The following is a 141992-nucleotide window of genomic DNA, read 5'->3' as shown; positions in this document are numbered from 1 at the left end:
CCAAGGCCATGACGCGACACCTATTTTCAATGAATTCCAGAATTTTCACTTTTTTGCGTAATCGCGCACGTCGATTCGGCCACCGATCTCTCCCACGAACACCACACGACTCTCAAAAATGATGAAAACTGTGTATTCAAGCAAAAGTTTCTCTAAAACTTGATTGTTATCCGAGCATTCATTGTTATCCGAGCATTCGTTGGTGAAGTTGTCTGAATCAACATGACTCGTCGCGTCCCGGCGCAAAACGCCGGCAATATTGCCCTACCTGCGGCTCAAGCAGGCAAAAAAGTGGGAATTTCCAAAAGGAAGGTTGAGGCCTCAACTGATGGCCAAAAACCGGGGATTTCCAAAGGAAGGTGCTTTTGGAAGTGACATCGAACAGCAAAAAGACGAAAAAGAGCGACGGTACTGTACCGATGGATGAGGAGGAGGAGAACTCTTCGTCGCACGAGGAGCAGCTATTGAAGAACAACAAGTTCGCTGGACTGCCTGACGAGGACCAGGTAGCGGAAGCAAAGGAGAATGAAGTGAAACAGCGAAAGGAGAAACTGCCTCCTTTTTATGTGAGGCAATCAGCAGCAACGATCGACTTTCGAGCGGGGCTGGTTGAACTCATCAAGTCTGGGAAAGTCCAAGGCAACATTCGTCTGTGTCAGGACGGATTTAAGGTGCTGGTGCAATCCAGGCAGCACTATCAACTGGTCAAGGATTACTTGACCGAAAACGAGGCGGAGTACTTTACCCATGATGTCGTCATGGATAAGCCGTACAAAATCGTCGTCAGAGGTCTGTACGACATGCCAGTGGAGGAATTAGCTGCCGAGCTAAAAGTTTTGAAACTGGATGTGTTGGCCGTGCACAAAATGAGCCGACGCAACAAAGACATCAAGTACCGTGACCAGCTCTACCTGCTGCATTTGGCTAAGGGATCGACGACGCTTCCTGAGCTGAAGGCAATCCGAGCGGTTTTCAACATTATCGTGTCGTGGGAGCGATACCGACCAGTGCATCGTGACGTCACACAATGCTTCAACTGCCTGGGTTTCGGGCACGGAGGTAAGAACTGCCACCTGAAGCGTCGTTGCGCCAAATGTGGTACCGATGCGCACATCACATCCCAGTGCATCCAAGATTCGCTGGTGAAGTGCCTCAACTGCAACGGTGAGCACTCGTCAACCGACCGAAAGTGCCCCAAGAGAGCTGAGTTCGTGAAAATTCGGCAGCAAGCATCGACGAAGAATCAGCCTCAGCGTCGTAGAACTCCTCCAGCCCTGGTGGAGCAAAATTTCCACCTCTTCAACCGCGACGCCAGGTCCCGAACTTGGCACCGTTGCCGTTGGATCCCAGGAAGAGAGCTGAGATGAATCATCCACGGCCGGGTTCCAGCCAGGAGCCGAGACCGCCACCACCGGGCTTCAGCCAGGAGCCAAGACCAACCCAAGAACCAGCAGTTGAGGAAAATGGTAATGATCTTTACACCTCAACCGAACTCCTCAATATTTTCAAACAGATGTCCGCTGCACTGCGTGGATGCAAAACCAAGACCCAGCAGATTGAAGTGCTGACCTCGTTCGTCATCCAGTATGGATCGTAGGTCCCTCAAGCTGCTGAATTGGAACGCTTGCTCCATTAGGAGGAAGAACTTAGAGCTGGTGGATTTTCTTCGCGAGAAGGAGATCGACGTAGCTGCCATCACGGAAACTCATCTGAAGCCCGGTGAAAAAGTTTATCTGCAAAACTACAAGATCGCGACGCAGCTCGACAGGACCACCTCTGGAGGAGGAGGTGTGCTTGTCGCTGTTCATCGTGATCTCAAGCCACGCCGGCTGCCACACTTTAAGCTGGACATCATCGAGGCCGTTGGAGTGGAAATTCCCACTTCGGTTGGCCCAGTACTCTTCATTGCTGCATACTGCCCACGTCAGGTGAATGCCAGAGATGGTTCAGCAGCAAAACTGAAGAGCGATATCCAGAAGCTGACACGGCGGAGCGCAAAGTACATCATCGCTGGTGACCTCAACGCGAAGCATGAAGTTTGGGGCAACAGCAGGAGGAATCGGAACGGAGTGATTCTGCACAACGATCTGCAAAACGGATACTACAACGTTGTGAGTCCGGATCGTCCAACGAGGGTGGCTCGGTCTGGGAATCACTCAATCATCGACTTCTTCATTACCAATATGGCTGAGAACGTGGCTCATCCTGAGGTGTTTGAAGAGTTGAGTTCTGATCACTATCCGGTGGTTGTGGAGGTTGGAGCTTCCGTTACTCCGCAGCGGCAACCAACCCGGAAAGATTACCACAACGTTGACTGGCAGCAGTTTCAGCAAGTGGTAGACAGCAACATCGACTATGATCAACACCCGGAAACTTCTGCTGATATTGATCGTTCGCTGGAGGTGATCCAGCAGGCTATCAACCAAGCAGAGGCTGCCAACGTTCGGGAGGTTCCTGTTAATTTTAAGGTAACTGATATTGACGTAGATACTAAACACTTGATTAGACTTAGGAATGTTTATAGGAGACAATATCAACGGACTGGGGACTATGACAAAAGATTTCAGTGAACAATTTGAACAAAATCATACAAGACCGACTTGACAATATCAGAAATCAAGAATTTTCAAAACATGTAAGCCAGCTTGGGAATTATTCAAAACCATTTTGGAAACTTTCAAAAGTTCTTAAAAACAAACCAAAGCCTATTCCTCCTCTTATTGTTGAGGATTCTCCTTTGATTACATCCGAGGAAAAGGCAAATGCACTTGGGCTTCATTTTGTTAGTTCTCATAATCTTGGCGCTTCCATGACCAGCCGTAAAGAAACATCAGTTGCCAATAGTATTTCAACAATCAATGACTCTACCTTTGAATTTCCTGCAGATTCCCATGTTTCTGGTGAGGAAGTCAAAGTTGCAAAACAAATGAAAAATATGAAAGCTCCTGGCTTTGATAACATTTTAATCTGGTGTTGAAAAAACAGAGTGATCAGTTCTTTCAACATCTAGCCAATATTTTCAATAAATGTTTGCAACTTGGTTACTTCCCCACCAATTGGAAGCTGGGCAAAGTCATACCAATTTTGAAGCCTCAAAAGATCCAACATCGCCAACAAGTTATCGTCCCATTAGTCTTTTGAGTAGTCTGTCCAAACTCTTTGAGAAGGTCATCTATTCAAGGCTTTTGGATTTTACCAACGATAATAATATAATTTTGAATGAGCAGTTTGGCTTCCGAAAGGGACATAATACTGCTCATCAGCTTACGAGAGTAACTAAAATCATCAAGCAGAACAAGCTTGAGTCTAAATCAACTGCTATGGCTTTGTTGGATGTTGAGAAGGCTTTTGACAATGTTTGGCATGATGGTTTGATACATAAACTGTATTTATACGGTTTTCCAATGTATCTTATCAAAATTATCCAGCACTATCTTTCGGAGAGATCGTTCAGGTTTTTCTGAATGGGATTGCTTCTGGATTATTCAACATTGATGCTGGGGTTCCCCAAGGAAGTATTCTTGGCCCACTTCTGTACAATATTTTTACATCTGATTTGCCTACTCTTCCTGGTAATGGTGTGTTGTCACTTTTTGCTGATGACACTGCCGTTATTTATAAGGGTAAAATAACCAGATATTTAGTTGGCCGTCTTCAGAAGGGTCTTGACGTTCTTTCCGAATACTTTGGCGACTGGAAAATTCGCATAAATGCAGCCAAAACTCAAACCATCATTTTTCCACTTTCCAAATCGGCCAGATTTGTCCCAAAGGATGATGTTTTGATTAAAATGAATGATGTTTCGATACCCTGGTCAAAGGAAGTTGTCTATTTAGGTCTCATACTTGACTCGAAACTTTTGTTTCGGCAGCATGTAGACAAAATATTGAACAAGTGCAGCATTCTCATCAGGTGTTTGTATCCTTTAATTAACAGAAAATCAAAGCTTTCTTTGAAAAATAAGTTAGCAGTTTACAAACAAATAATTTACCCCGTTATTGAGTATGCAGTACCTGTTTGGGAGTGTTGCGCTAGAACTCATAAATTGAAGCTCCAGCGTGTCCAAAACAAGGTACTCAAAATGGTTTTGAATGTTCCTGGCTGGACAAGATCAAGTGAGGTTCATGAATTAGCAGAAGTAAAAATGTTGGATCAGAAGATTCAAGAAAAATGTTTGAAATTCAGGGAAAAATGTGCTATTTCTGAATACCCCTTGATTCAAGGATTGGTTTAGTTTATGGTAAGTTTAAGTTAGTTTTAGGTTAGGTTATGTTTTCTTGACATTTTTTTTCCTCATTGTACCTAGTGTTACAAAAATGATAAATCATATACTTTTAAAGTTATGAAAATAAACAGTGTTTAAATCACGAAAAGCAAACTAAAGCTGAAGAGCCACAGCTGACCACTTATTATGTAAACCAAATGTAATTATTATAAGAAAGATTCAATAAAGTATATTTAATTCAAAAAAAAAAATTCTCTAAAACATACAAAAAATGCTTGTTGTTATCAACCTAAACGCATATTTATTCAATTATGAATATAAATATAGCGGTTTTCATATTAAAAGTACCAAAAATGCTGAAGCCGTAAGAATTTATAATTAATCAAAACCATAGTTAATTGTACTTAACTGAAGCACCATCATTGCAGTTTGAAATGATATTTTATAATAATAAATCAATAACAAAACATTTTTTTACAATAAACATGCGTGGTTTTATCAGCAACTGTAAACAATTCTATTGTTTAGTTTCGGTCAACCATTTATGTAATAAATATGGAAAAATTTGCATCAAGATTACTTTTTTAAAATTATTTTTATGTTTACAGTGGTTTTTGAGACGTTTTCTCTGATCTTTTTCGGAAATAAATGTGTTTAAATGTCTGTTTGGTTTTTTGTTGTTTAAAGCCAAATTTGTTAACAAAAATTATTTGTTCATGATGAAAAGTGAGCAAAATCCATCTTTTATTCATTATATCTATCATTAGACCTACACAATGCATCAAAACATCAAATATCGGTTAAATTTGGTATAAAAATAACAGTTTGCCTATAGTGGACCCGGGTCCACAATCGGATTATGGACCCAGGTCCACTATAGGAAAAGGGGGTCCACAACAGGCAAAAAAACTTTTTTTTTCAATTGGCTATTTTTCTGCTCAAAAACAAATAACTGATGAAACAAATAGTCAAAATTGTTCAAAAGACTTCTGTTTTCATTGTTTTGTACAAAGGTTTATGAAAAAGTGCTTAAAATATTGAAAATTTGTGAAAAATGTGCTTCGGCTCTACTAGGGGGTCCACTAATGGTTAAAATACCCTATTCAATGAAAACCAAAAAAGCACCGCAAATGTTTGTCACTTTTCATATGAAAGTAGTTTCAATCTTGTCGTTCTATTTTGTCACTCCCTGAAAATTGATGTAAGTGCGACAAAGGGCAAAGGGATTTCAGGTCAGAACGCGTTTGAAGCACGTACAAGTTAGACTACTGCAGCAACCAACTTTAACTAAACTTTGGGACAATGCACATAATGGTCAGCCAAACAAAACGTGTTTGTTATTGTTTGCATTGCGTGCTTTCGTTTTTGTTTATTCAAGGTCAAACATTAAAACGCGTTTTTCTCGGAACGTCGAAATGGCGCGTGCGACAAGATAGCACGACGACCTCATAACTACACAACTTCCTTGACAATTTAGTTGTATTTTTTATGCTACTAAAAATACAAAAAAAAATACAGTAACCCGAAAGCATTCACCACTTTTACAAATTCATTCGAACACCCAAAAAATCTTTCGACCTTCCGTTCCCAAAAGGGACGTGAAAAGGGACATCACGCCTTCCTTGCCGGCGTGAGTAAATCGGTGTTTAAAGAAGCGTGAAATAAACTGCTTTGCAAATTTATCTCTAGCTAATCGAGATCTACTTTTCCGCATATTATACGAGAGACAAGCTTCTTATCCCTTCCATTACGTTCCCAAAGAAGCCAGCCATTTAGCTCATCTGCTCGACGACTTTGGACGCAGAACAGTTAGGAAAGTATGTCGTTTCGTAAAGTCCGTTTTTTCTTTACTTTTATTTTGAGGGTTACAACTAGGGTATGCGTCAATAAACTGTAATCGATTTCAAGGCTGAGTTGTTTTTTTTTTTTTTGCCCCTTACATTTTTTGTCCCTCACTCAAGACAGATGAAAGCAGGACTAAATATTCTTAGTTTTTCTGTATTTAAATTCACATTATTTTGAACTGCATCACTCTAGATCAGGGGTGACCAAAGTATGACCCGCGGGCCAAACGTGACCCACGAGGTCATTTTGTTGTGGCCCGCGGACCCATTTTTAAAGATCATGTAAATGGGTTATATAACGTTCAAATTTGACTAAAGTATACTAAGCCGTTCGACCAATTCTCATCACTTTTGCCGTTTTCCGCTATTAAATCAACATTTTCAGTTGTATCAAAAATGATCAGTTGCTTGCTCACTTTTATTTGAGCTATTTATTACATTGGAGCAGTCAAAAACACTTTATTTAAGCTGTTTTTCATGATCAAAGTGCTGATAGGCCGATAATAGAAAAAGGCTGAGAAAGGGTATAGTTCCCCCACAACCAGTCAAGCTCATATTTGGGATATGGACTTAGTAGCCCAATGGAACAAACCCTTGATCGCCCAAAAAAAAAAATTACATCCTAAAAAATATAAAATAAAAGAAATCAATTTGATTTAATTTATCTCAATTTACCACTCTAGCTATTCTCTACGAAATCGGTCTTTTTCTTCAATTTTATTTTTTGTATTTTTTTAATCCGGCTGAAACTTTTTTGGTGCCTTCGGTATGCCCAAAGAAGCCATTTTGCATCATTTGTTCGTCCATATAATTTTCCATACAAATTTGGCAGCTGTCCATACAAAAATTATATGTGAAAATTCAAAAACCTGTATCTTTTGAAGGATTTTTTTGATCCATTTGGTGCCTTCGGCAAAGTTGTAGGTATGAATACGGACTACACTGGTAACGTTAAAAAAAAATGGTGATTTTTAATTTAACTTTTTATCACTAAAACTTGATTTGCAAAAAACACTATTTATGATTTTTTTTTTCATTTTTTGATATGTTTTAGAGGACATAAAATGCCAACTTTTCAGAAATTTCCAGGTTGTGCAAAAAATCTTTGAACGTGATATGAATTTTTGAATCAGTACTGATTTTTTCAAAAAAACGAAATATCGGTCTCAAAAATTTTTCAACTTCATTTTTCGATGCAAAATCAAATTTGCAATCAAAAAGTACTTCAGTGAAATTTTGATTAACTGCACCGTTTTCAAGTTAAATCCATATTTAGGTGACTTTTTTGAAAATAGTCGCAGTTTTTCATTTTTTTAAAGTAGTGCACATGTTTGCTCACTCTTGAAAAAAATATTTTTGAAAAGCTGAGAAAATTTTCTATATTTTGCTTTTTTGAACTTTGTTGATACGACCCTTAGTTGCTGAGATATTGCAATGCAAAGGTTTAAAAACAGGAAAATTGATGTTTTCTAAGTCTTACCCAAACAACCCACAATTTTTTAATGTCGATATCTCAGCAACTAATGGTCCGATTTTCAATGTTAAAATATGAAACATTCGTGAAATTTTCCAATCTTTTCGAAAAAAATATTTTAAGAATTTTTTAACTAAGACTAAGGGCGTAATATTGAATGTTTGGCCCTTTTTAAATGTTAGTCTAGACTTGAAAATTCTGAATGACCGAAATCTGAGAGAACTGCTCTCATATTTAACTGATCAGCCTGTCTGAAAATGTAATGTCGAGGGTTATTTCAGATAATATTTTTGAAGCAAATAAACTGGGAATAAATCTTGCTTAGGTTAGAGTGGTTACCAACGAAACACGAGGAAAAATGATAAAATGGCTCTCACAAGTCGTATAGTTTCTCCCAATCAGGCTCATATTTGTGTGTCTACTGGATACACGTCTGCCATAATAGTGACTGTGGTTATGGATCTAGTTATAGATGCTCTTTAACGACCCCCTGGTCTTTTGTGGTCTCTGTTGCAAGTTTCTGCTCATTTCTAGGCGTCCGAAGGTTATGTGTGGTGAGTCACCCAAAACCGCAAGTGGACCGACGTTTTACTTCCCCATCCGAGAGAAGGCCGGGAGGATAAGGAGGGAATTGAACCCGCGCCCAATGGCAACATTGGAATCGGCAGCCGAAGCCGCTAACCATCGCGCCACGAGGCCCTCCTTGGATGCTCCCTTGAAAAGTTATTCATAACTGTTTTATTCTGGAATGTAAAAGTAGATTATGGACAAAAATTACTTTTTCTATCGTAGGCCTCCATTAACACCAAAACTAACATTTCTTCACATTAGGTTTGACCAAAATTTAGAATTTACCCAGAATCCAGGCCAGTCTCGTTGTTCAACACTCCTTTCAGCCCATGGGTAACAATAAGACACTTTGATTTTTCTTCATTAATTCAATTCAATTCGGTTTTATTTGTGAATAATCAAATTACAAACCTTACAGAGTTTTTGAGTTCATCTCAGCTGTGTGTAACGTCTTAATTCGGTTTAGAGCAATAGAGTTATCTAAGGCCGATTTCACGCACACTAGCTTACCATTTGTTTTTGCTGATAATTGGGTTATAAAATTAGACATAAATTTGTGATATTACGATAAAGCTTATTTTTCTGAGTATAATGACCCTTTGAACGACCGAAAAAGTCCGCTGGAGGAGGGTGGGACGCTGCTGCTTTCTTCTTCCTTTTTTCCTGCTCCTCGAGGTAGTTTTTCCGTGCGCTGCATCCACGGTAGTTGCTGGTATGGTTACCTCCACAGTTGGTGCACTTGATGCGCGCCTTGGTTTGCTCTGCCTTGTCCCCCAAGTCCGCCTTGCACGGCAGTGCACAAGCCTCAGAGAGGTGCGATTCACCGCACTTCACGCAGTGGGGCTTAAGGTTGCAGTTCCGTGAGCCGTGGCCAAATTTCTGGCAACGGTTGCATTGCGCTGCGTCCGCCTGGTTCTTGGAGTAAAACCGTCTTAGTCCTCCGCAGATCTTGGATCTTGACGGTGCCGCGGGCGAAGTACAACAGGTACAGGGTGTGCATACCCGTGACCGTTGTCTTGCGCAAGAGCACTTTTATCTCCCGTGGCATTATTCCGGCGTCCGAAAGGTGTTTCTTATGGTCGGTGACCGGACTTGATAACCCTGCAAGACGACCTTAACAGGGAGCTTCTCGGGGTTGAATGTGTAGTTGAAGTTGCTACGCTTCAATTCTTTAAACACCAGGTCGAATCACGATCTGATCTGAACTACATTTCATGTCAAGAGTGACAACATTGCTCATGGTTCTTTGGTTTTTTTTCTGGTTAAATATAAGAGTAACGAACTGCTTAAATTCGATGGAAATCTAATCTAATCTAATCAGACCCTAGCGCAGCCAATCTTTCGAAGGGATCCTGGAGAGTGCCTTAGGTTAGATGACGCCTAGCACTCTTCTTGTCATTTATTAACATTTGTAGTGCGCCATTGCATTGAAATGCATTGAAACATCACAAGCGTTAAAGCGGCCAGGCCTACTGCGTAAAGCCGTATCGCAGAGATGACTCGTAATTGGGTTGAGTTTGAGCACAGCGTGTTCGAACAACAACACAATTCTGAATCGACAGGGGAGGAAGAAGCGTGGGGACACACCACCATACGCTCCGAGATTTGGTTGTATTCGTTGGGAGCACCATGCTAAGAAGGTTTGGTACTCGGGGACCCTCTGGGATGGGACATTGTATTTCCACGAATGCCCTGGACTCTATTTGCCGTGGTTATAGCGCCACAACTCGCTCGAACTGCTTAAATTCGATGGAAATAGGACTAAACATACGAACATACGAAAATTGCCATTTGCCATTTCACATCGAACAGTAGAAAACGCTTTAAAAAGTGATCTCGATTTGTCCCCTCAAATGAGCTGAATTTCGGAAAGTTTCAGTAAAAATAAACACAAGTTTTCTTTTTGCTACGATTTGGATATTGCTTTTGCTGACGCGTCATACCATACTGTAGATTCCAATAAAGATATATTTTTTATAGTTTGCTTTGAAAATAATTCTCTCTTTTATAAACATATTACGTAAGATATTTTTCTAGTATCGTAAACCAAAGAGCAAAGGCAAAGGCTTCTCAAGATATTGATAGCAGGTGAATTCATGGCTTTTACTTTTTAAGCAAACAAACAGAACTTTTTAATCAGTCGAATGAGTGTTCAATTATATTTTATCTTGCGGAAAAAACGAATAAAACTTAACTGTTTCAAACAGTAAGCAACAAAGACAATGAACAAACTATTCTTAGAGAAAAAATGAGTTTACAGAAATAACGTTGACAGATTATCTTACATTGAACGCGAACAAGAAGCCTTGATAATATCCTACAACAAACGATTTTCGTTTTCTCAACTGCTGGAGGACAGGGTTTACGATGTCTCCTAAGCTCTCTTTCTCTCTGGCATGCTACTCTGCGCCTATTTTCTAACGAAGCTGGTTTTCTGTTACCACTAACTGTGTAAAATGAGATTAATACAATCACTTCTAACAAATGAGTTATTGTTGTTTTGCTCTTTGTAATGCTATTCTCTTGTATTGTATAATGTGTGTGTGTGTGTTTTAATATAATTGACCTTGGTAACTATTCTGTCCCTGCGCTAGCTTAGACAGGTGCGAGCAATTTTATAAATTTAGTAGAAAACTCTCGCAACATCTCTAGGTTTGCTTCGGGCTAAAACCACTGCTTTTTAAAGGTTTTTGTTATCATGAATAGTTGAGATGAATGCTAAAAATAGATCGTCGAAGCACGATTTTCAAATGGATTACACACTAACAGGAATGGTCCAAATGGTCACTTTCAAAGGATACACTTTTTATGCTCACAATACGAGTAGTAAATATGGTAGTAAATATCTTTGGTGAAACACAAATAAGCCAGTGCCGATTAAGTAAGCTTAATACTGCATACAACGAACGGAAGCAAACTGTTGAAGGACTCAGTGTTGGTGTTTAACGCAGTTCTGCACACCACTCAAGCCTCTTATACACTTATTCTAAACGACTAATCGCGTTGCGCCAGAAATTATGTCGACAAATCTACTAACTATAAACGGAAGCAAACTTCGCAAAAATTGTTTGTAACAGCCTATTTCAATATTCGATTTTCGCTAATTATCGAGTAGCCATCCACAGAAAGCTTTTTTTTTTTTTGTTTATTCTTTTACTCGTTTGCTGGGGTTGTAACGTACGCGCATAGCATATAATACCTGTGTGTGTGTATTTGTGTTTTTAACAATTAAAAGCCGGATCTTAGGCTCGCTTACAACGCGATAAGCTTGCTGCGACATTTGGCGTTGTCCCACTTCTCCTCTAGCCGCTTAATTTCCGCCGTTGGTGTTTCCATACTACGCGCCGGAAGTACTGGAGTCTGTAAATGGTTGGAGTCTTTAGAAATTTGATTTATTTTGTTAAAATAACTTAATTTTACCTTTACTGCCATTTTACGGGGGTCGAGATTAGCACCCAAGCTTTGCAACCCTTTGCCAATGTTTGAAAGAGGACTTGTGAGTCTCTTTAGCTGTTTCAGAGCGTTATCGCCTTGATTTCCAGTCAAGTTCAATGACAGATCCCTAGAAGAAAAGCCACGTAAGCTACCGTTCTTATCTTCTCGAATTGCATCCCAACTCACCTTCCAGCTTTCCCATCCGATATCGGTTTGTCCATAACCTCTGCGGTGCTCTGATCAACCCGTATCTCCGGAGTTGGGCTGCGGCCACGGATTGGCGAAGCGCACTCGAGCATTCCGGCTGGCATATTAATGTGATCCGTGACCGACGAAATGGACATTGTCGAAACGTCTGAAGACATTTTCGCAAAACTGTCCCTTTCAACAAGCATAGATGTCGAGCTGCCGTCGGTTCCACTGTTCCCGGAACCACCCATGACGATGCCCACTGACGGTAGGAAAACATTTTCGTTGTACAGTGGATTCTCCTGCACCAAATCTGCCGGATCGTACATTCCCGGTTCGGCTTCCTCAGATTCTGAGCTTGAACCTTCGGCCTTTTGCAGGCTAGAACTGCGCGATCCAACGGTGAATTTACCGTGACCGATTCCATCGGAGACCGCAGCCGTGCTTACACTTGGGACGGCCGTTGCATCCTTCTCCTTCTTCCCGGCAGTTCCACGACCAATCTTTGCCGGATTCAAACTCTGTCCAATCTTGGAGAACTGTCCTGCCACGTTACTTAGTGCCTTAGACCCGATCTGAACCAACTGCGACTCGGAGAGATTCCTCGGGATACCCTGCGGAACCGAGAGCAAAGTGCGACTCTTCCGACGCTGCAGGCTTCCTCCACAAAGCAACGGAACGTTGCTCCGTCCCCGACTTTCCAACGCAATCCGAAACAGATCCACGATCGCCGCCAACGATTCGGTAATTTCCTCCGTCTTCCTGATCACCACAGCAACGTTGTTGAAAAACCGGATATTGGGTGATCGAAACATGTGAAAGTATCCATCCACTCCGTCCACGGTGTAGTTGAGCCGTATGCAGAGATAAGCCGGTGCCGGTCCCTGGAACATTTTGCTGTGCTGAAACAGTCCCAGCTCGATCAGCGTAATGTTGTCCAACGACACGTTCTCGAAGCGGACAATCTTATCTAGATGCGAGTCGTACTCCGCCACGATATACGAATCGTCCGATAGGATCAGAATGGTATCCACCTCCGTTTCGTTCGGGTCGCCGGTGCTAGGTTGGAGAGTAAAGGTTACAGCTCAAGACTGCTGAATCTCTGCAAATACCTTATCCTAATCTTATCCTAGCAAATGGAATGCATAACAGTGCAACATAGACATTCATTACAATAATTTAAGCATGTGCAGTGCAACAGGAACATTTATTACTTTTTTACTTTGTCCAAGAATCAGCAAATCCGAAACTACAAAAACAAATAAACCTAGATAAAATTTAATTTAGGCAAATAGCAAAGAATAAAAACCTATCATTTTCTAAATTCTCTTTAGCTGCAGCACTGTAATATGTGATCCCCAAAAATATAAGATAGTTAACTGGAAAAAAATCGTATATTTGGCAGGATTAGGTCCTATTTACATCTAATTTCCACACCATTGATAGGAATTTGCTTTAAAATCCTTGTCGAATTTTGTTTTTTTGGAATCGGAATTCGGAATCGATTTATGTAGCACTCGTCGTGTTTGCTTAATGTACGATCGTGCTGAAAAAAATTTTATTTTGCACAATTCTGTCGCTCGAAACAAGTCCGTCCCATATGTAGGGGAACTATGCCCTTTCTCAGATTATTTCTATTATCGGCCTATCAGCACTTTGATTATTAATTACAGCTTTGATTAAGTGTTTTTGACTGTTCCAAAGTAATAAATAGCTCAAATAAAAGAGAGCAAGCAACTCCCCATTGTAGACACATATGAAAATGTTGATTTAATAGTGGAAAACGGCAAAAGTGATGAGAATTGGTCGAACGCCTTAGAGTGATTGAAATGGGTATATTTCCCCTAATTTCGTAAATTTGGAGTTAATGATATAGTTATGATTCTGGGTTCGATTCCCATCTGCTGCAACCTTTCATCGGATGAGGAAGTAAAATGTCGGTCCCGGCCTTGGTTGTTAGGCCGTTAAGTCATTCCAGGTGTAGGAGTTGTCTCCATGCCATAAGTACAAACCAAGGGTCCTGATTTTCGGTTCAATGAGCAGAAATCACTCACTCATCGCCTATCCATTCGTCGCCTATTCCAACCCGCTAGCATTCATGAGCGAATGAGCGAACGAATTAGGAGAAAAGCAACTCGCGACAAAATTTTGAGGCTAGGAATTTTGACAGGTATGATTATCATAAAGTATTCGCCTCCTTTTCTCTCCTACAGAAAACCTGGGAACGAGGTAGCTGTCAAACTAGGCCAAAATGTTAAAGTCACTCACAAAATGAACTTTGAGTGATTTGAGTTCATTTCTGACGTCACGATTTTCTCCTCTATTCCAACCCGCTAGCATTCATGAGCGAATGAGTCACGCAAGCAGCCAGCGAGTGGCCCGAACTGTTCACTCAGCGAACAAATACATCGTGAAAATATTTGCCTACTCCGTCGCTCGACGACACTCACACACTACCATGCTCAGCGAAGAGCCACTCTCACAAAATGCCAGCGCGGCAGTCTTTTTTGTCTTCACGCCCTCAGATTGCCATCAATTTGATTTTTTCTTGGTGGAAGTTTCTTTGAATGGTGTCTATAATGTTATGAAATCAAAATAAATGCACAATTTAATTGATAACATTGATTTTAGGCAACCCAAATCAATGAGTATAACGCAGCGCATCAGAAAATGCTTTTAGTTCAGAGTGATCGGAGACGATCGGCCTGTCTGAACCGTTCGGAGACTGAGCCGATCAGAGAGAGAGAAGAGTAGAAAAGAGAGTGTTCGGGAGCGAATGGTGATAGAGTGACAAACGGTAGGAATTCATCAGGGCAGTATCGCGTCGCCTGCTATTTGTGCTCGCGAATGGAGTGGTTGATTTTGAGCAATTTGAGCAAAAGGACCCTTGATTACAAACAACACACCAAACCAAGCCTACTCCGGTGGAATCGTTGGCGGCGGTTGGACTCGCAATCCAAAGGTCGTCAGTTCAAACACTGGGGTGGAAGGTTCCTTGGACCCCTACACAATCCCCCTTCCCTTCCCACGCCTTGTCTTTAACATCAATCCCTTCCCTACTAACCCCGAGTAGGCCGCGGGTAATCGGCTCCCCTCCCACTAACATTTACACACAAGATCCTCTGTAATTATTAAGTCAAATGTAATTACAAAAGCCGACTCGGTCCTAACCAGGTCCCAGTACCGAAAAGGACCTAATAAAAATAATTTTATGAAAAAAAAGGTTCCTTGGAGTAAAAAGAGGTTTGGGTGCTCTCCCCATTCAAGCCTGTTCGAGCAGAAACATGCAATAGAGACCACAAAAGACCCGGGGGTCGTTAATGTGGATGGTTTGATTTTTTTTTTTTTTTTTTTTTTGATATAGTTTTGTTCAAAATCATGTGCACTATCAGAAAACCGTACAAACCGTTTTAACACAAGGGACGGACTAATTTAGATAAGCGGAGGCTTGTTACTAGTGGCACGTACTTTATTGATTTTTAAGATCACTCAATTCATTCACATTTGTTTTTAGAAAGATAAGATTCAATATAAGTGAACTACCGCTTGAAGGAAGTCCGACCCACATGTAAATATTGAGTCGCAATAATCCATGCTGCATAGCAACAATCCTGTTTAGTCCTATTTGTACCAAAGTTATGTATAGTTTTATTTGAAAAAGGTTTTTTGAACAAACAGACTTTTACAGCTTATAAGACCTTTATAAATAAAACTAGATATGTTTTTTTATATTTAATTTACAATAAAACAACAAAAGAGTACAAGCTATGTTATATTTATTATTCCGCCACATAAATCTAAAAGCAATACTGTTGAGTTTCATACAGTAAACTCTAATACAAAACAATCTCTAAGATATATGAGTCTACCTAAATGCATAAAAAATATAAACTATTTTAGTACCGAACAGACAAAAATACACTAAGTAGCACACAAAACTTCAAATCATATTTTTTGGTATAAACTGAAAGCAATCAAAGGTGTGTAGCAAACCAAGACTTTAAAAATCATTACTTTTCTTCTACACTACTGGAACAGGGAAACATTAAAGAGGAGGGAGCAATAAAGAAAATACATTTTAATGGAATTGTTACAACAACGACAGCCAAAAATCCAATTCAAATCAAGAGCAAACACTCACCTCGGATCAGCATCGATGAGGCCCCAGGCACCGACCGGCAATTCGGCCGTGCCTAACAACAAACGCCGGCAGTCCTCGACCAGCAGTCGGGCATGTTCAGCTCCTATGGAAAGCAGGGTTGAGTAATTTGTTTCAAGACCATATCTTCAAGCAACGAACCCTCCAAAGCATCCGTTTCGTCAACCGCTCCGGCCTGTCCTCCTAGCGCATTTACCGATTCCGCCGATACGGAATTCCCCAACATCATGTCGATCGTGGCCTGCCGGTAGGTGTCTTTGAACCGGGCCAGATAGTAACTGCAAAACGACAATCAATTAGTGGAACTCCTCGTCCATGAAATGCTTGACAGTCTTCGGTGTAATGTAAGAGGATTAACCTGGTACTACAGAGGAGTTCTTCCAGCAGAACGTGTTCCGCGCCCATGAGACCATGGTTATAGTACCCCAAGGGGGACCCGGGCCGGAACCAACGCGGTCGCTGCTACACCCACCAGCGCTTCGCACACGTCGTCCTCCATTATTGGCTCGAATGGGGACAAATTGCCGAGCATCAGGTCTATACAGCTCTGGCGGAACGAGTCGGCAAAGTGTTGGATAAAGTAGCTAGCGAGCGAGCGAGAGGGCAAGCAAGTGTGGAACCGACAAGTCGAAAAGAGCAAAAGAAAGGGGAGAGAGAGAGACGAGAATGCGAAAGTTACTGTCTCAAATATGTTAAGGTACGTCAATTACATTGTTACATTCAATTAGTCACAGTTTTACGTCAATTTTGAGTAGATTGTTTGTCCTGTCCCAAAAATCTTTGTGAGAAAAATAGAGCCAATTCGACAAAACTCCCAGCCACGTAGGCTCGAGTTCGAGTGAAGTTGATTCCTTTTTTTTCCTGGGTTAAAAAGGAAGATTTTGAGTGGTTTTCGAACCGCAGTTCTTGAACATTGCACCTAGCTCACTTTTGGATTTTTTTTTGTGGATGTGAATCCTAGTCTGACACACATTTTATTTTTCATAGTTTCGTAGCCGGCCTACGGGTAATGGCAGGCAGGACAGCTTTTATGAAGTTTCGTTTCGCGTTCAAATACAACGTAATACCACATGTAATACACAAAAGTTAGTCCTCTTTGCATTATTAACTCTTTACCACAGACAACTTACCGGTTCGCAGAGTTCATGCCGTCCTTCATGATTCCACTGATTTTCCTCTCACCGGTTCGTGTGTAATCGCCCTAAATGATTTATTAAAAGTTAGTGCAGCAAATAGTACCGATTAATCCATCCAAACCTTCAGTGCATTAGTCCCCGCGTACTGCCTGCTAATAACGTCCCCGTTGTTGGCCCAAACGATCATAAACGGAACCTTCAACTGCTCCGGCAGCTGCGAGTACGGCGGCGCCAACCCAAGCTTAACCAGCTGCGATTCCAGGACGGCCTTCCCTATTGCAGTTTGGACCACATTTGTACGGTCCAGACAGTCCATACAGTTTACGCGAAACACCGCCTTTTGGTTGCAAATGGGACCGTTGTTATCCCGCCAATGGAAACCCATCGAACCGGCCTCAGGGGCTAATGCTTCGATAAGCGACGACACGTTTTCAAAACGCATGCCACGGCTAGAAATGAACAAATTTAGTCAAGTGTCGATATTACGACATCAAACAAAACGTACCAATATTCGTGGAAATCGAACGTTACGTAGGTTAGCTTGTCCGAGTTGTATCGCACAACGTGGCTGGCATAAGTATCGCCGATAATTTTCTCCTTGCCACCTTGCTCCACCAAATTTATAATACAAACCGAGTGATAAGTTTCAATTTCACGATTAAAGTGCTTCTCAAAAGCCAAATGAGTTTCGTTCTCATCTAAAAACATAAGAGCAAAGCTATTGATTTTCTTCCGGATACAACATCGAACCACAACGTACCCCGGTCCAACCTCGGCGGAGGTCTGTACTTGTATCCAGGCTGGCTCCAGTAGATCGGAACCGAGCCACGCACCTGCGTGAACGAGATCTGATGCTGTCGAAGCGAGAGAACCTGCTCCGTTTCGACATAGTTGGCACAGTAGCCGTCCTCGTCGACGCCACGGCGCTTGTACCGGGTTCCGGCACGGAAGCGCGACCTGCGCGAAACCAGTGCCAACGTGAAGCATTCGCCCTATTACGCACTGTTCGACCTGGACGAAGCCTTGAATAACCGGCAGCACCCACTTTTCGTCGTTGAGCTTGGCAATATCCTTCACCATGTTCCGGTTCCAGTAGAACCGATCGTCCGGGGCCTCCCCGAGACGCTGGAGATTGTTGGTAATATCACAGTCTAAGCTATAGTAAAAGCTATCACTTTCGTCAAAAATTCGATGTAACTCTTCCATGACGCGTTTCTCCACCCGGACCGGATCCTTCACGACCATTCCGACGGTGGTTTTGACCTGGTTGGAAGCGATCGCGGCCGCCTTTTCCGTGGTGTTCTTGATTGTGCTGCCCGCACTCTTGACCGCTCCCCAGGTCTTGTTGACCAGTGCCGAACTCTCAAACAGCCGGCTTCGGGGAGACGATGTGCTTTGGCCAGAAGATGTCCCTGGCGAACCCGCCTGAGCGGAAGCGGATCCAATGCTGGGAATTGTTTTTACGGTAGTCGTAGTATTGTGCTTTGAACAGGGAAGTATTACGGTATCAGGCTCATCCGGGCCGAGAATGCAAATGCTCTTGATCTTGTATACCAAATGGGGCGCGTACAAAACGCCCACCTGAAAACAATCCATGAAAACAATCCTGCTGGACTGCTTGCGGTATACTCACCGGAATAGCCTCTTTGATGATAATAAGATGGGGCTCGAGAACGCCCTGCAGTGCAATCGTACCGACGATTCCGTGCGTTATCCCGATGCACTCGATGTCGTCCACCGATGAGAGATCCCAGCCTGGGAGAAGATGCAGAGAGAATTAGAATTATAGTTAACTTACTCGAAAGCTTTGCAATGATCGATACATCCAAACAACTGAAATTCAAAAGTTCAGGAAATCAATGAATATATTACGACACAAAAATATTTAAAAAAAAAAACAACAACTTAATCCACCATAAACGGTGTTGGTGGCTTTTTAACTTCAATATAATTTTGTTTTGTAATTTAAAAATGTCTGACATTAAAACGTTCTCTAAAATTATATTAAAATACACATAAAAAAAAAAAACGAAGTTGACTTTATAGCTGTCGGCCACCATTGCTAGTACCAACCACTAGTGTCTTCCTTTTATCTACAAGGACTTCGCCGCCCTGGGCTCCTAAGTGTATGAAGGTATGGCACGGAGCGACGGCGCCGAATACCCATATTTACACAAAGAATTTTAGAGCGACCGCCGCGGGATTCAAACAGGCGACCTCTGGATTGTGAGTCCAGTGCGCGGTCCGATTGATCCACACGGGCGGGACACATAACTTTTTTCAAATCTTCAATCTTTTGGACTCGCAAGAATGTTTTTTTTTTTAATAATTTATATATCAAGGTTTCAGATCTTCAATCTCTTGGACGTGTTGGAAAGCTCTTTTGATTACGCATGGGTCGCGTGGTTGATCCGGATACCATTTTTATCAAAACATAAAAGATTCGGTTACAAAATTGTAGTTTATGCAACAAGTTGCAAAAAGAGGATTTTTTCAGCACGAGTCGTACATTTATCCAACGAGGTTCACCGAGTTGGATAAATACGAAGAGTGCTGAAAAAATCAAGTTTTGCAACGAGTTCCATATAACATTTTTTGCAATTCCAAAAAACACACTGAGTGAAATTTTATGTCAAATTTTCATGTATTTTGTCAATAAATCGTTTAAATAAAAAAAAAAGTTGAAAAGTGTTAATTTTCGAAACAAGTGCTGAAAAGTAGAACTTTTCAGCATTTATTTTGAAAAGTGTTGCTATTCGATTCTGTTATTTTTGGTACAGAAAAGTAGGCTATTTTGACGTTAAAAAATGACAGGAAAAGAAAGTAGTTTCAAGACGGAATTGCAAAAAAGGTATTATTGAAACTTATGTACTTAAAACATTTGTTCGGTCTGTCAGATTTTTAATATTTTGCACTCATTGGAAAGGCTTTTCTATTACCTATCCAAGGATGAAATTCTTTAGTGATTTCATAACCTTATAAGGTAAGGATAGCAAAAACACAAATTTTTGGTTTTTATCTCAGCCACGACGTACTCAGTGATGTCTACGAAATGTCTCGTTGACAAAACTATGGGTGTCTAGAAAACGTCTCGGAGCTTTCTCCATCAAACATTGTCCATTGAAGTTTGAAGCCAACATTTTAGCTAGGATATTTCTCTCAAAAAGGGTGCAAGTGCGTGTATCATCGGTAGATGTTATCCCCGATCTGGAAGACTCTCTGATTCATGCATAAGGTGGCAAATTTAATGTACTGCATTGCTAGTCGTCTCCAAGGTCCACCGTCGTGTTGTTGTATCTAATGCGTTGTTGATGACCCCTGAAAATCCGATCTCAAGCAAATTGTATGCGAATATAATTTCCAAGAAAGTGCCCACAAGTAGTCTAATAATTAAGTTTACACTTAAGATTAGGCATGAACCTTCCTGTAGGAATTTTGAAAATTACCTAGGATGTATTATAGGATGAGGTCAATATATTATATACTATTTTTGCAAAGCTTGCTCTACTGCGAAGGACTCACCGCATTTGATCTGGAATTCCGACGTCGTTCGGTTCCACCACAAGCTTTTCTCCTTGCGCACAAAGATGTAGTAAGTCTCGGTTTGGAAAACCTCCATTGTTTCGTGTGTATGATGGCAATTTGTGCTTCGTTTAGTTGTGTAATTTTGATGCAATAATAATTTCTGCGCTAAAATCGATTCGCTCGACTAGCGAGCTAAATGACGACAAACGGCGATGATGATGCCACCGCCTTCGATTTATCCTGCCAGCTGCTGGAATCGATCGCCGAGATTTTCCTTTCTTTCACTCACTTGTTTTTGCGATCCCCTCCCAGTTTTCAGGACAAACTTGTTACGGCCTTTTCACGAGCTAATTCCAGCTTCATTCTAACAAAAACACTTACTCTCGACACTTCCGACCACGGGACATCTATTTTAGACACGATTATAAACTGATTTTCTCCTAAAACATCCAAAAAGTAAAAATTTTCTCCACTGCAATCAATTTTTGCACCTTCTGTTTTGCTGTTGGAGAAAACAACTTTTCAATAGAGTTATCTACGTGCGCATGTATTGCATGTATGTACACGAAGGATTTTTAGGTTAAAATTTGTACCCGCCAGCAAAAACAAATGGTAAGCTAGTGTGCGTGAGATCGTGCTTAGATAACTCTATCGAGAAATTAAAAGTGAGAGTGTGTGCGTGCAACATGGAGTTAAACTTTTTGAAAAGCCTTGGTAAGCTTCACAGCAACTGCACAGAAAGTTTAACTCCATGTTGCGATTTGACAGCTCGATAGGACGTAACTTAAAATGTTAACATGTTTACATGAGGGCTTTTGTTAATTTGATTTGGTTAACCGCGGTGGATTTTCTTGAAATAATTCGAACTGTCAAAAATCCAACAAAGCATCTACCGGTGGATACTTTTCTACCACAGATTTTTGTGCGATCAATCGAGAAATTAAAAAAAGAGATGTGAGCCGGTAACATGGAGTGAAACTTTTGCAGCTCTCATAGAAAACTTCACAGCAGCTTGACAGAAAGTTTAACTCCATGTTGCACTTTTAATTTCTCGATAGACAAATCCAGCGAAAGCTCAACGCGGCTTTTTGATGGTGAGAGATTTGACAGCTCCCATACTGAATGTCTCGATTTTCATACTTTTTGGTAATTATCTTTTAAAATAAAATACTTAACATATGAAAACTATATATTTTTGGTGCCCAAAATTCCTGCTGAATCGAATGGTGTACTTATCTCGATTGCAAATTTTTTGAGCAGTTTTCATTTTAATAATATTCTAGACACATTTTGTGCACCTAATCAGTCAATACTTTTATCATAAATAATCATTTTATTGCTTAAAATTGAGGTTTTCCTGAGCTCCCATATTCAAATACATGGAAGCTGTCATTTCTAACACCATTGGCCACCTAGCGGCCATTTCAAACTGGATTCATCTATAGACAAATCCAGCGAAAGCTCAACGCTGCTTTTTGATGGTGAGAGATTTGACAGCTCCCATACTAAATGTCTCGATTTTCATACTTTTTGTTAATTTTCTTTTAAAATAAAATACTTGAAATATGAAAACCTGGGTGCTGAAAAGACAGAATGCGTAACGCGATTTCCGAATGATCCCCACTGCTCCTCACTAATACAACTGCACTACAGTTGTAAACATAAACAAAGTAGAAGGCTTTGTTCAAGCTCAAGCGTGACATATTTTTTGCTGCTGAAGTGACTCGTTTTGAAACATTTTGGATCTAATGATATTAAAGTTTTTGCTGAAAAATTAAGTTTTTCGTGCTTTTTTTGTTCGTAGACTAGACGATGGGCGGTTAAAAGAGTCCTCCTTTGTTTTCAACGTGATGAAATATTACGTCAGAAGTGGGGGAATTTTGTGAATCAGAAAAGCAACCGGATGGAAGTTACGGGATTATGTATCTTTGGAGCGCAGTGATAATACAGGGGTATAAGATTATTAATTGTTATTTGGCAGGTGCCATTCACTTTCACAGTTACTGATAATTCGTCGTAAACAATTCGTAAACATAGGTTTTGAGTGAGACATAGCGCTTATAAGGCTTTCTAGGCCCAGTGAAAAAAATATAATTTAATTCAAAAATGACGAACTCCTCGTCACAGTGTCCTGATGCAAACAATGATCGAGCTGTAGCTGTCACAGCCCTGCGAAGTATGTTGGCTGACATATCGGGCAGCCAGTCAAAAAAACCAGCTAGAAGTCGCCTGACAAAAAATTTTTGCTAGAAAGAGATAGGAAACCTGATGCAAACAAACGTCCAGCTGTCATGTAAACATACTTTGAATGTGTTGGTAAATTTGTGACTAGAAAGCCTTATGGAAATGTTAGCGACGAATTATGGCAATCTCGATTTCATCTCTTTTCTCAAGACTGACTCAAAAACTCGATGCCCTCGATTTTTTTATTCCTGACAAAATACACTCAAACCCCGTTGGTTTGACACCAACTGTTGTCAAACGAACGGGGTCACTTTTTAGTTTGACACCCCTTTTACACGGAGTTCACACATACTACCAAACGTTTGTTTTGATAGTGTGCGTGAGCGCAGTGTAAAAAGTGACAGTTCGTCACTTTTTAGTTTGACTTTGACCAACCAACGGGGTACAAACTAAAAAAGTGTCAAACGAAAAAGTGACCAACCACCGGGGGTTGAGTGTAAATTATCGATCGATTACAATACTTGCCACTTCTTGGCATCATTTTTCAAACAGTAAATTGGTTCCGCTTTGACAGTTCTAAATTGAGGCCGCTTTGCGGACAACTATTCTGCACCCAGATGAAAACTATATATTTTTGGTGCCCAAAATTCTTGCTGAATCGAATGGTGTACTTATCTTGATTGCAAATCTTTCGAACAGTTTTTATTTTAATAATATTCTAGACACATTTTGTGCACCTAATCAATCAATACTTTTATCATAAATAATCATTTTATTGCTTAAAAATTGAGTTTTACATGGAAGCTGTCATTTCTAACACCATTGGCCACCTAGCGGCCATTTTAAACTGGATTCGTCTATGTGGTAGATGCTTTGGTGGATTTTTGACAGTTCGAATTATTTCAAGAAAATCCACCGCGGTTAACCAAATCAAATTAACAAAAGCCCTATGTGAACTCTACACTCAAAGTCAGAAGTATCCTTGGGGACCATCCATAAACCACGTGGACACTTTAGGGGGGGGGGGGGGTATGGCGATTGTCCACGATCCATACAAAAAAGATTTTTGTATGGACAATTGTCCACGAGGGGGGGGGGAAGCAATTTTCAAAGAAAATCCAGTTTGACGTTTCCAGTAGAGACCCTAAATAGGGAGACTGGTCTAAGCTGGCTTAATCGATCTGGCAACGTATGTTTTGAGCTTGGCAACACTGATAAGTTTTGCTAAGTGTAAAGACAAATGCTCGTTTGGATACGTCAAACTCGTGTCTGTTTGGGTACGTCAAATTCACTTCGACCAGTCTCCCTATTTAGGATCTCTAGTTTCCAGTTCCAAAGGAACCGGAGGGGTAGGCCGATTTGGTGCCCACTTTTTGGAGTCGAGTGGCTTGTCGTGTCGTCGGTTTGAGTGTAGTTTATTGGACCTTTAAAAAAACTCTGGATATGTTTTGCGCTTGCATCACTGCCAGTTTTGCTGGGCGTAAAGGGCGGCTGGTGTCCAGCGCTTTTGGATCTGTCAAACATTGGCCAATCTGTTTCCCTTGACAATCTGTAATTGCTAAGAGAAATGGATTGGTCGATGTTTGACAGATTCAAACGGACTGCATGCATATAGAGTTATTTACGTGCGCATGTATTGCGTGAACGTACACGAAAAAGATTGAGGTTAAATTTTGTACCCACCAGCAAAACAAATGGGGTGCTAGCGTGCGTGAGCTCGGGCTTAGATAACTCTATATATAGAGTTATCTAAGCCCGAGCTCACGCACACGATAACTCTATGGACACCAAGGCTGTACACTGAGCAAAACTTCCACAGCGCATCGAAGTGTTTCGCACATGATCTGACCAATCTGACCCTGCTGTACAAAGCACTCAAATATCAATCTCAAAACCTAGGTTCCCCCAGTAAGCGTGTAAAACTTTTATTTTTATACCGGGCCAGCCTTTTCCCACCTTTTCAAACCACCTTGGCGTCAGAATTCAAACGGCGCCGTTTTTTGCGTCAGCTGTCATTCCCCAGTCTACTTTGTTCAATCCGAAGCTCCCGCGCGTGAGGCTGCAATTCAAACTCGCTGAAAATCGTAAATTTTCGCGTGAAATCGCGTGTGCTAGCGAATTTTGTTACTTCCGTCGCTTACCCAGCAAGATAGTGCGTGCTTCTCCAGTGTTGGCTGGTTAAAATTCGCCAAATTTCGGTGGTTAAAATCGAGTTAAAAGTTTTCCCGCCACTCGAGCCAACAGGGCGCGTAAACATTTTTCATCTGGTGGTCGTGTCTGTATATGTGTCGGTGTGTTTCTGTGTGCGTGCGTGCGCCAAGCTTGGGTGTAAAGTAGTGCCTGACCAAGCAAGCCCATCAAAGTAGGCTGCTGCAGACGCAAACGGTAGTGGAAGACGGAACGGCAGCAGCAAAATGCCTCTGCTTCGCCGGAAGTTGTTCGAAAAGGTCACCGAGCCGGAACGGCTCCGGGATGGGGACGAGGTTTTTTACTGCGAGACGACCAACGAAATTTTCAGCAACTATGAGTGAGTATTGTGGGAGTGGGCAAGGTGGTGAAATTCGCTGTTTGAAGATTTTTCTTCTGTTCTTTTGGTGGAGGGCGGAGGCACGGGGCGGAATCCCACCCCACAGCAGTAGCGCAGAAATTTTTCATGGCTTGCTTGGGGGAGGGTTCACATAAACAAACTGTTCTGGTTTTTCGATTGAAGTTGTTGGGTTCTGTTTTGGAAGCGGTTTTTTTTTTTCTAATTTCACTGTCCTTTTCTCTAGGGACTATTTCCACCGTGTTATGCTCATCTCGTCGATTGTGTGGAGCTGTTCAATAACGGGAAAGCCCAACCTAACGTACGCGGAGGCGCTCGAATCGGAGAAGCAAGCCCGGCGCCTCCTGCGAACATTCCCGGTGGCCGTCAAGGGGCCGTTCCTGATGGTGGCTTCCAAGACGAAGCGCAGCTCGTTCAACGAAATGTTGGAAGACGTGTTTGGCTTTATCAAAGATCACTTCTTTGAGCAGGAAATTGTGGACGCGATGGAGCCAAGTGGCCGGAAGTACCGCGAGGCCACCATTGTGGAAGTAATCGCGCCAAAGTACGTTCTATTATTTTTCTCTATTTAAAACTTTTTTATTTAACAAGCTGTTTTTTTCAGCACCAAGTCCAGCCCCGTGAAGGCGGAAAAAATCCGTTACCGAGTGCAGTCCGACGACGGCAACAAGCCCAAGGAGTGGACAGTTCTTGCGGAAAACCTTAAGCGCGATCGTAGCGCCACGACACGAGACAAATGCAAGCTTTTCCTGAAGCAGCACGTCGAGCAGGTAGCGGGCGTACTGAAGATCAAGGAAGCGTCGTTCAAAAAGTTCGTCACTGATGAGAAACTCAAAGAGCAGCAGGTATTCTTCGGTAAACCGCCCGACTTTGAACAGTCCAAGCGGCTCAAGCAGGCTGAGGAGAAGAAAAATCGCCTGGAGCAGGAGAAGAAGAATCCCTCGCCGCCAAAGCCAGGAAGTGGCAAGAAGCGCGGACCGAAACCGGGACAGAAGAAGGACGACAAACAGCAGAGCATCTCAAAATATCTCAACAAGTCCACCGAAGATGGCGCAAAACCGGACAAAAAGGCAGCAAACAACAAAGACTCCAAGGACTTGAAGGAGGAGATGGAGCGGTTACGCAAGGAAAAGGAAGAGAAGGAAGCGCAGGAGAAGAAGCGGTTGGAGGAACAGAAGGCTGTTATAAACGAGCAGGTGCTGGTTGCCCTGAAGAAGTACAATCGTGTTGGTGAAGATCAAGAGCTGATTGACCATAAAGTTATTCCCAAGGCAAAGCCAGTTAAGACCCTGATTGGAACGCGCCATTTTAGCGATTTTATGTACGTCCTGGAGTTTGTGACATCCTTCTCCGAGCTGCTCTCAATCAAGGACAAATTTGCCAACGGCCTCACGATGGACCTGCTGGAGCGAGCGCTACTGTTGAAAGAGGTCAACGGCCCGCTGAGTGACATCTTCCAAGTCCTTCTCAGCACCATCTTTTCGCACCAAATTGAGGAAGAAAACGAAGTGGCCGTTCGGTACGACCCGTCCGGCGACGTCGGAACACGCAAAGCTTACACTTCAGTACTTAAGCAGGCCACCAAAGCGGCCGTCTGGTGCGAGACACACTACTGCACCAAGCTAAGCGAACTGCCGATGGATTCCACCACCGTTTCCGAGCTGCTTCGACTGCACTTCCTTTCGTCCGGAGCGCTAATCGAAGAAAAGGGTTCCAAATGGCGGTACGCAATGCGTGGCGGATACCACAGTTGTGACGACCCGGGAATGCAGCTGGTGCTCGACTATCCGCACATCTTTCGTGCGCTCAAATCACACACCGTTTTCGCGATGCCAGTTGGCGACATTTTAAAGATCTTAAAGTGTCTCATCGACCAACTGTTGACGTACAGCAGCGTCCGCGAACTCGTTGAAGAACGGCTGGAGAAGGCTCGCGTAGCGCGGCAGCAGTACAACACGGTGAACGTGGCCAAGCGCAAGCGAGAGGCACGCGTCGTCTCGGAAAAGTGGGACATGAAGAACGACATCAAGAAGAAGGTCACGGCTCACGAAGGTACGGTCGAGCAAAAGCTTGCGCTGCGAAAAGAGTTGGAGGAGAAAATGGCCCAGGACGTGGTTAAAATGGACGCCGAAGCCGAGAGGGACGTCAAGGTTCTCCAGAAAGACATTGACAAGTTCAAGGAGAGCTTCTTTGACTATCAAATCTACCTGGGGACAGACCGCGCGCATCGCAGCTATTGGCTGTTCGAGTCGCTGCCGGGATTGTTTGTCGAGCACGATCGTACCTTTTCCGGGAAGTGTGCCGACGAGCCAATGCTCAATATTCCGGAACTGGCCGTTTGTCCAGAGGATCGACGTAAAAAGTTTATCTCGCAGGTCATCAGCAACAGCGACAAGTTGACTGGTGAAAAGGAGCTCAAGGTTATCCACGATGACATCGCGATCAGTAAACTGATGTTGAATGGTTGTGCCAAGCTCAAGGCGAACAAACCCGCCATCAACGGCACGGCCGCCGACGGGGATCCTTTGGCGATGACGGATTTGGTAACGCCGACGAACGAAGAGTTGATGATGTGCACGGCGAACCCAAAGGCTTGTCCGATCCACACGGACAACTTCCCGGGAACAGTTCGTTGGGGCTATTACAACACTGAAGAGGAGATTAACGCGCTTATCGAAAGTTTGAACCCTCGTGGAACGCGTGAGAAGGCGCTCCGCGAAAATCTGGAAAGCGAAAAGGAGCTTATCCTGACGCACATTTCGGGCTGTCCCGTTGAAAAACTTTCGGCCGAAGCAAACGAACAAGAAACGATTCTCGCAGCGATCGTCAACAAGTCTAGCAGAAAGTACGACGCGCCCAACTTTAACCACGAGCCCGGAACTGATCCAAATCTGATCCTGGAGACGTCCCTGCGGGAGAACGTGCTCGAGTTGGAGTCAAAAATCACGGTCGGCTATTTGGGCGCGATGAAGGTTTCCGACCGGGACGAGTGGCGTAACGCGCTGGAACAGTTTGAGTACAAACAGCTGTCGGAACCACTCCGATGGGGACCAAATCGGGTGATGGCGCTGAAAGACCCGAAGGATGAACAGCAAGACCAGGATCAGGACGACGAGGGAATGGAGGACGACGCGTCAGACATCGATTGTGATAAGCTGTTGTCGCATGAAAAAGACCCGGGTTACAATCTACCAGACACGATGATCATCGAGTCGGAAGATTCCAGCGACGAGGCGATCCTGTTGCACGATTCGGTCACGCTGCACGATAAAGTCCACAGTTTAGCAAAGGCCCTACTTCAGATCGAACAGTGCGTCGATTCCAAGTTTTTGATCTATCCGTTTGGACCTAAGAAGAACATCAAGGACAAGGCCAACATTACGAAGCAAACGTACAAGGGCCAGAAGAATCTCGCCAGCTGGGAAGAATCGCTGATGCGGGCGACCAACTTTTCGCAAATTTTCCTGCACTACAACGTGCTGTACGACGCAATCCAGTGGTCGCGTTCGGCGGAAAAGATCGCCTGTATGATTTGCCGTCGCAAGGGAGATCCGTCCCAGACGCTGCTGTGCGACGACTGTAACCGAGCCTGCCACATGTACTGCCTCAAGCCAAAGCTGAAACAGGTTCCCGAAGGAGACTGGTTCTGCCAACGTTGCCGTCCCGAGGATTACACCAAAAAGAAGCAAACCAAGAAGCGAAAGGTGTTTGAGGAAGAAGAACCGGAGGAGGAGGAAGAAGTGCTGGACGAAACGATCGCCGACGATGACAACAGCGACGGCGATGACGATTCAGACGGTGAGGAAGAGATCGTCTGCAAAAAGTGCAAATCCGGAGGCGCCACCGCAATTTGCCACACCTGCGGAACCGGCTACCACCCGGAGTGCACCAAATCGCTGGATCGCACACCAAAGAAACGATGGAACTGCGACAAATGCAGCAAGAGTTCATCCAAGGCGGAAAAGAAAAAGAAAGCCAAGGAAAGTAGCAAAAAGTCAAAGAAGCGCACGGTTCCGGTTCGGTTAGCTGTGGCGCGCATCGCATTTGACAGCGACGATGAGGACGTGGCAGACGAGCAGGATGAGGAAGACATGGAAGTGGCGGAGGAAGAGATCGATACTTCGAGGACCAACGGAAACTCTTCGCGAAGACGAAGCTCCAAACGGCAAGCCTCGGAGGAAGCCAGTGACGATGATGAGTCGCTCGCGTCGAAAGCCAAGCGCAGTCGTCGATCAACCTCGAAACGGTCCACGCTAACGAACGGTCATCATGCCGAGGAAGAGCTGGAAACGTCCCGCAACAAGTCGTCCCGGCGTTCGACGGTCAACAATGTGAGCGTAAGCGCAGATGAGGTCGAACCGGCTCGCCGTGGAAGACGTACCGGCGAGGACATGCCACTGAACAACATTGCCCTGTACACGCTGCTCGAGGACGTGCTCAAGCACGAGGATTCGTGGCCCTTCCGGAGACCTGTTTCGACAAAGGAGGTGCCAGATTATTACGACATTATCAAGAACCCGATGGATTTTGCAAAGATCAAGTCTAAACTGAACATGGGCGAGTACACGATCAACGAGCAGATGATGAACGACGTACAGCTGGTGTTCCGCAACTGCGACCTGTACAACACGGACGAAACGGAGATTTACACGTAAGTTGTACCGCACGTAGTTCAAACGCCAACCCAACCCCTAACCAATCTATTCTCTCAAACCAAACAGGGCCGGTAAAAGCCTGGAACAGTTTGTGCTGCAACGGACGGCCGAACTCGGACTGCCCTTTAAGCCCAGTGACATGCTGAAGAACAGCGGCAAGAGCGGAAAATCGTCGGCGACGACACCCGCCGTGATGAACGGAAACTCACCCAAGGCAGCGACATCCCAAGAGGGCAGTGCCAGCAAGCGGAGGTCGATTCGCAAGTAAATAGTAAGTAAGTAGCGATGTCTAGATGTTGAGCAAGTGGTTAAGTTATTCATCTCAAAAAAAAAAAAATAAAATTGCACAGACACATTTTAAACAAATACAATTACGAACCAATTTGCTGGCTGGAAATTACTCACGAGTATTCTTGTATTATGTTTGCGCTGGCAGAACAAGCGATTGCAGTGCGCACGGCTCCTAGGAACATAAGTTAAGCTGTTACAGAGCAGCATTACTCAGTAAGGGAAGGTAGTGAATGTAACAAGACAAACCCTTTTTTTAAATAGCGATAAATAGGACTGGCATAACAAAGAGGGGCGGTGCCCTCTTCGGTCAAGCTCGAATCACATCATACGCGTGGGATTGAACGGCGCTGAGCAGTAGGACACATTTTTCCGTTACATTTATCTATCTCATTTTTAATCAAATACAGTTTAGACGCTACAAGCTGGAAATGGGTTTCTGTTGAGGAGAAAATATGAGAAATCCATCCTAACACAAAAGCACTCATTAATATGGCAATATTATCTCTGGTTGACGATTATCGTTACCTTAATATTTATTAATATATCGAGGAAAGAAGAGCACCGAAGTATGGCGGTCTGGACACCGTGGCTGAAATAACGAAAATTATTCTCGTTACACTAATAAAAAAAATAATTGCTGCGTGGTGGCAGCGGTACCAAAGTCGAATCACATCACAAAGCCTATGACACGGTGTGGCAAGAAGCTATTGTCCACAAGCTGGTAGCAGCCAACTTCCCACTGTATACATATTGTCAAAATCTAAGCCCAACGCTGTTCAACATCTTCAAGCCGCTATTACACTATCACAAACAAACTAGACAAGACACAAACCAAAAACACTTCGCAATCAAACAACAGTTTGTTTGCCCATTACACTACAGCAAACATGTTTGGCAAACTTATTTGGGAAAAGTTTGGACAAACTTACACGCTTATGAACTTTTAGAAATTTTTGTTAACCATGTTCTATTTTTTTTTTTCTCTCTTGCTGACGTTAGAGAGTGGGGGAGTGAGCAGCGGCTCTCCACTTCTGTGTGTTTTTTTCTGAGCTCAAATCTTTGGCTTGAAGATGACCTATGAGCAAGTCCCTGGGCATGAGTAAGGATCTTGTCGCCGTTAGCGGGTTGGCTCAATTATAAAATTAAATATTGATAATATTACCCAATTATCCGGCCAACACTTGCGATCGGATCTCTACATTGTGTCTAGGTGTAAATTCCTAGCTAGGAGTGATCAGTGTTAGAGATGGTCCCAGGGCTTAAGTAGGAGTTCATTGAAGCAAATAGTCTCCCCTCCCTTCTAAATTGAAAAAATGAACTCTGAAAACAAGCGCTTACTCACAATAAAAAACAGATGCCTCTTCTAGGCCTGGTAGGGCTGCAGAAAACATAGATATATAAGTATATTATAAGCTGTGTATTATTTTGATTTGTCAAAATTTCCATAGAGTCTCGGTCAATCAATAATGTAATGATATCGGACAAAATTCGTTAATCTGTTGAACTAACGTTTGTCGGATTATGGTTGTATCGACCATTGTTCCGAATCGAGTGTCTACTGGAGCCTTGACGATCAAATGGAGCCTAACATTTCAAAAGGGCGCATGAGTTTTGTGAACAAGAGTGTGTTTCCTTCACTTAAATGACAGTTTACATAAGGTATAGAGATACACTCTTGTTTGCAAAGCTTGTGTGCCCTAATGAACTGGAATGCACGAAATAGTCGTCTTAATGACGAGTGTTCAACTTATGAACTGTTCATTTATGTTTATGAACTGTTCATTTATGTTTATGAACTGTTCATTTATGTTTATTGGTTTTTGGAAGCGGCAAGACTGGTTTAAAAAGGTCCTTTACCTTATTTTATTTAATTAACTAATAATTTAATTTATTCCGGGCCTTTTTACTTTGAATCACAATTTAAGATTTTCTTTATTCAGTGTTAAACTTAGATTACCGTAATTGTTCAAGTCATCCAAGTTCTTACTACTCACACCAACACTAATTTTCTTTCACCTTCCCCCTCCCGATCCCCTTTATTTTCCGGTGTTGTTCATTTTGTATGCAATGCTAGTTCGGCCACTACCCTTTTTCCACAAGAAACCGAACTTGGACTGACTTGAGGCCGCGCCCCCACCTTGCTCCGTAAAACGAAACGAAAACGAAGATACTGCTGTCCTTTTTTTCTGTTCTTTTCGAACCAGTTCCAGATCAAGGGTCGAGAAATAAAACCAGAACAACCAAAGAAAGCAGCATACACCAGAAGGAAGGAAGACGAACACTAAAAGGACGATGAGAAACTACAGCGTCTGCGTGATGTTCCGGATGCGGTTGTAAGCGATTGAAACATCAACCTGGGGATCGCCAAGGCATGTAGGCCATCAAGCAATTGCAGCTCCCTCAAAAAGTGCCTTTTCCAGCGAACGGTAAGATGGGTATTACCCAAGGTATTACCCATCATCAGGTATGTGACTTTAGTTGTCTTTATTATTTATAGTCGGCTCACTGGTTGTCAATACCTCTGTCTTCCTCCTTCTGTAGAAGATTTATTTAGTTCTTACATTTCATATTTCAATGCTTACTAGGTATTTCCATCTCTCTTTATCCCAACTTTTCTCTATTTTGACGGTCTATCTGATTTTATTTCAACTTTCTTTTTGTTAATATGATCTCAAAATGACGATCATGTATTGCTTAGATATTCTAATTGAATCGGCTTTAGGATTCTTATTTTATCTGTCTCGATGGTCTCATAGTTATTGACAACCAGAGAGCCGACTCTTTATATTTTTCCTAACTTTACAGGTTATATATACAGTAATTTCCATTAAAAAAAAAGTTTTCTGGCATTTTCCCTTAAAATTAATTTTGCGTTTATTGCTTTGTTGGAACAGTCAAGTCGTCAATCAGTAAAAGTCCGTTAGCGTATGGAAAATGTACTCCGTTTGCACGTGCTACTTGATCCTGGGTTTGGGAGTTTTAACAGTTTTACTTTTAACAGTTAGAACCTTCAAAAATAGTTTTGGGGGGCTCTTGCAGACGGTGTTTTTATGACACTGTGGGGAGCGGCTATAGAGAACGAAATATCAAATTAGAATATTTACAACAACAAACACTCTCACATACACAATCTCATTATAACCTACCCAATCATGTCCTCTTTCCCCGCTCCCCATGGGGTGTAAGTGGCACTTCACAGGCTAACACATTCATTACCTTTCCTTGACACAACCGGACTTGGACTGACTTGATCCTAGCTGTCCCACCTCGCTCCGCAAAAAAAAAAAATCTTTAATTTTCCAGTAAATTAATTTGATTTCCATTAAATTAGTAATATATCCTAGGTTCCTTTTGTCCTTGGGCATGAGTAAGGACCTCGACGCCGTTAGCAATGTTGGCTTTAAAATAAAATTTCGTGATAATATCACTTCCCCCCAGCCAACATTTTTGCCATGCGAAGCGGGCCTCGACGCTGTGTCTAGGTTTAATTCCTAGCTAGGAGCCATCAGTGTCTTAAGAGGTGGTCCCAAGGCCGAGTAGGAGTTCATGAAGCAAATTAGTCGTCTCCCACCCCTTTTAAATTGAAAAATGAACTCTGAAACCAGCGCTTACTCACAACAGAAACAGAGGCCTCTTCTAGGCATTGTAGGATAGAATAGATTTTGAAATTTATTTAAAAAAATATTATTACGTAGCATTTTGATATGTCAAAATTTCCATAGAGTCTCGGTCAATCAATAGTGCGATGATATCGGACAAAATTCGTTAATCTGTTGAACTAACGGTTTTCGGATTATGGTTGTATCGACCATTGTTGCGAATCGAGGGTCTACTGGAGCCTTGACGATCAAATGGAGCCTAACATTTCAAAAGGGCGCATGGGTTTTGTGAACAGGAGTGTGTCTCCTTCACTCAAATGACAGTTTACATAAGGTATAATAGAGATGCACTCTTGTTTGCAAAGCTCTATGCCCTAATGAAATGAAAGGCATGAAATAGTCGTCTTAATTACTAGTGTTCAACTTATGAACTATTTAATTATGTTTATTGGTTTTTGGAAGCGGCAAGACTGGCTTAAAAACAAGATCCTTTACCTTATTTGGCGTTATAATAAAACATTCGGGGATTTGAGATTAAATTTACTTTCAGACAGTTTAGTTTAGGTTGTTGATTAAAGTTAGATAGTTTTCTGTCGATGAATAATTGGACTGAAATGATTAGTTGATTTGAACGAAGTGTAACATTTCATTGGCAGATCTGTTTCTAGTTGTAATGTACGACAAGACTATTGACGGACGTGACAGGTCGGCAGTTAGTTTTCATCTTTTTTTCTCTAGTATTTTTTATTTCCTTTTAATTTGGAATACATCATAGGTTTCTTTTGTATAGATCTCCGATTAGTTACATTTTCTTATTTAATTAAATAATAATTTAATTTATTCCGGGCCTTCTTACTTTGAATCACAATTTCAGATTTTCTTTATTCAGTGTTAAACTTAGATTACCGTAACTGCTCAAATCATCCAAGTTCTTACTACTCACATCAACACTAATTTTCTTTCACCTCCCCCCTCCCGATCCCCTATATCTTCCGGTGGTGTTCATTTGGTATGCAATACTAGTTCGGCCACTACCCTTTTTTCCACAAGAAACCGGACTTGGACTGACTTGAGGCCGCGTCCCCCACCTTGCTCCGTAAAACGAAAACGAAAACGAAAAATATTTTCAAAGAAATGATTTTAAAATGGAGTAATTTCATTTTTAAATAAATTGCTGCTTAAATTATAAATGGTTGCAAATAGCTTTTTCAACAATTATTCCTCCAATTTTAATAATATTTCAATAAATTTTGGCATCCTTAATCGGATCGACGTCGTCGTGCTATCTTGTCGCACCCGCCATTTCGACGTTCCGAGAAAAACGCGTTTTAATGTTTGACCTTGAATAAACAAAAACGAAAGCAAGCAATGTAAACAATGAAAAACACGTTTTGTTTGGTTGACCATTGTGTGCATTGTCCCGAAGTTTTGTTGTATTTGGTTGCCGGAGTCCCGAGTTATAATTACAAATGTTTACGGTAGTCTCACTTGTACGTGCGTCAAACGCATCCTGACCTGAAATCGCTTTGGCCAATTGTCGCACTTACCAAAATTTTCAGGGAGTGACAAGATTGAAACTTCTTTCATATGAAAAGTGACAAAAATCCGCGGAGCTTTTTTGGTTTTTATTGTATATCTCAGGATTAAAATCGAATTTTGGGGATCTGTGAAGGTCAAAAGGTGAGGCATTGTGAGCTCCACAAAATGTTGTTCTTAACTCAATTTGGCCCAAAATGCACGTACGACAAGTAAGTAAGTTGGATTATTCTGGATTTAGGAAGTTGGTATACATATTCATGATCAAAGTAAGAATAAATCATTGATTTCATGATAACTAAAATTAACACTGTGCTCTAAACCTTAATTTTTAGAATTATGAAATCACTCACAAGGGCCATTTTCCATGATCATTCAAAATGGGTCTACGGGCCACAAAAAATCAGCTCGCGGGCCACATTTGGCCCGCGGGCCACATTTGGTCACTCCTGTTCTAAAGGGTTCAGCATGGTATCTGTATTTGGTACAAACACAAAAAACCAGACCAAGTATGCATTGGTGGATACTCTAGTCGCAATTCCAAAGGTCGTCAGTTCGAGTCCTGAGGAGGAAGGGATTCTAGATTCATACAACAGGATTGGTTGCTCCCTCCATTCGCATTCAAGTCTGCGGATGCCTAGGTCCGAGTAGAAATCTTGCAATGGAGACCGCAAAGACCTGTGAGTCGTTGACATTCTCCAGAATGTCAACTGTATCAGTGGTTGTTTAGTGAAACCACAGAGTAATCCAGAGAGAACAGTCCGAACAGTTGTTAGCAAATTTTGTGGCTCCGTTACGAGTATACCCTTTGGGAAGGTAGCGGGTCTCGACGTTATGTTTTGAGCGTTGCGGGTTGGATGAAGAAAATTATTCATCATAGTAAACTTAGGATATTTAAGATTTGTTTGTTTTGACAAGTGCCAGCCATCATGGTTTCGATTTTGTATTTCTCTCAGTTCAAGTTCTGTAATTTAAAATACCTTGGGGGAAAAAGACCTTGAGGAGCAGCAAAATCCAGTCTAAGCCTGCAATGTCCACCAGGACCACCCAAATACTTAGATTTGGCGGTGGGACAAAAGCATCCGTTGGGGTTTGCTTCCTTCCGGGTTTTTGTTTCGCTCTCAAATGGATAATAAATATGCTGCAGAGTCAAAATTGCTGCCCGTGGATTAGGCAAGATCTTTTGCCTAACCAAGGCAGTTTGCTTAACGTCCAGGTGATCCATAAGCGCTATCTTACAAAGTAAGTCCAACTATGGTTTTATGACTAGTTTGCGATTGTCCACGGTCCATACAAATAAATGTGTGGTGAGCTATTGTCAAGGAAACAGAGGGTCTTAAAAAATCGAAAAGTCTGTTTATCAAATCAGACTAGGATAAAGATTATAAATGAATATTAAACATATAATCAATAAGATTCCATATGCTAAACATATTTTCCTAGTGGTATGTTTCGTCGTTCCCTCAAAAACTGGCCAGAGAAATTGTTCTGACTAATCATTCGGTCACAAATGTTAAGACCACGGAAACTGTCCCTGTTTGCACAAATTTTCACTTTCAAGAAAGTTCAGTTTTCTGAAAATATCACTGGAATTCTGTTGGAATTGCAACTCGCAACTAATTACGCGAAGCCACATCTCCAGTGAAAACCTGGTCAGTTCGAGCCAGAGCTGGTACAATTCTTTGGCGGGCATTGGCTCACCCGTTGAAAGGCGGTGGTTCCAAGTCATTTTTCCAACTTTTCCAGCAAACTTCGGACGTACCGGATGTGGGGACAATATCCACGATAGCCATCAGTAAATTTCTTTTGTTGATTTAGAGCTTTTGGAAAATTTTGACAACTAAAGATTGCACCTGGTTGCTTCGATAAAAAAGTAACACTTAAACTTACTTAAGTTCACTCTGAGGCTCACGACAATCAAAAGTGTTGCTAAAGGGGGGATGTACCACGATGTACCGCGTAACGCAACCATAAATTAAATGCCAGTGCTCCCTCTGGGTTACTCTGTGTAACAACCCTATCAAAAGTTATAAGCACTTAAGTGTTATTTACGCAATTTTGCATTTTGGATAGCACCCGATAAATGTGAGGAAGGCGCCAACCACCTAAGGGTGGATTAAGAAACGTTTTTTTATATAAAATGCTGAACACAATAAGGAACCATAGATTAGAATTAACTTCATCTTCAGTAAATATCTACAGTAAACTGAAACTTCATTTAAACTCAATTTTGATCTGTTTACACCGTATTTTTAATAGATTTTCATCGACGTCTAATTTATTAACGACTCAACATGACCAATTGACGGATCGATCTGGCACGGTGAACATGGAGTTCCCCCGATTTCCTTTGTCAGATCGCAGTCTCGAGAAATTAGATTTAACGACAGGGTCGTTCCGAACCCGACAGACCGGAGTCCTACCGTAACTTTGGCAGACCTGAGTCTCACCAATAAGGTCGAACGACAGGATCGTTCCGACACGGTAGACCGGAGTCCTACCGGTTTCCTTTGCCAGACCGGAGTCTCGACAAAATAGACCAAACGAACGGATTTGTTTCGATCCCGACAGACCGGAGTCTTGCCGATTCCTTGCCAGGCCGGAGCCTCGACAAAATAGACTGAACGACTGGATCGTTCCAGTCCCGACAGACCGTAGAGTCTCATCGATTTTCTTGTCAGACCGGAGTCTCGACAATTAAGGTCAAACTGATCGTTTCAACCCCGGTAGACCGGAGTCTCGCCGTTTGATGAAATCAACACCTCTTGTTTTTTAAAAATTATAAATTGAAGCACCTCTTTTCATTTCAGTTTTAGCAGTTTGGCTTTAAAAGTTGGCCTGGACTATTTTTCACCATGTACTTTCTAACACCATGTCTTCCAACACCATCAAATGTTTGAGGTAAAATTTCTTTTTATGATCTTGTAAAACACTTCAAATTTTCACTATTTTCCTAGAAATTTTCTGTTTTTTAACATTCTCCAGAATGTCAACTGTATCAGTGGTTGCTTAGTGAAACAATGATCGAAAATTAGTGTCAGAGGTCACAGTGGCTCTTACGGCTTTTTGAAAACTCACCCGAGATATGTAACAATGGTTTACTATGATTCATGCTAAATTCCACAAGTCGTAGCAAAAGTTTCATGTAATTGTATATATCTATATATATATATATATATATATATATATATATATATATATATATATATATATATATATATATATATATATATATATATATATATATATATATATATATATATATATATATATATATATATATATATATATATATATATATATAAATTTCGTCGGTTTCGGAGGTCGGATCGAGGTGCTCTTTGTTGCGTTGTTGCGTTGCGTCCAAGGAAGGTTCTTACGCCAAAAAGTGACAACATTGACCACTTTGGAACCGATTCCGGAAAATCTGCCGATTGTATGGGAAAAGTTACGTATAATGAAATTTTAATCACCTGCAGGAGGCTGAATAAGCAATAGAGCTAAAAACGTCAACAAACGAAAAAAAGGCAGAACGAAGTTTGTCGAGTAAAGCTTGTTTACTACTAACGAATTTCAAAATCACTGTACTTTTCAACAAACTCGTCCTATTGAACTGTTACTACGGAAATAACATAGCATTGTTTGTGTAAAATAAGAAAAAAAAATCCCATCTGTATTGGATTGGACTTTCAACCGTTCATTTCAAGCAAAAGAGCCAATGTGGCTGTGACATTTGGAATAAGCAAGATAGATTGCTTGAATCTAGTCTTAGGTGCTCATGAGATTACAACAACAAAAACAAAGACTCAAAAATGGCCATAACTCAACAAGCACCGATTTTATGGATTAAATCACAATTAAACTTCTAAGCCGGCAACAATCAAATTAATATTTGAGATTCGAGCTTATTACACCTAGGAAATCATGCCCTGAAATACTTGTAAAATTTACAACTTTTTTAACATAATTTGAAACCATTTTATCCTATATGTATTTTTTGGGACCAATAAAAGAACTTTATTGGAGATTTTACGGCGACCAATTTATTGTAGCAAAAAACGTTACTTCTTCAGACAAAGGAGACCAGATCTTTCGGTTCCGGATGTTTGTTTATTTTGCCAGTGAAGATAACATCTCGCACATCAAATTAAGAACAGTTTCCAAGTTGACCTCATCTCTCATAAGCCTAAAACTAATGGTTTCCCCAGCATCTCCGCCATCGTTTAGTGGTGCTCCTCGTGTTCCTTGCGCTTGGATTCGGCCCACTTGGCTACGTTTCCGGGCGAGTTGGCTAAAAGGTTAAACAAAATTCAAACTTAGTTCCGATGGACTCGATTGCCATTTCTTGCTGTCGGTACTCACCCAGCTTGCTGATCTTGTAGAACAGCGGGATGGACAGACCGAATGCGACAAAGTAGTAGCGCCAGATCCACTGGTTCTTGAAGTAGTGCTGGATCGGGAACTGGGCCAGCTGGGCGGAGAAGGTGTACGGGAACTTCATCGGGCGCGGCGTCGGCTCAGTCATCTTGATCTGCTTGATTTCCGTGGAACGGTTACGCTGCAACTGTTGCAAGATAAGACCGATTATTTACCGAAGAACGCGAATACGAATTCCGTCGGATTATGTAATTTTTTTGCAGCAACGGCGGCGGCAACTCGACTTACTTCTCAAGGGACACGGGCGAGAATCGATGCGTTCACGGGGCAAAGAAAATGAAGGAAACGTTGCCCGATGACAGATAGATATGACAGACAAATTTCGAAGTTCGAATAGTAGAACAGTTTGCTGCATGGGCGGACTTGTCCGGTTGATTAAAAAAATAACGATTTATTTAATTATATGAGAGAGGACATTGACTATAGAACTAAAAAATGTAGCTTAAGAGCGAGTTTTTCACCAATGTGTAACAGATCGTATCGAGGTGCTCCGATTTGGATGAAACTTTCAGCGTTTGTTTGTCTATACATGAGATCTGGAGTTTTTTTTTGAAAAGGTCCTATAAACCAAATTTTTATTTTATGCTTTTTGGGTGTTTTTGAATACCCCTGACTCAAGGGGGTTCTAAAAACACTCAAAAAAGCAAAAACTGAAAATTTGGTTTATAGGACCTTTTCAAAAAAAACTCAATCGACCGATTTCGTCGGGTTTAGATATATATACTGATAAGACTAAAACAACTGTTCCATAGACCGATTTCGTCAGATTTCGTCGGCCGATTTCGACGGCATATTTTGTACCCGACGCTTATGTAAAGTTTACACAGAAGTCTGTTGCCCGGTCGGCCGATTCGTTGGCCAACGAATCGGCCGAAACCACTCGACTAGACCCAATTTAGTTATGCGAAAAGTCGGATTTTTTTTACGGGGGAGTTATCTACGTGCGCATGTATTGCGTGTACGTACACGAAAAAGATTGAGGTTAAATTTTGTACCCGCAAGCAAAACAAATGGGGTGCTGGTGTGCGTGAGCTCGGGCTTAGATAACTCTATAGAACTAAAAAATGTAGCTTAAGAGCGAGTTTTTCACCAATGTGTAACAGGTCGTATCGAGGTGCTCCGATTTGGATGAAACTTTCAGCGTTTGTTTGTCTATACATGAGATCTGGAGTTTTTTTTTGAAAAGGTCCTATAAACCAAATTTTTATTTTATGCTTTTTGGGTGTTTTTGAATACCCCTGACTCAAGGTGGTTCTAAAAACACTCAAAAAAGCAAAAACTGAAAATTTGGTTTATAGGACCTTTTCAAAAAAACTCCAGATCAGATGAACTCATGCCAAATATGAGCCCTCTACGACAAAGGGAAGTGGGATAAAACGGGCTTCGAAGTTTGAGGTCCAAAAAATCTTAAAATTGCTCGCATTTCTGTAAAACTCTCTTACTCTCGTAGATGCATTTAAAAGGTCTTTCGAAGCACTTCAAAATGTGCCATAGACATCCAGGATCGGTTTGACTTTTTCTCATAGCTTTTGCAAATTACTGTTAAAAATTGATTTTTTTAAAACCTTAATATCTTTTTGCAACAACCTTTAACACCCATACTTTTCATCCAAATCGGAGCACCTCGATACGACCTCTAAAACAAACCGAGCAGAATTTACAAATACTGCCTCTTAAATTCTTTAATCGACGTTGTCATATGTTTTAACAAGTTTTTGTATTGTTAATTGAAAAATGTATTGTTTGAATGAAATTGTAATTGTAAATTTTATTATATATTTCTAGAGTTTTTTTTTCTAATCGAGCTGTCAAATCTAGCGCCCCCAGTCACTAGAACGTCGTGACTGGGGGCGCTAGATTTGACAGCTCGATTAGAAAAAAAAGAGAGTTCTTACAGATCTGGATATTCTTAGAGCATTCTAGCAGCAATGTTCCATCGTTCTAGCAGGATTCTGACAGAACCAGCTCTACTAGAATTTTTCGAGGCTAGAGCCAAAATTCTCAGTGGGTGCTAGGGGAGCGTTTTTTATTACGTAACGCAGTTGGGAGCGGTAAAAGGGGGGGGGGGAGGGTAGTCGGAGGCCGTGTTTCGCTCCATACATTTTTTTAAAATTTGTATGAAGAAAAAATATATATTTGGACAGCCTACTCCTCCGTAACAAAATTTCCATGCAAATTTCCAATATTTTGTATAGAGCGTAACATGCCCTTCAACATGGTCACCCAAACTAATCGGAGTTGCCTCACTCCTCGTCCCTCGTCCCACCCGGGACGAGTCTGCAACAAAAAAGCGTCGCCTACTGCCTTCTCGCCGAACAGTTGCCTCTCGTAGGCTAAGCCGTGGTTGTCAAACAAAAGGAAGGGCGTGAGGACTCCAAACTTTTCGGAGTTGCCCCCAATCTCCGTCTCTCGTCCTACCCGAGATGAGTCGGTAAAATGCCTTTCAGGAACAAATGTTGGTCTTCGGGGGTGATCTTATTTCGTTAACATATTTCAAGTATCTAGCGTATTTCAAGTATTCTAGCTAGCTAATGGCTTCAAAATTAAGCTATGAAAAACTCTATGTCCATATATCAAAACTTTACGTAGTCTACGCCATTCCGGTTATGTCTGTGACATAACTATATTTGGCATATATATAAATATATAAATGGCATTTTTTCCAATAAATTAACAACAATCAAACAATTTAAAAAAATCAAACAATTTAAAAAAATTAAAAAGAAATTAAAATAAAAAAAGGCTTTTTTAACACATTTTTGTATTTTTGAATTTTTGAATCATACACAAGAGCAGACATACAAAAATTTCTGAAACACGCATTCAAAACTTTGCCCCCGGCTTGCCGATACTTGTCGGGTATCAGAAAATGAGTACCCGACAGGTACCGACACATATTTTTCTTCTACAGTGATAAACTTGAGATCAAATTTAATACCTGCTTTGGTACGTGCTGTGGGAGTCTCGGGGACAAACTCGAGAGCAAATTTGGTGTGAATCAAAACGGGTAGCAAATTGTTTAACTTTCGACATTTTCGAAAAATGAAATTCTTTGAAATTTTCAATAAATAAGATTAAAAAGTTTAATAAACTTTTAGCATTTCTAGGCATGAATCAACACATAATTGTTGATGTTGAAGGTAAACGAGAGCACAAAATGATAAAAAACCCATATTTGCCACCCCGCGATGGGCTTGATTCGATGGCAAATTTGCTACCGTAGCGGTGGGGATGACGGAGTTTTTTCAAGGTGGCAAATTTGATCTCGGTATTCATAAGCCGGGTGCAAATTTGATTTGCATTCTGCGCTGCAGATGCCCTGAGGAAGGCAAAACATGAATGCTCGTCAAAAAGTCAAAGTAGTTATGTCACAGACATAACCGGAATGGCGTAGACTACGTAAAGTTTTGATATATGGACATAGAGTTTTCCATAGCTTAATTTTGAAGCCATTATAGCTAGAATACTTGAAATACGCTAGATACTTGAAATACGTTAACGAAATAAGATCGTGAATCGTGAGATGGGTCCCCGACACCCAGTAAACCAGTAAACTCAATCGGACCGTGTACAACCGGTTGTTGAAACGTAATTCGTATACGATTCGAATTGAATTCGGATTGAGTTTTACTAGAAAGAGATGGCAAATCTAATGCGAACAAAACCGCAGCCGCCATGGAAACAAACTTCGAATGTGTTGGTAAATCTTTAACTAGACAACAACATCGAGTGGAGGAATGAAAGAGATGAACGAAAAACGATTTTTTCCGCGAACCGAATGAATGTTTGGTAGCAGAATGAGGGGGAGGAAGAGGGGTTAAGGTCGAGAGCAGCCTCAGAAAGTTGTGCAATCCGTCACCTCCGAAGACCAACATTTGTTCCTGAAAGGCATTTCACCGACTCATCTCGGGTAGGACGAGAGACGGGGAGTGAGGGCAACTCCGAAAAGTTTCGAGTCCTCACACCCTTCCTTTTGTTTGACAACCACGGCTTAGCCTAAGAGAGGCAACTGTTCGGCGAGAAGGCAGTAGGCGACGCTTTGTTGTTGCAGACTCGTCCCGGGTGGGACGAGGGACGAGGAGTGAGGCAACTCTGAAGAGTTGGGAAGTCCTCACCCCTTACCACGAAAGATCCAAACGGTCCGGCCATCGAGAGGCAACTGGCTGACGGTGACGACGAGAAGGCGATGCGCGCTTCTTTTGCAGTTCTGGTCCCTCTCTTTCCTGCCGCTGCTGCTCTGGGCTGAGCTTTCCTGCTGCTGCTGCCGGTCCGACGTCTAAGACGTGAATGATAGAATGGGCTCTGGCCCGCGTTCTTATATATGGTGTTGGCTCTCTACTTCCCCACCTTTCTTTGCGATCGACACCGGTCGCGGTGCTTGAGTGATTTTCCCCTCAAAATAGGTGCTTCACATTCCCGTCCGTGAGTGGGAAGCGCTCATTTCGCTTGCAAAATCTCTGCATTTTGAAAACTTTTAAAACATTGAGTTGTTTCAATAGTTAAACTATTTTTCCAACATTGAAAATTTAATAGCAAACTGCTGAATAATTTTCGAATCGAATGCAGCAGAAATCGTGCCGATTCGATTTGAGGGAAAATGAGCGTTTGGCGGATGACGCAGTAATCCAGGGCCTTCGGCCCGGGTTTTTTGGAATGACACCCCAGTACCTTCGAGTAAGATGTAGTCTACGTCAAAAGTTATTTTTGATACTATTCTCTTACGAAAGTAACAGTCCTGGTCCCCGTCCTGGTTTCTATGATCCTGACGTTTAATTGAAGGACAGAAGTTTTCGTTTTGAAATTCAATATAAACCAGGGGTGCTCAAAGTTTTTGGAGGCCGGGCCAAAATTGAAGCTCAAATGAGCTTGCGGGCCAAATTGGGTACTAAAGCCCTATGTCAATTTATATGTACAACGTTAAAAAACACGATTAAAAACCATTTCTGATCACTTTTTTTCATTTTAATGCAAAATTTTTTTTTGACAAGACAACATTTTTTCGATGGATTAACTATGGTTCCCTTGGAACGAGCTGTCAAGTAAGAGCTTTTCTGTCAAGAAGGACCGCGAGATTAATTTTTCAAAATTGATTTAAAAATCCATTTTAAACTCTTTGTGGTCGTACAAAGGGTCGTTGTACTCAGAAAAATAAGTTTTATCGCTGTAAACAATAATATCAACAATCTAAGCTTCATTTTAGGACCCAATTTCCAAAAAAAAAGATTATTTGAAAAAAATAACGTTATTTTAATTTTAAAGATTTAATTTCTGTTATTTAAAAAAAGTCAATTTAAAATAATAGAAACAACAAAATAACGGTTTTCTATCGGTATTATTGATTTTATTGTTTCAGGTATTTGAAAAAAAGTTTTTAGCTGAATGTACTTGTGTTTTCAAATAAAAAAATTAGTTTTGTTGTTGTCGTATACGCGCGCTGGACGTTGGATTACCCGCGACGGGCAAATAGACTAGCGAACGTACGCAAATAAAATAGACTTAGTACAAGTTAAAACGTTTATTCTTGTCCGCAGACGGAAGTAGAATGGCACGATGGCACAACACAAAACGGGACAGCTTATAAAACATCGAACGCGCTGTGCTGCGTCACACAGTGGCAGACTGGCAGCCACTTGTGAGCCAGCGGCGCGCGGAAGGTGGGGGCACTCCGCGCACTTTCTCTGTCCTCAACATCTCCCCTCTTAATACAGCTGGTAGTAGTCGAATCTTACAGGCGGTCTACGATTCCTATCGGAACGCCGAAGTTCAGGTACCAGCTGCGGCACGATGGTTGGCTCCGACGTACTTGATGAAGACGAGGAAGACAACGACGACGCAGCCGAAGAAGATGGTGTTGCACCGCTCTCTTGTGGAGGCAGCGATCCAAGACGCGGCGTAGAGGACGCACACGGCGGCGTCTCAACTTGGTCCGGAGATTCTGGGGTTGACGGGCGTGGTGTACTGGACGCGCTCGTTTGCGTCTCAGGAGGGTCCGGAAGCTCGGGAGAAGACGGACGCGGCGTCAACTGCATCGGGCTCAACGGTGGCAGCTCAGGGACCAACGACGGTTGCGGAAGCTTCCACTCACCGAGTAGGACGTCTAACGGCAGCGCTTTCGGTTTGGCACGCAGTGAAGCAGCTGGTCCGCTCTCGGAGCGACTTCGCAGTTGGTTGATGTGCGAGCGGATGACGCGTTGGTTGCCGACGTGCACGTTGTACATCACACTTCCAATCCGCTCGAGGATGACTCCAGGTGTCCATTTCCATGCGTTGCCGGAGTGAACTTGAGCGTACACGAGGTCTTGCTTGGCGAAGCTTCGACGTTGGTCTTCCTTCTGGGGCGGTTCGGGATCGGCAGGTGGGCGAAGTAGTTCGAGACAGGTTCGGATTTTGCGACCGAACATTATCTCGGCTGGAGACTTGCCCTCAGGTGCGCAGCGGTTTCGGGTACTGCGGTACGCCAACAGGAAGATGTCTAAAGCTTCTTCGATGGTGCCTCTCCCCTCCGAAATCTTCTTGACGGCACGCTTGAAAGTGTCCACGAATCGTTCCGCTTGCCCGTTGGACTGCGGGTGGTACGGGGCGGTCGTGGTGTGGTGGATGCCGTTCGAAGCGCAAAACTCTGCAAATTCGGCACTCGTGAACTGCGTTCCGTTGTCGCTCACGATGAGGGTAGGCATGCCGAGTTGGGAAAACATCCGGCGGAGGATAGCGATGGTTGCGAGGGCAGAGATGCGCTGCGTGCGAACTACTTCAGGCCACTTCGAAAAGGAGTCCACTGCTATCAGGAAGTAGTCGCCGTTGATCGGTCCCGCAAAATCGATATGGATCCGTTGCCACGGGCCAGCTGCTTTCGGCCATGGCACAGGAGCAGAGTGCGGCGGGGACCGTGCTACCGAGGCGCATGGCTGGCATGCTTTCACGTAGCCCACGATTTCGTTATCCAGGCTGGGCCAGTACACGTAGCTCCTGGCAATCTGCTTCATGCGCACCATCCCAGGATGGCCTCGGTGCAGCTGCTCCAGACACCGCTTGCGATGCTGAGCAGGGATGACTAGTCGTTCGGCGAACAGGATGCACCCGTCCACAACGGTGAGCGAGTCGGCACGGGTTTGGTAGCGCCGGATCTCCGGATCAGCGACTTTCGCTCTTGGCCAACCCTCAAGAACGTACCGATAGATCTTGCGGAGTTGTGGATCGGACTGGGTGCTTTTGGCAACGGCTCTAAAACTGAGAGGCAACGCATTAATCGACTCCGTGGCTACTGACCTGATGTCCTCCTCTAGGCGGACGCTGGCGATAACGTAGTCCTCCTCTGGTCGTACGTGCTGATTGATCAGACGAGATAGCACGTCGGCGTCGCCAAACTTGTCGGTGGAGACGTACTGGATGGAGAAATCGTAGAGGAGCAGGTTCAGTGCGAAGCGTTGCAACCGGTTTGCTGTGTAGACCGGAATTCCCTTTTTTGACCCGAAGATGCGAAGTAGTGGCGCGTGGTCGGTCTGCAGCAAAAATCTCCGACCAAAAATCATTTTGTGGAACTTTGTAACCGCAAACACGATGGCCAAACCCTCGCGATCCGGCTGACTGTAGTTCTGCTCCGCCTTCGTTAGCGCTCGCGATGCGTGTTGGACCACATTCACAGAACCATCGGGGAATTTGTGCGAAATCGTCGCCCCCAGTCCAACAGATGAGGCGTCAGCAGAGACAATAATCTCCTGCCTTGGGTCGTAATGTGTAAGAAGCAGACCGGAGGTGAGGATTTGCTTGAACTTCTCAAAAGCTTTTTGGCACTCCGAATCCCACACAAACTTCGCATCCTCCTTCAGCAGCTTGTCAATTGGGTAGCGCAGCATCCGCATGTTAGGCACGAACTTCCCGTAGTAATTTATTGCGCCCAGGAAGGATCGAACACCAGACACGTCAGTAGGAGGCGGCATGTTGACAATGGCCTCGATCTTCGCAGAGTCTGGTCGCAGCCCGCGGCTGTCGATGATGTGCCCCAAGTAGCGGATCTCAGTCTTCCCAAACGAGCACTTCTCGAGACGAATTGTGAAGCCGTAGTCTTGAATACGTTGCAGAACGGCTTTGAGGTTGCGATCGTGCTCTTCTTGGGTTGCGCCGCCGACGATGACGTCATCGAGATAGCAGGACGCTGCTGGGATTCCGGCCAGCATGGTGGACGTGATCTGCTGGAATGCGCCGGGGGCATTCTTGACGCCGGGCGCAAGGCGGTTGTAGAGGTAGAGGCCACGATGGGTGTTGATCGTGAGCAGGTGGCGGTCCTGTTCGTCTACCTCAACCTGCAAGAAAGCATCAGAAAGGTCGATCTGGCTAAATACCTTGCAGTTGGCCAGCTTGGCGAAGATGTCCTCCGGAAGCGGCAGCGGGTACTGGTGTGGCTGAAGAACAGCGTTGAGGCCGGTGGAGTAGTCTCCGCAAATCCGGATGGAGCCGTTGGCCTTGCGCACGACGACAATCGGGGCGGCCCACTCAGAGTAGTCGATCGGAGTGATGATGTTGAGCTGCTGCAACCTGTCCAGTTCGCGGTCGACGGCCTCAACCATCGCGTAGGCCACCGGACGTTTGGGACAGAAAACCGGTCGGCAGTTTTCTTTCAGCTCCAACTTCACCTTTGTTTTGGTGCACAAGCCGAGGTTTTTGCTGAACACCTTGGGGAAGGCCGACTTGAGTGCCGGCGCCGGGTCGGGAACGCTGGATACGTTGCAGCAGTAGCTGTCCATCGGGATGGATGCTAGCCCAAAGCTGTCCACAAGATCCGAGCCAAGCAGCTGGAGTGGTTTCTCGGTTACGCGGATCAGCTCGTTGCGGGTGCTTCCGGCGATGGTGATGTCGCAGCGGAACTCGCCGTTCAGCGACAATTCCGTCCCAGAAGCTGTTTTAGCGCGAACGGAGGGCGGTGATAACCTTGGGCAGCCAACTTCGTTCCACAGTTCCTTGCTGATCACGGTGATGTCGGATGCTGTGTCCAGTTGAAGCCGGATCGGTGTCCCGCCGAAATCAACCGAAACGAATCTCCGTCGCTTCTGTACCGTGCACTCGTTGATAACCACCACGTTACTGCTAACCGAGTCCCTCGGGCCTCCTCGTTTGAAGGGTTTCAGCGGCTTGGCAGAACTGCAATAGCCCTCGCGATGTCCGGTGACTCCGCAATCGGCGCACTTGTGGTTTCGGAAGGTGCAGTCGCGGACGTAGTGGTCCGCTCCACAAAACCAGCACGGACGCGGCGGCTTGCTTTTGGACTTGCCGGCAGCGTAAGGTTGTTGATCTCGGTCGCGCCTGTTGCTTTTGTTGCGTTCGAATCGTTGCTCGACTTTGTTTACGTCGGAGGTTGACGGCGTCTCGATCATGGCGTTGTCATGCTGTAGGTTTAGTAGACGCTGACACTCGTCTGACAGCTGCTGCAGTGTGACGTTAGTGTTCTCCTCGATCTTGGAAAGAAGTCGCGTACGGATTTCGGCGTCGCTCCCCGACTTCAATCCGCAAACGTAAACAAGGCATTTGAACTCATCTTGGGTGAGTTTGCCTAGGTCGAATTCGACGCAAAGCTTGTTCACTCTGCAGGCGTACGAGACGTGATCCTCGGTTGGCTGCTTCGAGATTTGGAGGCACCGATAGCGCCTGCTCACGACCGATTCCTTCGCACCGAAGAGGCTCTTGAGCGTGTCAACGGTGTCGGCGAAGCTGAAGTCCTTGGGGACGGCGGGGAGTATGAAACTCACGTATCGTTCGTGCTCGGGAAGGCCGAGCTTTCGCAGCAATAGCCGGACCTTGGCGTCATCCTGCAGACGGGCAGCGTCTTGGGCGAACAGATCGTCGTACCGGGAGTACCACGCCGCGAAGGTTACGCTGTTGTCGGCGTCGTACCGGAAGTCCTTGATGTTCCCAGCAAGCGAGTCGATGATCTGTTCCGGGTTTGGAGGTGGCTGGGTTGCGCTTCTTGAAAACCGCTCCATGAACTGTTGCTGCTGCTGGACAGTCTGCTGCACCGAAGCTACCAGCTGCTCGAACATCCCCGTCATCCGGATCATCGGATCAGGATTCTGCAGCTGCTGCTGGCGGAGTTGTTCTTGACGGAGTTGTTCCTGCTGGAGTTGTTCCTGCCGGCGCTGTTCCTGCAGCTGTTCCTGCCGGCGCTGTTCCTGCAGCTGTTCTTGGCGCAGCTGTTCCTGCCGGAGGTGTTCTTGCTGGATCTGTTCTTGGCGTAGTTGTTCCTGCTGGAGCTGCTCCTGCCGCAGTCGTTCCTGGCGAAGCTGCTCCTGGTAGAGGAGCTGGGCATCCGAGTCGCTCATTTCGGATCCGCTGGAGCTCCTCCTTCGTTTGCACGCGGGTGCCGAAATTTTTTTTGTTGTTTTAGGTTAGGACGATTCCCACCTTCGAAAAACGAATAAAATCCCGGCGATTCGACGAATTTTCGTCGCCACTGTCGTATACGCGCGCTGGACGTTGGATTACCCGCGACGGGCAAATAGACTAGCGAACGTACGCAAATAAAATAGACTTAGTACAAGTTAAAACGTTTATTCTTGTCCGCAGACGGAAGTAGAATGGCACGATGGCACAACACAAAACGGGACAGCTTATAAAACATCGAACGCGCTGTGCTGCGTCACACAGTGGCAGACTGGCAGCCACTTGTGAGCCAGCGGCGCGCGGAAGGTGGGGGCACTCCGCGCACTTTCTCTGTCCTCAACAGAGTTATCTACGTGCGCATGTATTGCGTGTACGTACACGAAAAAGATTGAGGTTAAATTTTGTACCCGCCAGCAAAACAAATGGGGTGCTAGTGTGCGTGAGATCGGCCTTAGATAACTCTACAGTTGTTATATTTCGAAAATGTGTTATGTCACCAAACAATCAAACAATTCATCTAAAGGCGTAATTTTATCTATAAGTTAAGTAGGCTAAGAAAAATCGTTGAGAGCCAGAATTCCAACATTTATTTCATCGAAAATTCACTAAAATCCAAATTATTTTTAATAAACCCAAACATGCTCAAATGATTCTAAATGCAAAAGAATGTATATTTAATTAATTTCAGCTGATTGCACTTGAATTAATTTTTTTTAGTTTTGAAGTTTTTTGAAAATATATTTTTGCTCCTGGTTTTTCGAGCCAATTTTTTAATAAAGGGGGAGGGGTGGGTTCATTGACGAAATATTTGCAACAAACTTGATCCTCCGATTTCCACATTTTGTCAGCCTGAATCAGTTGGTAGTCAATCAGATTCGTTATCCAACTGTAACGAGTTCGAATCCCGGAGGAAGTGCAATGTAAGTTTGAGGGTCAGTTCATTAAAGGGCCATTATGACTTGCAAATTAATAAAGAAAATTTATATTTTTGCAACAATTACAGAATTCTACCTAAGTTAACGTTTTTTAAATATTTCCAAAAATGTTTGATGAAAGTTTTGACGATATTTACTAGTTTCACTCACATTGCAATGTGTGAAATTGTTTTAATTATAAAATTTTTGAACAAACTATTTGTATCCTAATGTGGGGATCAGAATATTGATAAATCATAAATTTTGTTTATCAATAAAAATTATAAAGATTAGCATTTAAAAGTTTAAAATAAACCTTCATTTTGAAAAAGTATAAAATCACTTTACAAGTGGTCAACGAACCATTTTACATGATCATTCAAAATGGGTCCGCGGGCCACAAAATATCACCTCGCGGGCCACGTTTGGCCCGCGGGCCATACTTTGGTCACCCCTGATATAAACTGTAACGGGAATAGTAATGGTAATAGAAATTTTATTTGGCAACGATATCCTGTTATTTAGACTTTTCGTCAGGGCAAGGATGGAAACTGTTTAGAGTATTAAGTTGGGAGAAGTAAATTGCAGAGGCACGAATCATATTTTTTTTCGGCCAGAGTTAATTTCGGATGTACATAATTCACATACTACTCGAAGAAGAAAAATGTATTTCGATACCGTTTGATCTAACTATCTCTCATGATATTCTTTACGGTAAACTCGTACATTTCCTTGTTGACCATCTTTAAATGTTGAATCTCTTTCTTCAACTTGGCGATCTCCTCCTGATTACCGGAGGATTGACCCACTGCGGTAGTGCGCACAGCATTGTGTCCGTTTTCAGCAGGCTGTGTTTCGCGCACCTCTTCAAGTACTTCAACATCAATACAGAGCTCGTCAATTTTGTCGCTCGGATAGGCCATCTTTTGGAACGGCTGGAACAATGGGTTTATTTTAACCTCCTGGTTGAACATCGCCTTTGGGGTCATCAGAAAAGTCGCATTTGTGACTGCCCCTTTGTGGGGTATTGTACGGATTTGCTGTCGGCTTTTGATGTGCCAAACGAACACATTTTCGTCTGCGCCACCCGACAGAAGCGTTTCTCCGTCGACGGACACCGAAAGGCACGTGACCGATTTTTTGTGGCCCAGGAAGGCGTTCTTTTGCTGCTGTGCTCGATCAAAGTGATACTCCTTGGTGCGAGGTGGGGAAAGCAAGCTGAATTTGTAGATTGGCCCATCGTTTGTTCCGACGAATACGTTCGATTCCAATTTGTCCATCGTCACGGACGAAAGCGCCTCTGGGAACACCATGTTCAGGAGCATCGTTCCGGATGCCAAGTCGTAGATCTTGCAAGTACGATCTACGGATACTGAGCAGAATACTGCCTTCATACCGCCGGCTCCAACGTATAAATCCGTGACCGGAAGTGCGTGGTCAGAAAACGAGTAAAGAGCACTTAGTGTTTGCTTCTGGAAGACTTGGACCACCTGGGCCAGGCTCCACACAAGCACCATTCCATCCTGTCCGGCGCTGATAAAGTGCGATCCATCGTCCGTGAATCTTAGAATGTTGACTGTCTGGTAGTGACGAGAGACTGTGGTCAAGATTGCCCCCGTAACAAGCTGATAGACGTAGATCGTTTCCTGTACCGCCACCAGGCAGTAGTTTCCATCTGGAGAAACGGCAACCGCGGTCGGCCGTCCTGGCAGGATGAATCTCGTTGACACCGGTTCGTGACGGTTAATCGGCCAAACGTGCAGCATCGGCTTCACTAGATTCCCCGTCAACACAAACTGATTCTTCACAACGGACAGCGTGTGAGCTCCGGGAGCGCCACCACCCTTGTAGGACATCAGCTGCGTTCCGGTGCGGACATCCCACACGCAGCAGCTCCACAGCTGGTCGCTGGAATCGCTCGTAATTGCAACCTCCACACAGTCGGACATGATCACAGAAGCGGGGGCAGTTATATCGGATCGTTCCTTCTTGGCCGAGGAACCACGTTTCTGCACTGCTTAAAAGTTCACAACAATAACATAGACTAAATATATATAGATACGCCACTCCCCTGTTGGGGCTGGCGACACTACCGCCACGCCAAAATTACACCTGGTGGCAATTCACAGGTACTAATTCTTTATGCTGCCCTTAGGGAATGTTGAAGAAAAGTTGTTTTCCCCAGTTTCAGTTCAATTGGTTCGGTTGCATCGTAGCAACATTTGTTTTGCAATCGTTGTTTATTTTCTGTCAACAACAGCACTGCTCCAAACATTTGGATATTTTGAGTCATCTTAGAAAAACCCGGTCCGTGCGGCTATGACCACCCCAAATCCATGTACGGAACCGATTCTTTTGGTGGTTCACATCGTGAGACATGAAGACATGTCAGCAAGTGAGTAAAATGAATTCCAACAAATTAATGGTCATGCAAAAGTTCATTTGACATCCATCCCGCCACAGCAAACGGAACCTGCGGTTCAACCGTAGCCAGCCGAAAAAAATCTCCTGCAGCCACTGATGCCAGCCCAAGTCTCGGATACGTTAGTTCTGCGAAGCGCAGGTACAGTCCACCATAAGTTAGCGGCTATAACCTTGCCGGCGCAGCCTTTCTCCGTGTGAACATTATTGCATCAAAGGCTTCACCAGTGCCTGGTTCCTCAAGGACCAAGTCGTGTTCTACTGCGCGCCAACTGCCGTTCAAGAATAGCCAACAAATGCCAAGAGGAACACACGGCCAATCTAGAATTCATGATGTATACCGCAAAGAACCAAAGTACCAGCTCAATCAAGTCAAACAATGCCAGGATATTCGATGCAGCGTTTTTATTATGTTAATCGTTTGATAGTAAACTGTCGCCTTATCAAATTTTTTTAATAAATTCCGATTCAACGATGTACAGAAAAAGTTTCTGCATTTCCCTCAGTCAATCAAAACACATACGGTGGAATCATCGTTGATACTTTTGATCCAGGTTCAGGCCCCGTATTTTGACGAAAGTTTTATCTGGAAAAACAAAATATTAGTCTCCTTACAAGATTAGCATTCCTTTATGAATCACCCTCAACCTGTAAACATCTCGTAGAGCAGATTGTAGCTCAGTTCGGTCACCGACGGTGCAACTACACGGAACACTCCAGTGGAAACAGCGGCAACAAGCAGCGATTTCGCCTGAGTGGTCAATCTCCGCGATCGGCTTCAGGTTGGCCAGCTCCTCTCATTCTGTTCTGATCGAACACATTGCTGCTTCCGTAGCCACTTGCGCTGCTGGCGGACGCCTAGATGCCAAGCATATTCGTCTAATCTCGGGAATGAACAATAATTGAACGGCCAAATTGTCCACGCGCGCGGTGAAATCTTACTTTTGACAGTATGACAACAACATCAAACTTTAAGCGGGCAGTTGCACAGAGTACTTTGATTTGTTTATCAATTTAGTACCTGTAAATTGACGATGGCGGCGCGCAGAGCGCTAAAGGGATGTCGCCAACTGGGTATATGGATCAACTTTCAAGTGGGACATCTACTTGATTAATAATCTATGCATATACCCAGTTGGCGACATCCCTTTAGCGCTCTGCGCGCCGCCATCGTCAATTTACAGGTACTAAATTGATAAACAAATCAAAGTACTCTGTGCAACTGCCCGCTTAAAGTTTGATGTTGTTGTCATACTGTCAAAAGTAAGATTTCACCGCGCGCGTGGACAATTTGGCCGTTCAATTATTGTTCATTCCCGAGATTAGACGAATATGCTTGGCATCTAGGCGTCCGCCAGCAGCGCAAGTGGCTACGGAAGCAGCAATGACGTGTTCGATCAGAACAGAATGAGGAGGAGCTGGCCAACCTGAAGCCGATCGCGGAAACTGACCACTCAGGCGAAATCGCTGCTTGTTTACGCCGCTCTCATAGTGGTTTCCACTGGAGTGGTGGAAACGTTCCGTGTAGTTGCACCGTCGGTGACCGAACTGAGCTACAATCTGCTCTACGAGGAGATGTTTACAGGTTGAGGGTGATTCAAAGGACACCGTAATGCTAATCTTGTAAGGAGACTAATATTTTGTTTTTCCAGATAAAAACTTTCGTCAAAATACGGGGCCTGAACCTGGATAGCATCAAAAGTATCCAACGATGATTCCACCGTATGTGTTTTGATTGACTGAGGGAAATGCAGAAACTTTTTTCTGTACATCGTTGAATCGGAATTTATTAAAAAAATTTGATAAGGCGACAGTTTACTATCAAACGATTAACATAATAAAAACGCTGCATCGAATATCCTGGCATTGTTTGACTTGATTGAGCTGGTACTTTGGTTCTTTGCGGTATACATCATGAATTCTAGATTGGCCGTGTGTTCCTCTTGGCATTTGTTGGCTATTCTTGAACGGCAGTTGGTTCGCGCAGTAGAACACGACTTGGTCCTTGAGGAACCAGGCACTGGTGAAGCCTTTGATGCAATAATGTTCACACGGAGAAAGGCTGCGCCGGCAAGGTTATAGCCGCTAACTTATGGTGGACTGTACCTGCGCTTCGCAGAACTAACGTATCCGAGACTTGGGCTGGCATCAGTGGCTGCAGGAGATTTTTTTCGGCTGGCTACGGTTGAACCGCAGGTTCCGTTTGCTGTGGCGGGATGGATGTCAAATGAACTTTTGCATGACCATTAATTTGTTGGAATTCATTTTACTCACTTGCTGACATGTCTTCATGTCTCACGATGTGAACCACCAAAAGAATCGGTTCCGTACATGGGATTTGGGGTGGTCATAGCCGCACGGACCGGGTTTTTCTAAGATGACTCAAAATATCCAAATGTTTGGAGCAGTGCTGTTGTTGACAGAAAATAAACAACGATTGCAAAACAAATGTTGCTACGATGCAACCGAACCAATTGAACTGAAACTGGGGAAAACAACTTTTCTTCAACATTCCCTAAGGGCAGCATAAAGAATTAGTACCTGTGAATTGCCACCAGGTGTAATTTTGGCGTGGCGGTAGTGTCGCCAGCCCCAACAGGGGAGTGGCGTATCTATATATATTTAGTCTATGGTATATGGATCAACTTTCAAGTGGGACATCTACTTGATTAATAATCTATGACAATAACAAATGTTTGTGTTGACAGCGGAATCACCCGGTGCAAAAAGTTATGTACCGTCCGACCGACATTTGTATAACAGATAGGGTAGTTGATTTATTGATGACTTTTAAATATATTTATCTTGAGTTTTTTTAATAAGTCCTATAGAGTTATTTACGTGCGCATGTATTGCGTGTACGTACACGAAAAAAAGTGAGGTTAAATTTTGTCCGGCCAGCAAAATCAAATGGTGCGCTAGTGTGTGTACGCGAAACGTCCTAAAGCTCTATTGATTGATTGATTAATTGATTTTTATTCGGTAGGAAAAGCCACCAAACAGCCCGGGAGCATGTTGACAGCTCCCATACAAACTGAGCGTACCTCTTTTTGTGGACCCAGTGGGCCTAAGATGGCGGCCCTTGATATTATCTAGCCAAAATTTGGAAAATGGCGTATAGTTTAAATAAATATAGTTTTTGCCTTGTTTCGGTTTAACACGACAAAATAAGCAGTTTGGAATCATTTTTGTAAAAACTTGCTTAGAGATACGCCTCGTCCAAATATTAGTCTAGAAAAGTTGAAAGGAGAGTGCCACGAAAGCCGTCACGAAAAAAAAGTTTCCCATGCAAATTTTGAGTTGCGTAATTAATGGGCGGATCCGACGAGGCCCACTGGCCATCTGTCGGTGAATACGCGCAACTCACGAAAACTGTCATCTTAGGGTCCGGCTGTTTTATATTCATTTTGGGAGCGTTCTTGTATCATATGGTTTGACTTCTGCTAGGGGAGCCGAACAAGTTAGGTTATTTCACAGTTTGCATACGCCAATGAAGCATAATTTGACAGACATGTCACACTAAATTTTGTTCCCCGTCCCCCGCACTGAAGAAAAATCTGAATGAAAACCTCAAACCGGAAAAAAGGAAAATTTCAATTTGTGAATTATAAAGGTGAAAATACGGAAAACCATATTAAAATCGGGACCACAAACGTAAGTAGCAATGATTCTTTGTCAGCGTTCTGTAATATATTGATTTGTTTAATGGGAAAAGCCATGTGATGATTAGCTAGTCGTTTTATTATTGTTTTGTTTAAACCTGTCTGTTGTCTAATATTCACACTAAGCAAGATTTGTAATCCTAATTATGGTTATTTTAGCAGCTAAGAAAAAGTCAAGTCACTTTTAATACAAAAAAAACATACCTTTACAGTAATTGCCGGAAGGACCTGCCGCGTTGACCGCCGCCCTTGCTTTCGTGTGAATGTTCAATCTATACAAATCCGGCGGAAGCATCTGCAACGTAAACCGGACCACATCGATTATCTCCACCACCAGCAGCAGCACCGCGGTATCCCCCTTCGTGCGCAAGATGGCCGGAGCGGCGCTGAACGTCGTGGTCGAGAAGCTGAACGAGTTTGCCCCGGAGAATCTGGCGGAAAAGTGGGACAACGTGGGCCTGCTGATTGAACCGTTCACGAAAAGGTAAGTGAAGTGTTTTGAATTGTTTTTTTTTTTTTTCATATTTTAAGGTTTTTATTTTATTTATCTTAGGAATATTAACAAAATTTTGCTCACAAACGATCTGACGGAGAATGTGATGAGTGAGGCAATGGCTCGAAGTTCCGACATGATAATCTCGTACCATCCGCCAATTTTTGCTCCGTTGAAGAGAATTACGCAGAAATCGTGGAAGGAGCGCATCGTTTCGATTTGTTTGGAGAACAAGATTGCGCTCTACTCGCCGCATACCTGTTGGGACGCGGTGACCAATGGAGTCAATGATTGGCTAGCCGCGTCGTTGCCACTGGCCAGTGCCCAGCCCGTTATGGAGAACCTGTCGAATCCGTCGATTGGCGCCGGACGTCTGTGCGTCATTCAGGGAGAAATAACGCTGGGAGCGGCCGTCGACCGTATCAAGGCTTACACCAAGCTGAAGGATTTGAAGCTGGCCGTGGCCGTGAACCGGAACCTAGAGTCACCGATACGGACCTTTGCGGTTTGCGCAGGTTCCGGCACGAGCGTTTTGAAGGGTGTAAAGGCAGATCTTTACATCACAGGTTGGGCGTTGAACGTTGCATTTTTTCTTGTGGTTCAGTTAACTGTTTTCTCTTGCTCTCAGGTGAAATGTTCCATCACGACGTCCTGGATGCAAACCATCAGAACATCCACGTAATCCTGCTCAACCACAGCAACTCGGAGCGGGGCTATCTGCCAATCTTTCGCGAGATCCTGCGCAGCATGCTCAAAGACTACCAGGGCATCCAGATTGATATTTCTGAGCAGGACGCCGACCCGCTACAGACCTATTGATTTCCGGTTTACCACTGGTAACACGCGCAGCAAGACCCTGGACAATTTCAACAGCAGCAGCAGCAGCTCCAGCACCAGCAGCAGCTGCCGTCGAAATTGTCCAGCGGTAGTTGCGGGCCAACAACCAGTGGAATCGTCGCCCTTCCTCCTCCCACCAACCATCCCCAGCAGCGTCCGGCACCGCCCCCCGTCAAGCAGAAGCGAGTCGTTTGCAGTAACAAGAAGCGAAAAACTAAATAAGTTGATTCTGTTTCGCCGTCCGCGAAACGATAAATGAAACCAACAACTCTAAAAGAGTCCCAATTAAAAAGTAAAAGTCAACGTAAAAGCATTTCTTATGCTCGAGCTGCCATGCAGAGATCGTAAGCCAATTGCCAATATAACTAACGAAATATCGCAGAGATAAAGTCTATACAGAGTATTGTAAGCTCTTAAAATATGTCAGCCGTTTTTAACCAGAAGAGAAACGTAAAATCTAAATGTCGTATTTTTTTGGAGTCGAAGTTGAAGCGGATCGAAATTTAGTTGTAGTAGCGTAAAACACACACACACTTCGTATGATTGTAGCCGTACTTTAACTACAGATAACCAGTCACATCACATTGTCGCCGTTTTTTCTAACGTGTATAAATGATATAGATTCCAACACAGCACTTATAGAGACAGTCATAATCAACCAACCAGCAGCAGAAAAATAATTCATACATAAACCATCTTGAGTGCTCTTTTCGATCAAATTTGATCGAAAATTGAACTTGAGTAGAAGCAACCTTTCCTCATAAAATAACCGAGCGCCGCCATCATTCATTATTGCGCATACTCCAATTTAGACATTTTCAAAATGTGTACGCATTTGAAACATTTTTGTTAAGTAAAAAACCATTTAATAAAGGATGAGTTGCACAATTAGTAGCAAAGGTAAAACTGTCAGGCGTCACGCATCCCAAATGGTCGCAATTTTTAATTGGCAAAAGAGCAAATACTTTGCTAAGATCCAGCTAAGACAAAATTACCTTCAAAATGCTTGAAAGTCTAAAATCATTTAAACAAAACAAAACGCTGGCCTTAAAGTTTACGTTAAAAAGTTCGGCGCGAAAACGGTTCTAGGAACGATTCAGTTAAAGCGATCATCCACCATGCGTTATATACAATAACATGAAATAGAAGTAAAATGTGTTCAATTTCCGTAGTTTTTGGCGTTGTAATTTACAGAAAAAAAACTGTCCGAATAACCACCTTAACGTCCATTTTTGTTATTGTCTTTGTTTTGTTATTAACTGTTCACATTTATTTTATTGCAGGCCAAGGGTGAATGATACTGATGATACTCGTCGGTTGACGCCCAGCCAAGGGTCAGAGTCGGAACGGCTAAAAGAATGGGGGCGCGTCAATGTAGGAAACAGAAGTAATATGTGATTGAATACGGTATTGTTTTGATTCACACGGCGTTTCTCTTCTTTCCATTTCCAGCTACCTCTCCTGTTTTTATTTTGTTCTACTGTTTCGTACTTCTTCACTGATTCTTCTGTTTACCATTTGATTTTGATCTTATTAACTCTTGATTCTCGTGTTTGTCAATGCTTGTCACCCTTTTTCCGGATTCGGGGTAGACGTGGCTGAACGGTTACGCTGTTCGCTTTGTAAGCGGAAGGTTCTGGGTTCGATTCCCATCTGCGCTTCTATCGAGAAATTATGGAAAGAAGGAATTCTGAATACTTGAATATGAACGAAAAATTCATTAGCTCGCGGCGGGGTTCGATCCCCCGTCCTTGAAGTCAGCAGACAAAAATGCTTACCACCAAACCATAGACTAATAAAAGACTACACAGTGGGCTCTGAACCATGACTCAACCTTTTTATGACCCCTCGGCACGACCGGTTCACTGTCAAAAATGATAGATCGAAATGTCATCAACTGGCAGCTCTGACTTTGACATGACATTTCGCGCAATGTAATTGTTTATGTTTTTGTTTTGATTCAAACGGAACAAGTTCCGGATGAGGACGGTGATTACTAGAGTGAACCATCGTCCGGGGGGAATCTCGAGGGTGGTCGAATTTCTAGCGATTCACATTCCGCGTGTCTGCTGAGAGATGGACGCGCCTACGCTAGAAGGTCATTCCGCGATTCGAATGGCAACTGGGCCTCACCATCGAGGGCAACAAGCAGCTCTCGATCGATTTCGGACTTTTAATCGTCATCCTCCCAGAAAACGATCATGTGAACACCGTCGGGTTTGCCAAGCAAAGCCGGCGTATTTAGACGCGGGCCGCCTCCGGTTAGTACCGCTAGGGCAAAACCGACCTCCTTCAACCCGTAATCTTCACCCTGAGAGGCTAGAAAGTCATTAGTGACGCTATCTAGACCTCGACGTACTGCACCTACTTTAAAAACCTCAACACGGCTAAGATCTTTGCCATTAACTGCCAACTTGGCATTCCCAACCCCAGAGTTAACGTCGTCAAACAAAAATTCGTCCCCGAACCAGCTTCACCGACAAAGAGTACAACCTTCCCGGGCACCGATATGGGCGAGCTGTACGCGGGGGCAACAACTGGAACTGGCAACCAGGAAGCGAAACAACCCTCCGCTCAGATTGTCAGCAAGCAGGGGCAGGGCATTCCATCCTTGAAGTTACCAGCGGAGTTCAGCACAGTTTATTCCAAAGGAAGTCCGGAACCGAAACCCGAAAAAACGCGGTTACTTTATATCATATAGGTACTTGAGGGTTTATTTATGAAAGCTGTTTAAAAAAATCACATAGATCTTCTTGACAACTCCTCGTCCCTCTGGATGGTTTTCTTCAGCTCCAGAATGGCCTTCTTCAGCAGCTCCTTCTGGTAGGCGTTCACCTTGAGCTGACCAATTTTCTTCTCGAGATTGTGTTACCCAGGATCAGCGGCGTGGAGAAGTAGGTGGCCTTGAAAATATCCGAGCGGACGTACGCACACTCGATCACGTTCTTTTCGCCGTTCATGGCACGGTACAGGGCGAGGGCAAAACGGGTCCGGCGTAGGCCATCGAGAGCATGGCGGAACCGGCATCGGCCTCCTGAATATGTTCCGTGAAGGCGGCAATCTTATCCCGGGGAAGCTCTGGGATGCACTGAGATGATATTCTCCCCAGAATGACCTCTAGTAAATCCCGCTCTTTCACCAAACAAATATTACATATTGCACAGCTGATTGACTTTTTCGCAGCCTGCTGCCTTGATTGCAAAGCAAAACAAAAACAAACAAGATGCGCGGGTAAATCAGCACAAAACGGAATCGAAAAGTCAGCGCTGCCAGGTCGATCTGTCATACTAGGGGCTAGCCGATGCGGTTCACCGTGGTACCCGCGGTTCACAGCTTATGAGTCATACTTTTTGGAAAATTTTGTTCGGAGTGTTTAGTCTTTAATTAGTCTATGGAAGCACCAACTTGTGCGAGCTGTACCCACTAATAACATGATACAGTAATCCCACATATTCGGAACACTTTTGTGATAATTTGTCAATAGCATGTCAAATGCAGCTTTTCTCTCGACCCTACTATTTTTAGGACCTTGATTTAGAAATTTTCTTGCTATTTCACCAGTAAAAGTAGTACTTTTTGAACAAAAAACTTCACTTAAAGACTATTTTATCCAGAGCAGCAAAACACTGCCTCCAAATTGCCTGTTCCATGATTGTGGGATGTTATTGTGCCTCCCACAATTGTGGAACACACGAATTAAACTGATATTTTCACAAAAAAAAAGTTATCAGACCATGGATAAAACATCACTAAGCTTGAGTTTCACTGGTTGCAGTGTGTGAAGTCATTATTATGTTACAAATATGTACTCCTGGAGAGATCCAAAGTTTGTTTACATCCGTAAGAAAAAGTGTTCCGAATAAGTGGATTTCAAGGGTCAAAGTTTTCCTTCAAAAACTTGATATAAAAGTAAAAATTTTCAGTTGTTCGATACAGCATTCGAAAGATCGCATGAAAAGCTTTCAAATGTAGGTAAAAGCGAATCATTAAGTTCAATTACCGATTTACTAATTTATTCATTTTCACATTCTAGCCGTTTTGTTGATCGAAATCAATAAAAATACATTCTATCATGATAGAACATGCTTCTTATTGCATTATATGTCCAAATTGTTTGCTTCCTGGTTGCCCCCGCGTACAGCTCGCCCATATCGGTGCCCGGGAAGGTTGTACCATAGACTAATTAAAGACTAAACACTCCGAACAAAATTTTCCAAAAAGTATGACTCATAAGCTGTGAACCGCGGGTACCACGGTGAACCGCATCGGCTAGCCCCTAGTATGACAGATCGACCTGGCAGCGCCTAGGGGTCGGACAACTCCGTCAATAGGCTAACAATAGTTGGTTAACATATTTATATTTCGTCAATATATTAACGCGACCTTACCTTGTATTATGGAACCTTGATCCAAGAACGTTGTCAGGTTCAAATGTCAAAATAAACGTAAACACAACACAAGCACCAGACACAGGAAGTGATTTATTTACTTCCATCCTTAAGAATTCTTCCACCTGAATCTACGGAAATTTTTACCATCCGCGGTGTTCGAAAACAACCTGGAATGTTCCAGCGGTGCTGATTTGCCGTAAAATGCAAACTTTTGCGTAGGATTTTGATGCCCTGGAGCCGGGAGATCATGGAGGTTCATCACTAGAAGAACCACAAGTCTACGTCACGAATCTGCACCTCTGTAACGAACATTATCCAACTGGACGGTGCCATCAAGTTCTACCGCGGTGGCAACATCAACCACTCAATCTTCCGGAAAGACTTCTCGCTCGCGACCAGTCGGATTCGTTGGCCAAGCTGAAGAATGGCCTCGAGCGGAACTTGCATGGGCTGGAGATTATCAAGAAGTAAACGAAGGCCGCCGCCGTGGCCGTCGAGGGTTTGAGTTGGGCTACAAGAAGACGAAATCTCTTTGGTTATTGCCTGCCCAAACTAGAACCCGCTGGAGGCCACCACTATTCGGAACCGACATGGTGGCCCAACTTCGCCGATGCCATCTGGCAGCTGCTTGAGCAACTTGAAAGATTTCTCCGAGCGGTTCATGTTTTGGAGCGTGGAAACGCAATCATTTGGTTTAAATTGTTATTGTACTATAAGAGTCGGCATGAAATCCAGAAATAGTGTTCTTTTTGGAAGTAAAAATTAAATAAAATGATTGCGGTGATTTTGAGGATAATTCAGATTTTTACTTTGCACGGAACTGGGCATGAACGGAAACATGAACCGGTCAAGTCATGTCGCTTCTTTCCACCTTCAATGCGAAACCTTGCCAATCCTGTGCACTGGCCGGGAGACATAACATCCTGCTCCTGCTATGGACCTTCCTCCTGCTGTGGACGTTCTCTTACGTGACCCTGTGCGGACCGTTCTGCAGTCCGTGCGAAAAGGCAAAGCCGCGATCCGCTAAGCAAGTCAGCTGCGCGTGTTCCGGCACGCCAAATTCGCACAGACGCGGAAGAGGAGAAAGTTGAGCTTGAGTGGTTATGGTTAAGGACACCGGACCGGAGATCCAACCGAGGAACCCGTTAAAATCCTGCCTCCTCCTTTGCAAGCTGTATCGGAGGTGCTCCTTTTGCTTGCTGCTCTGACACTTTCTCCCGTTTTAACTCCGTTTAACTCGGTCTTAAAAGCAGATGCGGTACGAGCACTCTCTTCCGCTGGCCGGATTTGACTCAATTTTGGAATAAGGAAGTCTTATTTCCAATAAATTTAGAATGTTGCCACAGATTTCTCGAAAACGCAAGGGGAAAACCACTCTGCTCATTGCCCTCGAGTAGGCTGTGCCCTAAAGTTGCCCAAACGTGCCCGAAGGTGCCCGAGTGAGCCCTGAAGCCAAGAAAAAACTGGTCGGTGCTTAGCAACCGTGTTACTTTGTTTGTTTATATAGTTTGAACAAATCTGTCAGTGTTGATTTTTTGGTTTTGCTTAGATGAAATTAATTTTCATCTTTGATTCGCTGGAATAATTCTAATGTTGCAAATTTTGCTCACTTCTTTTTGGTAAGAAGCATTTTGTAAGCTATAGAATGTCATTTGATCAGATACTTTGCTATTCCAGGAAAAAAAATAAACAAACCACTAAGAAGTGGTCCCGCCCAGCAAATTCTGTTAATGAATATTTCAGCGATGACCCGAAGCTGGTTCCAGAACTAAACAATTCGTAGACGAACGTGGCTGAATAGTGTGTGTTTCGACAAAATCACCATCAGTTCAATAAAATTTAACGAAAAATAAAAAAATGTTTTTATTACGAGAGAAGCGGTATACGCATTTCGGAAGGAACCGGTCAACAAAAATTTCAAATGGGCAGCAGCGGCAGCGAAAGCAAGCCAAAGAGCACAGAAAAAAAATCATGGTAATATTACATCTGGGAAGGGGTACATCTTTTATGTCAGAAAAAAGGTGTAATTTTACCTCTGGAAATGTGTAATTTTACCACTTTTCTGGTGTAATGTCACTTTTTCAGTCTAAATTGAGGTAAAATTACATCATAAAAGAGGTAATATTCAACCTTCCAAAATTACAGCTTCCAAATTTACATTATTTTTTTCTGTGAGGGTGAAGAAAAGCCCAAAGAAATCGCTCCCTCTTTTTTGTTCTGCTGTTCCTAGAGCATTATAACAAGAACATGGAATAAGTTTTACTTGAAACAACGGGTTGATTTTTCACCATTTTGTAATTGCCAAATGATAAAATATTGCAATCAGCGGGGTTACCTTGGCGGTTACATCTATTTCAACAATAATCACATTGAAAGCATTCAAATGGACATACATTTTTTTAAAATTTGTTGTCGATATGTGATCATTTTCTTGATTATGAAACGATTGATCCATACAAACTAATTTCTACACCTTAAACCTCTTTAGAACATAGTTTTTATTTTATTTTGTTCAATTGAAATACATTATAAATAACACATCGATAAATTGAAGCCTTTTCCAAAGCCAGATTTGATTACATATTTTGAAATTTTGCTTCAATTGAATTCATCCTTAGGAAAGAGTTTATCTTTCGACATCTAGAAAACAAAAGTGGGTTTAATATTTATAAAGTTATAGTTAAGAAACTACTTTCCAACTTACTTGAAAAAAAATTGTGCTATGGCTGGCCTATAAACCGAATGAATATTATAATAACACATGATTTCACGATAAAACTTCTTATTGGTTACAAATCAGTTTATTTGATTGCATTTTTGCAATCAGAATCAATTCTTCGTAGCACTTAAAATGACAGAGAAAGATACTTGATTACTATGATATTTTGAAAAAAAAAAAAATCAATTGTCAAAGTCAGAGTGAAAGGTGCCCGAGCTTGTGCCTGAAGGTGCCTGAGGGTGCCTGAAGGTGCCCGAGAACGTGCCCGATGGTGCCCAGGGCTCTTTGATTAGAGTGGTTTTCCCCTTGCGAAAACGGCAAAAAATTTCTGTTGTCAAAATGCGGTTGTTATTTTTATCTGTCATCTGTCAAACCAAGGTGTCCAAATGCAGGTCGAAACGTTTTTCGTCAATATATTGACCAATAGATCAATAACAACGTTAATATATTGACGAATAGTTAAAATTTTTACTTTGTCCAACCCCTAGGGCAGCGCTGACTTTTTCGATTCCGTTTTGTGCTGATTTACCCGCGCATCTTGTTTGTTTTTGTTTTGCTTTGCAATCAAGGCAGCAGGCTGCGAAAAAGTCAATCAGCTGTGCAATATGTAATATTTGTTTGGTGAAAGAGCGGGATTTACTAGAGGTCATTCTGGGGAGAATATCATCTCAGTGCATCCCAGAGCTTCCCCGGGATAAGATTGCCGCCTTCACGGAACATATTCAGGAGGCCGATGCCGGTTCCGCCATGCTCTCGATGGCCTACGCCGGACCCGTTTTGCCCTCGCCCTGTACCGTGCCATGAACGGCGAAAAGAACGTGATCGAGTGTGCGTACGTCCGCTCGGATATTTTCAAGGCCACCTACTTCTCCACGCCGCTGATCCTGGGTAACACAATCTCGAGAAGAAAATTGGTCAGCTCAAGGTGAACGCCTACCAGAAGGAGCTGCTGAAGAAGGCCATTCTGGAGCTGAAGAAAACCATCCAGAGGGACGAGGAGTTGTCAAGAAGATCTATGTGATTTTTTTAAACAGCTTTCATAAATAAACCCTCAAGTACCTATATGATATAAAGTAACCGCGTTTTTTTTCGGGTTTCGGTTCCGGACTTCCTTTGGAATAAACTGTGCTGAACTCCGCTGGTAACTTCAAGGATGGAATGCCCTGCCCCTGCTTGCTGACAATCTGAGCGGAGGGTTGTTTCGCTTCCTGGTTGCCAGTTCCAGTTGTTGCCCCCGCGTACAGCTCGCCCATATCGGTGCCCGGGAAGGTTGTACTCTTTGTCGGTGAAGCTGGTTCGGGGACGAATTTTTGTTTGACGACGTTAACTCTGGGGTTGGGAATGCCAAGTTGGCAGTTAATGGCAAAGATCTTAGCCGTGTTGAGGTTTTTAAAGTAGGTGCAGTACGTCGAGGTCTAGATAGCGTCACTAATGACTTTCTAGCCTCTCAGGGTGAAGATTACGGGTTGAAGGAGGTCGGTTTTGCCCTAGCGGTACTAACCGGAGGCGGCCCGCGTCTAAATACGCCGGCTTTGCTTGGCAAACCCGACGGTGTTCACATGATCGTTTTCTGGGAGGATGACGATTAAAAGTCCGAAATCGATCGAGAGCTGCTTGTTGCCCTCGATGGTGAGGCCCAGTTGCCATTCGAATCGCGGAATGACCTTCTAGCGTAGGCGCGTCCATCTCTCAGCAGACACGCGGAATGTGAATCGCTAGAAATTCGACCACCCTCGAGATTCCCCCGGACGATGGTTCACTCTAGTAATCACCGTCCTCATCCGGAACTTGTTCCGTTTGAATCAAAACAAAACATAAACAATTACATTGCGCGAAATTTCATGTCAAAGTCAGAGCTGCCAGTTGATGACATTTCGATCTATCATTTTTGACAGTGAACCGGTCGTGCCGAGGGGTCATAAAAAGGTTGAGTCATGGTTCAGAGCCCACTGTGTAGTCTTTTATTAGTCTATGGTGCTACTGTCAGTGGGTGCAGGTGGAAGATGCCTTTTTTCGAGACTGTAAACGTCAAACTGCTTTGTTTTTCTTCGAAGAATCTAATTTTTATCTAAAACAAGTTTTAATTTGTGATTTTTTAACGTGTTAAAGAAACGTAAACTTGTAAAGTAATAGTTTATAAGTTGTATCGACAGTTTTTGGTCCCGAGAACATACAATTGCAGGTATTTTGCACAGCAGGTGTGGCTTCGTTGACTATTGGCTTGTTTGGTTACGGACGCCTCCATCAACTCTACCAAGATTTTGTTTTTGGAACATTGTAATTTTATTTGGCTACGATATCCTGTTAGTCAGACTTTTGATCGGGGCAAGGAGGCGTACAAACCGGAAATTCCAATGACAAATATTCGATTGTCGCTCCATTTTTTGTCCTGGGCCCGAGTAACTTATGTCCATTTGCAGATTGCAGACTTCAAGCAATGGATCCCATAATTGACTGGCAGATTTCCCGCCACGACATAAAATCGCGCGGCCAGTATCTGCTAGAGACAGGCAAATGGGCGGACTGTCACTTCTTGGTTGGTCAGGAACCTGGCCAAATGCTTGCGGGGCACAAGCTAATTCTGGCCATGGCTTCGCCGGTGTTTGAGGCCATGTTTTACGGTGGGCTCGCGGAGAAAAACGACCCGATTCCAATCTTGGACCTGGACCCGTCGGCGTTCAAGTCGCTGCTGGAGTGAGTGTTTGTGGGTTTATTTATCATCTGTTTGGACATTGACTGTGTTTCTTTTTTGTAGGTACATTTACACGGACAAGATTAGTATCAATTCGGTTGATAAAGCATGCGAATTATGTTACGGAGCTAAAAAGTATATGTTGCCCCATGTAGTAGAACAATGCATAACATTCTTGTGGTCAGATCTATGTCCAAAGAACGTGTGTCGTGCATATGAATTTGCTAAACTTTTGAGGAGCCTCGATTGATGGAAAAATGTCTACAAATTATGTGCACTAAAACGATTGACGTCGTTCAGGACTCGAGTTTCGAGGATGTTGAACTGTCTACTATAATCACGATCTTGGACCAGGATGTTCTGAACATAGATTCTGAGCTGAATCTATTTTGGGCTATCAATAAGTACGCGGAAAAGCATGGCTTGTGCTCGAGTCGTACTCCTGAGCCGAACCAGTCGAATAATGAGCAGGAGCAACCGGTTGGTTCTCCTCAGTCTCCTCCAACGGTGGATGTAGAAGCAGGTCCTTCAAACGTGCAACGCAATAATAACAATCCTAATGGCGGTAACGATCAGCAGCAGCAGGCGAACGGCCAACCAATCGCGCTGGTCAACGCCGGAAGGCAGCAGGAATTGCCCAGCATTCGGGATGCCATTCGTCGTATCCGCTTCCTTTCGCTTACTCCGCAGCAGTTTGCTGAGGGTCCGGCTAGAACCAACCTGTTGACCCAGTCGGAGGCGTTTACCATTTTGATGAACATTTCGACTCCAAATAGTTGTTATCCAATGCCTGATGGATTCACGACCAACAAGAACCCAAGAAATGCGTTTTCCGATTCAACTCCGCCGAGCCCGGTGGCTGGCCCAAGTGGTCACCGCCCGACAGCTGGCGGCCAGTTGATCCACGTGGTTCCACCGCCCCAGCCCTGCTCCCCACACAATCCGTCCCCGCTCCGATTCCGCCGGTACTTCCAGAAAATCCCGAGAGTCCCTTCTATCCGGACTATCTTGACGAAATGCGCAACAACGATTCAAACTACGACCGAAAATACTACTGCCGTCGAATTATGCGTCAGCAAACCGAATGTCTCAATACGAGTGTATTGGACTGCTCGCTCACGTTCATCGTAGACCGTTCCGTCTGCATTACCGGAATTGAAGTTCCTACTCAGGTTCAGGGCTCGACAATCGTTGGAAACGATCGGTACTCTGAACTGTTGTATGCCCATCTGCTGGACGCCCACGGTTCTCGGCTCACCTACACCCACTGCAATCAACGCGTGGCTTACAACTCTATGTTGGAGATTTCCTTCGATCGACCCGTTTTCATCCAGCGACACAAGATGTACAAGATCGGCGTTGTCTTCAACAAGGTCGGCTGGTACCCGGTCAGTCAGTCCGTTGCCAAGGTCAACTGCGACAACGTGTGCTTCACGTTCTGCGTTGGCTCACAGTCGGAATCCGTACGGGACGGTCTCATCCGGACGATTGTCTTCACTTACTCGCGCGATGGAATTGCTTATCCATAAGACGTCGACGATCATGTAATACAAGCAGGTAGGGCACTTTCGTTAAACAAAACAAGATGTTTTAAAACATTCGTCTTCATTTCAGTTGGCATGCTGTCAAAGTCTTATCATTGAACATTGTGAATAAATAATTTATCTGTGAATTAACACAAACATCATATGTGTGCGTGCTACATTATCAAGATCAAAATATATGTAACAGTTTTCATTACCCTGAATCTCTGCAGTGTGGAGAAAATACATTTATGCTACAAAAATGTCACACCGAAGCGGTGCCGACAAGATGCCAGGCCCCGATCAAAATGCAAAAATAACCACATCGGTTAATGGTAACTTTGAGGTGAATCTTCATTTGAAAGAAATGTCCTTTTTTGCTTTTCTCACATTATAAGGAAATGAACTTCCTTATTTGCCCTCCTAGACCCACCTTCAGGTATACATATCGACTCAGCATCAAATTCTGAGCAAATGTCTGTGTGGATGTGTGTAAGTGGGTGGACAAAAAATTGTCACTCGATTATTTCCGGATTGACTTTACGGATTTTGACCGTAAATTGTAAAAAGCGTGTTTTTTTTTTGTGGTGGAGGTATGAAAATAGGACACTTGCAAGGAACCTGAGCTATACTGTCCTGATCAAGAATGATCTAACAGGACTACGGACGTAGTCAGTGACGCTCCTTCCAGGATGTTCCTCGCCTGAGCGTCAACTGAAGAGGTATCATCAGCATCATTCGCCCTTGGCCTGCTAGTTACCCCGTTCCCACCTTGTAACAAAAGTACGCTTACGTAATAAAGAACGCTCCCTTAGCAGCGTATGACAAAACAAAAAAAAAAAAAAAAGAATTAAAATATTGATTTCAAATATTTCCACAAGGTGTCGAAAGTCAAGATTTTTTTTGAATAGGTTCTATCGAGGAGACAACCGCTGTAGCAGGGGATTGACTGAGGTAGCGCACCCCATCCAGAACTTCGGTAGCACTTGCTGGAGCCAATCATCGATCAGGTCCATCTTCACCATCCTGTGGACGTCGTCAGTCGGGTGGAAAGGATCCAGATTTAGCATTATCTTCAACAGCCGGTTCTGCTTAACTTGAAGTTTCTTCCGGTCAGAAGTGGCAAATTACAGAGGATTTTGTGTGTAAATGTTAGTGGGAGGGGAGCCGATTACCCGCGGCCTACTAGGGAATGAAGCAATGTTGGATAACAAGTAAATGTGGTTGAAATTCTCATCTATGTATATTCAAATTAAAAAGTATCATAAGCTAACTTCCGCTCCTGGCCGTCGCTTGTTATGCTTTTCGATTTGATATCGAATCAAGACGTGCTCCTTGGTGTCTCCCAGCTCGTAACAATCCGCGGAATCTGATTTGCCGCTCAATATCTCTGGATGGCGCGTCCAAAACGCATCATCGATCATATCCTCGAAGATGGGCACTATCAAGGATAGTTTTTGTCGTTGGTTAGTTTTACCTTTTGCGCATTAGTGTGGTTCCCTTCCGGAACATGACCGGTACGTTGTTGTAGTTGATGTTGAATTCTTTGAACAAAATTTCGTTTTTATCACTCGAAAGTGTACCACGAAGGCGTTCTTCCGCCTAAAAGCAGGGTAAAATAATGAGTTGGTTCTGGATAGATGATAGATTTTAAAGCTTACTTCGGCATTGGTTAATCCGGATGCGACCAGATTCCAGAAACTGGTATTATAAAGGTTATTGATGTGTACATCCGCTTGCCGCCAGCTCATGTAGTCGCGTAGGTTCTGATCGGTTGGATACAAAACGGCACGCGAGTCGAACACGGGTGGATATTTTAGTTCCAGCGTGTCCTGGAATATTGTACGCCAGTTGAAGATGTACGCCGAGGTAAACAGACTGCCCACGTAGCTGATGAGCTTGTCTCGGCGGCGGTTGTAGACACTTGTGTCCCGCCGGAATATAAACGAATACTCGTCGCTCTGACCGTATGCCAGCACAATTTCGTTGAATTCCTGCAGCACGTGGACTGCTGCCAGATTCATGAGATTCAACCCGCGTTCGTCGTTGGGTTTGAGAAAGTTGTGCACGTCACAGAATTTGTGAAATCCTTTGCCATCGATTCGGACCACAATCCAACAGTTTTTCTGTAAAATATCCGCGTGCTCGTAACTTTTCACGTATTCAAATCGGCTGTTGGCCATGCTTGTTGAACAAATTGAACGTAAAATTACGCGGTTTGTTGTTACGGCTCCACGTTGTAACAAGGACCTTAACATTTTTTTTTGACAGGTAAACAAACAAATTCAAAATTTCTACGTATTTTCAGGAAGGTGCTGTGTCCTATCCCTCGCCTTGTCCAGACCAAAATCCCAAGGGCTTGCTGAATCGATGGAATGCACGCGATCGGTATAGAAAACGTCAAAGTTGTTTTCTTCTTTTTTTGCTCTTGTTCAACTGGTTCAACTGCTTTGTTTTGTTTATCGCAGGCGCCCGGTGCGCGAACATGCTGTATTTTTCTATCGTTTTTTTGTTTTTGGGAATATTTTTACAAAAATGAGGTGTTGTGTACCAAATTGCCGGATTCCGCTTCACACATCGGGTTTGAAAAGGGCATTTCTTCACACAGGTAAATACAAAAAAATACACGACCATCTAAATTGAACAGACTGCCAGGGTCTAAAACCCGACTAAATCTGTGGGCAAACGCCATCGTCGCCTACGGTGGCGGTGATATTTGGAAGGTCCTCAGGGAAGATCCGAATCAAGACCTGAGAATATGTTCCCGGCATTTCATGTCGACGGATTTTTTACATAATCAACAGCACACGTCGCGTACACCGAGAGGCATGTCCTTCTATTTTCTCGTACGACTCCGGCGGTACGCTGCATTCCGGAAATCCTCCGAGCTACGATCCGGGTGAAGGTTTCTCTGGCGGCTCGCGGCGCTCTGGAAGTAGTGCTGGCTTCCGGCAAAACCTCGTGGGTTGCGTTGCTGGTGAAGGTCACCCCGGCGGTTCGCTGCATTCCGGAAATCCTCCGAGCTACGATCCGGGTGAAGGATTCTCTGGCGGCCCGCGACGCTCTGGAAGTAGTGCTGGCTTCCGGCAAAACCTCGTGGGTTGCGTTGCTGGTGAAGGTCACCCCAGCGGTTCGCTGCATTCCGGAAATCCTCCGAGCTACGATCCGGGTGAAGGTTTCTCTGGCGGCTCGCGGCGCTCTGGAAGTAGTGCTGGCTTCCGGCAAAACCTCGTGGGTTGCGTTGCTGGTGAAGGTCACCCCAGCGGTTCGCTGCATTCCGGAAATCCTCCGAGCTACGATCCGGGTGAAGGATTCTCTGGCGGCCCGCGGCGCTCTGGAAGTAGTGCTGGCTTCCGGCAAAACCTCGTGGGTTGCGTTGCTGGTGAAGGTCACCCCAGCGGTTCGCTGCATTCCGGAAATCCTCCGAGCTACGATCCGGGTGAAGGTTTCTCTGGCGGCTCGCGGCGCTCTGGAAGTAGTGCTGGCTTCCGGCAAAACCTCGTGGGTTGCGTTGCTGGTGAAGGTCACACCGGCGGTTCGCTGCATTCCGGAAATCCTCCGAGCTACGATCCGGGTGAAGGATTCTCTGGCGGCCCGCGGCGCTCTGGAAGTAGTGCTGGCTTCCGGCAAAACCTCGTGGGTTGCGTTGCTGGTGAAGGTCACACCGGCGGTTCGCTGCATTCCGGAAATCCTCCGAGCTACGATCCGGGTGAAGGATTCTCTGGCGGCCCGCGGCGCTCTGGAAGTAGTGCTGGCTTCCGGCAAAACCTCGTGGGTTGCGTTGCTGGTGAAGGTCACCCCGACGGTCTCCTGCTTCCCGGATGTAACACCCGTTCGCAAGGAAGCATTACTAGTTGCGATGCTGGTGGAGGTCACACCGATGGACGATCGCGTACCGGATATTTGAAACGAAATCTAGCAGGCAGCGATACCGGCAGTGGAGATTTTGAAAAGACTCGTCCGGTTCTGGGTCCAAGCGAAGACGGCTTGCTTGTGATGATGCTGATGGTGTAACTTTTCGTACCGGAATTGGCGCTGTTGATCTGAATGTTTTGGAAACAGGATTTCTTGTATCCGAATCAAAGGCTGAAGTGAACGATCTGAACGATTCTAGTTTAGAAGAACGGGAAAATTGCGGCGGCAAGCAAAAGTATGTATCTTCTGTATGATTAAGTTAAATAATAAAAAACTAATTTTGATAACTTCAGGCTCAGGTATTCCGGGGACATCCATGATTGCAGTTTGCTCTCTGATGCTGAAGCTAAAGTGATGCTCCCGAAAGTGCAAAAGCAACTGGAGCAGACCAGAAAAACTCTGAAGCGGGCTCAAGGTCAAAATCACCGCCTGCGCAAGCAAGTATCTAGTCTGAAAGCGGTTGTAGATTCGTTGAAAGAGCAACAACTGATTTCTGAATCAGCCGAAAAGGCTTTGCAGGTAACCTTATATTTGCAATCCTTTTGCATGGTTCGTAAATGTGTTTAATTTATTTTTACAATTTTAGGTTTACTTGAACCAGCCCGCATTGTTCACCGAACTTTGCTCAGGTCGATCGGAGAGAGGTTACAGCGCAGAATTGAAGAAGTTCGCCACTACTCTTCATTTCTATTCGGCGAAAGCATACCGATACGTTAGGCAAACGTTTCAAAACATTTGCCCCACCCCAGGACCATAGTGAAGTGGTACGAGAGCGTCGAAGGTGAACCTGGAATAACGACGGAAACGCTTGCTGCTCTGAGAATCAAAGCTGACGAGTACCGAGCACGAGACATCCCGCTACTAGGCTGTTTGATGATGGATGAAATGGCCATCAGGCAGCAAGTTGAGTGGAATCATCACCAAAAACACATGGACGGTTCGATAAACCACGGCTCGATGGTGGAGGGCAAGGAATCTGACCTACAAGATCACATCACACCCGCCAAGGAGGCTCTGGTCTTTATGGTGACAGGCATCCAGGAACAGTGGAAGGTTCCTGTTGCTTATTTTCTCAGCAGTGGCCTCACCGCAAGTGAGAAGGCCAACATCGTGCAGATGATGCTACAAGCCTTAAGTGAAGCCGGTGTGCAAATCGTTGCTTTAACCTTCGACGGTACCAGCACAAACATCGCTATGGCAAACAACCTCGGCTGTAACCTTAAGCCGGATGATCCATCGTTTTCCACAAGCTTCAGACATCCATGCGAAGATCGTAACGTGTACGTGTTACTGGACGCATGCCATATGCTGAAGCTGGTGAGAAATACGTTCGCGTCTCAAGGCACACTGACTACGGACACCGGCGAGGTTAGATCAAGGGTTGGAAACTCTTAGGGCTATATTTATTATGCTAACCAGTATATCAAAATATATGTTAGTATACTTATTATTTCCTTTTCATACCGCCAGTATACTTACCAATATACTGAGAGTATCATAATATACTAACAGTTTATTGCTTTTCGGTTAGTATACTAACAAGTATACTGGAATATCGTTAGTATACTAAGTATTCCTGAGTAATATTAGAGTTTCCAGCCCCTTGGGTTAGATGGGACTTCGTCGAAATGCTGCACAACAAGCAAAAACTTCACGGCCAAAAGTTGGCCCCAAAGCTGACGGAAAAGCATGTAAAATTTGAGAACACAAAAATGAGGGTCAACCTTGCGGCACAGGTTCTGAGCAACAGCGTTGCAGAGGCTCTGCAGACCTTGAAGGCGCTCGACGATTCCTTTGCTGGTGCGGATGCGACGATCGAATTCATCTCCTTCTTCAATGACCTGTTTGATTATTTCAATTCGATGTCCGTCGACGATGAAGGGATGAAAAGACCGCTCGGCAAAGACAACTTCCACGACGAGATCTTTGAAGCAGCAGAAAACTACATTCGTAGTATTCGAAATGCGGCAGGTGTCAGCATTTTGCACACACAACAGAAAACCGGCTATCTGGGGTTTATAATCCTTATGCGTAGCTTCAGGGCCTTGTTCAAGGAGTTCGTCGCAACCCCAACAGATGATGAGTGCGGCAATGTACTTACGCATCTTTTTACGTACCGCTTTTCCCAGGACCACCTAGAATCGTTTTTTGGAGCTATCCGAGCCAAGGGGGGTTGCAACAACAACCCAAATTCGGTCCAGTTTCGCGCATGCTACAAACGAATGATTCACAACAACGACATCACTGCATCCGCGAAAGCCAACTGTAAGGAATTTGATCAGACCAAGCTGCTCCTCGGACGCCAAGAACAAGCAACTACTTCATCCAGCAAGAACACCAGCCGAGCACTTGAAACCTTGGTCTGGACAAGGCGAGGGATAGGACACAGCACCTTCCTGCAAAATCCAACATTGATTTTGGTCTGACGTTCTTGGTCTGACGTTTGCGAAAAAAACAACAACAATCTGACATTTCTCGCTGTCATCTGTTTCGTACCCGACCGGGCAGACCAAAATTGAGTTTTGCTGTTTATCTGGTGAATCAAAATAAAATGATTTCGGGCGGCTTATTGGTTCTCAACATTAATCGGATGAAGTTACGGTGACGGTTACGGCATTCCGTTTTGCTGACCATCGAAGAAATGCGAGGGAGAATCGATGCTGTCTGTAAAAGGTGTTTGTTTCGTGGTATCATCGTGGAATCAACCGTAGTGAATAACCTTTGAAAGAACATTAATTGTTACCGGTGGGCCCTCGTTCCGGATGTGGCACAGGTTCTCTACGAAACCTTGAAATGGACCGTCGGATTCCGGAAAAAGTTTAGTAGCTGATTTATCCACAGTGTGATCGTGCCGGATATGCTCTCCCGGATCGATGCTGAGTCAGTGTGCTGTGTAAACTGATAAACTTTTTGTCGTTTTGACTTTGCAAACAGTGTTCAATCTAGGGGGAAAGTACGTATATTTGAATGGTTTGCGTCCAAGTTTGATTTCCAACACTTTTGCCAGTTATAAACAAAATAGTAAAAAAGTTGTAGTGAAATTTGAAATAAAGACAATAAAAACAACTTAGAGCAGGGATGTTTTTTTATTCAAGAGATTATGATGAAGATTGTTCGAGTAGATAGTTCTGGTACAGGATCAAGGGTTAAATTACTGGCCGAGGAACAAAATGACTTTATTCGACACGTTTCGCTTGTATTCCTTGGGTGGGATAATCGATTTGCTGTAGCGTTTACTGCGAATGTCCAAATACACTCCGATTATCAACTTCATAATTGATTCACGGGGACGCTCTTTGCAGTTTTCATCAATTTGATTAGGAAGGCCTGGTAATATTGGGGTTTGCTCGTTCTGCAGCCTGAGGAAAATTGTGTTTGCCAATAACGCGTAGTATTTTCCAACGTTAAAGTAGGTTTTTCCATTCACGAGACCGGTGAAGGCCAAGTCGGCTACCTTACAAATGATTGTAACGCTACCACAAACACTACTCCCGTCGACAACTTCCTCCATCAAAAGATCAGTGATGCTGTGCTTAAAGTTGAGCTTTTGCAGCAATCTATGTTGCACATCGAGTGCATCTCGTGAGACACACTCGTCCAGAAAATCATCGGTGCTGAATACGGATGGGGAAACCGCTTCCATCAGCCGGTTCTTGGTGTCTTCAAACGCTACGTCGGTTTCAAGTGCTCGGCTGGTGTTCTTGCTGGATGAAGTAGTTGCTTGTTCTTGGCGTCCGAGGAGCAGCTTGGTCTGATCAAATTCCTTACAGTTGGCTTTCGCGGATGCAGTGATGTCGTTGTTGTGAATCATTCGTTTGTAGCATGCGCGAAACTGGACCGAATTTGGGTTGTTGTTGCAACCCCCCTTGGCTCGGATAGCTCCAAAAACGATTCTAGGTGGTCCTGGGAAAAGCGGTACGTAAAAGATGCGTAAGTACATTGCCGCACTCATCATCTGTTGGGGTTGCGACGAACTCCTTGAACAAGGCCCTGAAGCTACGCATAAGGATTATAAACCCCAGATAGCCGGTTTTCTGTTGTGTGTGCAAAATGCTGACACCTGCCGCATTTCGAATACTACGAATGTAGTTTTCTGCTGCTTCAAAGATCTCGTCGTGGAAGTTGTCTTTGCCGAGCGGTCTTTTCATCCCTTCATCGTCGACGGACATCGAATTGAAATAATCAAACAGGTCATTGAAGAAGGAGATGAATTCGATCGTCGCATCCGCACCAGCAAAGGAATCGTCGAGCGCCTTCAAGGTCTGCAGAGCCTCTGCAACGCTGTTGCTCAGAACCTGTGCCGCAAGGTTGACCCTCATTTTTGTGTTCTCAAATTTTACATGCTTTTCCGTCAGCTTTGGGGCCAACTTTTGGCCGTGAAGTTTTTGCTTGTTGTGCAGCATTTCGACGAAGTCCCATCTAACCCAAGGGGCTGGAAACTCTAATATTACTCAGGAATACTTAGTATACTAACGATATTCCAGTATACTTGTTAGTATACTAACCGAAAAGCAATAAACTGTTAGTATATTATGATACTCTCAGTATATTGGTAAGTATACTGGCGGTATGAAAAGGAAATAATAAGTATACTAACATATATTTTGATATACTGGTTAGCATAATAAATATAGCCCTAAGAGTTTCCAACCCCTTGATCTAACCTCGCCGGTGTCCGTAGTCAGTGTGCCTTGAGACGCGAACGTATTTCTCACCAGCTTCAGCATATGGCATGCGTCCAGTAACACGTACACGTTACGATCTTCGCATGGATGTCTGAAGCTTGTGGAAAACGATGGATCATCCGGCTTAAGGTTACAGCCGAGGTTGTTTGCCATAGCGATGTTTGTGCTGGTACCGTCGAAGGTTAAAGCAACGATTTGCACACCGGCTTCACTTAAGGCTTGTAGCATCATCTGCACGATGTTGGCCTTCTCACTTGCGGTGAGGCCACTGCTGAGAAAATAAGCAACAGGAACCTTCCACTGTTCCTGGATGCCTGTCACCATAAAGACCAGAGCCTCCTTGGCGGGTGTGATGTGATCTTGTAGGTCAGATTCCTTGCCCTCCACCATCGAGCCGTGGTTTATCGAACCGTCCATGTGTTTTTGGTGATGATTCCACTCAACTTGCTGCCTGATGGCCATTTCATCCATCATCAAACAGCCTAGTAGCGGGATGTCTCGTGCTCGGTACTCGTCAGCTTTGATTCTCAGAGCAGCAAGCGTTTCCGTCGTTATTCCAGGTTCACCTTCGACGCTCTCGTACCACTTCACTATGGTCCTGGGGTGGGGCAAATGTTTTTGAAACGTTTGCCTAACGTATCGGTATGCTTTCGCCGAATAGAAATGAAGAGTAGTGGCGAACTTCTTCAATTCTGCGCTGTAACCTCTCTCCGATCGACCTGAGCAAAGTTCGGTGAACAATGCGGGCTGGTTCAAGTAAACCTAAAATTGTAAAAAATAAATTAAACACATTTACGAACCATGCAAAAGGATTGCAAATATAAGGTTACCTGCAAAGCCTTTTCGGCTGATTCAGAAATCAGTTGTTGCTCTTTCAACGAATCTACAACCGCTTTCAGACTAGATACTTGCTTGCGCAGGCGGTGATTTTGACCTTGAGCCCGCTTCAGAGTTTTTCTGGTCTGCTCCAGTTGCTTTTGCACTTTCGGGAGCATCACTTTAGCTTCAGCATCAGAGAGCAAACTGCAATCATGGATGTCCCCGGAATACCTGAGCCTGAAGTTATCAAAATTAGTTTTTTATTATTTAACTTAATCATACAGAAGATACATACTTTTGCTTGCCGCCGCAATTTTCCCGTTCTTCTAAACTAGAATCGTTCAGATCGTTCACTTCAGCCTTTGATTCGGATACAAGAAATCCTGTTTCCAAAACATTCAGATCAACAGCGCCAATTCCGGTACGAAAAGTTACACCATCAGCATCATCACAAGCAAGCCGTCTTCGCTTGGACCCAGAACCGGACGAGTCTTTTTCAAAATCTCCACTGCCGGTATCGCTGCCTGCTAGATTTCGTTTCAAATATCCGGTACGCGATCGTCCATCGGTGTGACCTCCACCAGCATCGCAACTAGTAATGCTTCCTTGCGAACGGGTGTTACATCCGGGAAGCAGGAGACCGTCGGGGTGACCTTCACCAGCAACGCAACCCACGAGGTTTTGCCGGAAGCCAGCACTACTTCCAGAGCGCCGCGGGCCGCCAGAGAATCCTTCACCCGGATCGTAGCTCGGAGGATTTCCGGAATGCAGCGAACCGCCGGTGTGACCTTCACCAGCAACGCAACCCACGAGGTTTTGCCGGAAGCCAGCACTACTTCCAGAGCGCCGCGGGCCGCCAGAGAATCCTTCACCCGGATCGTAGCTCGGAGGATTTCCGGAATGCAGCGAACCGCCGGTGTGACCTTCACCAGCAACGCAACCCACGAGGTTTTGCCGGAAGCCAGCACTACTTCCAGAGCGCCGCGAGCCGCCAGAGAAACCTTCACCCGGATCGTAGCTCGGAGGATTTCCGGAATGCAGCGAACCGCTGGGGTGACCTTCACCAGCAACGCAACCCACGAGGTTTTGCCGGAAGCCAGCACTACTTCCAGAGCGCCGCGGGCCGCCAGAGAATCCTTCACCCGGATCGTAGCTCGGAGGATTTCCGGAATGCAGCGAACCGCTGGGGTGACCTTCACCAGCAACGCAACCCACGAGGTTTTGCCGGAAGCCAGCACTACTTCCAGAGCGCCGCGAGCCGCCAGAGAAACCTTCACCCGGATCGTAGCTCGGAGGATTTCCGGAATGCAGCGAACCGCTGGGGTGACCTTCACCAGCAACGCAACCCACGAGGTTTTGCCGGAAGCCAGCACTACTTCCAGAGCGTCGCGGGCCGCCAGAGAATCCTTCACCCGGATCGTAGCTCGGAGGATTTCTGGAATGCAGCGAACCGCCGGGGTGACCTTCACCAGCAACGCAACCCACGAGGTTTTGCCGGAAGCCAGCACTACTTCCAGAGCGCCGCGAGCCGCCAGAGAAACCTTCACCCGGATCGTAGCTCGGAGGATTTCCGAATGCAGCGTACCGCCGGGGTCGTACGAGAAAATAGAAGGACATGCCTCTCGGTGTACGCGACGTGTGCTGTTGATTATGTAAAAATCCGTCGACATGAAATGCCGGGAACATATTCTCAGGTCTTGATTCGGATCTTCCCTGAGGACCTTCCAAATATCACCGCCACCGTAGGCGACGATGGCGTTTGCCCACAGATTTAGTCGGGTTTTAGACCCTGGCAGTCTGTTCAATTTAGATGGTCGTGTATTTTTTTTGTATTTACCTGTGTGAAGAAATGCCCTTTTTCAAACCTGATGTGTGAAGCGGAATCCGGCAATTTGGTACACAACACCTCATTTTTTGTAAAAATATTCCCAAAAAACAAAAAAAACGATAGAAAAATACAGCATGTTCGCGCACCGGGCGCCTGCGATAAACAAAACAAAGCAGTTGAACCAGTTGAACAAGAGCAAAAAAAGAAGAAAACAACTTTGACGTTTTCTATACCGATCGCGTGCATTCCATCGATTCAGCAAGCCCTTGCGTATTTTATAGAAAATCTGCAAAAGACAACTGCAGATTTTTGTTCAGTTCAAATGCATAGGGGGTAGGATACGACAATTTTTTTCCGCGATAGCTCCTTTGGAAAAATCGTCAATCAGTTTTCGGACCGAAACTGTCACGTATTAGTCATTCCATCAAACATAAGTTTGAAGATTAACATTTTAGGCTTAAAATTTGCGATTTTAGTGCAAAATTGTTACCGTTAGTGGACAGAACTATCTTCCAGTGGTAGGTGAACTGCGAGGGAATCGATTAAGCACAAAAGGCAGGTGCAATTCGACACGAGTGAGGCGCAAAAAGCAAAACCATGGACAGCAAGGGCAGAAATGTAATTGTCTGTGATAATGGAACCGGGGTAAGTAATTTTCCACTGCAATGATAAAAATGATAACAGGAACCACTTTTGCATGGGATGGAGCCAAATCTCCGAAGAAAGTGTAAATTTTGATCTAAATAAAGTTGTTTTCTCTCATGTTACCCATTGCGGAAAGTGGCTCTGCATGGGAGGTGTAGTTTTACAGAGTCCACCGAAAATGTTGGAACGGTTGACTAACTTTCCATTCTTTCTTTGCAGTTCGTCAAGTGCGGTTACGCAGGTATAGCAAACAATCCATCAAAATTCAATAAACCAATTCATCTGATTATAATTAACATAATAATTGAACTTAAATCCCAAAAAGGAAGTAACTTCCCGGCGCATATATTTCCTCGATGGTCGGCCGACCCATCATTCGGGCGGTCAATAAAATTGGCGACATCGAAGTTAAGGTAAGCTTGGGCGTTTTGAGAACATCCCGTCGGATCACTCACCTCATGGGATCGCTCATTCATTTACAATATGTGCATTTGGTTCCTTATACATCTTGACTTTGTGCTAGAGTGGTCCGTAACTGATATCGAAACAATTTAACTATTTGCAGGATTTACATGTTGATGTAAGTCGTTTTAGTTGAAATGGATTAATGCGCAGAGCAGGTTTTTATTCGCGCTAGAGCCACCTCTAGAATGTTTCTGTTTGTTTGATTTCTCTTTGTTGGTTTTGCTACCGAATGTTCTGAGTTTTTTTTTACAATAGATTTTTACACTAACTTGTTTTACTTTTCCAAATGACCACCAACTCATTCAAAAGCATTAGTGGGTTTCAGCACAAACATTTAAAATCTCAAACAATTTCAGTAATTTAACTTCATATTGCAACTCATACTAACACAGTACTTAAACGTCCTTACCCTTTTGTATTTTTGCTTTTTTTCTAATTCTTCACGCCTAAACTCATAATAAACCAAATAAAACAAAAAAACATCCGATTGAAATTGCAACCATGCTCGCTTCCATTGTCCATCCACGATTGGAAAATTTCATAATTCACACATCTCGGGAACCTCGGTCATTCCTAATCGCACCGATCTATTGATGTACCTGCTGTGTACGTGTGTTTGTGTCTCTTCGGTGTTCCTTAAAAATTAAAATAACCTAATTGAACATACGTGTAACAAGGACGTTGGGGCGACTACCACGCTGCCTGTAAGTATCACGAGCTTTCGGAAATCATAATCCCACAACACATTCGTGTAGGCTGTATTCGTCTTGTTTATAGTACGTTTAACAGTTTGGCTTTGTGCACCACAATTCCCTTCTGTCGTCGATCGTACCTTGGTTTGTGTAGCTTGATTTCATTGTGTATTTGTCATTTTAAGCATTTTAACAAAAAAAAGTACATTAAATTTTGGTAGCTATGAAAACACTGTCTTCAGCTGTTGAACATTTTCCTACTTAAAGACTCTTGAAATCATTTTCCACCAATAGGCTTATTTGAAAACTAGTGGGTAGTTCTCTACCAACTCACACGAAATTTGCGTGAAACTTCGTCCAAAGGGGTAACTTTTATCCCTGATCACGAATCCGAGGTCCGTTTTATCATATCTTATGACCCTTCCATTTTTGAACATGCAAAAAAGACGTGTTTTTCAAAAAAATGCAGCCTGAAATGGTGATGAGATATCAATTTGGTGTCAAAAAGAGTTTTATGTAAAATTGTACGCCCGATTTGATGGCGTACTCCGAAAAAAAACGTATTTTTCATCGAAAAAAAAAACACTTGAAATGTTTTAAAAACTGTACCATTTTCCGTTACCTGACTGTAAATATTTTTTGGAACATGTCATTTTAGGAGAAATTTAATGTACTTTTCGAATCAGGTATTTTTTCATTTAGAACAAAAAAAATAAAATGTCGTGTTTTTTCTAACTTTGCAGGGTTATTTTTAGATTGTAAAAATTTTCTACAAAGTTTTACAGCAGGCAATTAAAAAAATAATATATAAACATCAGGGATTCGCTTGTAATCATCACGAGTTATCGCGATTTTAAGAAAAAAAAAAAAAGTTTTGAAAAAGTTTGTCGTCGTTGATCAGAGAAACGCAAAAAGTAACTTTTTTAAAACTATTTTTTGGTAAAATCGCGATAACTCGTGATGATTACAAGCGAATCCCTGATGTTTATATTTTTGTAATTGTCTGTTCTATAACTTTGTAGATACACTCTAAAAAATAACCCTGCAAAGTTAGAAAAAACACGAAACTTTAAAATGATTTTTTTTTGTTTCAGATGAAAAAATTACCCTTCTGGGTCAATGTAGATTTGAAAAGTACATTAAATTTCCCTTTAAATGACATGTTCCAATTTTTTTTACAGTCGAATAACGGAAAAGGGCAGAGTTTTTAAAACTTTTTAAGTGTTTTTTTTTTCGATGAAATACGTTTTTTCGGAAACAAATTTAAGATGAGAGTCTCTATGGGTACATTCTTCAAGGAAGTCCTTATTCCAGCCAGATCCGAGTACTTGAAAAATGTAGAGCTGGGACTTCGGATCAAATATTTTCGGACTCCGGATATCCGGATATCCAAATCCGGATAATTATCCGGATACTATTTTTTTTCTTAAATTATTTTTATTAGGTCCTTTTAGGTGCTGTGACCAGGTTGGGACCGAGGATCAGTAAAACAAATTATAATAACAAAAAAAAAAAAAAAAAACTCCTTAAATTCCATACTTGGAGATCATGTAACTGACGAGGGTTAAAAATATATTTAAATATATTTTTGTAATTGTCTGTTCTATCCAGGTTTTTAACAATATGGACGAATACCGAAGGTAACGCTTGTAACGGTACGGGGGTACTGTCAAACCAATTTTGTAACGCACGCGCACGTCACGTCATTCCTGAACGAACTCCTGTCATAAATTTTCACCAAGATGGAGTCTCACATTTTTGCTTCCGCACCGCACCGTCCGCACACAACATTTTTTTCTGCTGCTGCCCGGAATATTGTCGAGAGAACCCGTTTCTCTACAAAAGCAGCTACCCAGGAGCAACCCGAGACAGATCCGTCTTTACCCGCTGGCCGGAACGTGAGACGATAGTGCCAGAAATAAACCGGAGACAGCAAGGCAGAAAGAAAGATCGTGAAAGAATCCCAGATTCCTGCTAACCGCCAGCAGGAACCGTGTCCGTGGCTAAGAAAAACATCAGAGGCAACATTCGCTGGCCATGCACTGGCCGTAACATTGGGAAAGGCGCGTGGGAATACTCGACACAGAACCTGTTGTTTTCGAGCATTTCCTGGTCCATCTTCCAAAAGCGGTCCCCATTCCGGAAGGAAAACACCATCTCGAGTTTTAAGGTTATGATGACAAAACAAATCGAACTGTTGTGTGCACTTAACCGTACTTTTACGAGATGTTGTTTTTCTTCCGGCACAGAACAGGCTCAGTGTCCGTAACACCAAAGAGCATCTGAAAATAAACGTTTCTTTCTTTCTGCCTTGCTGTCTCCGGTTTATTTCTGGCACTATCGTCTCACGTTCCGGCCAGCGGGTAAAGACGGATCTGTCTCGGGTTGCTCCTGGGTAGCTGCTTTTGTAGAGAAACGGGTTCTCTCGACAATATTCCGGGCAGCAGCAGAAAAAAATGTTGTGTGCGGACGGTGCGGTGCGGAAGCAAAAATGTGAGACGCCATCTTGGTGATGACAGGAGTTCATTCAGGAATGACGTGACGTGCGCTTGCGTTACAAAATTGGTTTGACAGTACCCCCGTACCGTTACAAGCGTTACCTTCGGTATTCGTCCATATTGTTAAAAACCTGGATAACTTTGTAGATACACTCTAAAAAATAACCCTGCAAAGTTAGAAAAAAATGTTTTTTTTTTGTTTCAGATGAAAAAATTACCCTTCTGGGTCAATGTAGATTTGAAAAGTACATTAAATTTCCCTTAAAATGGCATGTTCCAATTTTTTTTACAGTCGAATAACGGAAAAGGGCAGAGTTTTTAAAACTTTTTTAGTGTTTTTTTTTTCGATGAAATACGTTTTTTCTGAAACAAATTTAGAATGGGAGTCTCTATGGGTACATTCTTCAAGGAAGTCCTTATTCCAGCCAGATCCGAGAACTTGAAAAATGTAGAGCTGGGACTTCGGATCAGATATTTTCGGACTCCGGATATCCGGATATCCAAATCCGGATAATTATCCGGATACTATTTTTTTTCTTAAATTATTTTTATTAGATCCTTTTAGGTGCTGTGACCAGGTTGGGATCGAGGATCAGTAAAACAAATTATAATAAAAAAAAAAAAAAACTCCTTAAATTCCATACTTGGAGATCATGTAACTGACGTTGGTTACTTGGTCCAAGCGGGTCTTGCAGGTCTTGAACCTGCCGATGTACTCGGAGAAAATTCCCCACAGCTCAGCCGAACTGTAGAGTACCTCCCCGGTTTCCTTCTCCGTGGCTCCACCGTCACGGGGGCCACCTTGGCTGCTTCCTGCGGATCGAGGGCGATCCTTCAATTTTCCGTCCGGAACTGCGCCCGGCAGCGGAGGGAACTCCGCCGGCGTGAACGCCGGAACTGCTGGACTCTGCTTCTCCGCCTTCCTTGCCGGCGGTTTGGTTTCGACGCCTGCTGTCGCCGCTGAATGAAATCCGCACGCTTGGGGCAGCTGCGGTCCGTAGCTTCGTGGGCTCCAGAACTGTTGGCACACCGCTTTGGCTGGGCTTCCTGGACTTCGCACTCGTCCGGCTTGTGGGGACCCCCACAGTTGTTGCACCTCGCCTTGAGGTGGCAGTTCCTGGTCCCATGACCCAGCTGCAAGCAGTTCCTGCACTGGGTCACGTTCGGTCGCTTGTTCCGGTAGGCCCGGATGTGAAATCTTCTCAAGCGCTTGATTTCACTCAGCTGCTTGAGGCTGGTGTACCCCTTGGGGAACGTAACAATGTACGTAACTCTCCCTTTCTCTTGATGGCGTGCACCTCCACAGCATCCAGGTTTTGCGATTCCTTGAGGTTCTTCTTGACGAATTCAGGTGAAGCCGACGGAAGTCCTCGGACGACGACGCGGAGTTGCCGCTCCCTTCGTTTCTCGTGGGTGTAGAACTCCACATTGTTCGCAATCAAGTGGGCCCGCGCGGTCTCAAAACGCTCCTCGGAGGAACACAGCAATTTGATCCCAAACGGAGTTAGCTTGTAACTTGGCTTGGTTGTGCATGGGGACATTACGGTCCTCAGCTTGGCGTAGCTCGTATTCTTTACCACCAGAGGTGGTGGTTTCTTGACTACTGGAACCACTGGAACCGGTGGGACGCTTCCTTTACCGACTGGGATACCATTGTTATTGTTGTTGTTCCCCGCCAGCGGGCTGAACTTGTTGTTGTTGAGAAGATTCTCCTCTGGGCCATCCCCGACAACGGCTCCGTTGCTGGTCTTCCTCCGCTTCCCCGTTCCATTTACGGAACGAAACTCGTCCCCGTCGGAGGATTCTTCCACCTCCATCCGTAGGACTGTGCCGCGCCACCAAAACAGCAGAAAAAACAACCGCTGTCTCCGGCTGTCAGACGTAAACTGCCTATCCGGATACTATCCGGAGCTCCGAAAAAACAGTTATTATCCGAAATTTACGGATATCCGGATCAGCGATGGAATAATCCTCATCAAAAGAAAATCTTTGGACGTTCATCAAGAGAAAAAATCCAAAAGGAGCATGGCTCTCCTCTCTCGCGCGAGAAAGATCGTTAAAAGGAATCTAAAAAAATCATCATCTTGATTATTCGGAGGAACATCTTTTTCACTACTACACTTGCATGTGTAACGTCACAGGTCGAAAAATGAACTGTCACTTTTTGTAGTTGGGCAATGAGTGTAAACAAAGCGGAATAAATAGTTTTAAGTGATGCTAACAAGCAAAATCACAAAAAATCATCAACAGATTGATTTTTTGGAGAAGTTCGGGAGCGATTTTCTTTTGCGTGATTTGCCTCCTCTCTCTTTCGCGGGTGAAAAAAGTTCGCAAGCGAAAATGATTTTTTTGCGATTATTCCATCCCTGATCCGGATATTTTTTCATGTATTGCAACAAGAAGGAAGCATTTTTCCTCAAATTTTTGGTACAAGTGATGGTGTTTGGAGCATTATTAATAGGGGCAGAATAGTTGAGAGGAGGAGTACCACCCTGAACAATCAAAATTTATTATATTTGAATCAAATGGATTATCTTACTTCTAATAGCTCCATAAATCACGTTGAATGCTACATTAGTCAACTGTTCAATTATTCTGATAATTATTTGTAAAAAAGTGTCTTATATCAACATGAAGCAATTCCATTTAAACAGATTTTAGTTGTCTTAGACGCAAATGAAAGTGATTAGTTGGCCTTTTAGGGAAAACTGATTTGAGGACCGAATGAAATAGCCAAACATTTGAACATAGTCGTATGAAAATTTTAAATGGCGTTTTGACCGTGTCAGTACTAGAAAGTCTGAAAATATTTATATAGGATTCTTCGGGAAATTTTACGTAACATACCCAAAAATGGGAGGTGTTCTACAACAGCATTCCGTGATATGACTTTTTGAAGATTTGGTAAAATGGAAAACATCATCTTTTTTCACTAAAACTCCAAAAACTTTAAAATTTAAGCCAACCTATGCATTTTTGGGCACTCAAATTTTCTTAATTTAAAGACGCCTGCTTGGTCAACTTTTATTTGTTTATGCTCTTTTCAAATGGAATCTCTGCATATTTACTGATGATGGTATTTAAATTTGCTATCATTCTGAATTTTAAACTAATTGGAAATGTCATTCTTGGTTTTAATTTTTCTTTAACATTTATCTAAAGAAGTTCGAAATTTAAACGCCTGATTTACTTTTGACATTGAAAATCGGGCCATTCGTTTTTGAGATGTTGGCATATTGGTCCCAAAAAACACGAGCACTTTCAATTTTTCAAAAATATTTAGATAGAGCTGAATGGGTTTTCTCCAATATTAGTGCTGTTCACTACTCCCACATATTGCATGCTATTTTTGATTGTATGCGAGAGCGACCGACCGCCATAATTCTCTATACAAACTTTGAAGGAAAGTTCAAAGTGCACGTATTCTTGATTCCCAAAAGTTCAGTCTAGTTGAGTCCACGCAGTCATTTTTTCAATTTCTGTAGGCCAGAAATTGACCTATTGACTAATGGGACATTCTCTGCAAATTCTTACTAAATCGGGGAAAGTTGCCCGATCCTTCGATTCGACTTCCGTGAAACTTTGTTTTGGTATTTAATCAAGAATCAGAGGACCGCCTTCCGATATCTCGTGACGGTGGGGCGATACGATCCCTTTTATTTTCTGGATATTTATTTAGACACGTTTTGACGTAGACTACGTCTTACTCGAAGGTACTGGGGTGCCATTCCAAAAAACCCGGGCCGAAGGCCCTGGAATACTGCGTAATTCGCCAAACGCTCCTTCCTTCTAACCGAATTGACACGATTTATGTTCCATTCTATGTTGTTGTTTGAATAAGGCTTTCTAGTCAAAGATTTACCGAATCATTCAAAGAATGTTTACATAGAGTTATCTAAGCCCGATCTCACGCACACTAGCACGCCATTTGTTTTGCTGGACGGTACAAAATTAACCTCAATATTTTTCGTGTACGTGGACTAGTGTGGTTCAGGGCCCCTTGGAAATGCAAAAATGTCAGCTAGACCGTTGCATTGTTGATAAAATCATTGTTCTATGTCTCCTGAAGCTCCCCTGAAATTTTCAGCAAATTTGGTTCAGGTTTCGTCACAGCTCTTTAGCATTTAAGTTTGCATGGTATTTGCATGGGAAATCTTCAAGTTTTTAATTTTCTAAATGCAAAAAAATCTTCTACCGAACCAAAAATTCTGAAACTTCAGATATATATCAAAAATAATATAGGGAACAATTTTGTAGAACACTTCAACTTAATCTGAGCAGAACTGACTTAGTTATAAGTGGATTAAGTGAAGGTGTCGAAGTTGTGTTTTGCAAAGGGCCTCTTTCGCCAAATTTTCACCTGATGGCTCACTTTGATCGATGGCAAATCGTTTGACAACTTGTTTGTTGTTGATGTCAGAAGAAAAAAAATGGAACGGCGGTTTCAACTTCAGTGGAACAAATTAATCCGTTTTCTTCGTCTTTTCAGGTTAAATTTGAAGATAAGCTTTTGGCCAGCGAAGTTCCTGACTTGGACCCGATCTCTAGGACAAGACGGATTCAAGGATTTTTTTTCAGCAACTTATTCAGGGCTTCTATTTAGTGTGGGAGTTGATGTGTTCCGTGGTGGTTTATTGAGGTGCTGACCGACGTTCGCGCTCCGGCGATGTACGTGGGGCCAGCTCTACTCTGCCGTTTCCCCCTTACTAGGAGGGGGAAAGCTGGGGGAGGTCTATTGGTTGATTGGTGGCTTGTAGTTGCACTTGCAATCTTCGTCACCGGTGCAGCGTTTCTTCCACATGAGGGATGCATTCATTAGAGCCGAATATTCTAAGGCAGCGATTCTCAACCTTGTTCTAGGCTGGTACCCCCTACCATGTAAATCAAGTAGGCCCGGTACCCCCGTTGAGAATCACTGTTCTAAGGGAAAGCCGACAGACGTTACATCTTTTTATAAACCGGGCATGCCGAGAAGGGGGGCCTCATTAGCGATGGAGCCAGCAGACTGAGGGTTGTCATCCTTAATGGCTATGGCGCGGAGGATGCCGCACAGGACTTACACTGACTACACTGACCAAACCGGATGCACGCACACTAACTTAATCACCTGGTCCCGCACTTCCATGTGTAACGAGCGTGAACTGTCCACTCGGACCCCTGGAACCACACTAACGTGCACGCAATACATGCGCACGCAAATAACTCTATGGCAGCTGCGGTTTTGTTCGCACTAGATTTGCCATCTCTTTCTAGTAAAAGTCAACTTAATCGGAATTCAATTCGAATCGTATACGAATTCCGTTTCAACAACCAGTACGTGCACGGTCCGATTGAGTTTACTGGCCTCAGATTGTGTACGTGCTGTCTTGTTGGGGGGTCCATCTCCCATTAACGATCTTATTCCGTTAAAGTATTTCAAGTATCTGCTAATTCTTCAAAATTAAGATATGGAAAACTCTTTGTCCACATCAAAACTTTACGTAGTCTACGCCATTCCGGTTATGTCTGTGACATAACTACTTTGACTTTTTTAATGATTTGTAGCTCAAAACTGTGAGGATGATACAAAATTTGGTGTCAATTGGAATTTTGTGTAAATTCAACGCCCGATTTGATGTACTCAAAATTTCGAATAAAAAGTATTTTTCATCAAAAAAGTTAAACAAATAGTTTTGAAACGCTCCCGTTTCACGTAACTGAACAGCCCGACACGCTACCACCATGCCATGGACGCTTGATGAATTGTGAGGGACAGAACAAGAAAACATATTCTTCTCCCTGGAGTGTTGCTCGGTGAAATGGGCCTCGGATTCGTAATCCAAAGTTAACCCATTGAGTAAAGTTTCACGGATGAGGGGTGGGTCTTGAGAAAAAATATTGGAATACCTCCGGATATCGGATAATTATCCGTCTATCCCAGGGGTGACAAAACGTGGCCCGCGAGGTCATTTTTTGTGGCCCGCGGACCCATTTTGAATGATTATGTAAAATGGCCCTTAGACGCATCTTCAAGTGATTTTATAATTCCTAGAAATTAAAGTTGAGTTTATGCCTATTTTGTGAACCTTTTTAGATTTTGTTAATATAAAATTAATTGTATAGAGGAGGCCAAGGGCGAATGATGCTGATGTTCCCATTTCAGTTGACGCTTAGGCGAGGAACATCCTGGAAGGAGCGTCACTGACTACGTCCGTAGTCCTGTTAGATCATTTTTGATCAAGACAGTATAGCTCTGGTTCCTTGCAAGTGTCCTATTTTCTTACCTCCACGTTGGCTTGGTTTTCATGATGACCTAGCTGGTGGCCTGTGGAAACGGATCGTAAACCTTTGACCACCGCGGGTCAGAGTCGAGACGGCTAAAAGAAAGGGGCGCGACAATGTGGGGAAGGGAAGTATTTGTGATTGTAGACGGTATTGTTTTGATTCGCAGTATGTTGAGTCAACTGCTGTGGATGTACCTGAAACATCGCACAACGGGGTTTCTCTTCTCTTCATTTTCAGCAACCTATCTATCTTCTGTTTATTTTGTTTCACTGATTTCCTAACGTGGCTTCTGTTTACTATCCTCTATTTGATTTCGATTTTAATCATTTGATTCTCTTTTTTCTCAACGCTTTTCCACTCTTTTTTACCAATTTATGCTGCTGCAACAAACTGTCTGTTTTCCCTTAATTCGGCAGCGATGTCAATTTTGTTTATCTTTATTTATCTATTTGAATAATTTTTCATCTGCCCTATAAATTGCACTTAATACAATCTAAGCTTGTTTGTTGCCTCTATTTATTAACTATTGTAAATTTCTTTATCTACTTCATAAATTACTATCTTTCTTTTACTATTGATTCTTCAAATAGTATATTTCTTTCACTTTCCATTGTTTTCAATCTTTACCCTTTTCTTCAAACAAATGAGGTTTGAGCCCTTACTCAATTTATGGAATGGTTAAAGGATTAACACAAATATTACTATTGTACTTTTGGTAAACTTTTGAATAACATGCTTAGGTCCAAAACATTGTAACAAAACACCGCGACAGAAGAAATAGCAACAGATTAGCACGATTCAACATTAGGGAAGATTTCAGGAGAAAACAATACACAGTAAATAACAATAAGTTTTTGAATTCAAACTAAAAATAAAACAGTTTTTGCTTTAATGAAAGTTGATAGGCACACTTTAAATAATTAGGCGCTTACACTTACATCAAACCCTACGTAATGTACCACCCCCGGCCGAGTTAAAATGCGTAACCGGAAAAGAAGGTGTGCATGCCTGGCACGAACACTCAAAGCGTGTTCTAGCGTGCTGCTCGTACTGACTCAGAGCAAGGGTGAGATGTAGGTGTAAGGGCAGTGCGTGTTCGTCGGGAACCTAGTGCATAAGATCGGTCAAGGCCCGTTCTTACACTGAAAATTGCGAATTGCGAATTGCGAATAAAATTAATTGTATAATTGTATGGAAAACCCATACTTTGATCCCAATTATATGAAACAAATATTGTAATAAAAATCCATCTTTTTATCGGAAATATCTATTGTAACACATTTAAAAGAGATTAAAAACAGTAAATTATTTCAAAATTTTCATCAAATATTAATTGATATTTTATTAAAATTGGAGGAATATTTATTTTTGAATCCTTAAGCAACTATTTATAATTAAGATTGCTCATAATTTTAAAAATAAATTGCACACTTTTACAAAGTTTGTGTCACCATTTTTAAACATAGTTAAAAAATAAATCAAAAACATCAATGTAAATACAACTTTAAAACATTCATTATATTTGTGAAATCATGATTGTTGAAGCACCACAGTTGCAATGAAAAGCAGATGAATAATATTTATGCTGGTGTTTTTTTTTATTTTCTGATTTTAGTAAAATTTAACCAATTGATTGGAGGCTCTTTTGTACAAATCTGTTTATTTTCTTTTGTTTTCTAATATTTTGTTTTTTGTTAGTTTTATAGAATGAAATAAAAAAAAACATGTTTTTTCTCGTATGGCCCGCAAGCTTATGTGAGCTTCAAATTTGGCCCGCCATGCAAAAACTTTGAGCAACCTATCCGGAGCTCCGGATTTTGGATATCCGAATACCTTCGAAGTCCCAGGCAGGGTTAGCAGGTCTGAAGAGGAAAAAAATCTGGAAAAAACCTGGCAAGCCACTTTTCTCAAAATAATAAGCAATTTTGTGTACAAAAACGTGACAAAAACGGTTTCACTTTTTATACAATATAGCTTTACAAAATAAACAAAATGCGTCAATTTAACAAAGTGTGGAATAAATAAAATAAATATTTTTTCCCCATTGCCACTCAAAAAATCTGGCATTGCCAGATTTGACTGGCAACCTGGCACTCCTGGTCCCAGCATTCAATTATTTGTCGCTTATTTTCATAATTAAAATTAAATACACTCAACCCCCGGTGGTTGGTCACTTTTTCGTTTGACACTTTTTTAGTTTGCAGTTACCCCGTTGGTTAGTCAAAGTCAAACTAAAAAGTGACGAACTGTCACTTTTTACACGGAGCTTACGCACACTATCAAAACAAACGTTTGGTAGTATGTGCACGCAGAAAAATAAGGCATATTTGAATCAACAAAACGTTTTGCTGATTTGAAAATCAAGATTTTTGTTGAATCAACGCTAAACGTCAAATCAACTTTTTCAAAACAACAAAAGATTTTTGTGAAATTGAGAAAATCAAGGTTTGTTTCAACGCAAAATCGGCGTTGATTATATTCAACAAAAAATTTGTTGAATCAAACCTCGTACAGGCTGATTCTACAAAATATTTTTCTGCGTGTGTGAACTCTGTGTAAAAGGTGGGTCAAGCTACAAAGTGACCCCGTTCGTTTGACAACAGTTGGTGTCAAACCATCGGGGTTTGAGTGTATGAATATCTTAGAATGTAAACCGCACTTCAGGAAAAAAAAGGAGTTAAAGGAGTTCCTTCAAGCCCTCCTGGATTTCGTTGGTGTTCGGTGGATCCCGAATACCGAGATAACTTGGGACTAAGGGGTTAGTATTGTCCCAGACTATGCATCTAAGCATTTTCAAACAATTTAAGTGATAATGGCTTCATTGTAGAGTAAAAAAAAAGTGAAAACACGCATAAAATGAAAATGTGGCTGAAAAAAACATGAAAAGAACTAAATGGACAAAATGATATGATAGGAGGTGCTAGTATTAGCCACATACTATCAGAAACAAACATAAACTAAACAAGATAAATGCAAATATAAATACTGAAAATTAAACAAGAAAAACATGAAACAAGAGAAGTAAAGTTTTTCGTAGAATGTTATGTTAAGTTTATCTGCGTTACGTAATAAAAGAACGCTACCTTACCATGAGCAATACTGCCCATGAAAAACGCATTTGAAGTTTGCCCCACACATAAGGCTACGTGTAAAGTTTTCGCGAAAAACCTGGATTTCCTCCTGATTTTTAGAATAAAGTACTGGATGTTGCAAGCTCTTCTGAAAGAGCACACGATTTTGAACCAAACTGCATCAATAATTCAAAAACGATCAAAATACATATAGGACATTTATGCGATCAGGGGCAGAATATAGGTATCAAACTTCATGGTTTCTGATACTGGATAAAAAAGATAGTTCGACTTACAGTTCACATTTGAAACATTTCTGGAGTTTCTTTTTAAAAAGGTCCTATAAACATATAAAACACAAGAGCTTATAGGACCCAAATAGGACCTTTTGTTTTTTTAAACTCTAGATTTTCTTAAACGGACTTTTTAGTATTTTTATTATATTAACAATGTTCCTAGTCATATTGGTCAAGTCTGTAACATAAGCACCTGCGCTTTATTCACAAAAGCATTGAATTAATTTTGTTGAGTTCTCAAAAGACGAAGGAATATTGAACCATTCAGACGCCCTACCGTTCGCTGTCTTATCCACTATCGTGCCCAGCTCTTTGAGGAAGCTGGGGTAATAGGGACGTTTTGAAAATTACGTCATTTATAGACACCTCCTGACAAAATTTAGAACAAATTTCTGAGGACGGTGGGCCAGTTGCCTCAGTTGGAGCAACCCCTGTGCACGCAAGTGTTCTTATAATTTTTCCAACAATTTCACTAATAGAATTGCTGTTTGGTGTAGAACTACACGTCGTGTATCCCAACCTATTAGTAAAACTATTCCAACTATTCACCACAAAATTGATGTCATCAGCTGTTACTGAGATTTCATCCTAGATAATATCGATCCGCTCTATGAAACAAAATTGCAATCCTTTTTGTATAACATGTAAAAAGATATTTGCGTACGGTTTGTTTTCCACTTAATCTGCTTGTACAATCTTGTTTATTTTTTCAATTACTTTTTCCCAAACTTTCCTTTTTAAAAAGCAATCTAATGTTTCGACTAGTAAACGTTCGCTTTTTGCATTCTCTAGGATTTGATGGTCGGCGACGAGGCGTCCCAGCTGCGCTCGCTGCTCGAGGTGTCCTACCCGATGGAGAACGGCGTGGTGCGCAACTGGGAGGACATGTGCCACGTGTGGGACTACACGTTCGGGCCGAAAAAGATGAACATAGATCCGACCAACACGAAGATCCTTCTGACCGAACCGCCGATGAATCCGACCAAAAATCGGGAAAAGATGATCGAGGTGATGTTTGAAAAGTATGGCTTTGACTCGACTTACATTGCGATCCAGGCAGTGTTGACGCTGTACGCACAAGGCTTGATCAGTGGAGTGGTGATCGATTCTGGTGACGGCGTAACGCACATTTGTCCGGTGTACGAGGAGTTTGCGCTGCCCCATTTGACCCGGCGGTTGGACATTGCAGGGCGGGACATTACGAGGTATCTGATCAAGCTGTTGCTGCTTCGTGGTTATGCGTTCAATCATTCGGCGGACTTTGAGACCGTGCGCATGATGAAGGAAAAGTTGTGCTACATTGGCTACGATATTGAGATGGAACAGCGGCTGGCGCTGGAGACGACCGTACTGGTTGAGTCGTACACGGTGAGTAGCCCGGGAATTCCGACTGCTGAATGCATGCTGAATTAATCCCCGTTCCCATTTTCAGTTACCGGACGGGCGGGTCATTAAGGTCGGTGGCGAGCGGTTCGAAGCCCCGGAAGCCCTCTTTCAGCCCCATTTGATCAATGTGGAGGGCCAGGGCATTGCCGAGCTGGTGTTCTCCACCATCCAGGCGGCCGACATCGACATGCGTTCGGAGCTGTACAAGCACATTGTGCTGTCGGGAGGTTCCACCATGTACCCGGGTCTGCCAAGTCGCTTGGAACGCGAAATTAAGCAGCTCTACCTTGAACGGGTGCTGAAGAACGATTGCGAAAAACTATCCAAGTTTAAGATTCGCATCGAGGATCCGCCGAGACGGAAAGATATGGTGTTTATCGGTAAGCGGGAGCTCTTCGAAGCAATGTCACAACATGATTAACCACAATTTTTTTATTTCCAGGTGGTGCCGTCCTGGCGGAGGTAACAAAGGACCGCGACGCATTCTGGATGTCCAAAGCCGAATACCAGGAGCAAGGCCTAAATGTGCTGAAGAAGCTTAGTGCAAGAACAAGCAACTAAACCAAATCGCCGTTCGAGGAATCCCAATTACATCGCAAAATTTGCCAAACCAAACTCGGTTGGAACATGTATTTTGGTCGCGTTACGAGGAAAATTTTAATCAAAACTTGTTCTCTCCCACACAACTAAACCATGAACATATAGGAATGCATTTAAATCACACAAACAAACACACGTGAATGGACGAGTTTTTAACGCTTGCGTTGGGTTCGTTAATTGGGTTGTTAGTTTTGGAAAACAGAGCGAGAGAGAGAGAGAGAGAGAGAGAGAGAGTCGGTCGCCGCCAATGATCAAGCATTAAAAGTATTCCGCAGAGTGAGTCACGTGTTGGATGGAAAGACTATACAATACTATCGATAAGATTGCGTTTAACGAGGTTTAATCCTAGATTTATTAAAGAAAGGGAAAGTGAGTGTATAAGCAAATATCTAAATTTTTATCAGTTAATTGTATATCATTTTACATTGTTTCTATCTAATTTTCATTTAGACTAGTTGTATGTATGTATTGCTAATGGAAATATAAGATTATTTTCCCGCTACAATATACATGGTTTATTCCTATTATTATTATTAAAAGAAACCGATTTCTAACACTCTGAAAACTCCTATTGTTTTATCTAAATTGCGGTAATATAATTGAAGTCTGGGAAAGAATTTTACGTTATGTTTCATCAATAATAAATTTGCGATTTATCCATTTATAACTCCAATCTCCGTTACTTCAAACATACGTGGAATTTCCCGAGGATTGAAGTTGAGACCGAAAAGGGCGGTCATGTAGGCTTATGGGGCGAAAGTTAACGCTGTACCTATGTCATCTCAGCAAAAACGTGTCGCTTCGTTAAGGGAAAACATTGCATTTTTCTGACATTTGACATTTTACACGAACATTTACTCTATAGTCTTAGATCTGAGAAAATAAATTCAAAAATTTGTGCGTAAGAAAGTTAAAAAAACTATAGATTTGATTTCGAAGAATTAAAGTGAGCGTAAACGGTTGGATAATATTCCGGTTTATTTATTGAAATTAAACATTGTACATAAAATTTAAACAACTCTGGAACTGACGGTGTGGTAACAAACTGAAAGATTTTCTACTTAGGATCAAAGATTGAAAAGTTAAATTCGACATCAACTGCATGAACTGGAAACAGTATAGAATTTGTCATTGTACAAAACAAAAATAAATATCTCAAGGAGAAAAATTAAACATATCGAGAAAATGAGAAACGGTTTAGTGTCTGCAGGCATAGGGGGCATCTTCCGGATCTTCACAGGTAAGCGATTCTTCGTTGAACACTTTTCCGTCTCCGCAGGTGATCAAACGTGGGTGGTTATCGACCTGAAAGTTATAAGCTTGGTTTGAACTAAGTTTTCAAAGTGACTAGAAATGTAAACTTACGCAAGTGATCAGACGGTGGCAATCTCCGGGCACGGGGTATCTTGGGTACGGCCAGAAACGGTGGTTGATCGAGTTCTCCGGGACGGAGGTCGGGCACTTGAATCCAATCACGGCCTCTGGGTTGCAGTTTTCTAAGGTCTGGTCGGGCCACTGGCATCCGTGGATACGGTGATCGTAGACGAGTCCGGCATCGCAATGCTCCTGGTGTGGTTCACCGTACGCGCACTTCAGGTACGTGGTCGAGCAAGTGTGGCTATCGGGGTAGATTCCGAACTGGTACTCGCAGGCCGGAGTCGAGAGAGGAGTTTGGTCGGTGGCGAACTTACGCGCACCGCAATCGACGGCCCAATTGTAGTTGCAGTGGTTATGGACGGCACCCTTGCCGTCAAACAGCAGACCATTTTCGCACGTTTCCAGCGTCAACGTTCCGTTCGTGCAGAGGAAGAACTGGTCACAGTGGTCGGGATGCAGGTAGGCTTGCTCTCCGTACGGTTCCGGACACTGGGGAATGCTGGCAGCACTGCCTAATGATGAACAGAGAGAGGAAGTAAAAGCAAATCAAGAAACGCATCAGAGTTGTGCAATTGTGGCGCGTGTAAACCGGCTTTGCCGTATTAGTTGTTGTGAGGTGGGAAGATAAAGATGCTCTTTACGGCGTGAAGTGATGGCATTGGCATTTATTTTCTAAAATAACACGTTTTACGAAGGAAATGCAGTGGGGAAGATCTTTTTATTATGGAATCACATCTAATAATTGTCTATCATTGCGCAGTGTTATACAAGAAATTGAGAATGAAAAAAAAAAATTAAGAATATGCAGAATTCGTAATTTTTGAAGCATGGTACACTAAAACCACCATTTACGTCCCTCTTTTGGCTAAAGTCAACTTAATAAAATAAGCAAAAACATTGAAGAGTAAGAGATAGTCCGTTTCAAAATGTTTCATTTCATTAAAAAATAGTTTTTTTTTCCACTAACCTTTTAGGTAAAAATTGAAAAACTTAACAGCCCCAACCCTCTCAGACCGCCTCTCTTTGCACTACAGTCTATTTTTTTCAAAAAATGTTTCATTTGATTTGTAATTTTTCAAAGGAATAAAAAAAACTAAAGTAGTAAAACATCATTCTTGTTCTTTTTCATGGTAAATTCGAAACGTTCTCTAATTGATTAAAAGATATTAGTATTAGACGCCATAACCACACTTCGATTTGCGGTTTTATACTAACATGTACATTATCATAACGAAAGACGATTTAGTTGAAGCTCGTTCCGTACATTCTAGACAGCAAATTCAAATGAGGTAGACATTTCCCGATTCCAGCTTAAGGAGAGGGACAGAAACTGACTTATATTTCATCATGTCTGATCCGTTGATGCCGGTCACAGTGTATATAGTAGACGACAACCGGGAAATGTCAACCACTTGGCTCATTCGCTGCTTCAGCCGATCGGCTTAATATTGAAGTTGATTTATATGGTGAACCAAAACCACCGGGAGACTCAAGCTGGTCGATGATGTCACAAACCAGATCGAATCGCACACGCCCAAGAACATGCACAATCTCTGGAAACTGGTTCAGCTTAAGCCGAAACGACAAGAGAAAGGGAGAGCGGAAAACTATACTGGTTTTTCTATAGTGATAATAAACCATTACTTCTACAAGGTCTCTTCTCTCGGGTGTTATTTAGAAGGGTGTAACTTTTTTTTTTTGCTTCTTTTGCCTCTCAGCTCTCAGCTTGGGTACGCATTTGGTTTGAAGGTTAGCCAGCCGTTGACGAGGTGCCGCCCAAGATTTGAAAGTAGAGTCTCACCCCATCCGACCCCACCATCGATGATCGGTTTGGCCGCCCCAAACTGGAACGGCGTGTGACACAAAGGTGCTCACAAAAGCCACTGAGATCGATTTTTTGTTACACGCGGGGCAAGAAACTTGGGTGCATGCATCATAATCGCACAGTCATGTGTCATTAAGTCGACTTTGCACTTATGGCTATCAAATTGGAACCGCAATTAATCACATGCCATTTTCGATTTGGGCTCTCTCTCTCTCTCTCTCTCTCTCTCTCTCTCTCTCGCAATGTCGTTGCTATACACTCTGTTGCATTGAGAAAAGCAATATGGAAAGTCTAAATTTAACAACCGGCATGCTAAATTTCTCAATCAACATTTATGTAGGAAATAAGTGAAATTTGCACTCCAAAATTTCAACCCCTTTTTCTAAGGGTAAATCTATCTCAAAGTTGCGAGAAAACTATGATTTTTTTTGCATGATTTAGAAGCTTAAACAAGCGTTCCACTGCACACATTTGAAATGTCACGCAAAATATTTTATTTCCTTTGCAGTGCACAGTAGGGTGACAAGAAAAATTGAAAATTTCGGAAAATCCCAAGAGATACCCCCAGGATCGATTCTTTAGGCAAAAACAAGTAACCGTGCCAATTTTGAGCCAAATCGGTTAAGGCTAAGGGGGGTCGCTTTTCATCGTTGAAGTTTATATGGGGAAAATCGCAAAAATGTATGGGGAAAAACATCGCTTCAGGATTTTTGCAGGAGGTGGCGCAGGTCTCGCCCAAAATTGTCCAAGTGTGAGATTCTTGCAGGAAATTAAATTACCTACAACTTTGTAGAAGGGTGCAAGACGATCCGAGTTGTTCCTGATGAGTTATTAGCAATGCGATGAAAATAAATCGGCTTATATACTTGAAAGTATACAAGGGAAAGGAAGGAAGTATATAAGAAAATATTTTTTTCTAGAAAAATCACCAAAAATCAGGATCAACTCGGATCGTTTTGCACCCTTCGACAAAGTTGTAGGGAATTACATTTCCTGCGCCACCTAGCAGAAAATTACTGAAACGATGTTTTCCCCATACATTTTCGTGATTTTCCCCATTTAAACTTTAACGATGAAAAGCGACCCCTTAGCCTTAACCGATTTGGCTCAAAATTGGCACAGAGGGTATCTCTGATGTCGATTTTTTTATTGTCACCCTAGTGCACAGTGATTTTGGAATTTATTAATGTTATTAAATTTTGAATTGGTTATTATTATGTTATGATTTTCTACGTTTTCAGACCTCAAACATATGCCCCTCTTCCGATATGTTGAATGTGTTGAATTTTGCTTAACTTTTCAAATTTAATAAATACTTAAAAAAAACTGTTTTATATAAACTGAGTGTAAATATATTTTACGAGGAGAACAAGATAAATGAAAAAAACAGAAAGGAGCCGCCACTGACGAATTGCCACATTCGATCGCTGAAATTGTAGCACATTCTCGATCGCAAACGTTGAAAAATTATCCAATCAATAAACAGGCAAATCATGCTTTTCCATGTTTGCAAAAATAAAGCCAAAAGGCCCGCCGCCGTTGTTCAACCTTGCGTAAAAACAATGTAATCGATTGTCTGTGAAAAGTGTGCGGCAATATCGTTTTGGCACGATTCATTGAGCACTAAACTAACCCACTAAGCACATTAGCGAAACAGTTCCTGTGCAATTTTGCCATTTGCCAACAGTGTTTATAACCTTCAATTGATACATTTACTGTACTGAATTTCCACCGTGTCTGATGGCGAACATGAGTTTGGCGTGTGCCACTTGCAACGAAAGAGGTCATCCTCGATTGAAGGTTAAATGAGGTGTCGATCGAAGCATACATATCATTGCAATGTAATGAGGTGAGTGACCTTTGAAATGGGCAATTGTTGAAAAAAACTATCAATAAAAGCTTTCCGATGAATTTAACACAACACTTTCAAAAATCGTCCTGGTTGTACTACCTTGCCACACATCTTTATAAAGTTGTTCAAAATAGCACAATCTTGACGATGTGCTTAAGTTGTTTTAAATATCTTAGGCAACGTCAGTGGGGGTGACATGGGCCAAATAAAAACTTACCAAAAAATATCAATTTTTTTATGTGGAAATGTACTTAAGGAGGTATTAGACCTACGACAAACAAATAAACAAGTTTGTTTATTTGTCATAGTCTATTACCTCCTTTAAATTTGCCGAATTGAAACTGAAATTTGATGTACATTTATTTGAAAATTGACTAAACTTATAAGAAGTATTCTGTCTGCTTTCCTCAAAAATTACCTTGGCGTGTTAATAACAAAAAATAGTAATACTTTTCGATACCGTCAACTGGGGCGAATTGGGACAGCAGTTTTAACCATGTTAGAGCATAATATTTTAATTTTTCTGGTTGATTTCGGATAGAACAGACTCAGACCAACAAAATGTGTACATCCATTTCCAAATTTAAAACTTTTAAATGCTATAAACACTGCTGTCCCTATTCAGACTGTAGTCCCGATTCACCCCAGATGACGGTACTCTTCTTTTAAAAATTCGAGTCGTCACAGGCTTCCTTTTCCACATTGCACGATAATAAATAAAATAAAATAAATAAAACGAGAAAGCCAAATAATATGCATCACAAAAAGAACCAACTCTAACGAAAGATTGCAACGATGGTAATCATGAGCAAGCGACGAACGCGTTCTTTTCGCGCGCTCGCTACAATCTCCCACCCACTTTGCTGTCGTGAGCCAGCGTTTGGAAATAGTTCTCGAGTTCTCACTTGATTTCTCACTCCTGAATTTCGTTTGACTGGATTGAAAGTAAATTATTCAATCACAAATTTAAAATCGCAACTTATATAGCGCAAACCCGAGGCTTGTACTGTGGGAAAGAGGGTGTGCTTGATTTTGACGCCAATAGCTAACACTGAATCGGCATGATAGTGTGTCGAAATGGAATGGGGATAATGAAGCATATTAAATCGGCGGAAGGGTAAAACAGTAGTTGTTGGACACATTTGTTTATTCTCGGCTTTATTCCACGTTGAATGTTAAAATCAAATAGTTTTAAGAAATGTTCAACGATTGGCAAATTGCCCTATTTCGTTACACTATAGCAAAGGCAATTGAAGCAGGTGGTGAAACAGGAATAAACAACCACATTGCGACATGCAAATATTTAAATGTTATTGCGAAATTATACACTTTGAGCAAAATTGCTCAACACTACTCGATTAGTATGTGACAACTTTTTTCCTCGAATTTCTCGCTCTAGTCGTGACACTGCTCGATACTCACAAAGTGCAGCAAGTCCCAGGCTCAGGATTAATCCAGCAAATCGCTTCATCCTGGCTTAAAATAAGTCACTCTTCGCGCGTTTAAGTCACTATTCTCTGCCAACTTCCTCAGCTTCTGTGCAAATTGGTTCACCTCTGTTCGATCACTAATGTGTCCCTCGCGAAATTCGCAACCAAGACCGAGACCACGACGCCGACAACGACGGCTATGACGACGACGACAATGAACGACGCTGGCGCGACTGGTAGCAGCTCTAGTAACACTGAAAACGTGCTGCGCGCCACAACACAAAATCACTACCGCGATGTCCGATGTCTGTTTTCGAATAAAACCGTACCCAAAGTCTGTTGACCAGTTTTCAGCAATTCACCTTTTTAATTTTTTTCTTCTGTTTCGTATTTTTTTTTCATCACTAAACTCAAGCCGCCCGTCTGACTAGAGTGCCGACCAGTGCTCGAGGAGGCTCGGTGTGGCGGGCTCGTTCGACGACGACGACGACGATGACGACGGAGTCGAACATGTGCCGAATTCACTGTACCACAGGGCAACCGAGAAGTGGTGGGACTTTGAGATGAAATCGACTAATTTGTTTTATTTTATATACCAAGCAAAAGTTTGAAGTTTTTTTTTTGCAATAACTCGTGGAAACATGTCCAACCATATTAGGAACCATGGGAGGAGGCGCATGGTGGCTCATTCCGAACAGACGGTAATAACAAAATTCATGCCATTTCAATAACAAATACTGTTAAAACAACAGAAATTGTTATGGAATCTTCTTGAAAAATCCATTTTGCCTTCCTCACTGAGGTAAGGCTATAATCCTGCTCGACAAATGAACTTTTGAAAAACAGCTCGTAGACCTATATTCATATATACCTATCGACTCAGAATCGAAAACTAAACAAATGTGTGTGTGTGTGTGTGTGTGTATGCGTATTCCCCTTGGTGCCCAAAATTCTTGCCAAGTTTTCTCGGCACTGGCTGATCCGATTTGAGTCAAACAAGTTGCATTCGATCCGGTTTGGTCGGTGCTATTGAATTGTTAGAAGATCCGATAAGTAGTTCAAAAAATACGTATAAAAAAGTGTCAGAGTTGCGAATCGGGTGCTGGAATTTTGATGCCGGATCTCTCTTATCCATATAGCAAACTATGTCCGGATCCATCGTTGGTTAGGTAATGAGTCTTACCCATGAGGCCATGAGTCTAAAACATTGAAGATCTGGCAACGCTAAGTCTCAAGTTATGATGTTATGATGGAATTTGTTTCCAAACCCATCATATCACCAAATGTTGGTAAAAAGAGAGGAAGGCACCAACCACATAGGTGGGTTAAGTTAGTTTTTGCATAAGAGTTTAATACCGGTTTATGTTATCATAATAAAATTTATTATTGGTCTGATATTGGCTGAAAGCCAAAACAAATTTGGAATAACATTTTTTGCTATGGAAGAATAACTCCAACTGTTATTGGGATGATCGGATTAGTTGTTAAAATAACATAAAATAATAACAAAGATTTTTTCGAAGAATAACTAAAAATGTTATTAGTCTGTTATTACAATAACAATCCAATAACAAAAAAATAATAACGACGAATAACAAATCTTGTTATAAATAACATAAAATGTTATTGGCCTAGTATTTTCGAATATCAAAATATGTTATTCTAAAGTTATTTCCGTCTTCTCGGGATGTAAATTAAAAAAAGAGCCTTGTTATATGTTGTATTTCAAAATGATATGCATTTATTTTACCTTTTATTACAATACACTTTAAAAAAGTATTTCTTAACACTCAAACGTTCATTTTTTTATAACAATCTAATAACTTTTGGTAGAATTGACAATTTGGATGCTTCTGGTTGCAAAAGATCAAGATTTGTCTATATTTTGAACTGTCAGATGGGGGAAAAATGTGACCCGAGATATTCCGGATTTCGTTGGGGTACCTCGACCCTCTTATATGGGTTTTTGATCAATATATCAATAACTTTTTCACAGAACAATGCTGGAAATAATGCAATAATTCAAGGCATCATTCTAATACATCATCCTGCAAAAATAAATGACATGGTTAAGTCCTACGGGGTACCGAAGCCAGTTACAGTTGGGGACCAATCCACATCAGCTCAGTGAACCGTTTCCAATTGGAACCTGTTCCGGTGCCCGAAGGGGATGACATGTATCTACACAGAAGAAAAATCATGGTAATACTACATCTGGAAAGAGCTACACCTTTTATGTCAGAAAAAAGGTGTAATTTTACCTCTGGAAACGTTTAATTTTACCACTTTTCTGGTGTAATGTCACTTTTTCAGTCTAAATTGAAGTATAATTACATCATAAAAGAGGTAATATTCAACCTTCTAAAATTACAGCTTCCAAATTTACATTATTTTTTACTGTGTATGCAGGATGATGTATTAGGATGATGCATTGAAGTTCGGCATTGTTATGTTCAAAAGTTATCGTTGTATTGGCCAAAAACCCATAAAGGAGGGTCGAGGTACCCCAACGCAATCCGGAATATCTCCGGTAAATGTGGACCATATTTGTCCCGTCATGCTATACATTTTTAGAAAGGTTAATATTTGAAAGACTTTTCTAACAAGCCCAAAACGCTGAAGATCTGACAACCCTATCAAAAGTTATAACCACTTAGGTATTGTTTATAAACATTTATGAGGCCGGATTATTGGATGGGTAATCAAGAGATCTTTCCAAAGAGTCCAAAAGATTGAAAATCTGACAACCCTATCAAAAGTTATAAGTATTTAGTGTTTTGAAAAACCTTTTAGACCCTCCGTGTACGCACGAGAGCAAGCAGCAGTCAAGTGCTCAGTGCTCCATCGTTTTTTCGATTTTTTTTTGCCGTAGTTTACCGTGATTAGCCGCGAGTTTGCTCCTGCAGCATGCCAAAGGCCGGCCGTGGCCGTGGCAGTTCGAGTGCGGCCTCGAAAAACCCGCGAAGTTCGTCTACCGGCCGTGTGCAAAAAGGTAAACAAACCAACGCCGTGTCGGCCGCCATCGCGCAGGGAAGCGTGAGCGCAGATGGAATCGATAAAAAGTTACTACATCCCGGGTATGTTCCGAGATCACCAGTGCGAACCCGTTCCGGTACTTCCGGTGCCACGACCAGTGGCACATCAACATCCGCCAACATCCCCATCAGGAAGGAGTTCCAGATGCTGAGCGACGACGAAGAAAACAACAACACCGACGGTAGCAGCACTACCGACGACGACGACGACGATGATGGTCGTGCACGGAAAAAAGTGCCGACGCCAAAAAAGAACAATTCTCCAACGGAACGAAGACCACCTCTAATTTTTGTTTTAGACACGTTGGCGGACGATGTTGACGAGTTGCTGGAAGGCCTCGGATATTGTCTGAAAATCGGTAAGTCGGCAGTGCAAGTGATCACACTGAACAGAAAAGATTTCGACCTGGTGCTTGAAGAACTGAAGCGTAGCAACTTCAACTTCTACACATACGACCCAGAGAAGCCCCTGTTAAGGTCGTCTTGCAGGGTTACCAAGACCGTCCGATCGCCGACCTGAAGCGACATCTCTCGAACGCCGGAATAAAGCCACGGGAGATAAAAGTGCTCTCGCGAAAGACAACAGTCACAGGTACACACACCCTGTACCTGTTGTACTTCGACCGCGGCACCGTCAAGATCCAAGATCTGCGGCGGACTAAGACGTTGGACGGTTTTTGGGTAAACTGGCGGTTATACACCAAGAACCCGACAGACGTAGCGCAATGCCACCGTTGCCAGAAATTCGGCCACGGCTCGCGGAACTGCAACCTCCGGCCCCGCTGCGTGAAGTGCGGTGAGTCACACCTCTCGGAGGCGTGCGCACAGCCACGAAAGGCGGACTTGGGGGAAAATGCAGAGCAAACCAAGCCGCGCGTAATGTGCGCGAACTGTGACGGCAACCATACCGGCAATTATCGCGGATGCGTCGCGCGCAAGTCTTATCTCGAGGAGCAGGAAAAGAGGAAAAAGAAAGCAGCAGCGTCCCACCCTCCTCAGCGAAGTACGAGCGCAGCCGTTCCTGCAGTTGGGCAGCGTACGGTTCCAGCGGACAACCCAGCGATCCCTCCTGGATGGGGGCGGTCGTTTGCCAGCGTGGTCGCTGCCGGTAGCGGCGATGCGGCCCAGCAAGGAGTCACCGGGGAAGATCTCTTCACCCTACCGGACAGGGATGCCAGATACACAGATTTGTCTGTGTTTCACAGACTTTTGAGCTTGTGTCAGACATTTTTTAAGGTGCACAGACTTTTAAAAAACTTCATCAAATTATTATTTTGTAATCTTTTTTGTCGAAACTTATTTCGTAAGTCTACAAATGCTTAAAAACGCAATTTCTGATGGATTTCAATGACTGTGAATTGATATATTTGAATTTTAGACAAATGCACAGACATACACAGACTTTTTTACAGACATTTTAAAAAAACAAGTGGCATCCCTGCTACCGGAGTTCTTTGCTCTCGCGGGGGAGATGATGACGCGGTTTCGGAGCTGCCGTAACAAGGCAGAGCAATTTCTGGCCCTCGGGGAGCTGATGATCAAGCACATCTATAATTGATTATTTTTTTGTCTGTGATCTAGTTTTAAGCTTTCTCTTTATCTATCCTTTTCCCATTGCACTTTCTGTAAGTTTTTTGAAAACTTTTTCTTACTCTTGTCTATTCCATAGTTAAAAGTAATTTTTCGATTGAATTATGATGTAAAACACAGCTGAAAGGGACACCAAAACTCTGTTATGTACCTAAATGAACTCATTGTAACTTGATTATTCACAAATAAAACCGAATTGAATTGAATTGAAAAACCTTTTATTGAGGCCGGATCTTAAATATTTTCATAAAAATAAGTGTTTTTTTATACACTTTTTTGAGGCTGTGTAGTGTATTCACTTTATGAATGTGAGGAAGGCACCAACCACCTAAAGGTGGATGAGGTAGCGTTTTTTTATGAAAAATACGTTTGGCGGTCGTGAGATATCTAAAAATGGACCTCGTATTTGTGATCAGGGACCATAATTGCAAAAAAGGATTAAACGAACAATTCTTTTATTTATGAATATAGTTAAAAATTTTGTTTTCTAAGCGTAATTTGTAATTTTCATGGGAAAAATGGAGAATTACAATTAAAATCAATGGTTTAATGATCTTTTTTATTATTAATAAGAATATAATGAGTTTTGAAATATAACATTATCAATGTTTTGGTCCCGCCCGTGTGGATCAATCGGACCGCGCACTGGACTCATAATCCAGGGGTTGCTGGTTCGAATCCCGCGGCGGGCGCTCTAAAATTCTAAAGTGTAAATATGCGTATCCGGCGCCGTCGCTCCGTGCCGTACTCAAACACTTAGGAGCCCAGGGCGGCGAAGTCCTTGTAGATAAAAGGAAGACACTAGTGGTTGGTACTAGCAATAGTGGCCGACAGCTATAAAGTCAACTTCGTTTTTTATGTTTTGGCATAAATAAACATACGTTTGGAACTTACCGATGATTTGAAAATGCATGCCTTTTTTTTGCTTCTGTAAAAAAAGTTACTCTTGACCCTTTGTCCTTAATTATGACCATACTTTGCCCTCCACTTAAGATAAACGATGTCTTGAGCTTTAACTCCACACAAACTATTACTCGTTGGCCGAGTCTTGTGGCTTCCCCACCCAGTGGAGACCAATTTAATCCTCCATACATTTTATGTCCATAGTATTTCCATTAAATCTAACATTATTAGCCGCATTGACACTCTACTAAGTAGTGGTCGCGTGTGACTTTTAGCTTAGCATACTAAGAAGCTAGCAGGTTTAGAGTGTTCGTGTTCGCGGAGTCGTTTACCGTTACTTGGGGGAGAATAGTTTTTGTTGGATTTTTTAATGTGGTACTTTTACCTTAATTTAATTAAATGGGGATTGAAATAAATCATGTGTTGCCAGCTCATTCAGGGTCTTTGGCAGCAACTTTTAAATTTTTAAAAGTAGTTTATTCAGGAATAAAGCGGTATCTGCCGGTTGTCCTTGTTCCGCCCAGGAGTAGGGATTTCCGTAAATTCGGCCGTGATGGCTTTCCATGGAATGGAACGTGGCAGCATGATTGCTTGTAGGGCCAGACCAATCGTAAGCGTTAAAAAGCTTCTGGTTCTGCAAGTCAACGCCAAAACCAGTCAAACGTATGCTCTAGTTTTTTTTTGCTGGCTGATACATAAAAAGAACCTTTCACCTTAGGTAATTCTGATCGCGAAAGGGAAACCATAACGTGCACTTAACCAATTAGGCGCAAAATGCACGAAAATGAGCCAGTTGCTTGGCGAGCAGCAGTTGCTGCAACGGAGGCAATTTACGATGGTTCAACATCCAGGCTTTTTTGCTTCTTTTGACCACCTACTTTGGGCCGTCACCGGCTAGGTTATGTAATCGAAGTCGAAATCATTCACTCTCCTTGCGGGCGTGTTTCGTTTGACCTCTTAATTATGGTATCTTGCACATTTTACCTAAAACCACCCTTTTTAAATTTCCTTGGCTTCTATTTTTAAAAAAGAAACCGACGCAAAAATGTCAACTAGTGCTACGCAAAATCAATAACACTATTAGAAATGTTACTGATGAAATAACTGCTCCATGCGGTCCGTTTAGATAAAAAAAAACGTTACTTTATCCACCTTTGGATGGTTGGTGCCTTCCTCACATTCATATAGTTAAGGCTAAGGCTACCAACTCTTGCAGAGCAAAAATCCGTACGACAGCATGGTATAACAAAAACTGTTAAGGAATTATTTATATAAATGAAATTAAATAAATTTGAGAAATTTGAGAAACTGTGTCGTTTTTACAGCTATCAAATTTCACAAAATGCTTTCAGAGTGCACGTTTAAAAGTATTCATAAAATAAACCGTGATTTGAATCAAAATATTATGTTCCTATTTTTTTTAAGTTCAAAGGTTTACGAAATGTCAAGTTTGCTTTAATTAATAATATCGTTCTCAGTGTTTTCACGAACACGTTTCCAAAAAAAAAAATATCGAAAAGGTTCTATAACATGTGAAACACAACAGTTTATAGGACCTTTAAAAAAACTCTAGATTTGTTAATTCAAATGTTCAAAGGTTTTCACAAGTTTTAGATGTTCTTTGGATCTTTTAATGGATAAATATATTTAGTAAGGAATTTCTAAAAGAACAATTAGACATTTTTTAAAAGGTCCTATCAACATATGAAAGACAATAGTTTATAGGACCTTTTAAAAAAAAACTCTAGACTTATTGATAATCAAGTTTGAGTTGAGGAAACTCGGAAATGCTCCCTTTTTAAATCAAACTCACAGTAAAATAAAAATAAATGTGAAGTTTTCCATGGAACTTCGAAAAGTTAAACTCCATGTTGCACACACACTCTCACTTTTAATTTTTCGATTGTGTTTATATGATCTTTTAAGAGCGAGTTGTGGCGCTATAACCATGGCAAATAGTGTCCAGGGCATTTGTGGAAATACAAAGTCCCATCCTCGAGGGTCCCGGAGCTCCAAAATTTCTTAGCATGGTGCTCCCAACGATTCATTGCTCTAAAAACAGGAACGTGAGCGGGGGATCCCCACGTTTCTTCCTCCCCTGTAGATTCAGAACTGTATTGCTGTTTGAACATTCGTGTTCAAACTCAATCCAATTCAACGAATCATCTTTGCGGTGAACTTTACGCAGTTGGCCTGGCCGCTTTAACGTTTGTGATGTTTCAATGCAATTTAATGCAATGGGGCACTGCAATTGTTAATAATGACAAGAGGATGCTAGGCGTTAATCAACCTAAGGCATTTTCCAGGATGCCCTCGAAAGACTGGCTGCGCTAGGGTTAGATTAGATTAGATTAGATTAGATTGTGTTTATATGATCTTTTAAAATGTTTTGATGAGAACGATATCATTTTTAAAAGCAAACTTTATATTTCGAAAACTTTTAAACGTTTAACAAAAATGGAAGAACATGAAGATGTGATTCTGCAAATTGCAGTTTAGTTTGTGAATATTTTTAAACACGCAAGTCATAAGCAATCTAACGTCATGATTCGAAATCCGGACACTTAGTACCATATTATTTTTGTTATAGCTGGCAAAAAATCATGTAATAAGTTGGAAATGTAGAAATATCATAAGGATGTAGTATAAACAGTCAGTTTTAAGAGAATGCATACAAAATATGTCTTTTCTAACAATTTTTCATCAGAATTTGAAAATTAAAATGACTTGTTTTGCTTCGAATCCCGGACACTGTTAAAGCTGATTCGAAATCCGGACACTTTTGCTTCGAATTCCGGACACTCGATTTTGCTTATGAATCGCACAAATTTGGACTGAAATGTTAGTGAATGGCATTCTTTAGGTCTCAAATAAGCTGTTAACATCAAAACAATCGATAGTTTATATAAAAATGGCTAGAATTTCAGAAAATCAAAAACATAAATTTCTGCTTTGCCTTCCCGGTGCTTCGGACGCCTATGAAATATTTCCGTTGAAATGTTTCACATTTTTGGTAAACTTATAATTTTAATTTATTTAATTGTTTTGGCATTAACTACAGCGTTCAAACAAACTGTAAATTATAGTTGATGTTAGAATTCATCAAATAACACAGTTTGGACATTCACAATGTGAACTTATATCCAAACAATTGATAAAACAAGTTGAAGTGTCCGGGTTTCGAAGCGTCCGGGAATTCGAATCATGACGTTAATAGCAAAGTGAAATTTGTAGAATGTTTTTATTTCAAATTTACACATCGTCAGCTGTGTGCTATCTTGTGACATAGACCATTTTGTTCGAAGATAAGTTAATGATGACGTTTTGCTATATTTAACAAACACTACAAGATGCTTGTACCCTATTTTGGAAACTCGCTTCCGTTTCCCGGATATCGCAATACACACTTGTGACATAGACCAATTTACCATCAAAATGATTGTGCACACTTGTGGCACGTCATACATGTTGTTGGAAAATGTGGAAATATTTTTTTGTTTTTCACAAATTTATGTACACACATACTTTCTAAAGGCAATGCAACCTTTTGTTTATAATAATATACTGATTATGTCGATTAAACCATTGCTTTAAGCTTATTTTAGTTTGTATGGGAATTCTGTGCACACTTGTGACATGTAGTACAATTTTACTTTCGAAACACACTTGTGACACGTGCTTTTCAGAATTTTGTTTACATTATTTACTGTATCTTTTTACTTGTGTCACCAAATTAGTTGAAACTTGGAACGTTTGTTAAGCAATAGTATACGAACCGATTGCTTCAAATAGTTTGGCTCTATCATTCATAGTTTTGAAATTATTTACCAACAAACTTTAAAAATCGATTTTCTCGAAAAGGACTAAGTGGTCGTTGTCACAAGATAGCACACAACTGACGACATATAAATAATTCCTTAACAGTTTTTGTTATAATACTGTGGTGTCATACGGTGTCATATACCACACAAGTATCGAGCTAACATTCCCATCCACTTCCCCGTGACCCTGCCACTGGTCGTGGCTGGCGCCGGTATTGATCAGCATGATAGGGGCCTTTGAGAAGATGCGAAGCGAGAAATTCCACGGCTTGTGGATGTAACTTCTGGAGGTCCTGGTCAATAACGGAGTAGCAGCTGACATTGACCAAAATATGAGGTCGATCCGATATCTATAGCCAGAGTTAATCAACTGTCTCATTGTAGACGCACTTGGCAGGAACAATGAAACAGCTGGGGAACAATGAGACACTCTACAAAAATCAATACTTTTCTAGTAAAACATCATATTTTTATATTGTTCCATTGCAGGTGACTTGCTTTGAACATTTTCAAGCAATTATGTCAACATGATACTTCAATTAAAAAGTATTTAAATTTTGTAAAATCCATATATTTTACGAAATAACATTATATTTTTGGTTAAATGAAGTTCAAACTCAATAAATATGCCAAAAATCACTTCCAATTCATGTTTTGAAAAATTTCCATACATTTTGAAAAGTTTGATGAAGAAAAATCAAAGTGTCTCATTGTTACCCGTGGGCCGAAAAGAGTGGGGAACAATGAGACAGCCCTGGATTATGGGTACCTATATTCTTAATTTTGGTCAAACCTAATAAAAGGACATTGTAGCCCAACTCATGCCCTGTGAAATGACGAAAGAAATTTGGAGAAATATTAGTTTTTGTGTTAATGGCAGCCTATGAGCGAAAATGTTATTTTTAGTCAAAATTTACTTTTACACCCCAGAATCAAACATGTATGAATAACTTGGCAAGGGAGCGTCCATAACCGAAGCCACTATTATGGCAGACGTGTATCTAGTAGAAATCATTTTTTTATCATTTTAATGAAAAATGTTTTTTTAAATGCATTATACACCTGTCCAGTAGTTTTACCATCATTAGTTTCCAAATATATCTAATATATCTAAGTATTTCCGAAAATTTTATTTTCTGGTAAAAATAATTTTTTTGTGGTGCTGTACATTGGAATTTCATAAAAATTCAAAACATTCTTAAACAAGCCCAATCATGCTTAATATAATTTCATGGAAATTTTGAAGTTTTTTTGGGAAAATATGTTTTTGTCCCCTGATTTTTCAGATCAATTTTGAAGGGGGGCGACATAAACTTTAAAAAAATATTTGCAACGGCCTCACACAGTAAAAAGAGATTAATTTAGGAAAGTTGAAAAATTCTATGGTTGAATGTTACCTCTTTTTAAATGTTTTTTTATCTATGTGAAATATTTACACATAAGACAAACACTTTACACTTTTTTCCGAAAAATCTGTCATTGGCCAGTTTCATCATGTATTTGCCTTCCTCACCTTACTGATGAAACGCTATAAAATCAACTCCTATTGCTCCTATTGAAAATCAATAAGTTAGGTAGAGTACATCAAAAGTTATGCTAACAAACGATTTTCATTAAAATCCGGAAGATTGTAAAAAGGGTGGTTTTTGTAGAAAGACTCGTCATGTTATATAATATTAGAAAGGTAAAACACCTTTCAAATCTCTCAAAATTTATCAGCACTTTAGTGTTAAGGAGCTATTACACTACGGCAAACAAACAAACAAACTCGCACTTTTTCGTGTTTGACAGTTAGCCAAACTCACAAACTTGTTTGCGGCAAACCCACAAACAAGGCAAAATGTATGCAGGCTGGCGTTTGTACAAACAAATCCAGGCAAACAAACAAATCAGGCAAACTGGCAAACTGTCAAAAAGTGCGAGTTTGTTTGTTTGTTTGCTGTAGTGTAATAGCTCCTTTAATTTAACGCTTATCAAAGGCCGGATCTCAAATATGTTGATGAAAATATTGTCCGGATCCATCGTGCGACCCATCGTTGGATGGGTAACTAAAAGATCTTTCCAACGCGCCGAAAAGATTGAAGACCTGACAACCCTACCATTGGAAAATATGACTATATCTCAATGTGAGGATGACATCAACCACATAAGGGGTGGATTATGTAATGTTTTTTTACATGGTTTTATTGTTTTTGTTATAAAAAAATGATTTTTCTGCAATTTGGATGTCAAGTTATATAAACAGACTTGATTACAGAATAGTACTTAAACTTATTGATTAAGATCCCGAAAATCCTGAGAGTCATTGTTGCAAATCATGTGAGATACTTGGTGATGTACCTTTCAGCACGTCGTCCGTGCTTTTAGGTCACTCCAAGATCTTTTTTTTTTTCAAAATGCACCCTAAAATATCAAAAATCAAGCCATCCACATTAACGACCCTGGGTCTTTTTTGTGGTCTCTATTGCAAGTTTCTGCTCGAACCTAGGAGTCCGAAGGCTTGAATGGGGAGAGCACCCAAACATCTTTTACTCCAAGGAACCTTCCACCCCAGTGTTTGAACTGACGACCTTTGGATTGTGAGTCCAACCGCCGCCAGCGATTCCACCGGAGTAGGCTTGGTCTGGTGTGTTGTTTGTACTTATGGCATGGAGACGACTCCTACACCTGGAATGACTTAACGGCCTAACAACCAAGGCCGGGACCGACATTTTACTTCCTCATCCGATGGAAGGTTGCAGCAGATGGGAATCGAACCCAGAATCATCCGCTTACAAAGCGGACAGCGTAACCATTCGGCCACGCACTGACACCCAAAAATATACCTAGTTGAAATTGATTTTTACGATAAACTGATTATTTCAAGGCATATTTCATATGTAGCAAGCATAGATTTTTCAATTTAAAATCAGTGCTATCGTTATAACTTGTATCCAAGTTTTATTTAATTTATGTTTGGGATTGATTCAAAGCATCAAAATCAAATAGAAAAACAAGTTGATGTGAAAATTTTATCTTTTTACGCCGTCTTGAAAAATAATAAGTTGAAATAAGTCTGAATCAAAAGTAAAACAAAATGATGCGTTAAATAAAATGCTGTTCATGGACAATGACGTCTTGGCCATCCGAAAACGGTCCACTTTCTCACTTTCAATTTTTTTCAAAAATGGCCATGACTATGATGCAATCTTTGACTATTGATTAGGAATTTCTTTCAGTACGGTTGAAACATACAACCTACCACAATGTTATTATTATAATTCATTTGTAAATATAAACTCTCTATAAAAATTAAAGGTACACTGACTTTTTCAACGGTAGGCACTGCGCGTTCTTACGGTTCTACTTTGTTATCTCTAATGTACTCCAGCCTTCGCAAAATTGAAGACACCATGCTCACTTCCTCTTCGTTTTTTCGGCTTCACCGTACCAATCCTCGCTGAAATGGAACAGAATCATTATCGATGACACACAAGAGCACAGGCCGTGGCAGCTTTGTGAATGTTTGGCCAGATTAGTCGCGGGTTAAAAACAAAAGCATTAGATTTAGTTAAAGTTTAGTTGCATGCGAAATTAGTAAGCGTGTGGAAGCAAATTAGAGAACCCATCCAAAACTGTCACGATCTGTACTCTGTTGGGGAGTTGGAACTCTTGCTTACCACCCGGGGACATTCTCCGGCTCGTCACACCGCTGGATGTCTTCGTTATATACAAGTCCGGAGTCACAGTTTCCCTTTCTGGGTTCGACTCCGTTGAGACAAATGTAGAACTTGGAGCAGTCCTCGGGGTGAGGATAGTTGGGGTGGGTGATGATTTGGCCATTTTTGTCGCGTTGTTGGAAATCCTTCGGACACTGGAAGCCGTCTTCAAGTTTCTCTGGAAGGGGAGGGGGAGTTTAATTTGAATGTTTAGCTTGAGTATTGTTTGCACATACTGTTGGCATTGCTTCCACAGTCTTCCCGGTTTGCCATGTCGGGCCAAACGCATGTGCCGGTTTTCAGACTAAAGTGCAGTCCAGCGACACAGTTCATTTCGATTTCTCGACCATTGACACAGTTGTAGAACACGTTACAGATTGTGTTATCAGGATGTGGGAAGAATCCATTTTGCCGGGGACAAACTCCGATTGGTTTGGCTTTTTCTGTAATGTTCATTCGATCAGTTAAGGGTACGAAAGAATATTGAACGATTCTAGACTCACGAAGTTCTGTGCGATCCTTGCAGTCCACGTTGTAGGGTTGATCACATTTGTTCGCTAATTTACTGGTTGGGTCGAATACCAGTCCATCTGGGCAGAGTTTTTCTGTCACACGTCCTCCGTTGCATTCATAGTACTTATCACACTGGTATGGATCATCAAACTGCCCATCCTCTTTTGGACAGGTAAACTCAAAGTAATCCTCATCGGTTGCGCCATCTTGAATAGGAACATTCGAGAACAAAAGGAAAACATGATTCATCGTCACCGGCTGTAGACTTTCATTGCACCATATTTACATAACTAGCCCACATTTAAGCTTCAAGGTTATCCAGCTCAACGGTACTTACAGCAGCCGCAAACCAGCAAAACAACCAGGAAGAGTCCACGCATTTTGATCCTAATTTACTCGACGAAGATTCCCACTCAACGACTTCTCAAGAGACACACTTGTGTCACGAATTCAGAATTTCTAGAATTTTCGGGGCAGCCTTTGAACCGAACACTACACAAGTTTTTACCAGACTAGCGGTCACTATTGATGAGTCTCTTTCTTTTTGTTAGCTTGGACGCCCCTTCCTTGTTGGAATGGAATGGCGTCGTGATCGCCAACGAGAGACAACGAGATCAACCGACCTCGTGGTCCATACGGGCTAAACGCGGGTCTTGTTGATGCTGTGCTGTGACACAGCTGTGCTTTAGAGTACATATATGAGTGAGATCTAGGTCTTTCGGTGGCGTAGCTGTGTACAAGCCGCAGGCAATGAAAGATCAGTTGAACCTCCCTCACTTGTCCCAACTGGCCGCTATTTGACCAATTAACCGCACCGCGCGCCACCACAGAGTCCACTGCGCATGGGCTATATAGCTATAGTAGAACAACCAGTAGGGCTAGTAGCAACTTGTTTGGACAAATTGCCAACGACGTTCATTTTTCTAGCTCAAGAATTTCAGAAAATTTTCTCAATCGATTCGTATAATATTTTACAGATTCTTTGCTCGTGACTCGTCTGTCACTTCAAAAAGATTAGGATTTACACCAATAGAAGTTTTTTTTCCAAACCCATACATAAAGGCGACATGTTTTTGCGTGTTATTTTCAAAATACAATCCTTACAAAATATATTCTATCAGTAGATAGATTTTGTTACATTCTGAGCAAAATTCACCGAACTCTGAAGAAAGGCGATACTACTTATTCCTACGTTAACTCGACACTGAAGAAACTGGATGTACGCATGAAGTTGGCACTTACGTCACTTAACTGTTTTACAGAACACTAGTACCAATGGCTAGTACCTTTCTTTTCTGCTAACCTGAGCAAGTGCTAGAGGCACTTGATACCCATTTTTATAGTTATTCCTTTCGCCACGAGATACAAATCAGCGACCTCTGGATTGTTTGCTCAGGGCGTGTTAAAAAAATAAAATTAAATGAAGACAAACCCAACTAGATTTAGAGTGAGAAAATGAAAAAAAGCATACTCGTCTCTTCCTACGTCAATACTTGCATATTGATTTCAAATTCAACGTCATCGGACTCGGTGCGAAATTTGCTGACCGGGTTTATCAAATCTGGTGCTTTACGAGCTTCCATTCGCTTGTGTGCTGATAGACTCAAAATTCTGCTAACCTACCAGAAAGGATTACAACTACGTTCGGGATTTCTTGAACAACACAAAGATTGAATACTACAGCCATGACGATCCAGGTAAACGACCCATGAAACAGGTCCTCCGAGGCCTGTACGACATGGATGTGAATGTGCTGAAAGAAGAGCTCAAATCTCTTAAGTTGAACGTGATCGAAGTCTTCAAGATGACGAGACACAACAAGGACATCAAGAATCGTGATCAACTGTACCTGGTTCATTTCGAGAAAGGATCGACAACGCCGTCTGAGCTGAAGGCAGTTCGGGCAGTTTTCAACATCATCGTGACTTGGGAGCGTTATCGTCCAGTGCACCGTGACGTGACACAATGTTCGAACTGCTTGCAGTTTGGACATGGTGGAAGGAACTGTTTGATCAGGGTCGTTGTGCAACCGGCGGAGGTGAGCACAACACTTAAGCTTGCGAAACAATCAACGAGCACATCGAAGCCAAATGCTTCAATTGCGGCGGCGACCATTCGACCAAGAATCGAAGCTGTCCAAAACGGGCTGAGTTTGTAAAAAATCGGCAGCAAGCGACGACGAGGCACCAACCAAATCGCCGTAAGACACCACCAGCATTCACGGACGTGGATTTTCCTGCTTTGGCGTCGCCAGGAGCGGGATCTGCTCGAGTGGTTCCAAATCGGCAGCCATTGCTGTCATTTTGAACCAAAATGTGATGCAAAAACATAATTTAATTGCATAAAGCAAAAGCACCTCAAAGTAAGCCATTCTCCCTTACAGTTATTATTAATCATTATACCTGCTGCCAAAAAACCCAGCGAAACGAATATTTTTACGATGACAACGGTCGCACAACGCTGCCCACCCCATTTTTTGCTGTCCCATTGAGCGATAGTTCACATACATGCCTGGTGGGCAGTTTCTAGATCGTGAAGGTGTCATTTTTTACTTCTATTTTCTCATTAAGCAAGCATGTCTTTCGGTTTGTTGTAGATATTATAGCGGTTTGACATGCAGAAAATCGTCGTCTTTTGACCACTTTCAGCCGACGCGGCGTGACCAGTTGGATAATTATGCAAACTATCCCGAGGAGACTGGTTCGTCCACCACTTCGTTATTATTGACTCAGAGATCGAGTGAGTGAAATAAACATATGAGTGCTTTTACGTTGCGCCTGATCACTCGATATATGTACATATGATGATCGTTGATTGTTTCTCGATTACGCGAATTGTTTTGCGTATTACTAGGCTGTGCATCGTTGAGTGAGTGAGGTAATGGCTCAACTCAAATTAATGGAGTTATCTAGAACAACCTTGCATTCTTTTTGATGAAAAAACTTAGTGATTTCTCCAAATTATTCGAAATGACCGAACTTTTGATACACAAATTGTTATCACATTTCTATTTCAGCATTCAGCTTCAGATCAACAGACGCGATGCGCCGTTTCGAGTCCAGCTTATTGAATTCATTCGAATTTGAAATCTTCAAAACGTCAAGAATTGGCTATCACTAGTTCAATTAGGTAAATATGGGTTCTGTATGCATAAATGTATCATTTATGGATTTTAGATGATTTTGTTTTATTATTAAACATACAAATTGTGATCTTGATTTGTCAGGACAAAACCATATAATTTTGGCAGCTGTCCTGATCGATGTTGTATCCATAGCAATGTTGTGGTTGGTGATAAGGAAAATGCAGTAAAATAGGCTTAGAAAAATGAACTATAACGTCATGATTCGAAATCCGGACACTTAGTAGCATATCATTTTTGTTATAGCTGGCAAAAAATCATGTAATAAGTTGGAAATGAAGAAATATCATCAGGATGTAGTATTAACAGTCAGTTTTAAGAGAATGCATGCAAAATATGTCTTTTCTAACAATTTTTCATCAGAATTTGAAAATTAAAATGACTTGTTGTGCTTTGAATCCCGGACACTGACAAAAGCTGATTCGAAATCCGGACACTTTTGCTTCGAATTCCGGACACTCGATTTTACTTATGAATCGCACAAATTTGGACTGAAATGTTAGTGAATGGCATTCTTTAGGTCTCAAATAAGCTGTTAACATTAAAACAATCGATAGTTTATATAAAAATTTGCTAGAATTTAAGAAAATCGAAACCATAAATTTCTGCTTTGCCTTCCCGGTGCTTCGAACGCCACTGAAATATTTCAAATGAAATGTTTCGCATTTTTGGTAAACTTCTAATTTTATTGTATTTAATTGTTTTGGCATTAACTACAGCGTTCAAACAAACTTTAAGTGAAAGTTGATGTTGGAATTCATCAAATTACACAGTTTTGACATTCATAATGCGAACTTATATCCAAATAATTGATAAAACAAAATGAAGTGTCCGGGTTTCGAAGCGTCCGGGAACTCGAATCATGACGTTATCTAGTTCACTGATAGAAAGGCACATAGCAATATCACATGTTTTGCACATGAATCTACCCCATACGACTTAGTCTGTGAATGTCACGTGAAAATCACTTGAAAATATCCACCGCGCGAACCGGCAAATCTAAATGCAAAACACGTGAGTTTATCATGAAAGCTCACTGGACTTTTGAATGGTGTGCATATTAATTTCAAATGATTTTGTAGTATAAATTGCGTTTGATTTTTGATTGATTACAAAAAAATACGATTATTTTTATTGATACAGAAAATAAATAACAATTACAAATCATTCGAATCAAAACAACCGGACCATCGATCATTTTTTTTACACTTTACACTCCTTGTTTCACTCATTACTTTCCCTAAGAGCAGTTCTCTAGGATTTCGGTCATTCGATTTTTTTTGTATTTTTTAATCCGACTGAAACTTTTTTGGTGCCTTCGGTATGCCCAAAGAAGCCATTTTGCATCATTAGTTTGTCCATATAATTTTCCATACAAATTCGGCAGCTGTCCATACAAAAATGATGTATGAAAATTCAAAAATCTGTATCTTTTGAAGGAATTTTTGATCGATTTGGTGTCTTCGGCAAAGTTGTAGGTATGGATACGGACTACACTGGAAAAATAATACACGGTAAAAAAATTTGGTGATTTTTTATTTAACTTTTATCACTAAAACTTGATTTACAAAAACACTATTTTTAATTTTTTTATTTTTGATATGTTTTAGAAGGCATAAAATGCCAACTTTTCAGAAATTTCAGGTTGTGCAAAAATCACTGACCGAGTTATGAATTTTTAATCAATACTGATTTTTCAAAAATCGAAATTTTGGTCGTAAAATTTTCAACTTCATTTTTCGATGTAAAATCAAATTTGCAATCAAAAGTACTTTACTGAAATTTTGATAAAGTGCACCGTTTTCAAGTTATAGCCATATTTAAGTGACTTTTTGAAAATAGTCGCAGTTTTCATTTTTAAATTAGTGCACATGTTTGCCCAGTTTTGAAAAAATATTTTTGAAAAGCTGAGAAAATTCTCTATATTTTGCTTATTTGGACTTTGTTGATACGACCTTTAGTTGCTGAGATATTGCAATGCAAAGGTTTAAAAACAGGAAAATTGATGTTTTCTAAGTTTCACCCAAACAACCCACCATTTTCTATCGTCAATATCTCAGCAACTAATGGTCCGATTTTCAATGTTAATATATGAAACATTTGTGAAATTTTCCGATCTCTTCGAAAAAATATTTTGGAATTTTCAAATCAAGACTAACATTTCACAAAGGCCAAACATTCAATATTACGCCCTTTTAAAATGTTTGTCTTGATTTGAAAATTCCAAAATATTTTTTCGAAAAGATCGGAAAATTTCACAATTGTTTCATATATTAACATTGAAAATCGGACCATTAGTTGCTGAGATATTGACGATAGAAAATGGTGGGTTGTTTGGGTGAAACTTAGAAAACATCAATTTTCCTGTTTTAAACCTTTGCATTGCAATATCTCAGCAACTAAAGGTCGTATCAACATAGTCCGAATAAGCAAAATATAGAGAATTTTCTCAGCTTTTCAAAAATATTTTTTTCAAAACTGGGCAAACATGTGCACTAATTTAAAAAAATGAAAAACTGCGACTATTTTCAAAAAAGTCACTTAAATATGGCTATAACTTGAAAACGGTGCACTTTATCAAAATTTCAGTAAAGTACTTTTGATTGCAAATTTGATTTTACATCGAAAATGAAGTTGAAAATTTTACGACCAAAATTTCGATTTTTGAAAAATCAGTATTGATTAAAAATTCATAACTCGGTCAGTGATTTTTGCACAACCTGGAAATTTCTGAAAAGTTGGCATTTTATGTCTTCTAAAACATATCAAAAATAAAAAAATTAAAAATAGTGTTTTTTGTAAATCAAGTTTTAGTGATAAAAGTTAAAAAAAAATCACCAAATTTTTTTACCGTGTATTATTTTTCCAGTGTAGTCCGTATCCATACCTACAACTTTGCCGAAGACACCAAATCGATCAAAAATTCCTTCAAAAGATACAGATTTTTGAATTTTCATACATCATTTTTGTATGGACAGCTGCCGAATTTGTATGGAAAATTATATGGACAAACTAATGATGCAAAATGGCTTCTTTGGGCATACCGAAGGCACCAAAAAAGTTTCAGCCGGATTAAAAAATACAAAAATTAAAATTGAAGAAAAAATACCGATTTCGTAGAGAATTGCTCCTAAACAAAAGTGGAATCAACAGTACGGGAGAGTGGGAAGACTTGATCCCCTTTTTTGTATCGCAGATAACTCTGTCAATTTCTCACAAAACTATGAACTTTGCATGAATTGAAAGCTTAAACATTCAACTATGTTTGGCTGATAAGGGTATTTCATCAGAAAAACTCTTCGAATCATGCCAAGCGTTTTAAAAATGTTTTAAACCGGCATTTTCAAAATGTTGGGGATAATTTGATCCCCCTTTCAACTTTTTGAGGAAATCTTAAGCAAACATATTCATCCAAACTTTGAATTTTCTATAAGTTACAGCAATTTTACATTAAACATGTACGTTTGTGTTCAAAATATAACAAGTTTAGCATGCAAAATATTTAAAAACTTAAAGTTTTCTTTTTTAGTCAAAAATTGGGCATGTTTACAAAAGCTGGTAATTTTGTTTACAAAACTTTTGAAAAATGGTTCAAACTGCAGTTAGTTATGAATAACTATACTAAAGGAAACTATGTAAGAAACCCGAGCCTAATTATTTAATCTTTAGGCTGATTCCAGTGACTGTAAAAATGCAGGGATCAAGTCTCCCTAATCACACTTTTTTAAACAATTGATTGTAAAAATAGTATGACGATAAATTTAACGTAAAATGCGTAAGGGTTTTGGAGTTGATATGTTTATCAAACAATTCATGTATCATTTTTTTTTTTGGAATAATTTTTGAGTGTTTTCTACACTTATAAAAACAAAGAAAAAAGATCTCGTGTAAGTTTTTTGCAGCACTTTTTAGAAAAATGTGTGTAACTCAATCAAATTTTTTTTCTTTGTTTTCTACAATGAGTTTTACTCAATTTCGCACAACTTTCTAGAACAAAGCTAATTGTTTTACCCACATGCTGACGAGATACAGGCTTGGGATCAAGTGTCTCCGGGGATCAAGTCTCCCCACTCTCCCCTACACGTTCGGCGTCGACGGCAGTTTACTGGTAGCAGATTCCGGTAACGCTTGTGGTGGTAGCGCTGCATCACCGGGAACCGTTTCTTGGAGCCGTGGAACTGCTTGATGGCAGTTCTTGGAGGCCTCCACCGACTCGACCTTGATGATCTTGATCGTGTTGTGTGTTCCGGAACGCGAATCGTACCGCAGCTAGATGCCGACGTTTCTGGTTCAATCGACAAATTCAGCGTCAGTGCTGAGAAAAAACGAATTCAGAAGCCAACCCTTCGCTGGAGTTTTATTTCCTGAAAATTCATGGTTGAATGTTAGTTCTAGTACGATTAAATTTTACACAAAATTATGAATTAAATCGACAAATTCGACAAAAGAAATCGCAAATTGGACTGTCTTCGTCTGTCGTCATGTTACGAATAAGGAATTTTTCATCAAACAACTTCAAAGACCATACCTTTCTATCTGTGTTTTTCACTTTGAAATGCATAGAATTAAAATTGAGAAAATTGAAGTTGTTAGTGTTTTTTTTTCAATCAGCCTTAATTTTTCAACTAACGATTCCTCAGCAAATATTGGTTCAATTTTCAGTATTAACAATGGATTTTATGAAATTTATGTGAAATTTTCCACTTTTTCGAATAAAACTCATTTCGAATAAAAATATCATTCGAATAATAACATTGACCTACAAAAATTGACAAAAATTACTGCGCAGGCTTAACTCGAGAGGAAGCATGAAGTTTGGGGTCCCCAGAAACACGTTCACTTCGCATTTTCAAAAATATTTAGTCAGGGCCGAATGTCCATGGATTTTCTCCAAAGTTTGTCTGGAGAATTAGGGGCGGTTCGTCGCTGTTGTGTACAATCCAAACATTACATGCAATATGTGGGAGTAGCGAACATCACTGATTCTCCATACAAACTTTGGAGAAAAACCAATTGCTCATACTTATTGTGGAAAATATTTCTCTTGCCGTTAATTCGCAACCAAATTTGTCATCACTGAAACTACAGGCATTAAATGATAATTGTGTAATGGTAACTTCCGGGACTAAAATGCGCTGCAGATGCAGTGTGTTTATAATGGAGTGTTTATAATCAAGGTATATAATCTTTAAATATCTGTACACTTTTGCAGTCCTTCTATCTAGTTCACTTATTTTTAACCATAAAAAAATACTTCCTTCCATTCACATTATTTTGAAGTAAGAGGGGAAGGGGGAGACTTGATCCCTAGCCTGTATCTCGTTGCTTTGTTCTAGAAAGTTGTGTGAAATTGACTCAAACTCATTGTGGAAGAACACAGAAAAAAATGTTCGGATTTAGTTACACACATTTTTTTCTAAAAAGCTCTGCAAAAAATCTCCAAGAGATCTTTTTCCTTTGATTAGATATGTTTAGAAAACACTTAAAATTTACTCAAAAATATATTGTTTATACATGAGTTGTTTGATTTACTTATCAACTAAAAAACCCACACGCATTTAAAGTTAAATTAATCGTCATACTAGTTTTATAACCAATTGGTTTAAGAAGTGCAATCAGGGAGACTTAATCCCTGCATTTTTACAGTTACTTGAATCAGCCTCAAGCTTAATTTATTGATTTGACATTTCGTACATGGTTTTCTTTAGTATAGTTGTAGATGATTGTCTGCAGTTTGAACCATTTTTCATTATTTTGTAAACCCAAATTTCATGCTTTTGTAAACATGTTCATGGCTTTTTAATATTTTACATACGGGACCATCCATAAACCACGTGGACACTTTTTTGAAATCTCAACATTTTCCATACAAAACAAATATTTTTTGTATGGAGCGTGAACAATCGCTAGATTTTTGTAAGAATTTAAGAGAGTTATGTGCGTTACAAAAAGGGGATCAAGTCTCCCACTCTCCCTATATTAAGGATATTGGCAGCAGTATCCCTGCTAGTTATGGTTCTCCTGACAAGTGACGGTAGTTAAATCCATACACTGGATTTTTATGAACTGCTTATGAAGGTGACATTTTGATCCAAGTGTAAAGCAATAATTTACTTTGTTATTAATTACTTAATTAAGGAATTGTGATACAGTAGATACATAAGTTCAGCAGGTTATGGCAGAGTCTCTTTTATTCTCGTTTTGGAATGTCGACATAAACTGTAAAACGCATCAGATCGCACTTGCTTAGATAGCTAAGCTTTTAAGGATATCACAGTCGATAGGAAATGATGAAAAGATGATGGCGTTTATCAAATGAGATCACAGTTGAGATAGAAGCCACATAAAGTTAGGTGTGCTGAAGGATTACCACGAGTATAATTCTAAAATACGTAGTATAAAGCATAAAGAGAATAGATAAAACATATTTGCAAAAAAAATGTGCTTTTGATTGAATGTTCCATCGAAAAGCGAGATATGTAAAAGAAGGATCAGACGAAGACGAAAAAGATAGAAGCCAAGATAGTGAAGGAGTAATATTAAAGATAAAGTAAGTAATGACAAAAGTCGAAAAACAGATAGAATAGAACAAACTCTAGATGGATAAACAAATGGAAGGTAGTTGTAGTGGAAAAAAAAAAGTTTAGGAGGAGGTATAGTCACTGGTATATTGACGGTTATTTTATTAGAAAATCAATAGTTTTGATTATATCAGAATCAATAGAAAAAGATAGTGACATTTGGAGAAGGTAAAAGAGGAGAAATGGGAAAAAGTGTAAATTTAAATTGCATACGAAAGAAAAGACGACCAAAAAGAAAAAAGGACTAAAGAATAGGTAACGCTAGAGTAAGGTTGATGTTGAAAAAAGAAAAGAAATAGAAACAAATAGCAAAAATGAAGAATAAAACGGGAGGCAGCATTCATATGAAAAAGTATGAAAGAAAGGACTGTCACTTGTGTACATGTTTTTTTAAATTGGAAAAGGAATTATGTTTGATAGGGATCACAATAAAAGAAAGAACTAGTAAAATTTAAAGAATGGAGAAGAAAACATGTGAAGAATGTAAAAAAAGCGTTTCAGGAATAGGAATTTCATTTTAAGAGAAGAAGTTATGGAATAGAAAAAAAGAGAAGATATTTAAAAGGCAAACGAACAGTAAACAAGAGTTGATAGCAGAAAAAGATGTAAGAACATAGTTATGAAGTGGGGTGATGGATAGTAGATAAGAAAAAGTTATAAAGTAATTCAGGCAAGGATAGCTAAACAGAATAATTCAACGATGTAGAGGGATCGATAAGAAAAAGTTATAAAGTAATTCGGGCAAGGATAGTTAAACAGAATATTTCAATAGATTAAATAGAGAAAGAGAGAGTTAGAGAGAGAGAGAGAGAGAGAGAGAGAGAGAGAGAGAGAGAGAGAGAGAGAAGAAGAAGTAAAGTTCAAGGTAAAGAATAAAAAACCAACAGAAAAGTGAATGGTGGAACAGTAATAAGATAAAGTAAAGATGTGGTTGGTAGTTTACAGAGGTTAAAAAAAATAGTGATAAAGAAATGAAAAGAGAAAGTCATTTCAATAGAACACATAAAAAAGGCTAAGGTATATAAGTGAACTCCAGTTTTATATTTGGGAAAACAAGTACAATTGATAAATTTGGTAGGGAAAGAATAAAGATATCGTAGAAAAGTGAAAGAAGTTACAGTAATTAGACTAATTAAAGATGTAGTTTATAGTAGTTACATTGAAACAAATTGTGATGCAGAAAAGAAAAAAAGAAAGAGATTTAAATAAAGTAGATAAACGGTGGCAAAGGATAAGAACTAAACTCAGGCTTACTTAAAATTCAAAGGTAAAAGTGAAAATTACAAAAGAAAAGTAAAATACATAAAGATGAAGTAGAAAAGTGAAAGAAGGAACAGTTATTAGATAAAGTAAAGTTGAAGTTTTAGTTTACAGCAAAAAATTGAGAGCGAAGAAGAAAAGAAAAGAAAAGGAAATTTGAGTAAAACTCTATATGGTGCAATTAAACTTAAAGAAGAGATCGGAAACAAGAGTATAAGTATAAAGTTGAAGTTTAAAATAGAACAGTTAGAAAATCAAACAAACAGGAAAGACTAAGAAGAAATAGAATCTAAGACTAAAGAGAAACAGAAAATTAGAATCTTTGTTTAGTTGTTAAAACATAACATGTAAGAGATGAAAATATAAAGGACAAGGTCAAAATAGAAAGATAACAGTGTAAAGTCTATGTGTCGAAGAAAATAGCAAAGTGATACAGTAGAAACAAAAAAGAGGGTTGAACAAGAAAAAAGTACTAGAGAAATGATAGAAATAATAGAATAATACCAGGAAAATTTCAAAAATGTGTACGATGAAATTGGATTGATAATAGAAAAAAGCGATCTAAGTAATAGAGTTAAAATTAGAAGAATTATTATAAGATGGATTTCACATAGAACAAATATTCAAAAGATTGAGATGGGTACACTAAAGTTAAAAAATAGTATAAGTGGTTTTTGTGAATAGAGTAGATAGAAAAACAAAAGAAAAAAAAACTTATTTTAAAAGGAAACGAATAGAAGAAAAACACAATTTGAATCAAAATAAAACAGCTGAAAAATCGCTGAAATTGTTAAAAAAAAGCATTGATGTTAAGAAAACACAATAAGAAATTGTTTGTGAAGTACTGAACCAAGTTCTAAATTATTTGATGATTAAGAATTTATCGTAAGATGTTGAAAAGATTATCATAGAACAGAGAAATCATAGATGATTTCAAAGTAGGCATGCGAGAAAGGTGTACGCAAGGGTGGAAACAAACAGCTGCAGGTGGAAAAGAATCAGATGATCGTTACAGAAAATGAGTTGCTACAGGTGAAGAAGGCGTTTTCAGGAAGGATTGTAGCATGCATTTTGTTTTCTTTTTTTGTTGTTGTTGGAGTTTGTGAAATGATCTCACCAAGGTGATGTTGTAAAGGGGGTTAGTCAATCGGGAAAGGAAAGAGTAGAGGTTAAGATTTTTTTTGAAAGATTTGATTGTTAATAGATTTTTTGTTCTCTACGTGTACAAGGTACGGTTTAGTTCTAGGAGATTTAAAATGTTTACGCTTGAAATCACAAATCGATACGTTATCGTTTTAAGCTGAGTATTTGTCTCAGAAGGCAAATTTGTTGTTGTTTGTTTAGTCTCATCTGTGGACAGTCCTATCGGTGTAGGTGTCACCATTCATTGCGCACTCATCGCATCGCACTCGCACTCACACATGGCAGTTACAACTCTCTCACTTGTTTAGTGAGTCCTCTTTTCGTCATCGTCCTTGTACCAGTCTTTGCTGTAAAGAGATAAGATAGAAACGTTGTTGAGTAATATGTTTCGATGACAACGGAAACGCATGGTGTTTTGTGGATAGTGAGAAACACCAAGCGTTATGAGTTTTAAGACACTAGAGCGGCTCAAACGAATATGAAATTTACATATGAAAAGGGGATACTTTACGAGCCTAATTTCGAAATTTTGCTATTCAGAGTTTAAGTTTTATTGACCTTATGCAGTTAAATGTCCATCAATATTGATTTCAACATTGAAATTGTAAATCGCGAACGTTAGCTACTACGTATTTACAGTAAAACGTCTGTTGTCTGACAGACATTTTTTAGAATTGAAGGTGGTGTATGTTTTGTTCCTATAAGCTAGGTATAAAGGGACATTTTCAATTGGAACTGGAACAAACCATCATGGCGACTGTATTAAAGTTTTACCTAATACCGGTGTCCGCCATGTTAAAATGACGATTTCTATAATGGCTTCATCAATAAAGTACGTCACGCTAAAATCGGCCAAAATTTACCCCCCCCCCCTTTGTAACGCTTTTCCTATACTTATAACATGCGATGTCACACTTGCTCAGACCCCCCCTCTCCCCCAAGAGCGTGACATACTTTATGGATGACGCCTAAACTTAAAAGCAAGAATCCTTACCATTCCGGAACATTGTCCGGGGTGTCACAGCGTTGGACGTCCTCGTTGTAGACGAGGCCAGAATCGCACTGTCCGGCGCGTGGTTCAATGCCATTCAGGCAGTAGTAGAACCGGGAGCAGTCGCTCGGGTGCGGGTAGTTGGGATGGGTGATGATCTGACCGTTCTTGTCCGTGCGGGTCTCCTTGGGGCACATGAAGCCGTCGCTCAGTTTCTCTGTGTAGGATGGTGGTGTGTTCCGGTTAGAGTCATGGGTTTCTGGACTATGGGTACTTACTGTTGCTGTTGCTACCGCATCCAACGCGACCGGCAATATCGGCCCAGGCGCAGTTTCCGGTCTTTTCGTCGAAGTGCAGCCCTCCCATGCAGTTCATCTCCAGCTCTTCGCCGTTGATGCAGCTGTAGAAAATGTTGCAGATCGCGGGATCCGGATGGGAGAAGAATCCATTCTTGCGGGGACAGAACTCCGAGGTTCCCTGAGGTTCCTCTGTAATGGTGAATTTGGTATTAAGATGGCGCCAAGATTTCAGAATGTTTGCAAAAGTACTTACGAAGTTCCAAACGGTCTCCACAGTCAACGTTGAAGGGTTGGTCGCACTTGTTTACCAGCTTGATCGTAGGATCGAACACGAGACCATCAGGGCATATTTTTTCCGTGGCCACACCCTCATCGCACTCGTAGTATTTGTCGCACTGGATGGGATCCTCGAACTGACCTCGACTCTTGGGGCATTTGAACTGTGCATCTGGGGGGAGAGCAAAGAAAAGCCATACCATAAGCAAATTGGTAAAATGTCATAGCACTATGAAATGTAGGTTGCATTGCATAACTTTCAAGACGACCATGGATCGATGTGGGGAAATGCGAAGGTGAGCGATTATGAAAATGTGCCTCAATTAACATATCTCGAAATAGGGCCGGTCTCAGCACCGAAATCTTCACAGATGCAGCATCCACATCAGGCGGTTGCAAAACATGATCTGAGGCACGATTTGAATTTCAAAACCAGTTTCACATTTTGCAGAGCGAAGCACAAAGCGCCAGAAACTGTTACAAGGCTTTTCGCCTTCTGACACGACGGCTTGACAAACTGGTTAACCTTTCGACTTGGATCGATTTGCCTTCGCCGTCGTGGCGTGCAAAGCCACAAAGTTAAGCCTTATTCGTGGCTCGCTCAAACCTAAACACGAGGCGTTGGAACAAACGACTTACTCTGAGTCTCACAAGCGACGAACCCGCACTAATTGCACTTTGAAAAAATAACTAGCACCGAACTTTACACACACGATATGAAACCAACATTCTTGGTGGACTGCGAGCGGTCAAGTGAGGTCCGACTCAACGATCGTCACCTTCTTTTATAGCTTTTTATTGCCATCAGTGTGGCGGTAACTCTCACTTTCAAGCAGCACATAAGAAGCCTTCACTTTAGTTTCGCTTGGGGTTGACACAATTCACCACCCCAGTGGTTTGTGTCGTGTCTCACTATTATGCATTCACAAATGACCTCCTTTTTTGGGGGGAGGGCCTACGGTGGAACCCGTTTCTTCAGGGCAAGTCACGCAACCCGCAACGTGACAGAAACAAGCCCGTTGAAAGTAAGAGTTAAACTGGTTCACCGAGGTGCACTCTTTATAAGGGAAATAAACATGAAATCACAGATAAACAGATTAATAACTGTAATTAGCGGACTTTAGATTCTCCCAAAACTGTTAGAACTTTAGCGTCTTCTTGTCTGTGATGAAACTTACGTGCAACAGCAACCGCGCATGCGACTACTAGAACAATCGCCTTCATGATTCTTAAACTTTGTCCGACGGCAGCGGCTCACGACCAAAACTAGAACGTTGTGTTCTTCGAAGGTTCTGGCAACAGAACTTGTAACGCAGAGGTCTCCACTTGTGAGCCTCTTTGTTCTGCGAGGTTCTAGCTCTACTGACTAGTCTGGTGTTCAGCGTGTGCCCAAACAGCCCAAAAGTTGACGGTAAACTACGGCGCGAAGGTGATGAGACTCTCACTTTTGTCGACTCCCTTCCGTGATCGGCCGGCTTGGTCTCTATGTAGAGTTGGGTTGGGCAACAAGCACACAACAAGGAGAGCTGCTGAAGTTGCTGCGCCGTAGGAAAAAACCGTCGTCGAACCAGAAAACTCACTACCAATGAACACGAGTGTGCGCTTGAGAGGGAGGAAAGAAATGGATTATTTCCTTCTCTCACTATTATTAATATTAGCGAGGTTTATTGTTCTTTTGATTATTTGTGTGCAAGTGATAGACAAGTATTGTATGCCAGACTGGTTAATTAAGTTTGGGTCATTCCAGCTCAAACGCCGGATTAACCCACCATTTTCTAATGTCGATATCTCAGCAACTAATGGTCCGACTTTCAATGTTAAAATATGAAACATTCGTGAAATTTTCCGATCTTTTCGAAAAAAAAATATTTAAATCAAGACTAACATTTAGTTGCTGAGATATCGACGTTAGAAAATGGTGGGTTGTTTGGGTGAGACTTAGAAAACATCAATTTTCCTGCTTTTTAAACCTTTGCATGGCAATATCTCAGCAACTAAAGGTCGTATCAACAAAATTCAAAAAATCAAAATATATAGATATTTTCTCAGCCTTTCAAAAAAATTTTTTTCAGAAGTGGGCAAACATGTGCACTAATTCAAAAAAATGGAAAACTGCGACTATTTTCAAAAAGTTTACCTAAAAATGGCTATAACTTGAAAACGGTGCACATTATAAAAATTTCTCAATAGTAGTTTATGCAACAAGTTGCAAAAAGAGGATTTTTTCAGCACGAGTCGTACATTTATCCAACGAGGTTCACCGAGTTGGATAAATACGAAGAGTGCTGAAAAAATCAAGTTTTGCAACGAGTTCCATACAACATTTTTTGCAATTCCAAAAAACACACACTGAGTGAAATTTTATGTCAAATTTTCATGTATTTTGTCAATAAATCGTTTAAATAAAAAAAATGTTGAAAAGTGTTACTTTTCGAAACAAGTGCTGAAAAGTTCAACTTTTCAGCACCCATTTGAGTGCTGAAAAGTAGAACTTTTTAGCATTGATTTTGAAAAGGGTTGCTATTCGATTCTGTTATTTTTGGTACAGAAAAGTAGGCTATTTCGTCGTTCAAGAATGACAGGAAAAGTGAGTAGTTTCACGACGGAATTGCAAAAAAATACTTGTTGATTGCAAATTTGATTTTACATCGCAATTTTTTGCGACCAATATTTCGATTTTTTGAAAAAATCAGTATTGATTCGAAAATTCATACAGTCATCCCTCATATTCGGAACAGATCGGCCAATGTTCAAAAAATCATAACAAATCGGTAATTGAACTTAATGATTCGCTTTTACCTACATTTGAAAGCTTTTCATGCGATCTTTCGAATGCTGTATCGAACAACTGCAAATTTTTACTTTTATATCAAGTTTTTGAAGGAAAACTTTGACCCTTGAAATCCACTTATTCGGAACACTTTTTTCTTACGGATGTAAACAAACTTTGGATCTCTCCAGGAGTACATATTTGTAACATAATAATGACTTCACACACTGCAACCAGTGAAACTCAAGCTTAGTGATGTTTTATCCATGGTCTGATAACTTTTTTTTGTGAAAATATCAGTTTAATTCGCGTGTTTCACAATTGTGGGAGGCACAATAACATCCCACAATCATGGAACAGGCAATTTGGAGGCAGTGTTTTGCTGCTCTGGATAAAATAGTCTTTAAGTGAAGTTTTTTTTTCAAAAAGTACTACTTTTACTGGTGAAATAGCAAGAAAATATCCAAATAAAGGTCCTAAAAATAGTAGGGTCGAGAGAAAAGCTGCATTTGGCATTCTATTGACAAATTATCACTAAAGTGTTCCGAATATGTGGGATGACTGTACCTCGGTCAAAGATTTTTTGCACAACCTGGAAATTTCTGAAAATTTGGCATTTTATGTCCCCTAATCAAAAAAAAAAAAAATAGTGTTTTTTTGCAAATCAAGTTTTAGTGACAAAAAGTTAAATAAAAACACCAAATTTTTTCTTTCGTGTATCATTTTTTTCCAGTGTAGTCCACATCCATACCTACAACTTTGCCGAAGACACCATATCGATCAAAAAATTCCTTCAAAAGATACAGATTTTTGAATTTTCATGTATCTTGTTTGTAATGGACAGCTGCCAAATTTGTATGGAAATTTATATGGACAAAATAATGATTTAAAATGGCTTCTTTGGGCATACCAAAGGCTCCAAAAAAGTTTCAGCCTGATTAAAAAATACCAAAATTAAAATTAAAAAAAATCGATTTTGTAGAGAATTGCTCAGTTGTGCCATTTTAGTCATTTATAAGATTATGAGATTTTAAATGAATTCTCATAAAAAAATGATTTAGTCGAGCTTTTTTTCTAAGCTTGATACTAGTTGAATAGATTGCTACGGTAGTGTGCCACGGTAAAATAAAAATATATACAAGGTTTGCTTTTCAGTCGCCGAGATTGCATATTCTTTAGCGACGGTGGCATTCCACAATGCACCGTTGTTGCTACGACACTCACAGCTCGGCGCCAATTAGACACACCAACGCCATCCCAACACTGAGTGCGATATGGGTGGATTGAACTCTAAAGAAAAACTATTTTTTTGTTTTATTTGTTTTATTGAACGCACAACTTTTTCAATTTATTTGTTTTTTTGTTAATGAATGTGTATACTTTTAGTGGGGGTGACATCGGGTCTGGGGGGTGAGATTGAGTCAAAGTGTTTTTTTTTACGGATTTGACCATTTCTCAGGTTTTTCTCAATGAAACTAAATTCTGTTAAAAGGGTTGTGTTGGGGACATCTTAAGATGACTTCGCTGAAAAAATCTCGTTCCTAGAACAAATCCTATTATTTTGGCAGCTGTCTAAAGTTGAGGTACGTTTTTGACCAAAAATTACATCTCGAAAAAACATTTTTCCAATACTTTTTTGAGTCAATTTTCAAACTATTGGTATTTAAAGTAGTGTTCATCAAAATAGATTTTGATAAATTAAGATGATTTTTAAGTCCATATTTTCATAACTTTGCTTGCTGTAAAATGTGGAAAAACACCAAAAAACCATCGAATTTTAAACAAAACAGAATATTTAGGACAAATTTAACCCAATGCGCACCTTTCCTCAACCACCAAGGGTTTTGTAGCCGTTTGGTTGGTGTGATCGAACAAACCACAGACAAAACGTTGAAGTGGCGGCGGTGGCGCTCTACGCTAATGAGGGGGTAAGAAAGAGTAACACTTAGGCCGACAATAAAAGCGAAAACTTAAGCTAAGAACCGTTTCCGTAAGGGAATGTAGTGGCGGTATGTGATCAATTTAACTAAATTTTTGATCCACTACTGACCTAATTTTTGGTCTCACCATGCTTACGCAACTGACCACTTTGTGTAGGGAATTGAGTTCAAGGATTGTTCCATCGATTCGAACCGCCACTATTTTGGCCGACCAGATGCGTTTTAAATTTCTAGAGCGAATATGACGCAGCGGTCGCTACTTGCGGCAACAAGCTTTATGTTCTAAAAAAAAGTTAAATGAAAGCTCCAGCAGCGTGCAAATGATGATATGCATATCGTTATTGCGTGATCTACTTTACAATTGAATTCAATTTTTTGGTGAATGCGCTTGCATATCAGTTTCATGCAATCACATGCTCTCAATTGGCAAACTTTTGCACATGTACTTATGTACATACAAGACAAAGTAGAGCATGTTCCGGCTTTATGCAATTTCCTTGTCCAATTTACAGGCTCTTAACTTCGGAGCAGCTGTAGAAAATCAATCTCAGATGACTATTTTTAAGTACAGAGCAAGTTCGCTAATCGAACTTTGATTCCAAATGTTTACTAATAAGAATATACTAAAATTTAATGCTTTAAAATCAGTACACGTTCATGCAAATTCACGCACTATGCAGCTAAATATATTTTTTAGTCGAATTAGCGAATTATTTCAGTATTCAACGTTGAGTCATAGAAAACTCGCCATAACCTGGAATTTTTACAAACTCTTGTTAGATAGAATCAGTTTAAGAACGTGTTTTATGTACATAAAGTAAGTGAATGGACAAACAAGTTTGCTCCACAATTTCCGTGACAAAAAGTGAGTGTCAAAGTTATCATGAAACGAAATAAAAGCTGTTTGTCTTATGCAGGGCTGTGGAGTCGCAGTCAGAGCCGGATTCGGTGAAGTCGGGTCTATTCGAAGCGCGGTGGATAGCGGCTTCGGCTGCCGATCCCTGAGTTGCTTTAGGGCGCGGATTCGATTCCCGCCTTATCCTCCTGGCCTTCTATCGGATGGGGAAGTAAAACGTCGGTCCATTTGCGTAAAAGAGGTTTTGGGTGACTCACCAGTCACCACACATAACCTTCGGACGCCTAGAAATGAGCAGAAACTTGATAACCCGGAGATGGAGTTGGAGTCGGAGTTATCTTAAATTTAACATATTTTTTCAGTATTTGCTATAAAATAGCTTAATTTACAAAACTTCTTATATTCCTAATTGTTTTTCAAGTGGCATGCGCTGTGTGGCCATTTTTATTTTTTAAAGAGATCTATGATCACTAAATGATAACCTGTTAACCTTCCTACGGTATTGGGGTCCTTTTCGGCCTTTTTGAAAATTTAATTTGCCATAACTTTTGCTATATACATGCTAAAGCCTTGAAATTTTCTGACATTAAATTTATAGTATAAATACACATTTCACAAAACAAACAAACCTTGGACGACCCCTAGGGGAGCGTCCATAAAAAAAGTTACTTTAAAGGTATTGGGGTCCTTTTCGACCCCAAACTTTAAAAATCATCAAAAATCCAGTTTTTGACCGATTCCGGTTCTTTTGGTCACAAACGAAAGCTTAGAACGTCCTTTCCGAAACCGACCTGGAAAACCGGATTTGGTCACTGTGGCCACCGGGAATCGGCTACAACCGAAAAAGGACCTTTTGAGACACCAACTTTGACGACCTGTATCTCCGGCAAATTTCAACCAATCAGGATGCTCCGGGTTGCATTCGACAGGTATTTACCTGTACTTTGACCACAAATATTAATATCAGGGCCAGGTGACCTACCCGTTCCGGAAATCCGGAACATCCGAAAAGTTCATGTGTTCCTGTTTTCACATATATGTGATACCAATACTCTCATGATAGTTGAAATTGATCCATAAAACTTACTTAAAACACAATACACGATTGCCAGAACCACTCTGGAGTGTTAGTGGCCACTTCCGGGTAACCTGGAACCGGTTCCCGGGTACCCGATGAACGGCCAACTTGACTTTTTCGGTGAAAACCCATCATGTTGCACATCAAACTCCATGAAATTGAAAGATATGTCCATATTTGGTAATGCCGTTGTTCGCTGAGCCATCCTGGCCAATCTGGAACCGGTTACCGGTGGCCCCTTGGGGACACTTCCGGAATATGAGAGAAACCCTATCATCCGACATATCAAACTTCATGAAATTGAAAGATATGTCAATTTACGGTCATGCCGTTGTTCGCTGACCCATTCCGGCTAATCTGGAACCGGTTACCGGTGGCCCCTTGGGGACACTTCCGGAATATGAGAGAAACCCTATCATCCGACATATCAAACTTCATGAAATTGAAAGATATGTCAATTTACGGTCATGCCGTTGTTCGCTGACCCATTCTGGCCAATCTGGAGCCGGTTACCGGTGGCCCCTTGGGGACACTTCCGGAATATGAGAGAAACACTATCATCCGACATATCAAACTTCATAAAATTGAAAGATATGTCAAATTACGGTCATGCCGTTGTTCGCTGACCCATTCTGGCCAATCTGGAGCCGGTTACCGGTGGCCCCTTGGGGACACTTCCGGAATATGAGAGAAACCCTATCATCCGACATATCCAACTTCATGGAATTGAAAGATATATCAATCTACGGTCATGCTGTTGTTCGCTGACCCATTCTGGCCAATCTGGAACCGGTTACCAGTGGCCCCTTAGGGACACTCTCGGAATATGAGAGAAACCCTATCATCGGACATATCAAACTTTATGAAATTGAAAGACATGTCAATCTACGGTAATGCCGTTGTTCGCTGATCCATTTTGGAAATGGTTCCCGGTGGCCCCTTGGGGACAATCCCGGAATATGAGAGAAACCCTATCATCCGACATATCAAACTTTATGAAATTGATAGATATGTCAAGTTACGGTCATGCCGTTGTTCGCTAATCCATTTTGGAAATGGTTCCCGGTGGCCCCTTGGGGACAATCCCGGAATACGAGATAAACCCTATCATCCGACATATCAAACTTTATGAAATTGATAGATATGTCAAGTTACGGTCATGCCATTCTTTGCTTATGCATTCTGGCAATTCTGGAACAGGTTTCCGGTGGCCCCTTGGGGACACTCCCGGAATATGAGAGAAACCCTATTATTCGACGAATCAAACTTCATGAAATTCATGGATATGTCAACCAAAGGTCAGCGAACAATTGCATGACCGTAAATTGACACATCTTTCAATTTTATGAAGTTTGATATGTCGGATGATAGGGTTTCTCTCATATTCTGGAAGTGTCCCCAAGGGGCCACTGGTAACCGGTTCCAAATTGGCCAGGATGTGTCAGCAAACAACAGCATGGCCGTAGATTGACATATCTTTCAATTTCATGATTTTGATAGGTTTTTCTCATATTCCGGAAGTGTCCATAAGGGGCCACAGGTAACCGGTTCCATGATGGCCAGAATGGGTTAGCGAACAACGGCATGACCGTAAATTGACATATCTTTCAATTTCATGAAGTTTGATATGTCGGATGATGGGTTTCTCTCATATTCCGAGAGTGTCCCCAAGGGGCAAAGGGCCACCGGTAACCGGTTCCAAATTGGCCAGGATGGGTCAGCAAACAACAGCATGAGCGTAGATTGACATATCTTTCAATTTCATGAAGTTTGATATGTCGGATGATAGGGTTTTTCTCATATTCCGGAAGTGTCCATAAGGGGCCACAGGTAACCGGTTCCATGATGGCCAGAATGGGTTAGCGAACAACGGCATGACCGTAAATTGACATATCTTTCAATTTCATGAAGTTTGATATGTCGGATGATGGGTTTCTCTCATATTCCGAGAGTGTCCCCAAGAGGCCACCGGTAACCGGCTCCAGATTGGCCAGAATGGGTCTGCGAACAACGGCATGACCGTAAATTGACATATCTTTCAATTTCATGAAGTTTGATATGTCGGATGATAGGGTTTCTCTCATATTCCGGAAGTGTCCCCAAGGCCACCGGTAACCGGCTCCAGATTGGCCAGAATGGGTCTGCGAACAACGGCATGACCGTAAATTGACATATCTTTCAATTTCATGAAGTTTGATATGTCGGATGATAGGGTTTCTCTCATATTCCGGAAGTGTCCCCAAGGGGCCACCGGTAACCGGCTCCAGATTGGCCAGAATGGGTCTGCGAACAACGGCATGACCGTAAATTGACATATCTTTCAATTTCATGAAGTTTGATATGTCGGATGATAGGGTTTCTCTCATATTCCGGAAGTGTCCCCAAGAGGCCACCGGTAACCGGCTCCAGATTGGCCAGAATGGGTCTGCGAACAACGGCATGACCGTAAATTGACATATCTTTCAATTTCATGAAGTTTGATATGTCGGATGATAGGGTTTCTCTCATATTCCGGAAGTGTCCCCAAGAGGCCACCGGTAACCGGCTCCAGATTGGCCAGAATGGGTCTGCGAACAACGGCATGACCGTAAATTGACATATCTTTCAATTTCATGAAGTTTGATATGTCGGATGATAAGGTTTCTCTCATATTCCGGAAATGTCCCCAAGGGGCCACCGGTAACCGGCTCCAGATTGGCCAGAATGGGTCAGCGAACAACGGCATGGCCGTAAATTGACATATCTTTCAATTTCATGAAGTTTGATATGTCGGATGATAGGGTTTCTCTCATATTCTGGAAGTGTCCCCAAGGGGCCACCGGTAACCGGCTCCAGATTGGCCAGAATGGGTCAGCGAACAACGGCATGACCGTAATTTGACATATCTTTCAATTTTATGAAGTTTGATATGTCGGATGATAGGGTTTCTCTCATATTCCGGAAGTGTCCCCAAAGGGCCACAGGTAACCGGCTCCAGATTGGCCAGAATGGGTCAGCGAACAACGGCATGACCGTAAATTGACACATCTTTCAATTTTATGAAGTTTGATATGTCGGATGATAGGGTTTCTCTCATATTCTTGAAGTGTCCCCAAGGGGCCACCGGTAACCGGTTCCAGATTGGCCAGGATGGCTCAGCGAACAACGGCATTACCAAATATGGACATATCTTTCAATTTCATGGAGTTAGATGTGCAACATGATAGGTTTTCACCAAAAAAGTCAAGTTGGCCGTTCATCGGGTACCCAGGAACCGGTTCCAGGTTACCCGGAAGTGGCTACTAACACTCCAGAGTGGTTCTGGCAATCGTGTATTGTGTTTTAAGTAAGTTTTATGGATCAATTTCAACTATCATGAGAGTATTGGTATCACATATATGAAAAACAGGAACACATGAACTATTCGGATGTTCCGGATTTCCGGAACCGGTAGGTCACCTGGCCCTGATATTAATATTTGTGGTCAAAGTACAGGTAAATACCTGTCGAATGCAACCCGGAGCATCCTGATTGGTTGAAATTTGCCGGAGATACAGGTCGTCAAAGTTGGGGTCTCAAAAAGGTCCTTTTTCGGTTGTAGCCGATTCCCGGTGGCCACAATGACCAAATCCGGTTTTCCAGGTCGGTTTCGGAAAGGGAACGTTCTAAGCTTTCATTTGTGACCAAAAGAACCGGAATCGGTCAAAAACTGGATTTTTGACGATTTTTTAAAGTTTGGGGTCGAAAAGGACCCCAATACCTTATGTGTGATTTTTTTTTAATACCAAGGGAAGGTTAATCCACTCTTACCCAAGTATGTAGAATCATCATAACGTCGCCGTCGTGCTAACGTGTCGCACTTGCATTTTGAGTCAAATTGAGTTAAGAACGCCATTTTGTGCAGCCCACGATGCCTCACCTTTTGACCTTCACAGATCCCCAAAATTCGATTTCAATCCTGAGATATTCAGTAAATACCGAAAAAACTCCGTGCATTATTGTCACTCTACATATAAAAGAAGTTTTAATCATGTCGTGCTATCTTGTCACTCCCTGAAAATTAATGTTAGTGCGAGAACTGGCCAAAGGGATTTCAGGTCAGAACGCGTTTAACGCACGTACAAGTTAGACTACCGTACCTACACATTTGTAATTATAGCTCGGGACTCCAGCAACCAACTTCAACCAAACTTCGGGACAATGCACATAATGGTCAGCCAAACAAAACGTGTTTGTTATTGTTTAGATTGCGTGCTCTACTTTTTGTTTATTCTAGGTCAAACATTAAAAAGCGTTTTTCTCGGAACGTCGAAATGGCGAGTGCAACAAGATAGCACGACAGCGTCGATAACTCAAAAAATTAAAAACAACATGGGTTCGGTAGACAGAAATATTTAATTGATTCCTGACTGCTTTTTTTGCCGAAATTTATTTACACTTTCAATTCAAATTTGACAGTTCTTTCTGAAAAAAGTACACACACAGTCATCTTATACCCCGATAGCGAATGTCTTGGAGGTTTTAAGTAAATCAATTTCCATGAAAAAAGTTACGAGGTACATAAAAAGATAAAAAATAATAATCACTATTTATGGAAATCGGAAAAAAATCACTGACAGTATAACTCTTCCAACAAATAATC

General features: G+C 41.7%; 12 protein-coding genes and 3 long non-coding RNA genes across 18 annotated transcripts; 6 read left to right on the top strand and 9 right to left on the bottom strand.

Annotated features, from left to right (window-relative positions):
- Positions 1–10008: 10008 nt before the first annotated feature.
- On the bottom strand, positions 10009–21083 carry LOC6042567 (phosphatidylinositide phosphatase SAC2). Its single transcript, XM_038256834.1, is given in 14 exon segments — positions 10009–11473; positions 11534–11675; positions 11735–12796; positions 15879–15981; positions 16038–16174; positions 16255–16323; positions 16325–16480; positions 17027–17097; positions 17154–17481; positions 17538–17730; positions 17793–18022; positions 18024–18613; positions 18666–18787; positions 20555–21083. Coding segments are annotated over 14 exon segments (3408 nt in total). The 5' UTR covers positions 20652–21083; the 3' UTR covers positions 10009–11365.
- Positions 21084–25155: 4072 nt separating this feature from the next.
- LOC6042565 (bromodomain adjacent to zinc finger domain protein 1A) lies at positions 25156–30657 on the top strand. Its single transcript, XM_038255948.1, has 4 exons — positions 25156–25268; positions 25513–25830; positions 25891–29937; positions 30008–30657. Exons 1-4 carry the CDS (start codon positions 25156–25158, stop codon positions 30207–30209), a joined length of 4680 nt encoding a protein of 1559 aa, XP_038111876.1. The 3' UTR covers positions 30210–30657.
- An 8730-nt stretch (positions 30658–39387) lies between these two features.
- Positions 39388–40167, bottom strand: LOC6042564. Of its 2 annotated transcripts, none has more exons than XM_001852202.2 (3): positions 40033–40167; positions 39730–39931; positions 39388–39658 (listed from the first exon to the last, which is right to left on the bottom strand). In XM_001852202.2, exons 2-3 carry the CDS (start codon positions 39890–39892, stop codon positions 39591–39593), a joined length of 231 nt encoding a protein of 76 aa, XP_001852253.1. In that variant the 5' UTR covers positions 39893–39931; positions 40033–40167; the 3' UTR covers positions 39388–39590. The 2 variants fall into 2 exon arrangements, with proteins under 2 accessions (XP_001852253.1, XP_038105148.1); XM_038249220.1 differs by having other exon boundaries at positions 39993–40083.
- Positions 40168–45503: 5336 nt separating this feature from the next.
- Positions 45504–50114, bottom strand: LOC119770386 (uncharacterized protein K02A2.6-like). Its single transcript, XM_038265148.1, has one exon. It carries the CDS (start codon positions 50112–50114, stop codon positions 45504–45506), a length of 4611 nt encoding a protein of 1536 aa, XP_038121076.1.
- A 1626-nt stretch (positions 50115–51740) lies between these two features.
- On the bottom strand, positions 51741–53136 carry LOC6042570 (WD repeat-containing protein 18). The gene has a single exon (XM_038249108.1). It carries the CDS (start codon positions 53036–53038, stop codon positions 51776–51778), a length of 1263 nt encoding a protein of 420 aa, XP_038105036.1. The 5' UTR covers positions 53039–53136; the 3' UTR covers positions 51741–51775.
- Positions 53137–55362: 2226 nt separating this feature from the next.
- Positions 55363–56142, bottom strand: LOC119765359. The gene is made up of 3 exons (XR_005276665.1): positions 56052–56142; positions 55785–55995; positions 55363–55716 (listed from the first exon to the last, which is right to left on the bottom strand). It is a non-coding gene; the product is annotated as an uncharacterized LOC119765359 (long non-coding RNA).
- An 852-nt stretch (positions 56143–56994) lies between these two features.
- On the top strand, positions 56995–59673 carry LOC6042569 (NIF3-like protein 1). Of its 2 annotated transcripts, none has more exons than XM_038266749.1 (4): positions 56995–57164; positions 57385–57656; positions 57726–58231; positions 58294–59673. In XM_038266749.1, the coding sequence occupies exons 2-4, from the start codon at positions 57436–57438 to the stop codon at positions 58482–58484; spliced, it is 918 nt and encodes a 305-aa protein (XP_038122677.1). In that variant the 5' UTR covers positions 56995–57164; positions 57385–57435; the 3' UTR covers positions 58485–59673. The 2 variants fall into 2 exon arrangements, with proteins under 2 accessions (XP_038122677.1, XP_038122679.1); XM_038266751.1 differs by lacking the exon at positions 56995–57164 and adding an exon at positions 57275–57321.
- Positions 59674–62434: 2761 nt separating this feature from the next.
- LOC119765424 lies at positions 62435–67417 on the top strand. The gene is made up of 3 exons (XR_005276714.1): positions 62435–62470; positions 62536–62668; positions 66882–67417. It is a non-coding gene; the product is annotated as an uncharacterized LOC119765424 (long non-coding RNA).
- Positions 64161–64743, top strand: LOC119765423. The gene is made up of 2 exons (XR_005276713.1): positions 64161–64512; positions 64571–64743. It is a non-coding gene; the product is annotated as an uncharacterized LOC119765423 (long non-coding RNA).
- A 195-nt stretch (positions 67418–67612) lies between the features above and the next one.
- On the top strand, positions 67613–70095 carry LOC6031446. Its single transcript, XM_001842198.2, is given in 6 exon segments — positions 67613–67794; positions 68033–68306; positions 68368–68531; positions 68534–69229; positions 69232–69861; positions 69919–70095. Coding segments are annotated over 4 exon segments (1719 nt in total). The 5' UTR covers positions 67613–67794; positions 68033–68049; the 3' UTR covers positions 69834–69861; positions 69919–70095.
- A 951-nt stretch (positions 70096–71046) lies between these two features.
- On the bottom strand, positions 71047–72109 carry LOC6031445 (probable tRNA(His) guanylyltransferase). Its single transcript, XM_001842197.2, is given in 3 exon segments — positions 71047–71303; positions 71305–71429; positions 71489–72109. Coding segments are annotated over 3 exon segments (936 nt in total). The 5' UTR covers positions 72086–72109; the 3' UTR covers positions 71047–71089.
- A 9357-nt stretch (positions 72110–81466) lies between these two features.
- Positions 81467–97498, top strand: LOC6031444 (actin-related protein 2). Its single transcript, XM_038251898.1, is given in 8 exon segments — positions 81467–81719; positions 81939–81960; positions 82045–82071; positions 82074–82132; positions 82285–82299; positions 95798–96373; positions 96438–96771; positions 96834–97498. Coding segments are annotated over 8 exon segments (1200 nt in total). The 5' UTR covers positions 81467–81671; the 3' UTR covers positions 96953–97498.
- Positions 97499–97951: 453 nt separating this feature from the next.
- Positions 97952–103781, bottom strand: LOC6031443 (protein obstructor-E). The gene is made up of 3 exons (XM_001842195.2): positions 103468–103781; positions 98357–98880; positions 97952–98296 (listed from the first exon to the last, which is right to left on the bottom strand). The coding sequence occupies exons 1-3, from the start codon at positions 103514–103516 to the stop codon at positions 98189–98191; spliced, it is 681 nt and encodes a 226-aa protein (XP_001842247.2). The 5' UTR covers positions 103517–103781; the 3' UTR covers positions 97952–98188.
- Positions 103782–116062: 12281 nt separating this feature from the next.
- Positions 116063–117847, bottom strand: LOC6031441 (protein obstructor-E). Of its 2 annotated transcripts, none has more exons than XM_038249529.1 (5): positions 117373–117847; positions 117026–117241; positions 116759–116965; positions 116484–116700; positions 116063–116243 (listed from the first exon to the last, which is right to left on the bottom strand). In XM_038249529.1, exons 1-5 carry the CDS (start codon positions 117413–117415, stop codon positions 116159–116161), a joined length of 768 nt encoding a protein of 255 aa, XP_038105457.1. In that variant the 5' UTR covers positions 117416–117847; the 3' UTR covers positions 116063–116158. The 2 variants fall into 2 exon arrangements, with proteins under 2 accessions (XP_038105457.1, XP_001842246.1); XM_001842194.2 differs by having other exon boundaries at positions 116063–116263; positions 117373–117844.
- Positions 117848–128834: 10987 nt separating this feature from the next.
- Positions 128835–132193, bottom strand: LOC6031440 (protein obstructor-E). Its single transcript, XM_001842193.2, has 5 exons — positions 131906–132193; positions 130705–130899; positions 130431–130640; positions 130156–130369; positions 128835–129508 (listed from the first exon to the last, which is right to left on the bottom strand). Exons 1-5 carry the CDS (start codon positions 131949–131951, stop codon positions 129466–129468), a joined length of 708 nt encoding a protein of 235 aa, XP_001842245.2. The 5' UTR covers positions 131952–132193; the 3' UTR covers positions 128835–129465.
- Positions 132194–141992: the final 9799 nt, after the last annotated feature.

Source organism: Culex quinquefasciatus, chromosome 1 (assembly GCF_015732765.1).
Source record: "Culex quinquefasciatus strain JHB chromosome 1, VPISU_Cqui_1.0_pri_paternal, whole genome shotgun sequence".
Taxonomy (NCBI): domain Eukaryota; kingdom Metazoa; phylum Arthropoda; class Insecta; order Diptera; family Culicidae; genus Culex; species Culex quinquefasciatus.
Note: the sequence above shows the minus strand (reverse complement) of the source record. Positions and strands in the feature narration are given on the sequence as shown.

What these genes read in the sequence shown, in the direction of transcription:
- LOC6042565 (XM_038255948.1), top strand. Translation starts at nt 25,156, where the DNA reads ATGCCTCTGCTTCGCCGGAAGTTGTTCGAAAAGGTCACCGAGCCGGAA. An exon ending in GTGGAAGTAATCGCGCCAAA is followed by an intron (nt 25,831 to 25,890) that starts GTACGTTCTATT and finishes TGTTTTTTTCAG; the next exon opens with CACCAAGTCCAGCCCCGTGA. An exon ending in GACGAAACGGAGATTTACAC is followed by an intron (nt 29,938 to 30,007) that starts GTAAGTTGTACC and finishes CAAACCAAACAG; the next exon opens with GGCCGGTAAAAGCCTGGAAC.
- LOC6042564 (XM_001852202.2), bottom strand. Translation starts at nt 39,892, where the DNA reads ATGACTGAGCCGACGCCGCGCCCGATGAAGTTCCCGTACACCTTCTCC. An exon ending in CTACAAGATCAGCAAGCTGG is followed by an intron (nt 39,659 to 39,729) that starts GTGAGTACCGAC and finishes TTAACCTTTTAG; the next exon opens with CCAACTCGCCCGGAAACGTA.
- LOC119770386 (XM_038265148.1), bottom strand. Translation starts at nt 50,114, where the DNA reads ATGAGCGACTCGGATGCCCAGCTCCTCTACCAGGAGCAGCTTCGCCAG.
- LOC6042570 (XM_038249108.1), bottom strand. Translation starts at nt 53,038, where the DNA reads ATGTCCGACTGTGTGGAGGTTGCAATTACGAGCGATTCCAGCGACCAG.
- LOC6042569 (XM_038266749.1), top strand. Translation starts at nt 57,436, where the DNA reads ATGTTCAATCTATACAAATCCGGCGGAAGCATCTGCAACGTAAACCGG. An exon ending in ATTGAACCGTTCACGAAAAG is followed by an intron (nt 57,657 to 57,725) that starts GTAAGTGAAGTG and finishes TATTTATCTTAG; the next exon opens with GAATATTAACAAAATTTTGC. An exon ending in GGCAGATCTTTACATCACAG is followed by an intron (nt 58,232 to 58,293) that starts GTTGGGCGTTGA and finishes TCTTGCTCTCAG; the next exon opens with GTGAAATGTTCCATCACGAC.
- LOC6031443 (XM_001842195.2), bottom strand. Translation starts at nt 103,516, where the DNA reads ATGAAGCGATTTGCTGGATTAATCCTGAGCCTGGGACTTGCTGCACTT. An exon ending in CCTGGGACTTGCTGCACTTT is followed by an intron (nt 98,881 to 103,467) that starts GTGAGTATCGAG and finishes GTTCATCATTAG; the next exon opens with GCAGTGCTGCCAGCATTCCC. An exon ending in GCCACCGTCTGATCACTTGC is followed by an intron (nt 98,297 to 98,356) that starts GTAAGTTTACAT and finishes TATAACTTTCAG; the next exon opens with GTCGATAACCACCCACGTTT.
- LOC6031441 (XM_038249529.1), bottom strand. Translation starts at nt 117,415, where the DNA reads ATGCGTGGACTCTTCCTGGTTGTTTTGCTGGTTTGCGGCTGCT. An exon ending in CAAGGATCGCACAGAACTTC is followed by an intron (nt 116,966 to 117,025) that starts GTGAGTCTAGAA and finishes TGAACATTACAG; the next exon opens with AAAAAGCCAAACCAATCGGA. An exon ending in CCGGAGAATGTCCCCGGGTG is followed by an intron (nt 116,244 to 116,483) that starts GTAAGCAAGAGT and finishes GGTACGGTGAAG; the next exon opens with CCGAAAAAACGAAGAGGAAG.
- LOC6031440 (XM_001842193.2), bottom strand. Translation starts at nt 131,951, where the DNA reads ATGAAGGCGATTGTTCTAGTAGTCGCATGCGCGGTTGCTGTTGCAC. An exon ending in ATGCGCGGTTGCTGTTGCAC is followed by an intron (nt 130,900 to 131,905) that starts GTAAGTTTCATC and finishes CTCTCCCCCCAG; the next exon opens with ATGCACAGTTCAAATGCCCC. An exon ending in TGGAGACCGTTTGGAACTTC is followed by an intron (nt 130,641 to 130,704) that starts GTAAGTACTTTT and finishes TCACCATTACAG; the next exon opens with AGGAACCTCAGGGAACCTCG.